We start from the raw sequence: 144179 nt of genomic DNA on the forward strand, positions 1-144179 counted from the left end.
TTAAGACGTTAAATAAAATTGTGTTGCATCTTATCAAGTGTTGGAGGTCTGTCTCTCGCTACACTGCATCGGTTACAGTGAATCCTTCTCAAGCTACGCCGCTATGACTTTGAACTTGTCTGCACGCCAGGCAAAGAACTCATTGTTGCAGATGCCCTTTCCAGGTCCATTGCCACACCGTGTGAACAGACTGACTTCATCTGCCACATAGAAGCGCAAGTGCAATTGTGTGCCACCAACCTTCCGGCGTCTGATGAGAGAGTCATCCAAATTCGTGAGGAAACGGCCAAGGATCCTCTGCTACAGCGAGTGATGCAGCACCTTACAATGGCTGGCAGAAGGGACAGTGTCCCCAGTTCTACAACGTCAAGGACGACCTGACGGTGGTGGACGGCATCCTCATGAAGCTCGATAGGATCGTGATTCCTCAGAGCATACGAGCTATGGTGCTCGGCCAACTCCATGAGGGTCACCTGGGGGTCGAGAAATGATGACGCAGAGCTCGGGAGGCAGTCTATTGGCCGGGCATCAGCCAGGACATTGCCAACACGGTCCTCAACTGCCCTACATGTCGGAAATTTCAGTCAGCTTAACCCAAAGAAACTTTGCAGCAACATGAGATAGTGACCTCTCCATGGTCCAAAGTCGGTGTCGACCTTTTCCACGCTGTGGTGGTATGATTTGCATAGCTGTCTGCCATTGGTGCAGAACACCGGCTTACCATTTGCCCTGGTCAGTCATGTGCCTCTCGACCGATTGGTTGAGACCAGTCATGTGACGGCTCTCTGATTGGTCAAGAGGCTGAGTTAACCGCGCCTCTATACCGAGGTATAAATAGTCAGAACGCCCGACGGTCGTCCATTTACTGTAGTCGACCGCAGGGCTAACTTCTAGCTGATTAAAGCCTAACCTTTGTACAGCAACTCGTCTCGCGTTCGATTGATGGCTCATCACACGCCAAGGGGCGTGACTATGTTCTCCTGGTCGACTACTTCTCCAGTTACCCAGAAGTGGTGAAACTGTCCGACCTCACATCAAAGGCAATGATCAAAGCCTGCAAAGAAACGTTCGCCCCAGGCATGAGATACCGCTCACGGTGATGAGTGACAACGGTCCCTGTTTTTACAGCCAGGTATGGTCTGATTTTGCACAGTTATACAACTTCCGTCATGTAACCTCCAGCCCCCACTACTCGCAGTCAAATGGGAAGGCCGAAAAAGGGGTCCATATTGTTAAGAGGTTACTATACAAGGCTGCAGACTCAGGCTCCGACTTCAACATGGCACTGCTGGCATACAGGGCAACTCCGCTGTCTACTGGGTTGTCACCAGCGCAGATGCTCATGAATCGCACTCTGAGGACCACGGTTCCAGCCATCCATGTTCCAGACCTTGACCACCTCATGATCGTACAAAAAATGCAGCTGTCTCGGGACCAACAGAAATCAAAATATGATGCTCATGCCACGGATCTACCCGAGCTGGTCGCAACTGATCGTGTTCGTGTACAGTTGCCTGACGGTGGCTGGTCAGTCACAGCTGTGGTGGTCAAGCAAGTGGCCCCGAGATCGTTCCTCGTCCGCATGGCTGATGGCTCCTCGCTACGGCGCAACAGACGGGCACTGCGTAGAGTTCCACACCCGCCACCAGCCGAAATGCCCCACAATGCTTCCTCCGGACGTGCCCTACCACGAGGCCACCGATCTACCAGCAATCCTGCCGGCCCCTGCGACCACCGCATTGGCGGCGCTCCCACCTATCCAAGTGCAGGCGGCCCCACCCTTGCGGCGATCAACAAGAATTCGTCACCCACCACAAAGACTAAATTTATAGACTGAACTTTTGTACATCTTGTTACCTCATCGTTTTGACCTCTGTAAATATCGTTTTACCGTTTCATCTGCCCTATATCTGCACTAGCGACACCTTCCTATGTATATAAGTTCATTTTAGCACATTCTGTATTATGTAGTCACGCACATAAACACATCCCCACGCATACGCACCTTAATATTTATTATCTAAAAGAAAGGGGGGGAAGATGTCATAATATACATCTACGTATATAATGGAGTGCAGACAGGCAGTGATTGACACACAGGGTGACCAGTAAGCACACAGAACAGAGCAGCCAATCACCAGACAGGACACGACCACTATAATGCCAGAGGGCACCAGGTTTCCCACTCTCTCTGGACCCAGCCACTGAGACAGTCAGAGTTCATGCGCATAGCCAGTGCAAACACCATGCGGTAGCTAGTAAGTCTGGTCAGGCTAGCACTAGGTCTCCAGTCAAGTCAGCATAGTGTCAACCCACAGTTGAAAATGTATAGTAGTTAAGACGTTAAATAAAATTGTGTTGCATCTTATCAAGTGTTGGAGGTCTGTCTCTCGCTACACTGCATCAAGTGCAGTCCACGTTGACCCAGCCTGCCTAACACATCACATCTGGTGGAAAGGGAGGAAACATCCTTGGGCAAACTAGACAGCCCATTGAGATAACCAGAAGCTAATGTAGTTGAGGCAGCTCATGTTTAGCCATAACAAAGATAAAAAAATAATAATGAACTGTGGAATAGATCCGACTGAGTTTTTAATACCATCACAGCCCTCACTTCCTCATTATTCACTTCTCACACGCACTGCTTGAATTTCCACCATGACAGTTACATTCTCCAAACTTCTCGCTCGCACACTTCACATTTTCTTGGAGGAAAGGTCAAGCAATACAAGGCACTGGATGGCACCAGAGGAGGAAAAGTCCTTCTGGTCATCTAGTGTGAGAAAAGACCTGGAGTGACATGACCTTGACTTCAGTGTTACATTGATTTAGAGGTCCTCAGCTACCAAAATTACTTTGCGAGGGTGATTGACACCAGAAGAATTGAATTTTTCTAATATTGGTAGTCGAATAAAATGGGATTTCTTTGGAAATTAACAATAGATAAAGAGTTGTTTTTATCACTGAATCTCATTGTTTATTTCTCAGTTTAATCATAGAATCAAAGAATGGCAAAGCACAAAATGAGGACACTTTGCCTATCGTACCTATGAAAGAAGTCTCCAATTAATCCCACCCCCCCCGAAAATTTCCCATCCTCAAGAATTAATCCAATTCACCTCTGCACCCTATCTAAGGTCTTGATGTCCTTCCTAAAGTATGATGCCCAGAATTGGCCACAATACCTCACCTGGGGAAGAACATGTGTTTTCTAAACGTTTAACCTAACTTCCTTACGTTTGCATTCTATGTTGCGAATGCACAATGAAGCTAAGGATTCTATTTGGTTTACTTCTCGACGTGGGCCAGATCACCTTTCCAACTCACTGAAATACATTTTTACACTGTTATTTTCCAGTTTATGTTAAGTTAATGAAGGCAATTTGATCCAGTTAGAGAGATTGGTTAGGCAGCAGAAGGCATATAGTCAAATTGGGAAGATAGGACTAATGGCAGTCCACAAGGATCTGTGCTGGAACCACAACAGATAACTATATTTACTAATGATTTAGATAAGACAATCGGGGAGCAAATATCAAGTTTGCTGATGAAACAAAGGTTGGTGGCATAGTATCTGGTGTTAAAGGGAGCAAAATAAATTACAAAGAGACATTAACAGATTGTGAGTGGGCAAAGTAGTGGTAAGCGGAGTCCAACTCAGGTAGATGTGAAAAAATAAAACACAGTGGCAGTCCAAAGAGATTTAGTGGTCTGTGTACACATAACAAAAGTGTAGTAATAAGGGACAATAATATTCAAAAAGACTAATAGAATTTACACTTTATAACTAGAGGACTATAAAAAGGAAGAAGTCACATGAAGACCATTTCTGCAATACTGTGGACAGTAATGGGAACTGCATCTTAAGAAGGAATATATTGGTCCTGGAAGAGATTCATTTGATGTCACCAAGGCTCCATGAGTTAGATTATGAAGATAAATGACTAAAAACAGGCTTGTATTCCCTGGAATATAGAAGATTAACAGGTAATTTGGCTGATGTTTTTATGCTTTTGAAAGACATTGACAATAGATAGAAACTTTATCCAGCAATGGGGAAGTCCAGGAGAAGGGATCAAACAGTAAAATCAGTGCCAAGCCATTCACTTCTTCATGCAATGGTGGTGGACGAGTGGGCCTCCATCAAACAAAAGCCATTTAAGTCTACCTCGATTTATAATTTTAATTCTAAACTAGATTTTGCTGGCGAGGGGTATTAAGCATTATGGAGCCAAGGCCGGAAGATGGAGTTAGGATACAGATCAGCTATGATCTGATTCAATGGCAGAACATTGATAGACATATGGATGAAAATGGAATAGTGTAGGTCAGATAGGCTTCAGATGGTTTCACAGGTCGGCGCAACATCGAGGGCCGAAGGGCCCGTACTGCGCTGTAGTGTTCTATGTTCTATGTTCTATAACATGCTTGAGCGGTTGACTGGCCTACTCCTCGTTGAATGTTCCTATGTTTCTATGATTATTGCACTTTGCTTATGTTAGTTCTTTTAGTGGAGCTTGCAGTAGATTTTGTAATAGGAGTTCTATGACTTGTGTTAGGCTCCTTGAATTTACTCATTAATGACCTATTGATGAACTCTGTTAAAGGTTTGTCTCAGACATGTGAAGCAGGATTTTAAGACTTGCCTTGCTCAGGAATCTTCAGTATTATTATTATCATTTTTATCCTGGTGGCTGCCAACCAAGGCTGGGTAAGATAATTCTACAGCAAAAAATGTTTCTGTGGAGCCATAAGGTGTAGGAGTGCTGTACTGGCCCTACAGGAGTCAAAGAAGCCCCTCCCTCATAACCAGCTCCAACTCCCCATTATCAGGGTTTACCGGAGCCTCAATTCAAGTTAGTTGAAGTATTTTCTTAGGCTAGCTGCCCATGGAGGTTCGACTAGCAATGTCAGTATGCGCTGGGTAGGCTGATGATAGTTGTTGTGGGCATGCTCTTTCAAGTCTAGATTCCCTTCTTTCAGTCATGTTCATGTTAAATAGTAGTACTTCAAGCCTCCAATGGCTATTGGGGATCAGAGACACAGGGCGGGATTCTCCGTTGCCCAACAGCGATATCGTAATCGGCAATCAGGCGGAGCATCGACTCTGATGCCCAAATCAGGGCCGGTGCCCGTTTGACGTTGGTCAGTCATGCTCCACCCCCTCGGAAATGGCATCAGCATGTCGGGGGCTGCTGCAACAGCATTGGTGCGTCATTGGCTGGCACCCCCGCGATTCTCCGCCCCCGATGGGCTGGGTTCCCGATGGCGCTGGACACGTGTTGTCTCAGCAGTAGGGAACCCGGTGTGGTGGCTGTGGGCTCTGTCCAGCGCCGCCACACTTGGTTGGGATCCATGCCAATGGCCGGTGGTGGCGGGGTGGGGGTGGGGGGGTGGGGGGGGGGGGTGGTGAGGGCTTCCATGAAGACTGGGGAGACTGGTGGGGGGTGGTCAGGTCCGACCCGACGTGACCTCCGTGACCTGGAAGAAGATCGGGCCCAAACCGGAAGTGAAGCCCCCACCTCGATTTGGAGCCGACCCGGGCCACGGAGCTTGCTCCAAACCCGGCCTAACAACCGACGCCAGCCCCCGGATCGCCCGGCCTTGTCCCCGGAGCTCCCGACCTGACCCCCGACGGCAAGACACGGCTCAACGCGACCCCGAGAGACCTGCCCAGCGACCCGACCCGGAGAGGCCCGCCCAGCAACCCGACCTACCTGGTGATGGAAGAAAGAAAAATCCACATGGAGGCCCCACCGTGCAGACTTCAAGATCCGACCCCAGGAGCGCCCAGGGAGGGAACAGACCATGGGACCTAGCCCAATCTGCCCCAGGAAGCCCCTGCCCACGACCCAGGACCCCAAAAACAACGGAGACCGCGCGCGAGGACCCAAACACGCTGCAAGGTATTCCCGCGTGTAGCGCTAACAATTATACTCAAAGCCGAGAGACTGGTTCAATAGAGGCTTTATTGTTGTACGATGTTGTCCCTCCATCTGCAACTGTAGACTAATGGTCTGAGCAGCTCTCATACATTTATACATAAGCTCCCTGTGGGCGGAGCTAGCCGGCAGGGGCTTACCGGAGGAACCTGTATTACAGGTACAGGCATACATCCCCCTACTGCAGTACACATACAGTGGTTATCTCACCACACCGCGCCCGCAGAACGTCGGGACCCATCCGGATCGAAAATTTACCCCCCCGGCAACCCCTCTACCTCAACCAGTGCCCGGGGCCCTGCCAGGCGTGACCCCGGAAATGTAAACAGCGCCCTGGACCTCGCTAGCGCCCTGGACCTCGCTGGCGCCCTGGACCCCGCCAGCGCCCTGGACCCCGCCAGATGCAACCACCTACCTTCCACAAGGGCGGACGTCTCCCATCGGATCCCAGGATCATCCAGCAGCAGCCGCTGACCGAGAAAGCGAGGGAAACGCAGCGGTCTGCAGGTTAGACTGAAGGAATGCGGTTTCAAGACCCCTCTCCCCAGCATACTCCTGGCAAACGTTCAAGCGATTGAAAACAAGCTGGATGAACTTAACGCCAGACTTACCTCTCAGAGGGAAGTAAGAGACTGCTGTGTGCTCTGTTTCACAGAGACATGGCTCACCCCCGCCTCACCGGACTGTGTCATACAACCTGAAGGCTTCTCTATTCACCGGGTGGACCGCACGGCATCTTCAGGCAAAGCGAAGGGTGGAGGGGTTAGCCTCCTCATCAACTCTTCCTGGGGCTTGGATGTGGTGACCCTGGCGACCTACTGCTCCCTAGACCTGGAATACTTGACCGTAAAGTGCCGCCCATACTATCTTCCACGTGAGTTCACTTCAGCCATTATCACAGCGGTCTACATCCCACCCCAGGCAGAAGTGAGGAAGGCGCTGGATGAACTGTACACAGTCATAAACAACTTTGAAACAGAACACCCGGAGGCCTTGTTCATTGTGGCCGGAGACTTCAACAAAGCCAACCTCAAGAGTGTACTGCCAAAATTCCACCAGCACATCTCCTGTACCACCAGGGGCAACAACACTCTTGACCACTGCTACTCAAAAATCAAGGGCACCTATCGTTCCATCCCCCGACCGCACTTTGGGAAATCAGACCATAAGACTGTGCTCCTTCTCCCGGCTTACAAGCAGAAACTCAAGCGGGAGAATCCAGCTAAGAAGGTTGTGCAGTGCTGGTCCGAGGAGACAGAAGAGCTCTTACGTGACTGCTTGGAGACAGTGGACTGGTCCATATTTAAGAACTCAGCGACTAACTTAAATGAGTATGTCACCACCGTCACAGACTTCATCAGCAAATGTGTGGGCGACTGCGTGCCAAAGAAAGCAGTACGTACGTTCCCCAACCGGAAACCATGGCTCAACCGCGAGATTGACTCCCTACTGAAGGACAGATCTGAGGCGTTCAAGGCAGACGACCCTGTCCTATACAAGAAATTCAGGTACGACCTCCGCAAAGCCATCCGAGATGCCAAGAGAGAATATCAAACTAAGCTAGAGTCACAGACAGACTCTCGGCGGTTGTGGCAAGGACTAAACAACATAACGGGCTTCAAAGCGAAGCCGAGCAGTATCTCTGGCAGCAGTGCACCCCTCCCCGATGAACTTAATGCATTCTATGCTCGGTTTGAGCAGGTAACCAACAATCCGCTATCGAGTGCCCCAGCAACCCATAATTCACCCATACCCACCATCACAGTTTCCGAAGTCAGATCGGCCTTCCTGAAAGTGAACCCACGGAAGGCGATGGGCCCGGACGGGATCCCTGGTCGTGCACTCAGAGCCTGCGCGGACCAGCTGGCAGAGGTTTTCACAGACATCTTTAACCTATCCCTACTCCACTCCGAGGTCCCCACCTGCTTCAAGAAGACCACCAACATACCGGTACCAAAGAAGAACCAGGCAACGTGCCTCAATGACTACCGCCCGGTGGCCCTGACGTCAGTTGTAATGAAGTGCTTCGAGAGGCTGATCATGAAGCGCATCACCTCCATATTCCCGGAACGCCTTGACCCACTTCAATTCGTATACCGTCGCAACCGGTCCACATCAGACGCCATTTCCCTGGCCCTACACTCATCCCTAGAGCATCTCGAAAACAAGGACTCCTACATCTCACGGTAGCATGGTGGTTAGCATCAATGCTTCACAGCTCCAGGGTCCCAGGTTCGATTCCCGGCTGGGTCACTGTCTGTGTGGAGTCTGCACGTCCTCCCCGTGTGTGCGTGGGTTTCCTCCGGGTGCTCCGGTTTCCTCCCACAGTCCAAAGATGTGCGGGTTAGGTGGATTGGCCATGCTAAATTGCCCGTAGTGTAAGGTTAATGGGGGGATTGTTGGGTTACGGGGTTACGTGGGTTTAAGTGGCGTGATCATGGCTCGGCACAACATTGAGGGCCGAAGGGCCTGTTCTGTGCTGTACTGTTCTATGTTCTATCAGACTCCTATTTATTGACTACAGCTCCGCCTTCAACACCATAATCCCAGCCAAGCTCATATCAAAGCTCCAAAACCTAGGACTTGGCTCTCCACTCTGCAACTGGATCCTTGACTTTCTGACCAACAGACCACAGTCAGTAAGAATGAACACCAACACCTCCTCCAAAATAGTCCTCAATACCGGTGCCCCGCAAGGCTGCGTACTTAGCCCCCTACTCTACTCCCTGTACACACACGACTGCATGGCAAAACTTGGTTCCAACTCCATCTACAAGTTTGCTGACGGTACGACCATAGTGGGCCGGATCTCGAATAACGACGAGTCCGAATACAGGAGGGAGATAGAGAACCTAGTGGAGTGGTGCAGCGACAACAATCTCTCCCTTAATGCCAGCAAAACTAAAGAACTGGTCATCAACTTCAGGAAGCAAAGTGCTGTACAAACCCCTGTCAGCATCAACGGAGCCGAGGTAGAGATGGTGAGCAGTTTCAAATTCCTAGGGGTGCACATCTCCAAAAATCTATCCTGGTCCACTCACGTCGACGCTATCACCAAGAAAGCACAACAGCGCCTATACTTCCTCAGGAAACGAAGGAAATTTGGCATGTCCACATTAACCCTTACCAACTTTTACAGATGCACTATAGAGAGCATCCTATCGGGCTGCATCACAGCCTGGTATGGCAACTGCTCGGCCCAGGACCGCAAGGAACTTCAGAGAGTCGTGAATACCGCCCAGTCCATCACACGAACCTGCCTCCCATCCATTGATTCCATCTACACCTCCCGCTGCCGGAGGAAAACAGGCAGCATAATGAAGGATCCCTCCCACCCGGCTTACTCACTTTTCCAACTTCTTCCATCGGGCAGGAGATTCAGAAGTCTGAGAACACGCACGAACAGACTCAAAAACAGCTTCTTCCCCACTGTCACCAGACTCCTAAATGACCCTCTTATGGACTGACCTCATTAACACTACACCCATGTCTGCTTCATCTGATGCCAATGCTTATGTAGTACATTGTATATATTGTGTTGCCCTATTATGTATTCTCATGTATTTTCTTGAATTCTGTTTAATTCCCTTTTCTTCCCATGTACTGAATGATCTGTTGAGCTGCTTGCAGAAAAATACTTTTCACTGTACCTCGGTACACGTGACAATAAACAAATCCAATCCAATCCAACAAGGGCTGGCCTGTGGGGTTGCGGATGGCAGATCGGGTCTGTGCCATGTTGTATGATGTAACCGCTGCAGGTTGTTCGCCGTGCGCATTCCAGGAGCGCCGATTTTGTTCCATGCAAACGTGCTGCGGATTCTCCGTTCGAGCCGACACTTAGCCGCTGAAACGGAAAATCCAGCCCACAGACTTTGCGGATGAATGAGACGTACAGGAGCTGTTAACTCTCAGTTGGTAAGGGTACTACTGATTTCAATGACCTCACCAAATGGACCTTACCCTTCAGCTCAACTCACTTGTTCTTTATTTGTTGCCACTAAACCCAATATTTAATTCATGTTTGTCATGGCTTGGGTGCCTTGAAGTGCTGCTTTTATTATCATGTGAATCTCATCTCCCGAATCTCTGCTTTTATATCATCCAAACTTCCTCCATTCAAAGCAAAATCATCACTTTGATTTTTACCAAATTGTACCACCTCACATTTGCTGACACTGAATTCCACCATCTCATAAATATCCCCATAGAGGGAGATACTGTATGAACAGAAGTGGCCCCGGGGTAGAAACCATCTGGAACTCTATTCTGGACTTTTGGCCACCATGAGAAACTACTGTTAATTCTTACACTCGGTCACCAAAATGTTAACCCAATTTTCTACCCATGCCCTCATTCCACTCTTTGAAATTGCTTCACCTGAGGTCCGAATACGCAACTTATGCACAATCTATGCATCCCATCAGCACATACTGGAGTTTCTGTTCACAGCACTGTTCCCAAACAGTTGTCCCTCCCATTGGCCTTGCAAACTCTGATGGAGCTAGTACTGGCGAACCACTGTCTTGCCACAGCTGCTGGGCACATGTCCTGAGGAATGTTGGCTCCGTCCTGTTGGAGGCCTGGGACGGGGGATTTTACCTGTTCACGAATGGCGACGAAAGTGTATTCAGAGCTTAAAGGTGATTTCACCACAACAAAATACGACCAGTGGAACAGCCATCTCATTCAAATCGAGCCCTGAATAACACGTCACCTTTGGAAGGAACGCCAGACTGGGGAAGCAGGACTCAATTTTGATTGGTGGTCTTTTATGCGGTTCCTGTGGCAACGGCATGTGATTGACAGGCAGTTGCCCAGCCCGAGGCAGTCTCATCGCTGGGTACTGTTTGAGTTTGGCAGTAAGCAGCAATGGAAAAGCTCTTGGAGGATGCATTCGTTTTGTTTGGCATATTTGCTATGTTCTTTTTTTCTCTAAAAGTAGTGAAATGCCTGAAGTATTTTGTACATACCAAGTGGCTTGGAGTACCGGATTCCTTCTTCAATTCCTTGGGCGAATGGGCAGGTAGCATTGTTTCGCATTATTCCCAGCTATGGCTAGTACGGATGTGCCAATGTTCAGCAAATAAGGGACATGTACAAAGTTTCGAATTTTCAACCTGGCGTGAATTTACTTGCACACATATTCGTGGTATTAGAGCATTCTCCGTTTTTTTTGTAGGTGGATGTTCTGAAACGCAAGGTGATTGATATGATCGACTTTTAACATCTTGCATAAGTTTTTATTTCGTTTGCATTCCATGGGGAAGGGGCTGGTGATAGGGAAGCGGAGGGAAGGAACTTCCCGAACTTGAAAGGAAAAAAGGATCGGAATCTGTGGCGTATTTGAGTTGTGCCCAATCATTCTGAATGCAGACCAAATTCTGGTGGAAATGGGGGCTGGCAGGATATCTACCTGCCACAAGGCATGAATCGCAAAAGATCTCATGACACTATTCGAAGAAGAACATGATGTTCTCCTCCATGTCCAGGACCATATTTGTCCCATAAACACCTCCAAGTGGGTGATCTGATCGTTATAACATTGTTTTTTATGGAAAGTTATTGTGTGCAAATTGGTGTTGGATTCTCGAAAAAGCTAGCCTGGTTTTTCAGTGGGGGTTGATATTGTCTGGTGTGTCCTCCATTCGTTAACGCATTGCAAATCATGGACCTGTGGGGGCAGTGGCTTTGTGCCCCGCTCTCTTGTCCCGAAGACACCTGGCTCTATTCTCCTCAAATGTTGCCATCGCTTAATGGCAGAGATTTCTCTATTTGGGTCTGTTCAAAGTTATTCCCCCACCCCGTGAATTTGGGATCCACTTTGCAAACACACTGCAAAGAAAACTCGGCTGTTAAGTGCTTTGCGATGTTTGGAGGTTGTACATCTTTATTATTTTCTGATTTAATAAGTACCTAAATGATATAAGTATCTTCCAGTGAAAACGTTTGAACAGTTCCGCAATACACATCAAGTTATAAAAATATTAACTAAAAAGAAACCTCACCATTGAACTTCAGGGAGGTCATACTCATCCCTCACCCAAGCTGCCTGACTACATAATACATAACATCACAGGCTGCCTGAATTCTGCCTTCCCCAGTTTGCTTCTTCCTCCAATTTGACTATCTCTCTCCCCCTGTCACCTCTCAAACCAATGTCCCCCCCTCCTAGTTTGTCCCCGTGCTCGACAGTTTATTGGCTTATTTTTGACATGGTCCCAAGCTGTAATCACCACAACCAGCAATGTTTCTAAATAATGTTGAGGCGGGGGTTGCAGGGGAAGTCCAAAAAGGCTCAGACAATGCAGTGTGGTTACAAGCCGTAAGAGCTGGGTACTGGCTCAACTCCTCCCTCATGGGCAGTCCCGCGGGATTGAGGATGAGTTGCTGCCACTCCGATTTGATGCATTCTGAAATGACGAGTAAGTCCAATGTGTGGTCTGTAGGCTGGTGCTGGAGTGGTTGGGATCGATGAGATGTTTGGTGGTTTAGTTATCCTAAACAGCTATAAAATACTGGTCCATCCACAATTCTGGGCACCCCATTTGAAAAAAGATGTCAAGGTGCAAAGATGATTTCACTGGATTGAAAGAAATACTTCAGTTACATTTTGAGACCAGAGATTGTTCTATTCAAAATCATACAGGATTTTGATGAGAGTAAATAAGGGGAAACTGCCTCCAGTTTCAGAAAGGTTGATAGCCAGAGAATACAGATTTAAGGTTCTTGGTAAAAGGAAACATTTCCTCATTTTTCCAATTAAGAGACCGCCTCCGGAAGTGCTGTCCAATTAGGGATGACAGGCAGGATATGCATCTATTTGGGCCAATGAGACAACCTGCAGCACTGCCCTGCTGGTTGGACTAGGAAAGGTGGGGGCTGCCACAGCAGGCAGCGAAAGGCGAGCATACCTCCAGATGGAGCTGCCTTCTGAAGATATCCGTGCCCTGTGACAGAAGTGGTTCTGGGTTGGGAGGGGAGGGGTTGGGAGGAGATGCTTGTAAAAATAAAAGAGGCTTTGCTGGCACCTTGGCCTGCCACAGGAATGTTGCTGCCACAAGCCCATTGTTGGCAACACACCTTGGGATCTGTGTGCCACCCACAAGCCCCTGGTGGCATTCCCAATCCCATATGGCCAGCTAATTGGCACTGATTGACTACCTGCTGCTGCTGGGCGGGTAGCCGCCTCCATTACTCATCTATCTTTGGCAATATCAGTAGGAAGTGGCATCAGATGGCTGACCAAGTATACCATGTTTAAAAGGGTCAACTTCCCCTTACCCTGTTCCTATCCACCACCAAAGCCACCTCCGTGTGACTGATAAAGTTCTGTCTATTAACCGTTTATCTCTCAGCAGGTGCTGTCAGTCAGGCTGAGTATTTCCAGCGTTTTTGGATTTTATTTTGGATCTACAGTATTTTCCTTTTGTAATTGCCTCAAGTCAGAAGGGTGATCATGAATAAAGGTCAATGACGTAGTACGGTGGATAGAAGGACAGTGAACTTGAAGGAGAAGAGGGCTTGATGAATTGAGATGGAAGTTGATATTGTTTGGAAAGAGAGAAAGTCAGAAGTGTGATTTTTTTTGATATTGCCACTATGGTGGTAAGTGCGGGGCAAGCGATGGAAGGTGTAGCCAGAGGCAAAGCTTTAGTATGTAGGAAGATGTCATCACCATCAGCAAAGTTTCCAACAAGGCCATAATATTGGTGCAATCATCCACAATAAGCTCATGGATGGCACGGATCTTTTGGAAAGAGATACAGAGAGGGGTATTGATATCAGGTCTGCTGGCCGTGTCTGTAAACTCAAGCCGGAGAGATGGGTGGGACTAGGGGGTTGGCAAGATTAACACCCAGTTGGTGAGCTGGATGGGAAGGCCAGTGAAAATAAGATGTGATAAATTGGGTTGCTGCTCTTTATGAGATAGAGATGAGTTCCTTGTGGGCCTTATGGAAGATAGCAAGTGAGACACAGAGGAAATCAATAGGCTTATCAAGCAGGCTGCCAACTCTGGGATTGCAGCAAGGAACAGGAAAGTCCAGGACTAATTAAGGCTTGGGGTAGGGATTTGCAGAGGGATGGTGTAGGGGGTTGTAGTGCCTGAGTAGGGAGAAATGGAAAGAAAGAAGGAAGAAAAGGATGACAAAGGAATGAAATTGCTTTGGAGACAAATAGAAGTCATCATAGAATCTCTGAATCCCTACAGTGCCGAAGGAGGCCATTCGATCCATCAAGTCTGTACCAACCCTCTAAAAAAGCACCCAACCTAAGGCCACTCCGCACCCTATCCCCGCAACCCCAACTAACCTGCACATCTATGGACTGTGGGAGGAAACTGGAGGGAACCCATGAAGACACGGGGAGAAAATGGCAACTCCACACAGACAGTCTCCCAAGGCCAGAATTGAACCCACGTCCCTGGTCATGTGAGGCAGCAATGCTAACCACTGTACCACCGTGCCGCTCAAATCATTGACTTGGATCCAGAGTGACAACCATGATGTCCATGTGAATGGACATGGGGAAAACCAAATTCCATTGGTACGGCAATATTAGAATAAATATGCCCTGTTAATAAACATAATAGAGAGGAGGCAATTGATGGGAGTTGAAAGTTAGTCAGAGGTACCATGCCGAGATAAAGTTGACATAGTGACATTGTCAGCTTAGAGCATCGACAAGTTGCTGTCTAGGTTCAGAGGCATATGCAGAAGGAAAGCGTGTTTAGAAGCAGGATAGAGTTTTTTGGTGGTTGCACTGCTGAAGGTATTTCCGTGGAAATGAAGAACCAGGAAATGTGCAGAATCAGTTGTCAGGCAGATAAATGGAGGTGAAGCTGAAGGTGATGAAGAGCTAGAAACAGTGGCTGAATGGACTGCGGCTCAGGAGACTGAATTTCTGAAGAAGAACCACATTGGCAAAATAAATTGGAAATACCAGTAAATCTCAATAAATCTCAACAGGTAGAGCAAGGGAAAGGCAGGCGGGAAATAAAGAAAAACTTAAAATGATTAGGTGGACAGTAGACAGTTAAATTACAGAAGTGATAGTGAGAGATAAAATATAATTAGAGAAATAAACTTATGACACCCAGAGTGTATGATAGATAAGTGGAGCATGTAAAATAAAAAGCTTGCTGAGCAACTTAATAGAACAGAAATGTGGTGAAACTGAATATAAAGGAAGACTTTCATAGTCTACCCCGTTCCTGCAGTCTGTCCTCTTTTTGAGAATGTTTCACGTCTCTCATCCTCTTGTTCTTTATTGCGCAGCCAAATACCATAACAGACCTTTGCAGACATTATCAGCTTTCCTCCATCAGCTTCTGCACTGAAAGACTTCTCATTCTCTTCAATTTCCATCTAAATTCATCATGCCCTCTTCCTTGGCCTCATAGCCATCCTAATCTCTCTCCCCAGCCCATATTGAGAGCCAGCCCTTTACATGGCCTCACCACTCCCATTGCGTCAATCACAGAAAAGACCATCTATGATCTTGTATTGCTTGCCCACACATCCTCTTTACCCTTACCAACCCTACTTCATTAAGTTTCTGCCCCTCAAAAAAAATCTCTTCAGTTCACTTAACATTGCATTTTCAAAATCCTGACTGTCCAGCAGTTTGCCCTCTAGTTCCAAGGCATGCAGATTTTAACAGATATGGTGGACAACTGATTTAGTCGTTCATGTGACATCTAGCTGGACCGTAAGGCATCCTTGTGTCATGCTCTCTATTTAAAGATCATCCTGGAACACAAAGGTAATGTCCAGCTGCTGTTCTCTATGAAAAGTTGTCTTCTTAAGCCACTCTCCCCGACTCCTTCTCATCTCCTTCTCATCTCCAACAAGATTTTATTTTTAAAAAATAAATTTAGAGTACCCAATTAATTTTTTCCAATTAAGGGGCAATTTTAGCATGGCCAATTCATCTATCCTGCACATCTTTGGGTTGTGGGGGAGAAACCCACGCAAACACAGGGAGAATGTGCAAACTCCACACGGACAGTGACCCAGAGCCGGGATCGAATCTGAGACCTCGGCGCCGTGAGGCATCAGGCTTAACCCACTGCGCCACTGTGCTGCCCCATCTCCAATAAGATTAACACCATCCGATCAGCCACCAGCTCTACTACTTTTCACCCTTTCCCTTGTCTCTTGGGCTAAATTTCCTTTCAGGTTCACCCCTTGTCCTAAATTCCCATCTTTCTCTAGTTTCTCTCCTATCTCTCCCTTGCCCTCTCTGAGCTCAATCTGTCGAAGGGATCCACTTCCTATTCCTTTGACTTTTTTCCCATTGAACAGCTGACAACCTAATCTCTTGTCTCCAATGTTGGTTAATGTTAATGGTTATTTCTTCTCACGTACTGTCCCCTCTCCACCAAGAATCAACATTGATGCCACTGCCCTTGTAAACTCTGCTTGAATCTCTCCGATCAGATTTATACCCATGCCATCATAGCAAAACAGCTCTTGTCAGAGTCACAAATGACATCCTATGTGTCTGAAAAATGTAAACTGCCCTCATCCTTCTCAACCTGTTTGCAGCCTTTCACGTGGTCCGCACAATCATCATCCAACAGCTTTCCACTGTCATCCAGCTGGATCAAGCTGCATTTATCTGGTTCTATTCTTTTTTATCTAATAACATGCAATGGTTTCTCTTCTGGCTCCTGCACCATTACGACCAGCCCCCCACTCCCACATCTCATCTACAATCTGCCTCTGGGCAACATTATCCAAAAACACACATTAGTTTCCACGTGAATGCTAATAACACAACTTTATCTCAGCGCCATTTGAGAGTACGGAATTAATATTTTCCAATTAAGCGGAAATTTAGCGTGGCCAATCCACCTATCCTGCACATCTTTGGGTTGTGGGGGCGAAACACAGGGAGGATGTGCAAACTCCATATGGACAGTGACCCAGAGCCAGGATCGAACCTGGGACCTCGGTGCCGTCAGGCAGAAGTGGTAACCACTGCACCACCATGCTGCCCCTCTCAGCATTACCTCTATTGACCTCTAAATTACCTCTAATCTAACAGACTGTGTTATATTACGATATTGTTATATATATATTACTCTTTTTGTCTAGCCGAGTTGTTGAAATTTGGACGTAATCTTCCAGTGATGATAAAGTAATTTAATGAGTAATATAAAATAATCTTGTGAGTTCTTTTTACTTAATACTAAACTAGTAAACAAACAAAAAGCTGTAGATTAAACTATTAAATAAGATAATGCTAAATATTGATATCTATTAACTTCTTCTCTCTAGCTCTACTCTCAGCAATCCAGACACACGCTCCTCGAGGAAAGAGCGTGAAAACCTTTATTCAGGTCCTCATAGTGTGGCTATCTAGTATTCAGTTGCCTGTACTAGCTTAACATAGTCTGATCATGTATTACTACATACACAGATCACTATAGATGCGTTCTGACACTCAGTACAGGATGGGCTTACATTTCCTCAACTAAATAATGGGAAGACTGAAGCTGTTGCCTTTGCTCCCCATGTCAAATGCTGTTCGCAAGCAATGGTGGGGCTGGAGCATGTGACAGTAATCATGCGTGAATTTAATTTACAGGCAAATCCAGTTTTTACATAGTACTATTTTACTGGAAATGCCGGAGGAAGACACAAATAACTTCCCAGAAATGCTAAGGAATCAAGGATCTAGTGAGCAGGAGGAATTGAAGGAAATTAGTATTGTAAGAAAAATAATATTTGAGAAATTAATGGGACTTAAAGTCAATAAATCCCCAGGGCCCAATAATCTACATCCTAGGGTGCTAAAGGAGGTGGCCATAGAAATAGTAGATGCTTTGGTTGTTATCTTCCAAAATTCTGTAGATTCTGGAACAGTCCTGGCAGACTGGAGGATAATAAATGTAACCCTGCTATTTAAAAATGGAGGATGGAAAAAACAGGGAAATACAGACCAGTTAGCCGAATAAGGGAAAATGCTCAAATCTATTTTTAAAAATCAATTTATTTTTCAATTAAGGGGCAATTTAGCGTGGCCAATCCACCTACCCTGTACATCTATGGGTTGTGGGGGTGAGACCCACATAGACACGGGAAGAATTTACAAACTCCACACGGTCAGTGACCCAAGGTTGGGATCGAACCCGGGTCCTCGGTGCCGCGAGTCAGCAGTGCTAACTACTGCGCCACCATGCCTCCCTGAATCTATTATAAATGATGCGATAAGAGGACATTCAGAAAATATCAACAAAAGTAAACATGGATTTATGGAAGGGAAATCATGTTTGACAAACCTACTGGAGTTTTTTGAGGATGTAACTATTAGAATAGAAAAAGGTGAACCAGTGGATGTGATATTTTTGGATTTTCAGAAAGCTTTTGAAAAGTCCCACATATGAGGTTAGTGTGTAAAATTAAAGTGCATGGGTTTGGGGAAATATGGACTGGGGCAACATAGGGAGTAATATAGGCATGGATTGAGAATTGGTTAGCAGACAGGCAACAGAGTAGGGATGATGGGTCTTTTCCGAAGTGCAGGCGGTGACGAGTGAGGTCCCACAGTGCTTGGGCCTCAGCTTTTCAAAATATACATCACTGATTTGGATGAGGGAACCAAAAGTAATATTTCCAAGTTTTCTAATGAGAAGAAACCTAGTGGGAAGGTGAGTGGTGAGGAGGATTTTAAGATGCTTCAAGATTATTTAGACAACTTGTGTGAGTGGGCAAATATGTGGCAGATGCAATGTACCATGGATGAATATGAAGTTACCCACTTCGGATGCAGAAACCAAATGGCAGGATATTATTTAAATAGTGATAGACTGGGAAATGTTGAAATACCTTGGGCCTTGGTGAAACCACACCTGGAGTATTGTGTGCAATTTTGGTCTTCTTATCTAAGAAAGGACATGCCTTCCATAGAAAGAATGCAATGAAGGTTCATCAGATTGATTCCTAGGACGGCAGGCTATTTTACATTTTTTTTAGAGTACCCAATTTTTTTTTCCAATTAAGGGGCAATTTAGCGTGGCCAATCCACCTAAGCTGCACATCATTGGGTTGTGGGGGTGAAACCCACGCAGACACGGGGAGAATATGCAAACGATAGTTTTTTGCTATCGTTTTCTCATTTGGTTGCTGTAGGATCAGAAAGAGAAGTATTTTGGCCTGTCTCTCTATTTTCAATTTTAAAGAATCATTCCAAGGAAGAAAACCAATAATTAGTTACCTACTGTTTTGGTAAAAGGGTTTTTTGGTTTATGAGATGTTGTTATTAAATTGAAACAGTTAAAGGGGGATTTATTAAGGGTTGTACATAGAGTACTGTATCTGTGTGGGGTATTTATGTTTGTAGTTGATAAAAATGCTTACTGTGTGTTTATAAAAATGCTAACTAAATTTGTAGAATAAACTTTGTTTTTGATTAAAAGTGGTTGAGGCCTCTGTTGCATAACACATGAAAGGCAGGCCCTTGTGCTCCCTGTAACCAACATTAATAAATAGTTGTAGGTCAGGTGAACTCCATGATATACTTTGGAGTTTTCTAAACCCTGGCCCTTAACAGTGTATGTTTTTTGACTCTTTATTTAAGGAAATATTGCAATGCATTGGAAGCAGTTCAGAGAAGGTTTATTAGACTAATACCTGGAATGGGCTGGCTTGAATCTGCGGGAGTGTAGAAGAGTAAAGAAGTGTAAGAATCGAATTGATTAAAACATAAAAATGAAAATGGGCAGGATAGACAATATCCCCCCCCCCCCCTCCAGCATTTTTGCAGTAGTGGAGGCAGCCCACCATGGACTGGTGTGGGATCTTCCACCATCTACAACGGGTTTACCCATTGTTTGCACCCTCTGCCACCAGGGAACCCATGGCAGTGGGCCAATCCTGCCAGCGGGAAAGGCCAGGCAATTTTGGCCGATGTTCCTCTTGAGAGGGACAATCTGGAACTAAGGGCTACTGAATAGGGGTCAAACATTTAAGACAGATAAGTAAAACATTTTTCTCTTTGAGGGTTGTGAGACTTTGTGAAGCTGAGGTTTAAATGAAACCAGCCATGGTTTTATTGAATGCCTGGAGAGCAAATGCATGAATTTATCCCTGCATTCCATGATTTCAACTTTATTTGCTTTTTGAGATATTCACAAAAGTGATATTTAAGTTAATGTACTATGGGAAATTACCACTTAATTATATTTATTTTCAGTCATCACTGGTGCAACAGATGGCATTGGAAAAGCATATGCGCACGAGGTGAGATCTCTTTCCGATTTCTTCATATTGCATAAGTTATAAAACATAATTGCTTCTTTTGAGTAACCGTTTTCTTTGGATTTAATTTAAGGCTGCATTTATTTGCGTATCAGTATTTCCAGGTATGTGGTCTGAAGAGCATAATTATTCTGACACTCAGTGACCACATTGTTGTTGATGGGCTAAAGACTGGTTTTGCATTTGAGTCTAGAGAAGCTATCCACTGCCTTGAAGTTAGGCACAACTAAATTTTTTAAATTTAGAGTATCCAATTTTTTTTTCCCATATAAGGGGTGATTTAGTTTGGCCAGTTAACCTAACCTACACATCTTTGGGTTGTGGGGATGAGACCCACACAGACGCTGGGGGAATGTGGAAACTCCATACGGCAGTGACCCGGGGCCAGGATCGAACCTGGGTCCTCGGCACCGTGAGACAGCGGTGCTAACCACCGTGCCACCGTGCCACCCTAGACCAGTGGTTTCAAGTAGTGAAATGTATATCCCTTGTTCAGAACCTCCATTTGATGTATGCATGTTCTGACTTGTTATTATAACTAAAACAAGAACAGTGATACTAGATACTTGAACTTTTGGTTCTGAGCCCATATCTTCCTGTCCTTCCTAATCTTATCATGTAGTGAGTACAAAGATGGCTTCTATTTGTCCTCTCCACCTAGTTTTCACCAGCAATTTATTTTGCATTTTGCAAGCCCTTATGGTGGGATACTTTCTGCCTTCCTGCCAACACCCACATCTGAAATAGAAGTGAAATTCCTATCCAGATAGCATCTCTAAGATCTGAGAATGCCAAGCCAACCACTGAGCCAGATGGATCTTCAGAATTGTCCCATTGCGTGTGTGGTATTTCATGATACATCATGAAAGAATGTAGGTGTGGTGACTGAACGACAGTGTTGGCTGCTTGGCCTCACCTATCTTGATCCCCACAGATAAAATATCTGGGACATCTCTCTGCTCAGGGTAAACTGCCAGCAAAAGTAAACTGAATTCAGGCTGTGCCATTTGCTGCAGGGTCATCTGAGGGTAACATATAGTAAAGTCACTATTGTTGCAGATGACCATAGGCTGCTTTCCTCTTTGAGGGGGGGAGCTGGTTAGTGATGATTTAGCTTGAGGATCACCTAGCCTCAGGCGAGGGACAAGGTGAGACCATTATGAATACCCTCAGCTGGTGAGGGAATTGAACCCACGTTGTCTGGGCTCACTCTGCATCACAAGCCAGCTATCCAGCTAACTTAGCTTAACTGTGCAGCAGAAAGATCATAGGTATGCTGCAATGACGGCTTTTCTATTAGACTTTCATGGGATATGGGAATCGCTGGTAAGGCCAGCATTTGTCGTTCATGCCCGAGAGCTGAGTGGCTTGCTGGGGCATTTCACTGGGCAGTTAAGAGTGAATTCCCCAATAGAACCAGATGGGTTTTTATGACAATCACCAATGATTTCATGGTCATCATGAAACTTTTAATTCCAGATTTTTATTGAATTTAAATGTCACCATCTGCCCTGGGTTTTTGGATTACTAGTCCAGTAACAATACTGTCACGCCACGCCTCCCCATTCTGGGGATAATATTGTGGCATGTTACGGTAGTGTTGTTCACAAGCACCTCATGCAGCATCACCTGATCCCGGCAGTTGCCAGAATGAGGGTTGGTAGTTGACTCCTATATAGGATAGGCATCAGTTTGTGACTATTTAGAAAGACATGTAATGCCATCCAGATTTCTTTTCTCCACAGTTTGCCAAGCGTGGTTTAAATATTGTACTTATCAGCAGAACTAAGGAGAAGCTAATAAAGGTTGCAAATGAAATTGGTGAGATTACTATTTTCTGCTCCTAACTTTTGTTTGCTTTGTAATTAAATGACACCATTGGGAATTTCTTTAATACATTCTCTCCATGACTTTGGTGGAAGATTGATAGAAAAATGCATGAACCATATAAGTCCGGGATTCCGAAACGTTCCTGACCCTTCTGACCTCCCAAGGGTACTGATGGAACCCCTGAGAAACATTCCTATTGTGATGAAGAGTTAAACCACAAAAAAATGATTGTGTTTGCGCAATAGGTACAAACATACAAAAACATAATTTATGGATGTCTTTTCTATTTCCTTTATATGTATATTTATTATAATTAAAAATGTATCTTATTAAAAAAAGTACTTAAGTTAGTCATTTTTAATGAGAGGAGTGATGCTGCTTCTTCGGTTCAATTGGTTAATGGGAGGACTAATCGAGAAAGCTTGATTCTCATACCAGACACACACACAATACAGACATAAATACATACACCATCTCACCTCCCTCACACATCTCTTCCTCACACGCACCTCTCTCTTTCTCTCTCACATCTCACTCTCTCTCTCCCACACAACAGACACACTATCTCCTCTCTCTCTTACACACACCTCTCACGCACACACCTCACTTTCTCTCACACACACTAACTCACCTCTCTCACGCACACACCTCACTCTCTCACGCACAAACCTCACTGTCTCACGCACATACCTCACTTTCTTGCACACACCTCTTTTTAAAAAATATATTTTTATTAGGGTATTTGCAAATTTTTATAATAATAACAATAATAGCGATATAAACATGGTACAATATACATTTACCCCCCCATCACATTCTTCACACACCCCAACTACAAAACATCAATCCGCCTCCCCCCCTTTGGAATTCTGCTTCTGCTGACATTTTAATTTTCCCCGAGAAAGTCGACGAACGGCTGCCGCCTCCGGGTGAACCCAACCATTGACCCTCTTAAGGCGAACTTTATCTTCTCGAGACTGAGAAACCCAGCCATGTCACTAACGCAGGTCTCTACACTTGGGGGCTTCGAGTCCCTCCACATTAATAAGATCCGTCTCCAGGCTACCAGGGAGGCAAAGGCCAATACGTTGGCCTCTTTCGCCCCCTGAACTCCCGGCTCTTCCGACACTCCAAAGATCGCCACCTCTGGACTCAGCACCACCCGTGTTTTTAGCACCGTGGACATTGCCTTAGCAAAACCCTGCCAAAACCCTCTAAGCTCCGTGCATGCCCAAAACATGTGGACATGATTTGCTGGGGTTCCCGCGCACCTCGCACACCTGTCCTCTACCCAAAAAACATGTTCATCCGGACCCCCGTCATGTGTGCCCAGTGGACTACCTTGAATTGTATCAGACTAAGCCTGGCACATGATGAGGAGGTATTAACCCCACTTAGGGCATCCGCCCATAGACCCGCCTCTATCTCTCCTCCTAACTCGTCCTCCCACTTGGCCTTAAGCTCCTCCACTGGAGTTTCCTTTGCATCCAAAAGCTCCTGGTAAATATCTGATACCTTCCCCTCTCCCACCCAGGTGCTGGAGATTACTCTATCCTGTATCCCACATGGCAGCAGCAGCGGGAAGGCCGGAACCTGCTTTCTCAGGAAGTCTCGCACCTGCAAATACCTAAACCCATTCCCTGCTGGCAATTCAAATTTATCCTCCAAGGCTTTCAAGCTGGTGAAGCTCTCGTCTATAAATAGACCCCCCATCCTCCTAATTCCCGCCCTTTGCCATCTCCGGAACACACCATCCATCCCACCCGGTACAAACCGATGGTTATTATGAATCAGGATCTAAAAAAACTGATGCTCCCTCCACTCTCTTATAACTCCTCCACTGCCCCCAGATTATCAGAGCCACCACCTCACTCTCACACACACCTCACCCTCTCACACACACATACCTCACTCTCTCACATGCACACCTCACTCTCTCACACACCTCACTCTCACACACACACCTCACTTTCACACACACATCTCACTTTCTCACACACACATACCTCACTTTCTCACATGCACACCTCACTCTCACACACACACTTCACTCTCACACTGATGCACTATCAAATACGACGAGACGAGAGTAGAGTGTAATCGAGGCTTTATTACGCAGAGATGTGTAGCCTCCCGCAGCTGCTGCTGAAATGGCTGCAGCTCGGTGAGCCCACACATTTATACTCCGCCTACTGGGCGGAGCCAGCAGGCAGGGATCTACCCCCGTACCTGTAGTACAGGAGCCTTACTGTATTACACCTCATATGTGATATATATACAACAGTGGTGACTACCACACACACATCTCCCTCTCTCTCACACACATGCCTCATTTCCTCTCACATACACCTCACTCTCACACCTCACTCTCTCACACACACACCTCAAGCACACGCAGCTCACTCTTACACACACACACCTCACGCTCTCACACACACCTCATTCTCTCATACACATCTCACTCTCTCACACACACCTCACTCTCTTTGACACATGCACAGCTCACATTCTCTCACATACGCAGCTCACTCTCTTACAGACAATCACTCTCACACACATGTTTCCAAAACCTCACTGTAGCCAGAACATCTCACTCTCTCTCACACACACCTCACTCTCTCACACACACACACACACCTCACTCTCACACACACATCTCACTCTTGTAGTGATATGCATCACTGTAGACACCTAAAGGGGTTAATGTAAGTACACGTAGACTAGCTAGACACTAGAGGGAGCACCAGAGACATGACACACAGACTCTCAACCAATAGGTCAGTAAGATAGGTCACGACCAATAGAACATAGAACATTACAGCGCAGTACAGGCCCTTCGGCCCACAATGTTGCACCGTCCTGGGATACTCTTCTAAAGTTCCTCTACACTATTCCCTTATCGTCCATATGCCTATTCAATGACCATTTGAATGCGTTTAGTGTTGGCGAGTCCACTACAGTTGCAGGCAGGGCATTCCACGCCCTTACTACTCTCTGAGTAAAGAACCTACCTCTGACATCAGTCCTATATCTATCTCCCCTCAATTTAAAGCTATGTCCCCTCGTGCTGGACATCACCATCCGAGGAAAAAGGCTCTCGATGTCCACCCTATTTAATCCTCTGATCATCTTGTATGCCTCAATTAAGTCCCCTCTTAACCTTCTTCTCTCTAACGAAAACAGCCTCAAGTCCTTCAGCCTTTCCTCATATGATCTTCCCTCCATACCAGGCAACATTCTTGTAAATCTCCTCTGTACCCTTTCCAATGCTTCCACATCCTTCCTATAATGTGGCGACCAGAACTGCACACAATACTACAAATGCGGCCGCACCAGAGTTTTGTACAAATGCAACATGACCTCATGGCTCCGAAACTCAATTCCTCTACCAATAAAAGCTAACACACCGTACGCCTTCTTAACAACCCTCTCAACCTGGGTGGCAACCTTCAGGGATCTATGGACATGGACACCGAGATCTCTCTGCTCGTCCACACTACCAAGAATCTTACCATTAGCCCAGTACTCTGCCTTCCTGTTATTCCTTCCAAAATGAATCACCTCACACTTTTATGGGCAGCAGGGTAGCATGGTGGTTAGCATAAATGCTTCACAGCTCCAGGGTCCCAGGTTCGATTCCCGGCTGGGTCACTGTCTGTGTGGAGTCTGCACGTCCTCCCCCTGTGTGCGTGGGTTTCCTCCGGGTGCTCCGGTTTCCTCCCACAGTCCAAAGATGTGCGGGTTAGGTGGATTGGCCATGATAAATTGCCCGTAGTGTCCTAAAAAGTAAGGTTAAGGGGGGGGGGGGGGGAGTGTTAGGTTATGGGTATAGGGTGGATACGTGGGTTTGAGTAGGGTGATCATGGCTCGGCACAACATTGAGGGCCGAAGGGCCTGTTCTGTGCTGTACTGTTCTATGTTCTATGTTTTCTGCATTAAACTCCATTTGCCACCTGTCAGCCCAGCTCTGCAGCTTATCTATGTCCCTCTGTAACTTGTAACATCCTTCTGCACTGTCCACAACTCCACCGACTTTAGTGTCATCTTCAAATTTACTCACCCATCCTTCTACGCCCTCCTCCAGGTCATTTATAAAAATGACAAACAGCAACAGCCCCAAAACAGATCCTTGTGGCACACCACTAGTAACTGGACACCCGTCAGAGCATTTCCCATCTACCACCACTCTTTGTCTTCTATCAGCTAGCCAATTTCTGATCCAAACTGCTAAATCACCCTGAATCCCATGCCTCTGTATTTTCTGCAATAGCCTACCGTGGGCAACCTTATCAAACACTTTACTGAAATCCATATAGATCACATCAACTGCTTTACCCTCATCCACCTGTTTGGTCACCTTCTCGAAGAACTCAATGAGGTTTGTGAGGCACGACCTACCCTTCACAAAACCATGTTGATTATCTCTAATCAAATTATTAACGATAATGGGCATTCACGATACACACAGAGGTGACACTACCACAGGAGGGCATTACACCAACCCATATATAAAGGACACAGCACACATGATCTTCCTCTTTCTAGTGGAGACACTCAGTGAGTACAGACACAGGTTGATTCAACATTACACCCACCACGTGGATTGTAGCAGACTGGTTTGTCAGTCTGAGTAGCTACAGAAGGATTAACAGTAGTGGCAAACCCGAGTAGGAGAATTGTAAATAGTTCAATAAACATGTTGAAGTTATCTCCACGTCTGAACCTTCCTTTGTCAGAGTGCACATCAAGGAAGCCGCTTAGACCACGCCAAGAGCATAACCAGACAACTCTCTCTCACACACATGCCTCATTCTCTCTCACACACACACCTCACTCTCATACACACACTTCACTCTCTCACACGCACACCTCACTCTCACACACACACACCTCACTCTCCCACACACCTCACTCTCTCACACACACCTCCCTCTCTCACACACACACCTCACTTTCTCTCTCACACACACCTCACTCTCACACACACCTCACTCTCACACACACACCTCACTCACACACACACCTCACTCTCCCACACACACCTCACTCTCACATACACACCTCATTCTCACACACACCTCACACACACAGACACCTCACTCTCCCACACACACCTCACTCTCTCACACACACTCAACTCACTCTCTCTCACACACATACCTCACTCTCACACACACCACACTCTCACACACACATCTCACTCTCTCACATACCTCACTCTCTCTCTCACACATACCTCACTCTCACACACACACCTCACTCTCACACACACCTCACTCACACACACACCTCACTCTCCCACACACACCTCACTCTCACACACACACACCTCACTCTCCCACACACACCTCACTCTCACACACACACCTCACTCTCCCACACACACCTCACTCTCTCACACACACCTCCCTCTCTCACACACACACCTCACTCTCTCTCTCACACACACCTCACTCTCACACACACCTCACTCTCACACACACACCTCACTCACACACACACCTCACTCTCCCACACACACCTCACTCTCACACACACACCTCACTCTCACACACACCTCACTCACACACACACCTCACTCTCCCACACACACCTCACTCTCTCACACACACTCACCTCACTCTCTCTCTCACGCATACCTCACTCACACACACCTCACTCTCACACACACATCTCACTCTCTCACATACCTCACTCTCTCACACACATCTCACTCTCTCACACATATACACCTCACTCACAGACACACCTCACTCTCTCACACACATACACCTCACTCATATATACACATCTCACTCTCTTTCATACACACACAGCTCACTTTCTCTCACATACGCAGCTCACTCTCTTACACACAATCACTCTCAACCACGTTTCCAAAACCTCACTGTAGCTAGAACATCTCACTCTCTCACACACACCACACTCTCTCAAACACATCTCACTCTCTCTCAAACACATACTTCACTCTCTCACACACACACCTCACTCTCTCACACACACACCTCACTCTCTCTCACACACACCTCACTCTCTCACACACATCTCACTCTCTCACACATATACACCTCACTCACAGACACACCTCACTCTCTCACACACATACACCTCACTCATACATACACATCTCACTCTCTTTCATACATGCACAGCTCACTTTCTCTCACATACACAGCTCACTCTCTTACACACAATCACTCTCAACCACGTTTCCAAAACCTCACTGTAGCTAGAACATCTTACTCTCTCTCACTCACACCTCTCTCACACACACCTCACTGTCTCACACACATCTCACTCTCTGTCAAACACACGCCTCACTCTCACACACACACACCTCACTCTTTCATACACACAATTCACTCTCACATACATATCTCACTCACACACACCCAACTCACTCTCACACACACATCTCACTCACACACACCTCACTCTCACACACACACCTCACTCTCTTACACACCTCACTCTCTCACACACATACACCTCACTCTCTCTCACACACGCAGAGCTCAATTTCTCTCACATATGCAGCTCACTCTCTTACACACACAAATCACTTTTGCACACGTTTCCAAAACCTCACTGTAGCTAGAACGGCTCCCTCTCTATTTTGTCATTCCAGTAGTTAGTGGATGGGATCAGGAGTTGGCAGCAAGGCTAAAATGAAAATGGTATCTGGGATCTTGCCCCCCAAGTTGTATGTATATGAACCTCCCACCGGTGAGAACTCTGGTCAGCAGGATGAAGGCTAACTCAGTGATCTATCTGTTTTTCACCTGACACATGATTTTGATCAAATTCCTACCCTGTTTTAAGCCCCAGTAGGACAGTTGTGACTTTATAATCACACTGATTGATTACTTTCATTGTTTAATCCTCTGTGGCAAAAATATTATAATTAAGGAATGCTGGGTTGATTTTTACAGCAGGGCAATTTCAGTGGAAAATCTTCAGCGGAATTCTCCATCAGCGAGATCCTCCAGTTCGTTGTCAGCGCACCCACGCCTGCGGGTTTCCGGCAGCATGAGGTGGCCACAATGGGAAACTCCATTAGCCAGCTGCGGGAATGGAGAATCCCGCTGATAGCGGGGGCAAGCCGCGCTGGAAAACACAGCTGGTGGACCAGAGAATCCCACCCACCCCTTAATAATTTTTTTTTTTTTGGGAAATGTTTTTTATTGAGTTTCCATATTTTATATCCAACAAATTACAAACTATTAGAAAAAAAACACGCAAAAATTAACATGTATATTTACAGGCAAGCATCTTCATAATAACAACTGTGGCCACCCCCTTTAACCGGCATACATATTTTACATTCCCCAATATGGCCGAGGCACATGTTTATAGGCATTTATTTACAATTTGGTTTTGGACCTTAGCTTGCCATCAGACTGTCGCTTGCGGCTTTGTCCTTCCTTTTTTTTTGGAATAATTTTTATTCAAGTTGTAAAAAATTCCAATAAAAATTATATTAAAAAAAAAGTTTTCAACAACAAATTTTATCACAAACGAGAAAAACAGTAACCCCTCCCCTCCAATACAAAAACAATAAATTAACAAGAAAAATAAATAAGCATAAAACCATGAGAACAAACCCCCATTACGAACCCGTAGCCCTCCCCTCCCCAGCTACCTTCCTCCGATTCCCGTCCATTTTCCCCTGATTCTTGGCCACCGACTATTCTTCCTCTTGTTCGTTGGCCACAAACAGGTCCCGGAACAGTTGCATGAATGGCTCCCACGTTCTGTGGAAGCCGTCGTCTGACCCTCGGATGGCGAATTTTATTTTCTCCATTTGGAGAGATTCCGAGAGGTCGGACAGCCAGTCTGCAGCTCTGGGTGGTGCTGCTGACCGCCAGCCGAACAGGATTCTACGGCGGGCGATCAGGGAGGCAAAGGCAAGGGCGTCCGCCCTCCTCCCCAGGAATAGATCTGGCTGGTCTGAAACCTCGAAGACCGCCACTATTGGGCATGGCTCCACCCTCACCCCCACCACTTTGGACATAGCCTCGAAGAAGGCTGTCCAGTACTCCACAAGTCTGGGGCAAGACCAGAACATGTGGGCGTGGTTGGCCGGGCCTCTTTGGCACCGTTCACATCTGTCCTCCACCTCCGGGAAGAACCTATTCCCCCCCCCTTAATAATAATAATCGCTTATTGTCACAAGTAGGCTTCAATGAAGTTACTGTGAAAAACCCCTAGTCGCCACATTCCGGCGCCTGTTCGGGGTGGCTGGTACGGGAATTGAATCTGCGTTGCTGGCATTGTTCTGCATTTCAAGCCAGCTGTTTAGCCCACTGTGCTAAACCAGCCCCAGATTTGTAGCTCTTCAGTTCACTAAGTCATGGAGTCATTATGGACAGTGATAGGCCATTTGGCCCACTGAGTCCATGCTGGGTCTCTGTAGAGCAATCCAGTCATTCCCATTAGCTTGCTCTATACCCAGCGCTGAGCAAGTTTATTTCCCTTAACATCCTTTTGGAATCACTGATTTGGTCGAATTCACTTCCACCATCTTCGTAAGCAGCAAGATCCAGCTCATTACCATTTGTTTCATTTTACTATTAAGCTCTGCTTCACATCCTCCCTACACCTCCTGAGAGTCTTACCAATGTTGTCCATGTAAGGAGTGCACATCTGGAAATAAATGGATGGAAAACTGTGGGCGCAATTCTCCCCAAAGGGAACACTGTCCCCTAGCGAGCACGTTTAGCTGCGTGTTTCCTTGCACTCGCAGTGCCGGTAAACACATCGCTATTCAACGTGACTTGCGTTGAATAAGGGGCCTGAATGGGGAACACGCGGCTGAGGCCGCGCATAGCCCCGTTATGTTCAGTGGGGAGCTCCGCTCGCCAGAACGCCCCAGTGTAGCGAGAGATCGGGGTGGCATTTTTAAATGGTGTCCCGATCTCCGATGCAGCCGAAACAATCCCCAACCCCTCCCCCCTCCCCCAAACACCCATTCCAGGCAACCCTGGCCCGATCATGCGAGCAAAAGGTGCCAGCTTGCCACCCTGGCCAGGGCTAACCTGGCAGTTCCCATGCCAGGTGGCAGTGCCACCTGGGCACCTTGGCAGTGCCAGACTGATCCGCCTCATCCCAGTTTGTGGGACCAATATCAAACGGCGCTCGCCCTAGATCTCTGAAGCGATGGGGTAAAATCCCAAAGCCTCAGGTACCTTCGGAATCTGTACATTAGAGTGAGGCTTACTGTGTTGCTCTAATATGCAGATTTGCTAAAAGGTGTTCCCTGTCATTGTGGGTGCGATCAACATTGCAACATCCTGCGAGATTGTGTTGAATCTTGTGAGGTGTGGTATATATAGAATCATACACAAACATACCAAAAAAAAAGTAATAATAAAAAAGAAATTAAAAATAAAATAAAGTTACTGGTAAGGTATTATGCACCAGCTCAACAGCAGCAACTCTGTGCAATTGGCAATATTATTTACAACACATAAGTAGGCATCTGTTTGTGGGAGGTGGGGGGGGGGAAGATGGGGGGGGGGGGGGCGAAGACTGAGGAGGTAGATATACATTTGGGTGCCGGAGAAACAATTACAGTGGGCAATACTCGAATGGGTTTGGTGTTGGTGTTGGCACTTGCTTCTCCTGGATGGATTTCGCTGCCGTTGTCATCTCGTGCCCATCTCTGCTTCAGCCGTTTGTCCCGTCTTTCGCCTGGATTCTCCTTCTTCTCTGTTCCTGGAGATGCCAAGTTTATTATCGTTTCCCGTGCCCTCCTTCCGGCTATCATTTCCCTGCCTCCCTGTCTCTTCACTCTTCCCCCCATCCCCCCCCCCCCCCCTTCTGCCCCCTCCCCCATCGTGTGGTTTGCCTTTCTTTCCTCTTAGGTTTAGCTGTCCCCCCTGGGTCTATTTCTCCCTCTCATGCCTTGGCCACATTCCCCTGATTCTTGGCTACCTGGCTATTCTTCTGCTTGCTCATTGGCCACAAACAGGTCCCGAAACAATTGGGTGAATGGCTCCCACGTTCTGTGGAAGCCGTCGGCGGACCCTCGGATGGCGAATTTGATTTTCTCCATTTGGAGAGATTCTGAGAGGTCAGACAGCCAGTCTGCAGCTTTGGGTGGTGCTGCTGACCGCCAGCCAAACAGGATTCTACGGCGGGCGATCAGGGAGGCAAAGGCAAGGCCGTCCGCACTCCTCCCCACAAATAGATCTGGCTGGTCTGAAACCCTGAATATTGTCACTTTCGGGTATGGCTCCACCCTCATCCCCACCACTTTGGACATTACCTCGAAGAAGGCTGTCCAGTACCCCACAAGTCTGGGGCAAGACCAGAACATGTGGGCGTGGTTGGCCGGGCCTACTTGGCACCGTTCACATCTATCCTCCACCTCCGGGAAGAACCTACTCATACGGTTTATTGTTAAGTGGGCTCTATGTACCACTTTTAGCTGCGTCAGGCTGAGCCTTGTGCACGTGGAGGTGGAGTTAAAAAAATTATTTTTTCCAATTAAGGGGAAATTTAGCATGGCCAATCCACCTACCCTGCACATCTTTGGGTTGTGGGGGCAAAACCCACGCAAACACGGGGAGAATGTGCAAACTCCACACGGACAGTGACCCAGAGCCGGGATCTAACCTGGGACCGTGGCGCCATGAGCGTCACCGTGCTGCCCTTGGAGGTGGAGTTGACCCTATGCAGTGCTTTGCTCCAGAGTCCCCACCCTATTTCAATCCCCAGGTCTGCCTCCCATTTCTTTCTTGTTGCGTCCAGTACGGTGTCGGCCTTTTCTTCCAGTCGGTCATACATGTCGCTACAGTTTCCTTTATCTAGTATGCTTGCGTCCAGTAACTGTTCCAGTAATGTCTGTCGTGTGGGTACATCCTTGACTTCTTTCGTAGGAAGCTTTTGAGTTGCAGGTACCTTAGCTCGTTCCCCCTGGCTAGCTGGAATTTTTCTGTCAGTTCGTATAGGTCCCTGACTGTCAGTGTCCCTCCGTCCTGTCCCCACCTTTTGAAGGTGGCGTCAGTCAGCGCTGGTGTGAACCTATGGTTGTTGCAGATGGGAGCTTTGTCCAACATTTTGATCAGGCCAAATTGCTGCCGTAGTTAGTTTGTCTAGTGCTTTGAAAAAGGCCTTGGGGATGTAGATCAGAATGGATCTAAGTAGGAAGAGGTACCTGGGCAATACGTTCATTTTGATCATCTGGACTCTCCCTCTGTGTTCCATCTTTGCAGGTCCTTTTTTAACTTCCTTCGTCAGACTGGTGAGGTTCCATTTGTGGATCCCTTTCCAGTCATGAGCTATTTGGATGCCAGATAGGGAATTTGTGTCGGGCTTGTTTAAATGGCACTCTCGTTAGTGCTGCCCCCCCCCCCCCTTGCGGGTGTACTGGGAAGATCTCACTTTTGCTCATGTTGAGTTTGTAGCCCGAGAAGGCGCCAAACTCTTTCAGGAGCGCGATGATTCCGTCCATGCTGCTTTGTGGGTCCAAAATGTAGAGGAGCAGGTCATCTGCATAGAGTGAGACTCTGTGCTCTCTGCTGCCCCTTTGGATCCCCCTCCAGCTTTTTGCTGCTCTGAGTGCGATTGCTAGTGGCTCGATCGCTCGGGCAAATAGCAGTGGGGACATTGGGCATCCTTGTCTGGTGCCCCTGTGCAGCTGGAAGCATTGGGAGTTGGTATTGTTGGTCTGTACGCTCGCCATGGGAGCGTTGTATAGTGGTTTTACCCAGGAGGTGAACCCTGTTCCAAGCATGAACCGCTCCAGTACCTCTTTGAGGTAATTCCATTCGACCCTGTCAAAGGCCTTTTCTGCGTCTAGTGAGACAATCGCCTCTGGTGTTCTCTCCCCGGAGGGGGTCATTATCACGTTCAGCAGGTGCCTGATGTTCGAGGTAAGCTGTCTATCTTTGACAAAGCCCGTCTGATCCTCTGCGACCACCTCTGGTACGCAGTCTTCTAGCCCTTTGGCTAGGATTTTGGCCAGTATTTTGGCGTCTGCGTTCAGCAGAGAGATGGGTCTGTATGACCCACATTCCGTTGGGTCTTTATCTTTCTTAGGTATCAGCGAGATTGAGGCCTGTGCTAGCGTGGGTGGCAGTGTGCCCCTAGCTAACGAGTCTGTGAACATCTCCCGCAGGTGCGGGGCCAGCGCTGTCGCAGATTTTTTGTAGAAGTCCGCCGGGAATCCGTCCGGTCCCGGCGCCTTCCCCGCCTGCATGGAGCTAATGCTGTCCATGATCTCTCCCAGTGCTAGTTGTGCTTCCAGATCCTGTTTTCTGCCCTCCCCCAGGACTGGTGTGTCCAGTCCATCAAGGGACCCTTTCATCCCGGACTCCCCCATTGGGGGCTCTGACGTGTACAGCCCTTGGTAGAAGGCCTTGACGGTTACGTTGATCTTTTGGGCCTTGGAGTATTTACGGTCTACCTCCCTATCACTTTGCGTTTTGAAAGTGATGATATCCCCTCTTAGAACAGCCTTTAGCACTTCACAGAATGTGGAGGGTGAGACCTCCCCGTTCTGGTTGTTCTCCGTGTACACTGCTATGGCCCGCAATAGCTTTTCATTGAAGGCCTTGTCAGCTAGTAGGGCAATGTCCAACCTCCATGTGGGGTCTCCAGCCTCACGTCCATGTAGTGTGGAGCGTGGTCGGATATCACAATTGCGGAGTATTCCACTTTGTCTATCCCCGGATGTAGTTTTCCCCACCACAAAGAAGTCAATTGACCATGACGTACCGTACCCCTGAGTCCGTAACCGTCTTTGTCGGCCGAAACATCGACCTCTTGCTGATCAGTATTGCCACCCCCCTGGCCCTCGTCCCATAGCAGGAATGGTAGGTTTGTCCCACCCAACCCTTTCTTACCCGCAGTTGGTCCTGCTCCCTCAGGTGTGTCTCTTGGAGGAAGACTATTTCGGCCTTCATATTTCTTAGGTGGGTGAGGACTCTGGATCTTTTCACTGGGTCGTTGGGTTCCCTTACGTTCCAGGTGACTATCCTGGTGGGGGGGCTTCTGTCCGCTTGCTCCTGTGGGATTAACCATACTTACCTGGTTAACGCGCCCCTACCCTCCAGGGTTTCCCTTTGTTCGGGTGCCGACAGAATGGCCGCTGTCACTGCTCTCTCCATGCAGTCGGGTCCCTGCGCTCCGGGGTTTCCCTTTGTCCCGGGGCATCCAACATGGCCGCCCACTGTGCATCTACCACGCGGGTAGCCCCCTGCACTCTGGGGTCTCCCTTCGTCCAGAGGCCGTACTGGGTGGGTGCTTGCAGCGAATCCTTGTTCTGAGCCCTTGGTTGTGGTACGTTGTAGCCCGATTGCTATTCCCTTTCTAGCCTTGTTTGTCCCTCCTTCTCTGTGTACCCCCCCGCCCTGGTCCCTCACCCCCCCTTCTCCCCCCCCCCTCCAGTATACCCCTCATTTGTCCCTCTTTCCCCTGTTCCTATCCCCGTTTGCTCTCCCACCTCTGTTGAGTGATTCCCCCCCCCCCGCATGGCGCTTTACTCCTTGTTGGGGTGCGCTGCGGCCCTGCTTGTTGCATGTCCCCGGCACTAACTTTCCTGCTAGTGTAGTGGTCCCCCCTCTCGGGGGTTACTGTCTCGCTTCTCCCTTACAGTGGTTTGCTTTCCGTTCAGGGTGCACTCGCAATGGCGGGGGGGGGGGTTGCCTGGCTTGCCCCCCCCCCGTTGGCGTGCTGTTGCTCCTTGCCAGGGACCCCTTATTTCTATCTTGTTGGTTTTCAGCCCGTGTTCCTCGACAAACGTGTTTGCTTCGGCGGAAGCTGTAAAGAAGTATTCTCTTTCTTGGTATGTGACCCAAAGTTACGCTGTGTACAGCATACAAAATGCACTTCGTTCTTGTGAAGAGCTGCTTTCGCTCTATTGAATTCGGCCCATCTCCGGGCTAGGTCTGCCCCAATGTCCTCGTAAACTCAAATGAAGTGTCCTTTTCATTTGCAGGTTCTGTTTTGCCTGGCCCAGCACAGGATTGTTTCCCTGTCTTGGTACCGGTGCAGTTGAGCTATAACTGCCCTTGGGTGGTCACATGCCTTGGGCTTCAAGCGCAGCGACCGGTGTGCTCTGTCCATTTCTGGTGAGTTGGGGAAAGTTTTCCTCCCCACTAAGTTACCCAGCATCTCGGCCACGTATGTCGTGGCGTTTGTATCCTCGATCCCCTCTGGCAGGCCCACTATCCTGACATTTTGCCTTCTCGAGCGGTTTTCCTGATCGTCCACTCTGCCCTTCAGGCTCTCCTGCGTTGTGCCCAGTCTCGCCACCTCCTTCTCAGGGCCGTGATCCGGTCGCTCATGTCAGTCACGGCTTTGTCCAGCTCCTTAATGGTCGCCTCTTGGGCTTCCAGTTTCTCCTCTTGGGCTTCTAATTTCTCCTCTGCTCTGCCCAGGGTGAGCTGCACCTCCGCCTTTGCCGTTGCTGCCTGCACTGCGGCCTCTGACTTCTTTTCCTGCTGATGTTCCCTCATATCCTCGGCAAAGGCTGCCTTCCAGTTCCAATTCCCCCTGGCCCAGTGCTCGCCTATCGCCCCGTCTGCTTTTGGTGCCCCTTCTCCCTCTGCTTTGGCTCCCTTCTGGCATTTTTTTCCTTCCCCCTTCTTTTTTCCTCTTTTCTTTTTTTCCCACTCCTTTCTCCCCCTTTTTCTTTCCCCCTCCCTTCTCTCCTTTAACATTTTTAAAATAAAACTCTTTTCAAGAATTTTTAAAAAAAAAAGTGAAAACATTCTCTCTTTAAAAGTTTTCTTTTTGACATGACCATCAATTTTCACGAGACGCAAAGTTGAAGTGAACAGTGGTTTTAATCAGCTGGAACTGTGCCTGCCTGCGACTGCTCTGTACTGAGTGCTGCCTACAGGCTGCAGATCTATATACCTCCCCTGAGAGGGTGGAGCCATAGGCGGAGCCCACAAGGGCATCAACATAATACAATACAATGTAATGTAATACAATGGTGAATGGTGGCAGCAATACATTCACCACATTCACCCCCTGTTAAAAATTGAAGTCCAGCAGGGGTGAAGTGGGCTCACAGATCGAGTCTGTCCGGCGCCTTGATCGTTCGCTGCGATCGCCTGAGCTCTGGTTTCGCTGCGGGCACGGGTGTTGAACTTGTCGATGCGTGCATGGGTGTTGACTCCGGGAGCGTGTCTTCTGGAGCTTCATCCCTGTTGGTCGGCGATGGGGGGTGGGGGGTTTAGGCCATGTAGGGGCGGGCGGTGTTCGGTGTAGGGTGGGGGGGGGGGGTGGGTGATGGTCACAGGGGAACCAGCGGGTGCCAGGTTCTGGAGGGAGACTGTATCTTGTCGGCCGCTGTGGTGCGCCACGTAGGCATACTGGGGGTTGGCATGAAGGAGCTGGACCCTCTTGACCAGGGGGTCGGACTTATGGCTCCTCACGTGCTTTTGGAGGAGAGGCCCCAGTGTCATCAGCTAGGACGAAAGCGAGACCATGGAGGTGGATTTCCTGGGGAAAACAAATAGGCGGTTATGAGGGGTCTCGTTCGTGGCTGTGCAAAGGAGTGACCTAATGGAGTGGAGCGTGTCAGGGAGGACTTCCTGCCAGCGGGAAACTGGGAGACTCCTCGACTGTAGGGCCAGAAGGACGGCCTTCCATACCATTGCGTTCTCCCTCTCCACCTGCCCGTTTCCCCGGGGGTTGTAGCTGGTAGTCCTACTCGAAACAATGCCCTTCGCGAGCAGGTACTGATGCAGCTTGTCGCTCATAAACGAGGATCCCCGGTCACTGTGGATGTAAGTGGGGAAACCAAACAGGGTGAAGATACTATGCAGGGCCTTAATGACAGTGGCCGCGGTTATGTCGGTGCATGGTATGGCAAAGGGGAAGCGGGACCACTCGTCAACGACGTTAAGAAAATACACGTTGCGGTCAGTGGAGGGGAGGGGCCTTTGAAATCGATACTGAGGCGCTCAAAGGGCCGGGATGCCTTCACCATGTGGGCCTTATCTGGTCGATAGAAGTGCGGCTTACACTCCGCGCATATTTGGCAGTCCCTGGTCATGGCCCTGACCTCCTTGGTGCAGTAGGGCAGGTTGCGGGCCTTGATGAAGTGGAGAAGCCACGTGAACCCGGGATGACAGAGGTCATTGTGGATGGCCCGGAGTCAGTCATCTTGCGCGCTGGTGCATGTGCCGCGGGACAGGGCATCTGGGGGCTCGTTGAGCTTCCTTCGACGATATACAATATCGTAGTTATAGGTGGAGAGTTCAATCCTCCACCTCAAGATTTTATCATTCTTGAGCTAGCCCCGCTGTGTATTGTTGAACATAAAGGCTACCGACCGTTGGTCGGTGACGAGGGCGAACCTCCTACCAGCCAGGTAGTGCCTCCTGTGCCGCACAGCTTCCACAATGGTTTGAGCTTCTTTTTCGACTGAGGAGTGTTTAATCTCAGAGGCATTGAGGGTACGGGCCTGCCTGCCTGGTTAAGGGTAGCGGCGAGGGCGACCTCTGACGCGTCGCTCTCCATCTGGAAGGGGATGGACTCGTCCACCGTGTGCATCGTGGCTTTGGTAATATCTGCCTTGATGCGACTGAAGGCCAGGTGGGCCTCAGTCGTCAGGGGGAAGATGGTGGCTTTGATAAGTGGGCGGGCTTTGTCTGCATAGTTGGGGACCCACTGGGCATAATATGAAAAGAACCCGAGGCATCTTTTCAGGGCCTTGGGGAAGTGGGGGAGGGGGAGTTTCAGAAGGGGGAGTATGCGGTCGGGGTCGGGCCCTAGGACTCTGTTTTCCACGACATAGCCGAGAATGGCCAGTCGGGTGGTGCGGAAAATGCATTTCTCCTTGTTATAGGTGAGGTTGACTGCTTGGGCGGTTTAGGGAAACTTCTGAAGGTTGGCGTCGTGGTCCTGCTGATCATGGCCGCAGATGGTGACGTTGTCCAAGTACGGAAATGTGGCCCGCAGCCCGTACTGGTCCACCATTCGGTCGATCGTTCTTTGGAAAACCGAGACCCCGTTGGTGACGTGGAAGGGGACCCGGAGGAAGTGGAAGAGGTGGCCGTCTGCCTCAAAGGCTGTGTAGTGGCGATCCTCCGGGCGGATTGGAAGATGGTGGTTTTGATAAATGGAGGCGGCGAGATAGGCCTCAAAACAGTGGAGCCAGTGCAAAAAAATTCCTTTAGCTTCAGCTGCCTGTGGGTCAAGTTCCAGTCGATCAGGTTTGAGGGCTGCTTCCATAGCGATATTGTAGCTGATTAAATTGCTGCGATCATTAATTCACACGAGATGGAGAGTTGAAGTGAACAGTGGCTTTAATCAGCTGGAACTGTGCCTGCCTGCGACTGCTCTGTACTGAGTGACGCCTACAGGCTGCAGATCTATATACCTTGCCCCGAGGGGGCGGAGCCATAGGCGGAGCCCACAAGGGCATCAACATAATACAATATAATGTAATGTAATACAATGGTGAATGGTAGCAGTAATACATTCACCACACTTTTCAAAGTTCTTCTTTTTAAAAAGGGGAAGTTCTTTTTTTTCCCTTCACTCACCCAGGATCGAGAGAGAGAGAGAGGCTTCTGGTTGGGCCGGGAGTCCCTCTTTATTCCGCTGCTTGCCTCGTGGTAGTCGCCGCTGGGAGTGGGGGGGGGGGAGTGAGTGTCAGTCCTTGCTGCTGGCTCAGTCCCTGCTTTGGTCCGGGCCGCCGCTCATCCTGCCCCGCGTTCTGCTGCCGTGCGTGGGGTGGGGAGGTGGGGGGTGGATCGCTCCACTAATGAGCGCCCAGGTCTCCACTTTAATTTGCTTTGGAGTCCGGGTTCTTCTTCGTCCCCACTCTCTTGTTGCGGGGAGCCCATACGAATGAATATGCGTGCTTGGATGCAAGTTCTCGGCGAGGAGCGGGATGCAACTTTCTTCCCCCCCCCCCCCCCCCCCCCCCAGGAGCTCCTCCACCCGCGACTGCTCTCTTCCCCCGCCAGAAGCGGAATCTCTGTGATGGAATGTTGACTTCCTAATCCTTAACTCTCCCTCCTCGCCTACATGCACTCCTTTTTCTTAACTTAACTTTTGGGTTAAGATTGCACACTCTCATTCCTGTGCCTTTCCTTGTAGCTGCCCCTGCTTCTCCAGCCTCCTTCACTCCAATCACGACAATTCTTGGAACCACCTTTCTGGCCTGATTCTCAGACCTGCCTATCCTATGCAGTTGCTCACCTGGCAGTATTTCTTTGACAGCCTCTTCCTGCCATGGCTTCTGAACTGCCTTCTGTTGCCTCACAGCTTTTTGTCTAGCCTAGGACTTAAAAAAGAAATGTCACAAAAGGCTGCTGCTTCCGACCTTTGGTACTTGCGCATCTTTGTGGTGTATTAGCAAATTTTGCAGTTTAAATTCGCTCTCCGTTTTGTTATGGGAGTGGCGTTTTCAGAACCCCAAAATGTATCATGGAGTTCAACCAGAGATAATCTTTCCTGGCAGAGATCACGGCAGATCCAGCTTACTGCAAACACAGACACACTCAAGCTCTTTTTTCTCAAAACTGAAACTAAAAGCAGAAGTGAGCTCAACTCAGCTACCCCCACCCTCTGACATCACTTCAGTAATATGAGCTGCTCCATTTCTTAAAGGTACATTGCACAAACATCCATTTCTTAAAGATACTCTCACATGACACCTCCCCCCAAGAAAAAAAAACCCATCAACTTCAAGATGGTTTTATTTTTCACTTTTGCACCATCCACTAAGAAATGTACACAGTAAATATACTTTCTCGTTTCACAAAAGAAACACACGCAAACTGGCATAATAATAAAATCCATCTTTCCTGTTCTTCTTCCTCCAACCAAAATCCTTCTCGATTGACAGTCTCTTTAAACAAGAAAGTCAATGCACGATCCATCCATTCCTCTACGCCTCGGCAATTCTCTTTAAAGTTAGATACTTCAGTTCAATCTGATCACAGAGTCCCTTGCAATTCTCCAATACAGGAGCATCGGTTATCACAGCTTTCAGGCAGTCACATGCCTGTTGAAAGTCCGCTGTCCATTGAAAGTTTTGATGTTTCTTTAGCAAGTCCATCAGTGGAGTAATCACGCCACAAAACTTTAGCACAAAGGTTCGATCAAATCCACTCATGCTAAGAAATCGCATTATTTCCCTTCGTCTTGAGGGTATCGGAAACTCCGCAAGGAAAGTGATTTGGGCTTCTCCAAATTCACTTTCGGCTAGGTTCCTCACCAAACCCGCCCCCTGAAGTCGATCAAAGAACTCCATACGATGTTTTAAATGTTCTTTCCATGTCTGGAAGTTGGAAATAAAAGCAACTTGTCCCACTTTCTCAATGCAATCCTTCAAACGTGGGATAGGGTAAGAGTCCGTTCTTGTAACTGCATTCACCTTTCGATAGTCCACACACAACCGTTGGGTACCGTCTGGTTTAGGTACCATCACTATGGGTGAGCTCCATTGGCTGCAACCCACTTCAATTATGTCATTTTTTAGTATACTCTCAATCTCTCTGTTAACCTGTGCCAATTTTAAAGGATTAAGTCTATATGGATGTTGTTTGATAAGAACAGCATTTCCCACATCTACATCATGTATAGCCATTTTAGTACTTCCCAATTTATCTCTACAAACTTGCCCATGTGATATCAATAACTCTTTCAGGTCAGTTTGTTTTCCTCTGGAAGGTAACTTAACAATTCATCTCAATTTTTAAGAACATCCTCATTTTCCAATTTAATATGAGGTATGTCAAATTCAGTCATCTGGATTTGGTTCGTCACTTTGAGTTAGAATCATTAAAACTTCCTTTTTCTCTCCTTCCCTTTCAAAGTACCTTTTAAGCATATTCACATGACACACAGCGGTCCTACACAATCAATTAGGACCCTTGTAAAAGGTTTCTCAAATGCTGGAATGGGTATTAAGGGCGCTGGTTTTATCACTACTTGAGGTTTCCCTATCACTTGGCATGTGTGACATGATTGACAAAATTTAACCACATCTTTATGTAGTCCAGGCCAATAAAAATGGTTCTGGATTTTAGATTGAGTTTTCCTGATTTCCAAATGACCTCCCACTGGTACCTCATTTGTAACTCGGAACACCTCCTTTCTATACCTTACCGGCAATACTACCGGCCCTGAACTTCTGCCCACTTTTCATCCGCCTGCTTACGCAGAGGTCTTCATTTTCTCAACAAGAGATCACTTTTACAATAATAACACTTTGGTATACTCTCAGATTCCTCTTCCGCATATGCTTTCTGATACATACGTTTTATTTCTACATCTTTCTGTTGTAACTCTCCAATTTTCCTGAATTAAAAATATCTGGCTCATCCTCCACCTGTTCTTGTTCTTTTTCAACCATCTGATCAAAAATCGTTTCTGATGATTGGCCTTCAACTTCATCTTCCCTCTTTGATTTCTCCTCTTGTCTTAACCTGTGACTTTGCGACCGGGTTACTACACAATCCGGAAAAATCCCAGGATATTTGTCCTTCAACACTTCAGTTGCCTGATTTTCCACTGGCTTATCAACCACAGTAGGCATCACTCCCACCTGCGGTCCAGCTATATCATTACCCAAGATAAACTGTATTCCTGGACAAGATAGTTTCTCTATTACTCCTACTACCACTTCACCACCCTTCACTGGACTTTTCAACCTTACCTTATATAATGGAATGCTATTCCTCTCACCCTGAATTCCACATATAACCACCTTTTCTGGCAACGTTCTTCCCAAACTACATAATTCTTCATCTCTTACCATTAAAGACCGACTAGCCCCTGTATCTCTTAAAATTGTGACTTCTTTACCTGCTCCTCCTGATACACATGAGTAAACTTTACCCACACAAGTAAATTCTTTAAAATCATCTTGCACCTTCTTAACAATTACTTCTTGAACAGGCTGTACAATCGTTTGCACCTCCTTTGCTTCCCTTGGGCTTTCCTTTACCACTCCAACAAATTCCACTGTCTTATCCTGTTTTACCACATCAGCCTTCCCAGTGCTTTTCTTCAACCACCAACACTGTGACTTTACATGGCCTAGTTTATTACAGTGAAAACATTTGAAACTTTTCATCATTTTCCACCCTCCTGGATTTCTTTTTGAATCTGAGGTGCACTCTCTTTATTGTCTCTCATCAGATCACCTTTACCTTTACCACTTGAGTATTTCTCATGACCCAGTTTCTATCCCTCACTGGCTGAAACTGATGTCGGAAACAAAGCTTTGATTTATGAACTAATTCATAATCATCTGCCATTTCTCTGCTAACCTCACAGTTTTAACCCTCTGTTCTTCCACATGAATTCTCACTACATCAGGAATTGAATTTTTAAACTCCTCCAAAAGTATAATTTCTCTGAGAGCTTCATACGTTTGGTCTATTTTCAAAGCCCTTATCCACCTATCAAAATTACTCTGTTTGAGCCTTTCAGACTCCATGTATGTTTGACCAAATTCTTTCCTTAAATTTCTAAACCTTTATCTGTAAGCTTCAGGCACTAGCTCATATGCACTTAAGATGGATTTCTTCACCTCCTCATACGTTCCAGATACCTCCTCCGGTAGTGATGCAAATAGTTCACTAGCTCTACCTACCAGCTTTGTTTGAATCAGTAACACCCACATGTCCTGTGGCCATTTCATTTGTTTAGCTACTTTCTCAAATGAAATGAAAAAGGCTTCCACTTCCTTCTCGTCAAACTTTGGCAATGCTTGGACAAATTTAAATAGATTCTCACCAAGCCTTCGACTATGACGCTCTTTCTCACTATCCTCATCACGATTATCCAACTGTATGTTTCCCTTTATGTCTGCCAATTTTAATTGACTTTCATGTTTCATGGCCATTTTCTGATATGTATCTCCCTTTCTTTTTCTTTTTGTTCTGCTAGGGCTATTCTTTCTTTTCTCCTTTTTTCTCTCTCCTTTTCTTTTTCCTTTCTCTCTCTCTCTTTCGTTTTCCTCTCTCTCACTCTTTTTCCTCTCTCTCTCTCTCTCTCTCTTCGTATTCAAGCCGCTTTAATTCTTTCTCATGTTCCATTTGTTTAATTTGCAACTGAATTTTTGCCATTTCCAATGAGTCAAACTCTATCTCAGGCAACTTTAAATGCTTAACCACTGCCATAATTACCTCACCTTTTTGCGTTTTGTCAGGTAATTTTAACTGCAATGTTTTTGCCAAATCTAACAGTCTGCTTTTTGTCTCTGTCCGTAAGGTACTGTGTGTGACATTCTCCACCCCCAAAAACTTCTGAGACTCTGAAAGAACCATTGTTCACAACACTCTCCCCACTTAAACTAAAATACCACACCGGAAAAGCAACAATCCTTCACTGTCTTTAAGTTCACAACAGCCAATCCACAGATAGACTTTTATCCCGGACGAGCCCCCAATTGTTATGGGAGCGGCGTTTTCAGAACCACAAAATGTACATGGTGTTCAACCAACCTCTCCCTTTAATGTATTGTTGCTTTTTAAGCACACGGCTTGGTCTCCAGGTGTGGTATTGCAATTATGAACACGTGGGTTTTTAAACACAAAACAATGTTTATTCCATGAATTCAACTTAACCTTTTTAAATAAACATTGGATCCCTTAACACCCCTTACTTCAAAGATAACCCCAAAAATAATAAAACACTAAATAATCTCTCAAAATGTTCCTTCAAACCTCCAAAAGACTTAACACCTTTAAACAGAAACACATCAGGTTAAAGACATTACTATTATGAGTTTAAATCACCCAAATGATTCAGAGATAATCTTTTCTGGCCGAGATCACCGCAGATCCAGCTTACTGCAAACACAGACACACCCAAGCTACCTTTTCTCAAAACTGAAACTAAAAGCAGGAGTGAGCTCAACTCAGCTACCCCCACCCTCTGACATCACTTCAGTAATAAGAGCTGCTCCATTTCTTAAAGGTACATTGCCCAAACATCCATTTCTTCAAGGTACTCTCACATGACAGTTTTGATTCAGCATCAAACACAGAAACCGCTTGCCTAAAGATCTTAGGCTGGAGCGTACTTGATGGGAGTGTACAAAATCTGTCAAGGCAACAACTGTTTAAAGGGCTGTAACATGCCAGGTCTGTGGGTGTTCTGTCGGTGACTCAGTAAGATTGTGCAGGAAAGGGCTGTGGCTTTAAGCTCAACATTGACAAGCTGTAAGATTTTAGCTGGCTAAACATGATCAGTATTCCTAAATACTTATAGAAATTCCTGAAGTTTAACTCTGGCAACCTGTGTTGGTGGTCACCAGAATTTAAGTGTGACATGTAATTATTAAGATGACCACTTCATATCAGGCAAACAGAGGTTTATTTTTTCATTCATGTTTTATAAGCATGACGCCAGATTTTCATGTGTATTAAACATCTGCCTGCTGGAAAGATAAATCCGTCTGAATTCTAAATGAGAATTTGTTCTTCTGGAATTAGAACAGGAGAATTTTGGCTTTACAGGATGACATTTGTACCTTCTAAACCCCAAATCCAATTCTGAGAACAATAACTGTGAAACAATTAGTGGTTTAATATAGATTCTCTGCTTTTCTGGTTAGTCCAGGGCGAGAGTTTTCCAGCCCCGCATGCTGGTGGGACCTCGCAGCCCTGCCAAAGTCAGTGACTTTTGGCTGGTTTGTCGCATTCACCATGGGGGAATTTGCAGCGGCCAGGGTTTAAAATACCACCATGGGTTTATATTTACATAAAAGAACAAAATGTATGAAGCTGGAGGGCGTTGGAAAGCCTCCAAAGAGAGTATGCAAATAATTGAGCTGAATTTTCATTGGGCGGTAGAATTGGACCATAAGACCATAGATGTCGGCCATTCAGCCCTTTACCTGCTCTGCCATTTACTAAGACCATAGCTGATCTAACACTCACTTTCCTGCTTTAACTCTGTAACCCTTAATTCCCCGACTGATTAAACAATTATCGATCTCAGCCTTGAAAATGTTCAAGGACTTGGCCTCCTGAGGAAACATTTCCAAAGGTTCACCACTCTTTGAGAGAAGAAATTCTTCTTCAAATCCATCTTAAATGAGCAGCACCTTATTCTGCGACTATGTCCTCTGGTCTTACACTCTCCCATGAGTGGAAACATATACCTTGTCTAACCTCTATGAATCTTAATTGTTTCAATCACATTACCTATCATTCTTCTGAACTCCAAGGTGTACAGACCCAACCTGTTTAATCCTTCCTCATATGTCAGACCCTTCATTTCCAGGACCATCCTAGGTTATCCCTGTATATTGCCTCCAATTATAATATATATTTCCTTAAATTAAGGTACCAAAACAGTATACAGTATTCCAAATGTAGCCTCACTAGTACACTGTACAGTGCAGCAACTCCTCTTTACTTTTGAGTCCTCCAACTCTTTTGAAATAAGAGCCAGCATCCCATTTTCATTCCCTATTACCTTCTGCACCTGTATGCTAGCTTTCTGGGTTTCATGAACAAGGTCCCCAAACGCCTTTGTGCTACATCTTTCTGCAGTTTCTCTCCATTTAGATAATAATCCGCCTTCTCATTCTTTCTTCCAAGATGAACAATCTCATATTTTCCCACATTGAATTCCATTTGCCAATTTTCTGCCCACTCTCTTAACCTGTCAATATCTCTCTGTAAACTATTTGTATCCTCCTTCAGCATGCCGTTCTGTCCCACCTTTGCGTCATCCAGAAATTTGGCCACAGTACACTCTGTTTCTTCCTCCAAATCATTGATATATATTGTCAAGTGCTTCAGTCCCTGAAGAGCTGATCCCTGTGGCACTCCACTAGTTACTGCCCTCCAACCTGTGAAAGACCCCGCTTATCACTACTCGCTGCTTCCTGTTAGATCAGGGGTGGGCAAACTACGGCCCGCGGGCCGCATGCGGCCCGCCAAAGGTATTTCTGCGGCCCACCAAGTCATTAAAAAAAAAAAAAAAAAAAAATTTTTTTTTTAAAAAAAAATTTTTTTTTTTTTTTTTAAATTTTTTTTTAAAGGTTAATGGGTGGGGGGGCTGTTGGGTTACTTACTGGCATAGGGTGGATACGTTGACTTGAGTAGGGTGATCATTGCTTGGCACAACGTCGAGGGCCGAAGGGCCTGTTCTGTGCTGTACTGTTCTATGTTCTATATGAGGCGCCCAGAATCATAACCGGGTGAAGTAATTATTTTACTTAATATACTATGCGGCCCTTTGTGAATTGTGAATTTCTGAATGCGGCCCTTGCACGGAAACGTTTGCCCACCCCTGTGTTAGATAATCAATCCTCTATCCATACCAGAATATTGCCACCAATACCATGAACTCCTATCTTGCATCGTAGCCTTTTGTGTGGCATCTTAGTAAATGTCTTTTGAAAATCTAAACATACAACATCAATTGGTTCTCCTCCACATCCGCCATGTCTCTGCAGGAGAAGTTGGCACACAATTGCCGCCAAATGGGTGGCTGGGTGCCGGATATCACAGTCCTCACCCTTAACGAGGAATGGGCCCTGGAGGTTGCATGGATGGCCGAGGCCACCGCGTCGAGCTTGGCCTGCACCACAGAGGTGAGTATCCACCGGCCCCACCCAGATGACCTGTCACACGTGTGTTGTTCTTGTCAGAATGATCCTTCCCTCTCACTGACCACATGTCCAGTCTCCCACAGGACCTTCATCCAATGGTGTTGCCCCATTCAGGGTGCCTCCACTCTGCCCTGCCGCCTCCGAGGATGCCACCATTGAGGTGTCACAGCTGTCATCTCCACCCAACACACCTCGGTGGGCGAAAGTAGTGGACAGGCTTCTGGGGCATAGTCTGGGGAGCACCCACACAGTTACTGATCCATATCAAGTGGAGGCAGACACATCCAGGGGATACGGTAGTCGGAATTTGCTGGATCCCAGGACCGAGCTGGGTCTCAGTCTGATGTTGAGCCTCTGGACGAGATTATCCCAGAGCTGATGCTAGGGAATGGCAGTGAGATTCAGAGGGAGATGTCAGCGACACACCAGGGGGTCCATACCCGATTTGAGGAGTTCCACAGGCTACGGGCGCAGGAGATGGCGCCAGCAACATGTGGCACTGAGCCCAACGCTGCTAGGGTGGTGACTGCAGTGGAAAGCCTGGAGCATGGCATCAGCACCATGAGCAGTGGTCTCCAAGGCATTGCTTAGTCAGTGACACCATGGCTGACGGCCTCGGCAACATGGCCCGGTCGCTGAGGGCCTCGGCAGCATGGCCCGGTCGCTGAGGGCCTCAGCAGCAAGGCCCGGTCGCTGAGGGCCTCGGCAGCATGTTCCGGTCGCTGAGGGCCTCGGCCCCATGGCCCGGTCACTGAGGGCCTCGGCAGCATGTTCCGGTCGCTGAGGGCCTCGGCCCCATGGCCCGGTCACTGAGGGCCTCGGCCCCATGGCCCGGTCACTGAGGGCCTCGGCAGCATGGCCCAGTCGCTGAGGGCCTCGGCAGCATGTTCCGGTCGCTGAGGGCCTCGGCCCCATGGCCCGGTCACTGAGGGCCTCGGCAGCATGTCCCGGTCACTGAGGGCCTCGGCCCCATGGCCCGGTCGCTGAGGGCCTCGGCAGCATGGCCCAGTCGCTGAGGGCCTCGGCAGCATGTTCCGGTCGCTGAGGGCCTCGGCCCCATGGCCCGGTCACTGAGGGCCTCGGCAGCATGTCCCAGTCGCTGAGGGCCTCGGCCCCATGCCCGGTCGCTGAGGGCCACGGCAGCATGGCCCGGTCGCTGAGGGCCTCGGCAGCATGGCCCGGTCACAGAGGGCCTCGGCAGCATGGCCCAGTCGCTGAGGGCCTCGGCAGCATGGCCCAGTCGCTGAGGGCCTCGGCCCCATGCCCGGTCGCTGAGGGCCTCGGCAGCATGGCCCGGTCGCTGAGGGCCTCGGCAGCATGGCCCGGTCGCTGAGGGCCTCGGCAGCATGGCCCGGTCGCTGAGGGCCTCGGCAGCATGGCCCGGTCGCTGAGGGCCTCGGCAGCCCGGCCCGGTCACTGAGGGCCCGGCAGCATGGCCCGGTCACTGAGGGCCTCGGCAGCCCGGCCCGGTCACTGAGGGCCCGGCAGCATGGCCCGGTCACTGAGGGCCTCGGCAGCATGGCCCAGTCGCTGAGGGCCTCGGCAGCATGGCCCAGTCGCTGAGGGCCTCGGCAGCATGGCCCAGTCGCTGAGGGCCTCGGCAGCATGGCCCGGTGACAGAGGGCCTCGGCAGCATGGCCCGGTCGCTGAGGGCCTCGGCAGCATGGCCCAGTCGCTGAGGGCCTCGGCCCCATGGCCCGGTCGCTGAGGGCCTCGGCAGCATGGCCCGGTCGCTGAGGGCCTCGGCAGCATGGCCCGGTCGCTGAGGGCCTCGGCAGCATGGCCCGGTCGCCGAGGTCAGCAGCATGTCCCGGTCGCTGAGGGCCGTGTCCCTGATGCAGGTGGACCTTGATGAAGCACTGCAGAGCATTTCCCAGTCTCAGGTGTGCATTGCCGAGGCTCTCCGTTGCTTGTCCAGGTTGCTGAGGACCATGTCCCAGTCTCAGTTGGGCATTGCCGAGGCGCTCCAGAGCATGTTCCATTTGCTGAGAACGTGTCCTAGATGCAGGTGGATATTGGTGAGGCGCTGCAGAGCATGGCCAGGTGACAGAGGTTCATCGCTGAGGGTGTCAACACCATTATACAGACCATGGGGAGCCGCCAGGGATAGCAGAGCCAGATGAAGCAGGTGCATTTGGAGCTCACTCCAGCCACCCCTCTGTCCCAAGACAACCCCCCAGGGTCCTACGGGCACCGACTGGAAGACGGAGCACTGGAGGACAACCCAGAGCCTCCCTATAAGTAGATGACGGCAGTCACCAGCTCTCCCGAGTCCGAGGGGATGCGGCACTAAGGGTAGCTAGTGACAGTTAGGGTCACAATTGTACACCATTAAAACACATTAGATCTGAGACATGTGAAGCCTCTGTCAAGTTATTCCACACTGTGGGCCGGCCTGCAACCCCCTCTACCAGTTGCCCACTGCCCTCCTGTGACCCCAGGCCCCTGGGCATGGTGGTCGTAGATCTGCAACCCCCACCCCAGGCATACCATGTGTAGGTGATGGGTGTGAGTTCCCTGTCAGGCGACCGGCGGGTGGGTCACGGGCTGGTGTCGGGAGGGTCGCGGAGTCGTTGTCCGGGGTGCTCCCGATCGCGCAAATCCCCGCGCAGCAGCCGGCTTTTCATAACGCCGGCTACAAGCGGCCGCGAACATGTTAAAAAAAAAAGCTCGCCTGATGATCGGAGCGCATGCGCATTCCGCGAACATGTTAAACAGTTGCAGCTTTTTGTTTTACAAGTTCTGTAGTGGCTTTTATTCATTTATTTTATTCATTTAATTTTTTTTACAAGTTCGGGGGGGGAGTTTATTCATTTTTTTCATTTATTTTATTAATTTTATTTTTTTCTGCAAGTTAGGGGGGGATTTATTTGATAAAATTTTACAGGAACAAAATTCAGAACTTTGGACAGATGGAGACTCCATACTTCCGACGCAGGAAGGCTTCACCTTCATCCAACAGTTTCCATTGGAGGAGCGTGTACGAGGGCCAAAGGGACCCAAAACCATTTCCTCCATTTTTCTCAGCAGCAACAAGGTAAGAGAAAATGGGTCGCTCAAGTCGGCCGGGTTGGGTCCCGAATATTGGCCGGTTGTTAAAAATGGGTACCCGGAAAAAAAGTTTGAAGAACACTGGCATAGATTGAGGCGCACCACAGCTCTGCTTACAGTGGGTTATCATCACACCCCTGCCTGTATGTTGACCCGCTGACAGTGCCGGCACAGGCCCACCACCCTGGGGTGATGTTGCACAGACCCTGGAAGGGTGGAACAGGGCGGGGGGTGGGGGCGGGGATTGGGTGGGTGGGGGTATGTTTGAGGGGGAGGTGAGGGAGAGATGGATTGGGTGGGGACGACGACGGTGGTTGGGAAGGGAAGAGGGGGTGAGATGTCGGACAAAACCACGTCCAATGAGAAGCAGGCAAGGATGTAGGCCTCCCTGGTCCCCTGGCCATGCCGGACCCTTGCTGCGGCCACCTGTCCTCCATTCCCCGACTGATCCCGTTGGTCCTCCCAGGTACATCTTCTAGCCCCTCTCGGTCTGGCTCCTCCTCAGACGAAACCGCATGTTCTCCTCCACCTCCAGCATGTTGCCCCGTTGCTGTGCCAGGTTGTGGAGGGCACAGCAAACCACCATAAAGCGGGCAACCCTCTGGGTATGTATTGCAGGGCACCACCAGAATGGTGGCATTGGAAACGTGTTTTCAGCAGTCCGATGCACTGCTCAATGACAGCCACATAGGCCTAGCTAATACCGGTCTCTTCATGGGTCTCCATCCTCCGTACTGGCATCAATAGCCAGGACCTCAGCGGGTACCCCTTACCCCCAAAGGACAAACAGTCATGCTGTTCATCGAAGACGTCGAGGGTGCCTGACTGCCCCAGGATGTAGCTGTTGCGCACACTCCCGGGGAAGAATGCACACACGTGGATGATCTTCAGGTGGTGGTCGCACACAAGTTGAAAGTTCAGGGAGTGGAACCCCTTCCTGTTAATGAAGGCACACCCAGACTTCCTGGTGCACGCAAGGTGGCATGCGTGCCATCTATTACCCCTGGTCCCGATAATGGCAGAGAATCCTACTGCCCGGGCATGTTGATGGGCCTTGTCCAGGTCAAAGATCATATCATCAGCTGCCCAGGCAAACAGGGTATCCATTTAAAAAAAAATGTATTTTATTATAAACATGTATCAAAACAGGTTACAACGAATAAACACCACGGGAAACATTCTTCCCAACTGTGGTAGTATGACTAGGGGTATTACGGTACCTGGAAGTGAGCTGCTATTGGTGCAGAGGACTCGCTGCCCATTGGCCCGGGTAAGTCATGTGCCACTCAGCTGATTGGCTGAGAGGTAGGTAGCTCCGCCTACGAGGCAGGATATAAGAACCCGCGCCTTCCCCGACTTCATACCCCTGATACTATCCAGCACCTCCCTCAGCCCCAGGGGCTCCACCAACGCTTTGCTTCCTCCACCTGGAGAAATTCCAGCTCATCCAGAAACCGCTCCATGTTCCCCTTCTCTCCCCCCGGACCGCCTCATAAATTCCCCGGTGGTACTCCCTAAATGCCTGATTTATCTTCCCTGGCTTTGACACCACATCTCCAGCCCCAGTCCGGATCTTCAATATTTCCCTAGAAGCAGCCTGCCTCTGCAGCTGGTGCACCAGCATTCGGCTCGCCTTCTCCCCATATACATATTGCACCCCCCTTGCCCTACGCAGTTGCCCTACCGCCCTCCCTGTTGTCAGCCTGTCAAACTGCCCCTGCAACCTTTTCCTCGTCACCAATCCCTCCACGGTGGGCACCCTTGAATATTCCCTGTCCACCTCCACTATCTCGCTCACTAGACGGTCATGTTCCTCCCTCCTTTCCCTATCTGCACGAGCCATAAACAAAATAATTTCCCCCCGAACCACTGCCTTCAGTGCTTCCCAAAAAATGCCCGCTTACACCTCCCCATTCTGATTGAACTCCACATAATCCCTAATCGCCAACCGCACCTTATCACAAAAACCTCCATCCGCCAACAACCCTGAGTCAAACCTCAGAGCCTGGCCTCTGCTCTCGTCCTGATCTAAACTGAATCTCCAGCCAGTGTGGCGCATGGTCCGAGATAACTACCCCCGCATGCTCTGCCCCCTCCACCCCAACCAAAATCTCCCGACTCACTACAAAGTAATCAATCCTCGAATACACCTTATTGACGTGTGGAAAGAATGAATACTCCCTTCCCCCTGGGTTCTGAAAGCGCCATGGATCTACCAAACCCATCCTCTCCATAAAAACCCTCCCTTGCCATTCGTACCCTACCCATCGATCTGGGACTCACCCTATCCACTTTCAGCTCTAGGACACAGTTAAAATCTCCTCCCATAACAACTGGTACGTGGCCAAATCCGGGATTGCTGCCAGTAACCCCCTCATAAAACCCACATCATCCCAATTTGGGGCATACACATTTAGAAACACCACCGGTGCCCCTTCCAATACCCCACTCACAATCACATATCTCACACCTGGATCCCTCACCTCCGTCGCACTCACAAATCCCATATTTTTGCTCATTTAAATCGGCACTTCCCTTGATCTTGAATCAAACCCTGAGTGAAAAACCTGCCTGACCCACCCCATTCCTTAACCTAACCTGGTCCTTCACACGGAGATGCGTCTCCTGCAGAAAGACCACCCCCGCTTTCAAGCTCCTGAGGTGCGCGAACAACCGCGACCTTTTAACCGGCCCATTCATTTCCCTGATTTCCACGTTACCAGCCTTAGCGGAGGCTTATGCCTCCAATCCCTTCTACCGCCTGTCATCTTCCCCACTTAACTCCTGCCCCTTTAATTCCACCCTGTACCTAGCCCATCCCAATTGGTCCCTTTCTCCGCTCATGACCATGCCATCTCTACGCTATGCCATGTCGCAACAACCCCCCCCCCTCCCGCTTTCCACCCTCCCTACCCAGGCCCCCCTGTCCCCCTCCCCCCTGTCCCTCCTCCATCCACCCTCTTGGCCTTCTCCCCCACCACCTCACTTCTGTTCACCAGCAGAACCTGCTCGCGCGGCTGCCCCTCCCAACCATTACACAGTGCCAGCACCCCGGTTCCCAAGCATTCTCCGCTTAGTTCTCCCCCAGTTTATGATGATGGTGGTAGAAGTCATGTCGGGTATGGGACGGCAAAGGGTAATCTGGAGTATTCATCGAGCACACTGAGGAAGTTCGTGTTTCGGTCGGTGGAGGGGAGGGGCCCTTTGAAATCCACGCTGAGGCGTTCAAAGGGGCGGGAGGCCTTCACCAGGCTCGCACGGTCTGGCCGGTAGAAGTGCGGTTTACACTCCGCGCAGACCTGGCAGTCTCTGGTGATCGCCTGACTTCCTCGATGGAGTAGGGCAGGTTGCGAGCCTTCATGAAATGGTAAAAATGGGTGACCCCTGGGTGACAGAGATTGTCATGCAGGGTCCGGAGTCGGTCCACTTGTGCGCTGGCACATGTACCTCGGGATAGGGCATCGGGGGGCTTGTTGAGCTTACTGGGGCAATACAAAATCTCGTAGTTGTAGGTGGAGAGCTCGATCCTCCACCTCATGATTTTATCGTTTTTGATCTTACCCCGCTGTGTGTTGTTAAACATGAAGGCAACCGACCGTTGTTCAGTGAGGAGACTGAATCTCCTGCCGGCCAGGTAATGCTTCCAATGTTGCACAGCTTCTACGATGGCTTGGTCGTCCTTTTCTACGGAGGAGTGCCGAATTTCGGAGGCATGGAGGGTTCGGGAAAAGAATGCCACAGGCCTGCCTGCCTGGTTTTTTTTTAAAAATAATTTTTATTGGAATTCTTTTACAGAAAATATAAAAATATAACAACAAGCAATAATATGCAACAAACTACCCCATAACACCCGCAACTCCCCCCAAACCGTAACAACACATGTATCCCATCCCCCCCACCATGCCCAACCCCAAATTAAATAAATCAAATTTAAATAAAATAAACAAACATAGTCATCGTCTCCCCCCCCCCCCCCCCCCCCCCCCCCCCCCCGGGTTGCTGCTGCTACGGTCCCAGTACCCTATCATTGAGCCAGAAAGTCGAGGAAAGGTTGCCACCGCCTAAAGAACCCTTGCACCAATCCTCTCAGGGTGAATTTGACCTTCTCTAGCTTAATAAAACCCGCCATGTCATTGATCCAGATCTCCACGCTTGGGGGCCTCGCCTCTTCCATTGTAGCAAAATCCTTCACCGGGCTACTAGGGACGCAAAGGCCAGCACACCAGCCTCTTTCGCCTCCTGCACTCCCGGCTCCACCCCAACCCCAAAGATCGCGAGTCCCCATCCTGGCTTGACCCTGGATCCCACCACCCTTGACACCGTCCTCGCCACCCCCTTCCAGAACTCCTCCAGTGCCGGGCATGCCCAGAACATATGGGCATGGTTCGCTGGACTCCCCGAGCACCTGACACATCTATCTTCATCCCCAAAGAACCTACTCATCCTCGTCCCAGTCATGTGGGCCCTATGCAGCACCTTGAATTGAATGAGGCTAAGCCGCGCACACGAGGAGGAAGAATTTACCCTTTCCAGGGCATCAGCCCATGTCCCGTCTTCGGTCTGTTCCACCAGTTCCCCTCCCACTTAGTTTTCAGCTCCTCTACTGACGCCTCCTCCGCCTCCTGCATAAGCTTGTAGATATCGGATATCTTCCCCTCTCCGACCCAGACCCCGGAAAACACCCTGTCACTCACCCCCCTCGCGGGAAGCGCAGGGAATCCCTCCACCTGCCGTCTAGCAAATGCCTTTACCTGCAGATACCTAAACATGTTTCCCGGGGGAGCCCAAATTTCTCCTCCAACTCCCCCAGGCTCGCAAACCTCCCGTCGATAAACAGGTCCCTCAGCTGTCTAATGCCCGCTCTGTCCCACCCCTGAAATCCCCCATCCATGTTCCCCGGGACGAACCTATGGTTCCCCCTTAACGGAGCCTCCATCGAGCTCCCCACTTCTCCCCTATGTCGCCTCCACTGCCCCCAAATCTAGAGGGTAGCCACCACCACCGGACTCGTGGTATACCTCGTGCGAGGGAGCGACCACGGCGCCGTTACCAGGGCCCCCAGGCTTGTATCCCCACAGGACGCTCTCTCCATCCGTTTCCATGCTGCCCCCTCCCCCTCCATCACCCACTTGCGAACCATCGACACGTTGGCCGCCCAGTAGTACCCCGAGAGATTGGGCAACGCCAGCCCCCCCCCCATCTGTACCCCGCTCCAAGAAGACCCTCTTCACCCTCGGGGTGCCATGCGCCCAAACAAATCCCATGATGCTGCTGGTCACCCTTTTAAAAAAGGCCCTAGGGATAAAGATGGGCAAGCACTGGAAGAGGAACAAGAACCTCGGGAGAACTGTCATTTTGACGGATTGCACTCTGCCCGCCAACGACAGCGGCACCATGTCCCACCTTTTAAATTCCTCCTCCATCTGCTCCACTAGTCTGGTGAAGTTAAGCTTATGGAGAGTCCCCCAACTCCTGGCCACCTGCACCCCCAGGTATCTGAAACTCTTCACTGCTCTCCTAAAAGGGAGCCTCCCAATTCCCTCCTCTTGATCTCCTGGGTGCACTACAAATACCTCGTTCTTTCCTAAATTTAGCTTATAGCCCGAAAAGACCCCAAATTCCGCTAACACCTCCATCACCCCCGTCATTCCCCAACTCTGGGTCCGCCACATACAACATCAGGTCGTCCGCATACAGCGATACCCGGTGTTCTTCCCCACCCCGCACCAGACCCCTCCATCTCCCTGACTCCCTCAACGCCATAGCCAGCGGTTCAATCGCCAGTGCAAAGAGCATGGGGGACAGGGGGCACCCCTGCCTGGTCCCACGATAGAGCCTAAAGTACTCCGATCTCCTTCCATTTGTGACTACACTCGCCATCGGAGCCGCGTAGAGAAGCCTCACCCATTTGATGAATCCCTCCCCAAATCCAAACCTCTCCAGCACCTCCCACAGGTGCCCCCACTCAACTCTATCAAACACTTTCTCTGCATCCAGCGCCACCACTATCTCCGCCTCCCCCTCCACTGCCGGCATCATGATAACATTGAGCAGTCTCCGCACATTCGTGTTGAGCTGCCGCCCCTTGACAAATCATGTCTGATCTTCGTGTATCACCCCGGCACACAATCCTCTATCCTGGTAGCCAGGATCTTCGGCAGCAACTTAGCGTCTACATTGAGGAGCGAGATAGGCCTGTATGATCCACACTGCAAGGGGTCCTTATCCCGCTTTTGGATCAAAGAGATCAGTGCCCGCGACATCGTCGGGGGCAAAGCCCTCCCCTCCCATGCCTCATTGAAGGTTCGCACCAGCAGGGGACCCACCAGGTCCGCATACTTTTTGTAAAATTCCGCCGGGAACCCGTCCGGCCCCGGCGCCTTACCTGACTGCATTTGTCCAATCCCCCTGACTAGCTCCTCCAGCTCTATTGGCGCCCCCAGCCCCTCTACCAGCCCCTCTTGAACCCTTGGGAAACATAGCCTGTTCATGAAGCTCTCCATCCCCTCTCTCCCCCTCGGAGGTTTCGACCGGTACAGTTCCTCGTAAAAGTCCCTAAAGACCCTGTTTACTTCTGTCCCCTTTTGCACTACATTTCCACCCCCATCCTTCACTCCACTAATTTCCCTAGCCGCATCTCGCCTACGGAGCTGATGCGCCAACATCCTGCTCGCCTTCTCTCCATACTCATATACCTCGCCCTGCGCCCTCCTCCACTGTGTCTCCGCCTTTCTGGTGGTCAACAAGTCAAATTTGGCCTGCAAACTGCGCTGTTCTCCCAGCAACACTTCCTCCGGTACCTCCGCATATCTCCTGTCCACATCCAGGAGCTCCCCCACCAGTCTCTCCCTCTCTTTCCTCTCCCTCCTTTTCCTTTGGGCCCGGATGGAGATCAGCTGCCCTCGGATCACTGCTTTCAGAGCCTCCCAGACCATCCCCACCGGACCTCCCCCGTATCATTAGTATCCAGATACCCCTCAATGCTTCTCCGCACCCTCTTACACACCTCCTCCTCCGCCAGCATCCCCACATCCAGGCGCCAGAGCAGACGCTGGTCCCGTGCCTCTCCCATCTCCAGATCAACCCAGTGCGGGGCATGGTCCGAAATCGCTATGGCCGAGTACTCGGCATCCTGCACCCTCGGAATCAATCCCCTGCTCAGGACAAAAAAGTCTATCCGGGAATAAACCCTATGGACATGAGAGAAAAAGGAATACTCCCGCGCTCTCGGTCTCCCAAAGCTCCAGGGATCCACCCCTCCCATCTGGTCCATGTATCCCCTCAGCACTTTGGCCACCGCCGGTCTCCTGCCCGTCCTTGAACTGGACCGGTCCAGTGTGGGATCCAGCACTGTGTTAAAATCTCCCCCCATGTTCAGGCCCCCTGCCTCCAGGTCTGGGATGCGACCCAACAATCGCCTCATGAAGCCAGCATAATCCCAATTCGGGGCATATACGTTCACCAGCACCACCTTCTCTCCCTGCAGCCTACCCTTCACCATAATATATCTGCCCTCCTTGTCCGACACCACCTCAGCCGCCTCGAACGCCACCCTCTTCCCCACCAGAATCGCCACCCCCCCGGTTCTTCGCGAACAATCCTGAGTGATAAACCTGCCCCATCCACCCCTTCCTCAGACGAACCTGGTCCGCCACCTTCAGGTGGGTCTCCTGGAGCATAACCACGTCCGCCTTCAACCCCCTCAGATGAGAAAATACCCTGGTTCTCTTAACCGGCCCTTTCAGCCCCCTCACGTTCCAGGTAATCAGCCGGATCAGAGGGCAACCTGCCCCTCTCCCCCGCCGGCTAGCCATAGCTTATCAGATGTTCGCCCCAGGCCAGCACACCCCGCCCGACCCGTTCCCCATGGCGATAACGCCTCTCCTCATCCCCCCCGGCCCCCACCGGCTCCTTCCTGGTCATTCCAGCAGCAACCCGGTATCCCCCCCACCCCCACCACCCCCTCCCCCAGGCTAGGACCCCTCCTAGCCGCGACGCACCCTCCATAGTACTTCCGTGAGTCAGCTGACTTCTGCTGACCCCGGCAGCTCCCGCCAACGCCCATCCCCTCCCGGCATGGGGTCATCCCCCTCTTGCCACACCTCCTTGGCACCGCTTCAGCGTGGGAAAGAAGACCAGTAGAGGCCCCGCCCCTACCACCAGCTCCACCCCCCTCGCCCCGCAGCGCGGGAAACCAGAGGAAAGCCCGCGCTTTCACACTGCCACACCCCACCCTTCTGACGCAGTTCCCCAAAATCCAGTTTCACCTCAATCCCCAGCCCCGTACAGAAGAGAACATATAGAACACAAACCCCCAACACTCCCCACCTAACCCACAACCATACCCAACAGACAAACCCACCCTGAAACAGAGCAAAAAGAAAACTAGCATACATAACACACATGCTGAAGTTAAAAAAGTTGAAACAAAACAACAACAGCGGAAACAACAACGGCCATAGTATGTCCCCAGACCCTAGCTCGAGTCCAGCTTCTCCGCCTGTACAAAGGCCCACGCCTCCTCCGGGGACTCGAAGTAATGGTGCCGGTCCTTGTATGTCACCCACAGGCGCGCAGGCTGCAACATTCCAAACCTGACCTGCTTGGCATGCAGCACCGCCTTCATCCGGTTGAACCCGGCCCGCCGCTTAGCCACCTCCGCACTCCAGTCCTGGTAGATCCTCACTACCAAATTCTCCCATTTACTGCTCCTCTCTTTCTTGGCCCAGCGCAGCACACACTCCCGGTCACTGAATCGATGGAACCGCACCAGCACCGCCCTCGGGGGCTCATTTGCCTTGGGCCTCCTGGCCATCACTCTGTGAGCTCCCTCAAGCTCCAGGGGCAAATGGAAGGACCCCGCTCCCATCAACGAGCTCAGCATCGTGGTCACATACGCCGGGAGATCCGACCCCTCCAGCCCCTCCGCCAGGCCCAGGATCCTCAGATTCTTTCGCCTCGTGCGAACGTCCAGCTCCTCCAAGCGGTCTTGCCACTTTTTGTGAAGTGCCTCATGCAACTCCACCTTCCCCACGAGGACCACGGCCTCCTCCTCCCGCTCAGCAGCCTGCCGCTGCAACTCCCGAACAGCCACCCACTGGGCTGTCTGGGTCACAAGCAGCTTGTTCGTAGTTGCATTCATGGAGTCCAGCAGCTCAGCCTTCAGCTCCGCAAAACAACGCAGGAGAGAGGCCTGCTGCTCCTGCGCCCACTTCCACCAGTCCTCGGGTGTTGCGCCGGCCGCCATTTTGTTCTTCTTCCCCCGTTTTTTTTGGGGAGCTGCTGCAGCTTCTTTCTTTGTCCCACTCTGGGTGAGCACCATATAGTGTGGGGCAAGTTCCTCCAGGCACCTTCCCCCACCGGGATGCGTTAAAACAGTGTCGTTTGGGGCCCTTGAAACGGCCCAAAAGTCCCTAAATAGCGGGAGCTGCCGAACATGCGGCTTAGCTCTGCATAGCCGCAACCGGAAGTCTCTACTGCCTGCCTGGTTGAGGGTCGCAGCCAGAGCGACGTCTGATGCATCGCTCTCGACTTGGAAAGGCAGCGTCTCGTCAACCGCGTGCATCGCGGCCTTGGCGATGTTGGCCTTGATACGGTTGAAGGCCTGGTGAGCCTCGGCCATCAGGGGAAAAACGGTGGATGGAATGAGTGGGCAGGCCTTGTCAACATAGTTTGGGGCCCACTGGGTGTAATACGAAAAGAACCCCAGGCATCGTTTGAGGGCCTTGGGGCAGTGGGGGAGGGGACGTTCCATGAGGGGCCGCATGCGATCGGGGTTGGGCCCTAGAACTCCGTTCTGGACCACATAGCCGAGGATGGCTAAGCGGTTCATGCTGTACACGCACTTCTCCTTGTTGTAAGTGAGGTTTAGGAGAGTGGCGGTGTGGAGAAATTTGGCAATGTTGGCATCATGGTCCTGCTGATCGTGGGCACAGATGGTGACATTGCCAGGTACGGGAAGGTGGCTCGCAGTCCATACTGGTCAACCATTCGTTCCACCTCCCATTGGAAGACCGAGACCACATTGGTGATGCCGAAGGGGACCGTAAGAAAGTGGTAAAGGCGACCGTCTGCTTCGAACGCAGTGTATGGGTGGTCCGCCTTACGGATGGGGAGCTGGTGGTAGGCAGATTTCAGGTCCACTGTCGAGAAGACCCGGTACTGTGCAATCTGATTGACCATATCAGATATGCGTGGGAGGGGGTACGCGTCGAGCTACGTGTACCGCATGATGGTCTGACTGTCGTCAACGACCATCCTGTTTTTCTCCCCTGTTTTGACCACTACCACTTGGGCTCTCCAGGGGCTATTGCTGGCCTCGATGTTGCCTTCCTGAAGCAGCCGCTGGACTTCAGTCCTGATGAAGGTCCTGTCCTGGGCGCTGTACCGTCTGCTCCTGGTTGTGACAGGTTTGCAATCCGGGGTTAGATTTGCAAAAAGGGAAGGCGGGTCGCCTGATGAGGTGCCCGATGAGCAGGAGTCCTGAGTCGGGTAAAATGGCGGTGACCACGAGCCGCACGTGTCCTAGGGGAGACAAAATGGCGGCACCCTGGGGCGGCACGTGTCCTGGGGGAGGCAAGATGGTGGCGCCCTGGGGCTGCACGTGTCCTAGGGGAGGCAAGGTGGCGGCGCCCGTTGGTCCTGGGAGGGACAAGATGCCGGCGCCCACGGGCCGCACATGGTGTGAGCCGAGCAAGATGGCGGTGCCCACTGGCCGCACGTCGGGATGCCGGGACAATAGCGACGATTGAGTGGGCCTGGCACACTCCTGCGAAATGTCCCTGTCTTGTTATTCTCTTGGCATAGCATAAGCTGCTTCATTGATGTTCACTCTGACAAAGGAAGGTTCAGACGTGGAGATAACTTCAACACGTTTATTAAACCATTTACAATTCTCCTACTCGGATTCGCCTCTACTGTTAATCCTTCTATATGCAGAAGAGATTCACAAGGTTAATCCCATAGCTGAAGGGGTTGGATTACGATGAGAGGTTGAGTAGGCTGGGACTGTACTCGTTGGAATTTAGAAGGATGAGGGGGGATCTTATAGAAACATATAAAATTATGAAGGGCTCATTGGGCAGCACGGTAGCATGGTGGCTAGCATAAATGCTTCACAGCTCCAGGGTCCCAGGTTCGGTTCCCGGCTGGGTCAATGTCTGTGCGGAGTCTGCACGTCCTCCCTGTGTGTGCGTGGGTTTCCTCCGGGTGCTCCGGTTTCATCCCACAGTCCAAAGATGTGCAGGTTAGGTGGATTGGCCATGCTAAATTGCCCGTAGTGTCCTAAAAAAAAAAGTAAGGTTGGGGGGGGGGGGGGGGGGGGGGGGTTGTTGGGTTACGGGTATAGGGTGGATACGTGGGTTTGAGTAGGGTGATCACTGCTTGGCACAACATCGAGGGCTGAAGGGCCTGTTCTGTGCTGTACTGTTCTATGTTCTATGTTCTATAGGATAGATGCGGGCAGGTTGTTTCCACTGGCGGGTGAAAGCAGAACTAGGGGGCATAGCCTCAAATTAAGGGGAAGTAGATTTAGGACTGAGTTTAGGAGGAACTTCTTCACCCAAAGGGTTGTGAATCTATGGAATTCCTTGCCCAGTGAAGCAGTAGAGGCTCCTTCATTAAATGTTTTAAAGATAAAGATAAAGATAAAGATGTCTGTGCGGAGTCTGCACGTCCTCCCCGTGTGTGCGTGGGTTTCCTCCGGGTGCTCCGGTTTCCTCCCACAGTCCAAAGATGTGTGGGTTAGGTGGATTGACCATGCTAAATTGCCCGTAGTGTCCTAAAAAGTAAGGTTAAGGGGGGGTTGTTGGGTTACGGGTATAGGGTGGGTTTGAGTAGGGTGATCATTGGTCGGCACAACATCGAGGGCCGAAGGGCCTGTTCTGTGCTGTACTGTTCTATGTTCTCTATGTTCTATAGATAGTTTTTTGATGAATAAAGGGATTAAGGGTTATGGTGTTCGGGCCGGAAAGTGGAGCTGAGTCTACGAAAGATCAGCCATGATGTAATTGAATGGCGGAGTAGGCTCGAGGAGCCAGATGGCCTACTCCTGCTCCTAGTTCTTATGTTCTTATATGCACTGCTTTATACTTAGCTAGTTTCAATTTCAGCGAGACGACTTCAATGATGCTTTTAGTGCAGTCATCAAGTAAATAAAGCTGAGACTCTGGTCACTGCCACCTACAACCGACCAGACTATCATCACAATAAAGCTTTTGTTCTTATGTTCTTATAGCTACTCAGACTGACGAACCAGTCTGCTACAATCCACGTGGTGTGTGTGATGTTGAATCAACCCTGTGTCTGTACTCACTGAGTGTCTCCAATGGAAAGAGGAAGATCATGTGTGCTGTGTCCTTTATATATGGGTTGGTGTAATGCCCCCCTGTGGTAGTGTCACCTCTGTGTGTTTCGTGAATGCCCATTGGTCATGTCCTATCTTACTGACCTATTGGTTGAATGTCTGTGCGTCATGTCTCTGGTGCTCCCTCTAGTGTCTAGCTAGTCTACATGTATTTACATTAACCCCTTGTGTATTTACAGTGATGCATATCACCACAGTCCCTTCTTGCCACAGGTCTTGCAGAGGGGGCTCCGCGCCAGGCAGCGCTGTCCGGGGTGTTTTGATTGCCCACAGAAGTCGCATTTGGGTCCCCCGGGGTTGGTTGGCTGCCGCGCGGCGCAGGCGTATGATTGGCTGAGGGCAGTCTCTGATGGGGTCCATGATGGGGCGGCCGTCTGCGGAGTCCACGATGCACAAGGGGGGTGGGCCGCGCAGTCGGGGACATCGGCCTGAACGTTGCGTGATGTGATCGTAAGTGAGAGCGCTAGTTTTTTGGTTGCCGCAAGGTCGAGCGTGGCCCCTTCTAAGAGGCGCTGGCAGATATAGTCAGACCCTGTGCCCGTAACAAATGCGTCTCTCATCAGCAAATTCGAGTGTTCTGTGGCTGAAACGGCCTGGCAGTCACAGTTTCTAACTAGGGCTAGCAGGGCTCGCAGAAATCTTCCACAGACTCACCGGAAAGTTGGTGCCGCGTGGACAGGAGATGCCTGGCGTAGATTTTGTTAGTCCGTCTGAGCATAGTTTTCCTTCAGTAGCGCCATGGCATCTGCGTAGGTCAGCGCGTCCTGGACGAGTGGAAAGACGTTGGTGCTCAGCCGCGTGTACAGGATCTGGAGCTTCTGGGATTGTGTCTGACGCAGACCCGATGCACACTTCAAAACAGGCTAGCCAATGTTCAAAATCCTTTTTGGCGTTATCTTCTTGAGGATGCAGCTGCAGGCGATCCGGCTTGATGCGGAGATCCATCTCCTAAAAACCTCAGTGTAATAAATTGATGCACTATCAATTAAGCGAAGACGAGAGTAGAATGTAATCGAGGCTTTATTACACGGAGATGTGTGGCCTCCTACAGCATTCGGTCCATCGTTCTCTGAGAAACCGAGACCCTGTTAGTTAAGCCGAAAGGGACCCCGAGGAAGTGGAAAAGTTGGCCGGTTGCTTCAAAAGCAGTGTATAGGCGCTCTTCCGGGCGGAGCGGGAGCTGATGGTAGGCAGACTTCAGATCGATCGTGGAGAACACCCTGTACTGTGCGATCTGGTTGACTATCTCCACTATGCGGGGGAAGGGATATGCATCACGTTGCGTGAACTGGTTGATGGTCTGGCTGTAGTCCACAACCATTCGATTCTTTTACCCGGTTCCGACGCCCACCACTTGTGCTCCCCAGGGGATGTAGCTGGTCTCGATGATCCCCTCCCTCAAGAGTCGCTGAACCTCCGACTTGATAAAAATCATGTCTTGGGAACTGTACCGCCTGCTCCTGGTGGTGACGGGCTTACAGTCGGGAGTGAGGTTCGCAAAGAGCGAAGGGGGGGGGACCTTAAGGGTCGCAAGGCTGCATACAGTGAGGGGGGGGGGGGTAGGGGACCGCCGATCTTTAGCGCCAGGCTTTGGTGACTGCATTGGAAGTCGAGTCCAAGCGGTAGGGAGGGCGAAGAGGTGAGGGAGGACATACAGTTTAAATTGGGCATACTCAGCGCCCTGTATTGCGAGGTTCACGACACAGTACCCCCAGATCTGTGCTGAATGGGATCCGGAGGTGAGGGAGATTGTCTGGGATGCGGGGTAGATGTGGAGGGAGCAGTGCCTTACCATGTCGGGGTGGATGAAGTTCTCTGTACTCCCAGAGTCGAAGAGTCAAAGAGACAGGGGACCTCGTGCCCATTGACCCAGACGGCCATCATCGAATTCCTAAGATGCTTTGGCCGCAACTGGTTGAGGGTTACTGTGCGAGTTGCGGGTAGTCCGCGTGGTCTGAGGTATCGAGGTCACAAGATGGCCACCCCCATCGGTCTCACGTTTCGCCTGGTGTTGAAGATGGCGGCCAATATGGCCACCCCCGCAGGTCGCACGTGTCGGGCTGGGTTAAAGATGGCAGCACCCACGCGCTGCACAAGGCAGATGGCGTGTCTGAAGGGGCGGTACCGGCAGGCACGCAGCCACCTTGTGGGGTCTTTGGGCCTGTGAGTCAGTGAATCGGACCTGGTGAGCTTTCAACTTCGGGGCTTTGGATCGGGCCAGACAGACTCTGGCAAAATGTTCCTTTTTGCCGCAGTCGCTGAATGTCGCGGTGCGGGCTGGGCAACATTGCCAGGGGTGTTGGCCCTGCCCACTGAAGTAGCACAATGATCCACCGGGCTCCACGGGCAGCCGCACGGCACAGGCCTGAGACGTAGTCGGGTCTGATGACGGCCGTGCCCACGAGGGGTTCGCTGGGTCTGCTGGGAATGCGCTGAGGCTCTGGTAGGCCACCTCCAATGAGGTGGCTAGTTTTACCATCGCCTGTAGGTCAGTGGCCCCGTTTTCTAGCAGTCGCTGCCGGATGTAGTTAGACTGGACCCCAGTGACGTAGGTGTCCCGGATCATCAGTTTCACGTGCCCATTGGCCGTCCCGGCCTTGCAGTTGCAGTTGCGGGCGAGTAGCATAAGGATCTCGAGGTATTCGTACAGCGATTCCCCAGCACGTTGACGTCGGGTAGTGAGGAGGTGCCACGCGAACACTTCGTCCACAGGCTTCACGAACTGTCTCTTTAGGAACGCGACCGCCGCTTCGTACGTGGCCGCGTCCTGAATCATACCCGATGTTCGGTGGCTCACCCGGCCGTGGAGGATGCGCAGCTTGAGGGCATCGGAGAGAGGCGCTGCGAAGGAGTCGAGGTAGGCCTCAAAACAGCAGAGCCAGTGGGAGAAGACTTCCTTAGCTTCTGCTGCTCGTGCGTCGATTTCCAGTTTATCAGGCTGTCGAGCGGCTTCCATAGTGGTGTCTTTGGTTAATACATTGATGTACCATTAATTCACTGCAAGACAATGAGAGTGAGTGAACTTAGGCTTTATTAACCAAAAACGTGCCTGCCTGTGTCTGCTGTACAAATGAGCGCTGCCCCCAGGCGGTCGGTCTCTATACCGTCCGAGGGGGGCGAAGCCAGGGGCGGAGCCCACCAGGTTCCAGTACAATACCTGTAAGGAGATCACATTACCATTGGGCTACAGTGCTACACAAACAGCTTATACTATAGTGAATACATTCACCACATGCTGGAATTCAGCTTTAATAAAGGCCATCAAGTCAAGTTGAAGCCTTCCAGCTTGTATCAGCCCTTCCCCCACCTGCATGTTTAAAGTGGCTTTTGCTGTTGCTGCGGCACAAGCTTGTTCCACTTTCCAGCCAAATCTCTCACCGGTTTGTGCCGGGTCTGGTAACCAGCAGACATATCACTCCCGGGAGAAATTACTCCTCCAACATTCACCTACGCCTTTTCATCAAAATTCCACTCAGTATTGGTTAAAAACAGCTCTTTTCTGTGACTTTGAGCATGAGCTGTCCTGTGTGTGACCACTCACTCCATGGCCCACATTGGAAGTCGCAAACAGGACATCCGTGACTTCACGGATGCACTTGTGGTTTATTGGTTGGGATGTGTCGCAAAAGTCCCTGCCTGAACCCTGGAATGAATCTGAGGTGTAAAATGTCAGGGCTGCCGTGATCTTGACTGCCAACGGGAGTGGATACCTTCCTTCCCCACGTAGTCCAGAAGGACATGGCACAGGTGCCGCACCATCCCCTTGTTGAGGTGGAGCCTCCTGTGTACATGCTGTCTAACATCTCCTATGAATGACCAGCGACGCATGGACACCTTGGGCCGTTGTCGGTCTCCCCCTCTGGGTCCCTCCCTGGCCTGATGGGCAGTGGCGGACTGGCCAGGGTGTCAGCTTGCCCGATGGCAAGTGGGCCCCTGATGAAGTGGGCCCCCTATATCAAATAAAAATGCAATAAAGAAACAAACACAGACAACTGTTTTAGTAATAAAAAGGAATAAGAAAAAAAAGAGAACAGGACACAAATAAGCAGTACATGAAAAGGAACGAAGCAGGGGAGGTAGTGGAAGGATGTGGAATAGGGGGGCCCGGGTCGGGCATAATTAAGGAAATTCCATGTTTTCAGCAAGAGTGTGTGAATTTAAAGATAAAGTTATAATTTGTGATTTGAGATGGTCGGCAACTTCAAAGGATATCAAGCAGTAGTCTTGGTTCAGCCGGTACATCGGTCCGGGGCCAGGAGAGCCAAGAAGGGGCCCGTGAATCTCTGAAGGGCCCTTAAAAATTATAATTAATTAGATAAATAAATCTCCAACTTCTTTCCTGAGATTTGTATTCTAACTTAATAAAATATAATTGTTTTTAAAAAGAGTAATACCAAATAAAAGTGCAAGAAAGAAACAAACAAATAATCACTCAGTGTATGAAGGAACGAAGCAGTGTTAAACCGACGTGAAAAGGAGTGGGGGGGGGGGGGGGGGTGCTGGTTCACCCGGGGCAGACATAGTTGGAAATCCATGTTTTCAGCAAGAGTGTGTGAATTTAAAGATAAAGTTACAGTTCGTGATTTGAGATGGTCGGCAACTTGAAAGGATATCAAGCAGTACATAGGGTTGTGAGGTCACCGAAAAGGAGAAGCGGTACCTTTGACCGTGAATCATGAGGTCAAAGATATTGAAGTGATAAGCCATGATCGGTAAACTCAAAGGGTTGCGACTTGTAACACTACACTGGTATCAAACTGGACATGTTAACTTTGGTCGTGGGACCATTCTTAATGTCTTACTATAGTCGGACCAAACTTCTAAGTTTCAACAGTTGTCTCAGTTGCTTGCTGGTGTGAACACTGGACAGTGGATTGTCTCCTCTTCTGAAGCTGCATAGGCCACAGTAGTATTGACTAATGAACATAGCCTATTGAAGTGTAAGTAAGTTATTTTATATTTTTTATCGAGTAGGGGTTTAAATGGCGTTCCTTCAAGTTATTCTTGCAATCATCAATATTCATTTTCCCCAATGTGGGCTATTTTTAATTAAGTTTTTATTTCAGGAATATTACCCCTACCAGCATGGAAAAGAAAAAGCATAAATCTGGGTCACTAAAACGCAAAGGACAAAAAGAAGCAGAAAGGAAGGAATCAGCCAAGCGATGCAGGCCTATTACAGAGTTTATAATACCACAAGTACAATCCGCATCAATATCCAGTTCTGCAACAAATAATCAAGAAGCAAGAAACAATGCTCATGGTGATGATGCAATGACATGCGAGTTACAAGAACAGAGAAGAGCTACTTTGAATGTAGGGACAAATACAAGTGCATCCATTACTGATCAACCCAGGCCCAATATTGGGGCAGCACGGTAGCATGGTGGTTAGCATAAATGCTTCACAGCTCCAGGGTCCCAGGTTCGATTCCCGGCTGGGTCACTGTCTGTGCGGAGTCTGCACGTCCTCCCCGTGTGTGCGTGGGTTTCCTCCGGGTGCTCCGGTTTGCTCCCACAGTCCAAAGCTGTGTGGGTTAGGTGGATTGGCCATGCTAAATTGCCCGTAGTGTCATAAAAAGTAAGGTTAAGGGGGGGGGGTTGTTGGGTTACGGGTGTAGGGTGGATACGTGGGTTTGAGTAGGGTGATCATTGCTCGGCACAACATTGAGGGCCGAAGGGCCTGTTCTGTGCTGTACTGTTCTATTCTATCTATTTCTTCGGGCTTCCTTGTTCCAGTATCTGTACTGCCTGTAGTTGCAACATCTGAACACATAGCTTCAACTAGTGACAGGGAATCAGATATTCCTTCAAGCATAAATGACTTGGTTTCTGAAGCTTATCCTGTAAATGAACCTACGCAAGAAAATGAAAGATCAATTACTGGAATCTTGCAATATCCACCATGAGCAAAGCTAAAACAGTGTTTTGCTGAACATTCACTTCAGCCACTTGATGATCTGCCATTTGATGCTCGTTTATATGAGAGGAAAATTATGAATGACTCAGTCCCAAGAAAATGGCTAACATATAACAAAGCAAATAGATGCTTATATTGTTCATACTGCTTAGCCTTTGAGTTTCCCAACACTTGTAATCCATTACCCATTGTACGTGGCTTTAGTGACTACAGGCGTATTAGCCAGAGCTTGACTTTACATGAATCGACAACAACACATGTCAGAAATGCTCAGCAATATATCAGTGTGGTTAATGATAGCACCTTCGATAAATTTTTTGCAGCATCACTAATTAAAAGGAAAGAAGAAGTATTGAAGCAGAGAAGTATTGTCATGAGGATTATAGACATCATGAAGATGTTAGGCAAGCAAGCACTTCCTTATCGAGGTCACCAAAATGAATCGGCCTACACTCTAGATAATGAGGTTCTGAATCATGGCAATTTCTTAGCTACAGTGCAGTTGATGGCAAAATATGACCCCATTATGGCAGCTCACGTTTCTGCAGTGCAAAACAAGTCCAAACAAAGAATCAAACGATTAGAGCAACAAGGAAAGGCTCAAAGTAAAGGCCGTGGTGGACTTGTTACATACCTGAGTAAAACAACTATAAACATGTTAATCAGAATTATGAAGAATATGATACAAGAAAGAATTAGTCATGAAGTTTCTCAAGCAAAATATTATTCTATTCAGGTTGATTCAACACAAGATAATTCATCCATCGATCAGTTTACCATTATTATTCGGTATGCGCTTAAAGGTATTATCTGTGAGCGACTACTTTCAGTTGTGCCAAGTAATGATGGTACAGGACAGGGACTTTTTGATCTATTGATTGAAACATTACAGCATCTTAAAATTGACCCCCAAAAATGTTTATCTGATAGCACAGATGGTGCTTCAAGCTACCATGGCCAGTATAATGGTTTACAAAGTAAAATTGCTGATGTGGCTGATCAACATGTTCATATATGCTGCTATGCCCATGTCTTGAATTTGGTGATAACTGAAACAACAAAATGTTGTGTGCCTGCAGTTTCTTTTTTCAATTTGCTCCAGAATATAGCCACTTTTGTGAAAGCATCATACAAGAGAATGGCTGTATGGATAGAAGTTGTTGGAAAACATCTAGGACAAGAAAAAATGAAACGATTAAAGCTAATTGGTGCAGTTATGGTCAGGAAAATCCAATGCAGCAACAACTATATTTGGACGTTTTGATGATGCCGCTGCCAGTACTTTCGTAAATCTATTGACATGCTTATCAATGATACAAGATTCAGAAAAGTTTGATGCAAAAACAAAACATGAAGCATATGTTTTACTTCAAAGTCTTCTAAAGTTTGAAACCATATTGACAGCATTTACTTACTTGTATATATTTGAAACTATAACCCCGTTATCAAGTTATCTACAGACAAGTGGTTTAGATATGTTTACTGCATGGAGTTTGGTAGATTTAGCTACAACAAAGTTGAAGGAACAGACAAGAACATTTGATAATGTTCACAGCAAAGCTTTGGAATTTGTAAATAAATGTAATGACAGAATTTCACAGATGAATATGGATGAAAATCAAACATTGGAAATTGATGCGTTGGAAACAGCATTGCCAGTTAAGAGGCAGAGGAAGAAGAAAAGAATGGCAGATGAGCTTATTGATGATGAAAGAAATTCCTCAGATTCTCCAGCTGATTTTCGAGTAATGTGTTTAACCTAATAATGGATCGCATTGTCCAGTCACTAGAATCACGCTTTGTACAACACAAACAGTTGTATAAAGATTTGTCCTGCTTGGACCCAGCAAAGTTTAAAACTATTGCAGAGAAGGGCCTTGAAGATGAAGCATTGGAAGGTATTATTAAACTGTTTCCTCAAATCAGCAAAGATCAAGTAATATTGGAATTGTTTTCTTTTGCTTCAAACTTTGATGTATTAAAGCTATCGCTTAATGATGGTGAGAATATGGATTCCAGTTGCAACAATTGTAAAATTTGCAGCACTTGCCCATCGTGTGTACTAAAAATTCTGGCATCCAACAGACTTCATGACAAAGCATATGATAACCTTTATGAACTTTATAAAGTCATCTGCACACTATCAGTTACTCAAGTCCAATGTGAGAGGGCATTTTCAAAGCTAAAGATCATAAAGACAAGGTTAAGAAATTCGCTGTCTGAGGAGAATTTGGAATCATACATGTTGCTATCCATTGAAAAGGAATTCTTAGATGAATTGGATGCAGAAGCAATTATTGGCAGATTCGCACAATCATCTAGCGAACACAAACGATTGCTCTTAATATAGTGGACTGCATGCAATGCTCTATTGTGCTTTTGAACTATCTGTTAATGTGTAAATTGTGCAGTAAACTATTTAAAAATATCAACCAATTACTTAAAATTAAAAAAAAAAAAATTCAATGATAACATTCTGTATTTACATTTGGTATCTACTGCCAGTAATATGTACAGTACATGTACACTGTAATTACTAAGAAATACACATTTTTTCCACAAAAAATTTAATTGTACCCTTTTTTCCATATGTATTTTTTGAAAATTTTATTTATTCGTTATGAAAATTAAATGATAGCATTGTAGTGTGGGTGGGCCCCCTTTGTCTCCTGGCAGCCAATATTTTTAGACCCAGTCTGCCACTGCTGATGGGTGGTCAGGTCCTGACGGTTCGGGGAGGGCCCCTGCACATGGGCTGCCTCCTCGAGCCTCTGTCGACACTGCTGTCACCACATTCTCTGGGGTCTAGCAATCTGGGCTGCCATTCCCACTCTGAGGGCAGCTGCTGCGGGGTCCACAATATCATCCAGAATTTGCTTTCTGTAAGGATTGGAGGGGGGTGAGAGATGGACAATCAGTTAGGGCTTCCATCCCAGTACACTTGGGACCCCCAAGCCTCCCCACCCTACTTTCCCCGCCATCTCTCAGGGTGCCATCCACTGAGCCAATTGCTCTGGGGGACCCCACCCTGCACAAACATCCAGATCCCAGACCCCAGACCCATGCTGGAAACATTTCTTGGACTGGGCGCTGGTTCCCTCCCCGATCCACACACCCACCCTCTTGTTGCGGGGCTATCCCCAGTACTGAGCCCAGCTCCCGTGTGTTTGTTGGCTGCTGCCTCTGTGGTCTTGATGCCTCCAGTGTTCAGGGAAAATGTCCAAGCCTCAAAGTCTGATTGGGGTGGCAGGCAGTCACCTACGACATGTCACGTCTACCATGGGAATCCGGATCTCACCAACGGGAGCGGGCAGGTTAAATTGGAAACCTAACGGCACGGTTTCCCAGCATGGCCTCTCCCACGATCTAACCGACTCACACTTTCACACACGGCATGAAGCTGCCGCTAGACTGCGCCCAATGAAGGCATGGATGGGGATGGTAGCAGCAGATTAGCTGATACAGGTCCAGGTTGGGCAATGTTACGGAGGTGGAAATGTGCAATCTTCATGATGGCATGAACATGAGGTCGGAACTCATCAACACCATGAAGTGCAAAATAACATAGATCAACGTCTGTACAAAGAGTTGTTATTTATATTTCAGTGCTAGAACAACAGAGTATTAGATGACAAAGAAGTGCTGCTTATAATGGGAAAGAAAAGAGGGAAATGTATTTGTGAAGGTCAGCCAATACTGGGGAAGAATTTTGGTAGACAGAAGCTCGAATACTTTCATAGTATAGAAGTCTCATTGTTTTATTTTTGTAAGGGGTGAGAATATTGTCAGATAGCGGGTGCCTCTTACCTAAGTACGTATGTGAGACAGAGTATCCACAATATGGATGTGTACTTCACACTAAACCACCAGGAACCACATGAAAATGATACCACCCACCCCCTGCTTCCTCATCATGAGACACTTACAAATATTTCCTCTTGTGCCATCACAATGAATTCCAGTTTCCTGACATTGGTTAAATCAACAAAATAGAAACATGAGCATGTATAATCCTGAAATTAGTCATTAGTCAATTAATTAATGATTTGTTTAGTGGTAAAATGTAGTTGAATGCTGAATGGTGTGTCTTTTTAATATGTGTCCAATATTTTTGTACATTGACAGGGCAAGCCACAGGAAGAAAAGTAAAGACAGTTCAGGTTAACTTTACTGAGAGGGACATTTATGAGCACATCAAGGAAAATCTGAGAGGACTCGAAATTGGGGTCCTGGGTAAGTAAGTTAAATCCTTTGTTGCTCAACATAACTCCTCACTTGATGATTATGGGTCCATTTCTGGCCACACCTGCCTCTGACTGAAGAAGGATAGTTTGAAATGATCAAATTCTGTCTGGGCACGAATGTGCGATGTAGCATTGCAAAATTGGCTTCATATTTTGCATAAATTTTTTCAAAATGTATTTTATTACAAATATGTATTAAAGCAGGTGACAGCCAATAAACACCGCGGGAAATCTACTTCCCAACAATTAACTATATACAGTCTGGACAGATTTTTCCTCTTTTTCACCCTCCACTTCCCCGCGACGAACAACTCCTCAAACACGGTCACAAATATCCCCCATCATTCCTCAAACTCCCCTGAACAAACAAAGAAAAGTACAGCACAGGAACAGGCCCTTCGGCCCTCCACGCCTGTGCCGACCATGCTGCCCGTCGAAAATAAAATCTTCTGTACTTCCGGGGTCCATATCCCTCTATTCCCATCCTTTTCATGTATTTGTCAAGACGCCCCTTAAATGCCACTATCGTCCCTGCTTCCACCACTTCCTCCGGCAGCGTGTTCCAGGCACTCACTACCCTCTGTGTAAAAAACTTGCCTCGTACATCTCCTCTAAACCTTGCCCCTCGCACCTTAAACCTATGCCCCCTAGTAATTGACCCCTCTACCCTGGGAAAAAGCCTCTGACTATCCATTCTATCTATGCCCCTCATAATTTTGTAGACCTCTATCAGGTCGCCCCTCAACCTCTGTCGTTCCAGTCAGAACAAACAGAGTTTATTCAACCACTCCTCATAGATAATGCCCTCCATACCAGGCAACATCTTGGTAAATCTCTTCTGCACCCTCTCTAAAGCTTCCACATACTTCTGGTAGTGTGGCGACCAGAATTGAACACTATACTCCAAGTGTGGCCTAACTAAGGTTCTATACAGCTGCAACATAACTTGCCAATATTTATATTGAATGCCCCGGCCAATGAAGGCAAGCATACCGTATGCCTTCTTGACTACCTTCTCCACCTGTGTTGCCCCTTTCAGTCACCTGTGGACCTGTGCACCTAGATCTCGCTTTCAATACTCTTGAGAGTTCTACCATTCCCTGTATATTCCCTACCTGCATTAGACCTTCCAAAATGCATTACCTCACATTTGTCCGGATTAAACTCCATCTGCCATCTCTCTGCCCAAGTCTCCAAACAATCTAAATCCTGCTGTATCCTCTGACAGTCCTCATCGCTATCCACAATTCCACCAACCTTTGTGTCGTCTGGAAACTTACTAATCATACAAGTTACATTTTCCTCCAAATCATTTATACATATTACGATCAGCAAAGATCCCAGCACTGATTCCTGTAGAACACCACTAGTCACAGCCCTCCAATCAGAAAAGCACCCTTCCATTGCTACTCTCTGCCTTCTATGACCTAGCCAGTTCTGTATCCATCTTGCTAGCTCACCCCTGATCCCGTGTGACTTCACCTTTTGTACCAGTCTGCCATAAGGGACATTGTCCAAGGCCTTACTGATGTCCATATAGACAACATCCACTGCCCTACCTGCATCATTCATCTTTGTGATCTCCTCAAAAAACTCTATCAAGTTAGTGAGACATGACCTCCCCTTCACAAAACAATGCTGCCTCTCGCGAATACGTCCATTTGCTTCCAAATGGGAGTAGATACTGTCTCGAAGAATGCTCTCCAGTAATTTCCCTACCACTAACGTAAGGCTCACTGGCCTGTAGTTCCATGGATTATCCTTGCTACCCTTCTTAAACAAAGGAACAACATTGGCTATTCTCCAGTCCTCCGGGACATCACCTGAAGACTGAGGATCCAAAGATTTCTGTCAAGACCTCAGCAATTTCCTCTCTAGCCTCCTTCAGCATTCTGGGGTAGATCTCACCAGACCCTGGGGACTTATCTACCGTAATATTTTTCAAGACACCCAACACCTCGTCTTTTTGGATCTCAATGTGACCCAGGCTATCTACACACCCTACTCCAGACTCAACATCCACCAATTCCTTCTTTTTGGTGAATACGGATGCAAAGTATTCATTTAGTATCTCATCCATTTGAAATGAAATGAAATGAAAATCACTTATTGTCACAAGTAGGCTTCAAATGAAGTTATTGTGAAAAGCCCCTAGTTGTCACATTCCGGCGCCTGTTTGGGAGGCTGGTACGGGAATTGAACCCGCGTTGCTTGGCCTGCTTTAAAAGCCGGCTATTTAGCCCTGTGCTAAACCAGCCCCATTTCCTCTGGCTCCACACAAAGATTCCCTCGCCTGTCCTTCAGTGGGCCAACCCTTTCCCTGGCTACCCTCTTGCTTTTTATGTACGTGTAAAAAGCCTTGGGATTTTCCTTAACCCTATTTGCCAATGACTTTTCATGACCCCTTCTAGCCCTCCTGACTCCTTGCTTAAGTTCCTTCTTACTTTCCTTATATTCCACACAGGCTTCGGCTGTTCCCAGCCTTCTAGCCCTGACAAATGCCTCCTTTTTCTTTTTGACGCGGCCTACAATATCTCTCGTTATCCAAGGTTCCCGAAATTTGCCGTATTTATCATTCTTCCGCACAGGAGCATGCCGGTCCTGAATTCCTTTCAACTGACATTTGAAAGCCTCCCACATGTCAGATGTTGATATACCCTCAAACATCCGCCCGCAATCTAGGTTCTTCAGTTCCTGCCTAATATTGTTACTATTAGCCTTCCCCCAATTTAGAACATTCACCCTCGGACCACTCTTATCCTTGTCCACCAGCACTTTAAAACTTACTGAATTGTGGTCACTGTTCCCGAAATGCTCCCCTACTGAAACTTCTACCACCTGGCCGGGCTCATTCCCCAATACCAGGTCCAGTATAGCCCCTTCCCTAGTTGGACTGTCCACATATTGTTTTATGAAGCCCTCCTTGATGCTCCTTACAAACTTTGCCCCATCCAAACCTCTAGCACTAAGTGAGTCCCAGTCAATATTGGGGAAGTTAATGTCTCCCATCACAACAACCCTGTTGCTTTTACTCCTTTCCAAAATCTGTCTACCTATCTGCTCCTCTATCTCCCGCTGGCTGTTGGGTGGACTGTAGTAAACCCCCAACTTTATGACTGCACCCTTCTTATTCCTGATCTCTACCCATATAGCTTTGCTGCTTTCTGAGGTGTCCTCCCGCAGTACAGCTGTGATATTCTCCCTAACCAGTAGCGCAACTCCTCCACCCCTTTTACATCCCCCTCTATCCCGCCTGAAACATCTAAATCCTGGAACGTTTAGCTGCCAAACCTGTCCTTCCCTCAACCAGGACTCTGTAATGGCACCAACATCATAGTTCCAAGTAATAATCCAAGCTCTATGTTCATCTGCCTTAAATGTTATACTTCTTGCATTAAAACATATGCACACCAGGCCACCTTAACCCTCCCCTCCCCCACCCCTACTGTTTTCAGCAACATCTCCCTGTCTCCTCTTCCTCAGAACCATACTAGCCCTATTCGCTAGTTCTCCCTCAATTTTTTCACCTTCTGACCTATTGCTCCGGTACCCACCCCCGTGCCATACTAGTTTAAACCCTCCCGTGTGACACTAGCAAACCTCGCGGCCAGGATATTTATGCCTCTCCAGTTTAGATGCAACCCGTCCTTCTTATACATGTCACAACTGCCCCCGAAGTGGTTCAGATAACGGAAACCCTCCCTCCTACACCAGCTGTTTAGCAACGTGCTTAGCTGCTCTATCTTCCTATTTCTAGCCTCACTGCCATGTGGCACAGGGAGTAATCCCGAGGTTACAACCCTAAAGGTCCTGTCTTTTAACTTTCTGCCTAGTTCCCTGAACTCCTGCTGCACCAATATGTACAACGACCTCTGGCTGTTTGCCCTCCCCCTTCAGGATGCCCGCTACCCATTCGGAGACATCAAGACACTGGCACCAGGGAGGCAACATACCATCCTAGAGTCTCTTTCACATCCACAGAAGCACCTATCTGCGCCCCTGACTGTAGAGTCCCCTATGACCATTGCTCTTCTGCTCTTTGACCCTCCCTGCTGAACATCAGAGCCAGCTGTGATGCCACTGCTCTGGCTGATGCTGTTATCCCCTGATAGGCTATTCCCCCAACAGTATCCAAAGGGGGTATACCTGTTTGTGAGGGGGGACAACCACAGGGGATTCCTGCAGTGAGTGCCTGCCCCTTCTGGTGGTCAACCATCTCTCTGCCTGCACCTTGGGTGTGACCACATCTCTATAACTCATATCTATGACGCTTACCGCCATCTGCATGCTCCCACGTGCATCCAATTGCTGCTCCAACCGAACCACGCGGTCTGTGAGAAGCTGCCATTGGTTACACTTGCTGCAGACGTAGTCGACCGAAACGCTGGAAGCGTCACAGATCTGCCACATCTCACAGTTGGAGCACTGCACCCCGCTGAGTGACATGTAAGCACTAATTAATTAATTTAAAATAAACACTTGAATTATTGTTATATTGAGTTACAATTAACTATATGACCCTGATGCTAGATGATTTTTACTGTAAAATTAAATGCCAAATACTGATCTCTGCCCTTAGGTTTAGTACTCCACTATCTAGTTAATGAATTAGACTTTTTTTCAATTTTTTTTTCAAATTTAACAGATTCCCAACCAGCCAATCAGGTCATAGCTTTACTGTGATGTCATTTACAGTTTCCCAGCCCCCCACACAATTTGAAAAGGTAATAAAAACAAAAATCACTTACCTTCCCAGGATGCTCTCTGGTTCTCTCCCTACAATTACAGGCCAGAAGAAAGAGAACAAAACGGTAGGGAAAAAGCAACTTCTCCCACTCTGCACTGAATTACCTCATTGCACAAAATTACCAAGTTCCAATTCCCACTCAGGATGTGTCTCACTCACTCAGGCTGTGTCTCCTTCACCTGCGCAAAGCTTACTGAATGCGCTTTCTGTCTGTCTTTTATACAGAACTCAGCTAGCCAGTGTGACTCACACTACTTAAGTTTCAAACAGAAGAATACAATGTACACTCTTGTGCCACTAAGCAGGCTACAGGTGACTGACATATAGCTGCTTCTCAGCAATTAGGGTGGGGGCAGCTTCAGCCAATCAGACACTAAGCTACACACTGCACTTTTAACTGAAAACAGCAAAATTAGATATACCACTTACCTTTCTTGATTACCTCACTGCGCCAAATTACCAAGTTCTAATTCCCACTCTGGATGTGTTTCACTCACTCAGGCTGTGTCTCCTTCACCTGCGCAAAGCCCCTTAACTCATACTTTATCTTCTCCAACCGCAGGAAGTCGTACAGGTCACCCAACCATGCCGCTACCCCCCGCCCCCCCCCCCCCCCCGGTGGCGATGCCGACCGCCACTCCAGCAAAATTAGTCGTCATGAAATTAGACAGGTGAAGGCCACAACATTGGCTTTCCTGCTCTCCATGAGCTCCGGCTGCTCTGAAACCCCAAATATTGCCACCAAAGGGTCCAGGTCCACCTCCTCCTCCACAACCCTGGCTAAGACCACCAATACTCCCGCCCAGAATCTTCCCAACTTTTCACAAACCCAAAACATGTGCGTGTGATTTGTTGGCCCCCCGCCCATACCTCTCACACTCATCTGCTCCCCCCTGAAAGAACCCACTCATTCTCTCCTGAGTCATATGCACCCTGTGCACCACCTTAAACTGTATCAGGCTCCTCCTTGCACCAGAAGAGGTTCTGTTTTCCCTACGCAGTGCCTCACTCCATTTTCCCCAATTGATCTCCCCTCCCAACTTCGCTTCCCATTTATCCTTGATCTTCAACACCCGCCCACCTCCCTGCTTCCCCAGCCACTTGTATATATCCCCAATTTTGCTCTCCACTTCCACATCCGGAAGCAGCAGTCGCTCCAGCCGGGTGTATCCCGGCAACCGAGGGAACCCCCTCCAGACCTTTCGCACAAAATCCCTAACCTGCAGATACCTGAACTCACTCCCTTTGGCTGCTCAACCCTTTCCCTTAGCTCCTCCAGACTGGCGAACCCTTCCTCCAAATATACATCCCTCACCTTGACCAGCCCCACTTCCCTCCACCTACTGTATACACTATCTATACCCATATTTTACCTCATGTATTGAACCTTTGATGTTACCATAGAGGAGGCTCCACGTTTAGGAAGGGAGACTTGGGTGGTTTGAGCTGTTCTCATTGAACTGAGAATGTGAGGAAATGACCTGATGAAGGCCTTGAAGATTAGAAATATTATGAGATAAATTGCGATATTCTCCCTGGCAGTCTCTGAGAAGGTAATGGAGGGACACAGATTAAATAAATTTACGCAAAGAATTAAAGGGGAGTTTGAAAAAAATCTTCAATTCTCTGGCCCAAATTCTGTTATGCCAGAAATATCAAATTATAATGACGTTGCCATTTGTATAGAGTGCAGAGAGCTAGCGCTTTTCAAGGAGACACATCCTGAGTGAGGCACATCTAGAGTGGAGATTGGTAATTTGGTGCAGTGAGGTAATCAGGAAAGGTAAGTGGAAAATCTAATTCTGCTGTTTTTCAGTTAAAAGTGCAGTGTGTAGCTTAGTGTCTGATTGGTTGAAGCTGCCCCCATCCTAATTGCTGAGAGGCAGTTATCTGTCAATCACCTGAGGCCTGTTTAGGGGCACTAAGGGCACATTATATTCTTCTCTTTGAAGTTTAGGTATTTTCTGAGTCATCGATTAGCTAAGGTCTTCATAAAAGACAGACATAAAGCGCACTCAGTAAGCTAGCGCTTTTCAAGGAGACACATCCTGAGTGAGGCACATCTAGAGTGGAGATTGCAACTTGGTAATTTGGTGCAATGAGGTGATTCGGTGCAGAGTGGGAAAAGGTGCTTTTTTGGAGGTGCTTTTTAACCCTGGTAAGTGACTGGTAAGTAGTTTTTCTTTTCATTGTCTAATTTATTTATTTTTATTTTGAAATTGTTGTTGTATAAGTTTACCTAAGGTTTAAGACATGGCAGGAGATCCCAGACCCGTGTCATGTTCCTTGTGTGCGATGTGGGAGCTCAGGGACACGTCCACTGTCCCTGGCTCCTTCACGTGCAAGAAGTGTGTTCAGTTGCAGCTCTTGTTAGACCGCTTGATGGCTCTGGAGCTGTGGATGGACTCACTTTGGAGCATCCGCGATGCTGAGGAGGTCGTGGGTAGCACGATTAGCGAGTTGGTCACACCGCAGGTGAAAATTAATGAGGGAGATAGAAAATGGGTGACCAAAAGAAAGAGCAAGAGTAGGAAGACAATGCAGGTGTCCCCTGCGGTCATCTCCCTGCAAAACAGATATACCGCTTTGGATACTGTTGAGGGAGATGGCTCACCAGGGGAAGGCAGCAGAAGCCAGGTTCATGGCACCGTGGCTGGCTCTGCTGCACAGCAGGGCAGGAAGAAAAATGACAGGGCTATAGTGATAGGGGACTCGATCGTAAGGGGAATAGACAGGCGGTTCTGTGGACGCAATCGAGATTCCAGGATGGTATGTTGCCTCCCTGGTGCAAGGGTGAAGGATGTCTCGGAGTGGCTGCAGGACATTCTGGGGGGGGGGGGGGGGGGAGGGTGAACAGCCAGCTGTCGTGGTGCACATAGGCACCAACGATATAGGTAAAAAATGGGATGAGGTCCTACAAGCGGAATTCAGGGAGTTAGGAGTTAAACTAAAAAGTAGGACCTCAAAGGTAGTAATCTCAGGATTGCTACCAGTGCCACGAGCTAGTCAGAGTAGGAATGTCAGGATAGATAGGATGAATGCGTGGCTCGAGAGATGGTGCAAGAGGGAGGAATTCAAATTCCTGGGGCATTGGGACCGGTTCTGGGGGAGGTGGGACCAGTACAAACCGGACGGTCTGCACCTGGACAGGACTGGAACCGATGTCCTAGGGGGGGTGTTTTCCAGAGCTGTTAGGGAGGGTTTAAACTAATGTGGCAGGGGGATGGGAACCGATGCAGGAAGTTGGAAGGTAGTAAAACAGGGACAGAAGCAAAAGGAAGTAAGGGGAAAAGTGCAAGAAAGAGAAGACATAGTCAAAAATCAAAAAGGGCGACAGTACAAGGTACAGTGACTGAGGGGAGCTCGGTGAATAGGCCCAGTAATACTAAAAGGAATAAAACTGGAGATGTTAAGATTCAAAATGGAGGTTAAAAGAACCAACATAAGTGTACTTTACCTGAATGCTCGTAGTATTCGGAATAAATTAAATGAGTTGATGGCACAAATCATCGTAAATGACTATGATTTAGTGGCCATACCTGAAACATGGTTAAAGGATGGTCACGATTGGGAGTTAAATATCCGAGGGTATCAAACTATGCAGAAGGACAGAGTGGATGGTAAGGGAGGTGGTGTTGCTCTGTTATTTAAGGATGACATCCGGGCAATAGTAAGGGATGACATCGGTGCTATGGAGGATAAGGTTGAATCCATTTGGGTGGAAATCAGGAATAGTAAGGCAAAAAAGTCACTGATATGAGTAGTCTATCAGCCACCAAATAGTAACGTTATGGTGGGGCAGGCAATAAACAAAGAAATAACTGATGCATGTAGAAATGGTACAGCAGTTATCATGGGGGATTTTAATCTACATGTCGATTGGTTTAACCAGGTCGATCAAGGCAACCTTGAGGAGGAGTTTATAGAATGTATCCGCGATAGTTTCCTAGAACAGTATGTAATGGAACCTACGAGGGAACAAGCGGTCCTAGATCTTGTCCTGTGTAATGAGACAGGATTGATTCATGATCTCATAGTTAGGGATCCTCTCGGAAGGAGCGATCACAATATGGTGGAATTTAAAATACAGATGGAGGGTGAGAAAGTAAAATCAAATACTAGTGTTTTGTGTTTAAACAAAGGAGATTACAATGGGATGAGAGAAGAACTAGCTAAGGTAGACTGGGAGCAAAGACTTTATGGTGGAACAGTTGAGGAACAGTGGAGAACCTTCCAAGCGATTTTTCACAGAGCTCAGCAAAGGTTTATACCAACAAAAAGGAAGGACGGTAGAAAGAAGGAAAATCGACCGTGGATATCTAAGGAAATAAGGGAGAGTATCAAATTGAAGGAAAGAGCATATAAAGTGGCAAAGATTGCTGGGAGACTAGAGGACTGGGAAATATTTAGGGGGCAACAGAAAGCTACTAAAAAAGCTATAAAGAAGAGTAAGATAGAGTATGAGAGTAAACTTGTTCAGAATATAAAAACAGACAGTAAAAGTTTTTACAAATATATAACACAAAAAAGAGTGGCTAAGGTAAATATTGGTCCTTTAGAGGATGAAAAGGGAGTTTTAAAAATGGGAGATGAGGAAATGAACAGGTTTTTTGGGTCGGTCTTCACAGTGGAAGACACAAATAAAATGCCAGCGACTGATAGAAATGAGGCTATGGCAGGTGAGGACCTTGAGAGGATTGTTATCACTAAGGAGGTAGTGATGGGCAAGCTAATGGGGCTAAAGATAGACAAGTCTCCTAGTCTCCTAGTTCAACACCACCTCCCTTACCATGGAATGCACCCCAGAGTGCTAAAAGAAATGGCTAGGGAAATTGGAGATGCACTAATGATGATTTACCAAAATTCACTAGACTCTGGGGTGGTCCCGGTGGATTGGAAATTAGCAAACGTGACACCACTGTTTAAAAAAGGAGGTAGGCAGAGAGCAGGAAATTATAGGCCAGTGAGCTTAACTTCAGTAGTAGGGAAGATGCTGGAATCTATCATCAAGGAAGAAATAGCGAGGCATCTGGATAGAAATTGTCCCATTGGACAGACGCAGCATGGGTTCATAAAGGGCAGGTCATGCCTAACTAATTTAGTGGAATTTTTTGAGGACATTACCAGTGCAGTAGATAACGGGGAGCCAATGGATGTGGTATATCTGGATTTCCAGAAAGCCTTTGACAAGGTGCCACACAAAAGGTTGCTGCATAAGATAAAGATGCATGGCATTAAGGGTAAAGTAGTAGCATGGATAGAGGATTGGTTAATTAATAGAATGCAAAGAGTGGGGATTGATGGGTGTTTCTCTGGTTGGCAATCAGTAGCTAGTGGTGTCCCTCAGGGATCCGTGTTGGGCCCACAATTGTTCACAATTTACATAGGTGATTTGGAGTTGGGGACCAAGGGCAATGTGTCCAAGTTTGCAGATGACACTAAGATGAGTGGTAAAGCGAAAGGTGCAGAGGATACTGGAAGTCTGCAGAGGGATTTGGATAGGTTAAGTGAATGGGCTAGGGTCTGGCAGATGGAATACAATGTTGACAAATGTGAGGTTATCCATTTTGGTAGGAATAACAGCAAACGGGATTATTATTTAAACGATAAAATATTAAAGCATGCCGCTGTGCAGAGAGACCTGGGTGTGCTAGTGCATGAGTCACAGAAAGTTGGTTTACAGGTGCAACAGGTGATTAAGAAGGCAAATAGAATTTTGTCCTTCATTGCTAGAGGGATGGAGTTTAAGACTAGGGAGGTTATGTTGCAACTGTATAAGGTGTTAGTGAGGCCACACCTGGAGTATTGTGTTCAGTTTTGGTCTCCTTACTTGAGAAAGGACATACTGGCACTGGAGGGTGTGCAGAGGAGATTCACTAGGTTAATCCCAGAGCTGAAGGGGTTGGATTATGAGGAGAGGTTGAGTAGACTGGGACTGTACTAGTTGGAATTTAGAAGGATGAGGGGGGATCTTATCGAAACATTTAAAATTATGAAGGGAATAGATAGGATAGAGGCGGGAAGGTTGTTTCCACTGGCGGGTGAAAGCAGAACTAGGGGACATAGCCTCAAACTAAGGGGAAGTAGATTTAGGACTGAGTTTAGGAGGAACGTCTTCACCCAAAGGGTTGTGAATCTATGGAATTCCTTGCCCAGTGAAGCAGTTGAGTCTCCTTCATTACATGTTTTTAAGGTAAAAATAGATAGTTTTTTGAAGAATAAAGGGATTAAGGGTTATGGTGTTCGGGCCAGAAAGTGGAGCTGAGTCCACAAAAGATCAGCCATGATCTCATTGAATGGCGGAGCAGGCTCGAGGGGCCAGATGGCCTACTCCTGCTCCTAGTTCTTATGTTCTTATATGCACTGCTTTATACTTAACTAGTTTCAATTTCAGCGAGACGACTTCAATGATGTTTTTAGTGCAGTCATCAAGTAAATAAAGCTGAGACTCTGGTCACTGCCACCTACAACCGACCAGACTATCATCACAATAAAGCTGTGCTCACCAGCCTTTGCCACTGCAGCTGCTAACTTTGCCAGAAGTCGACATGAATTTTCCAACCACATTGCTGCCTCTTTTAAAGCTTTTATCAGTTGACCTTGACAAGATCCAAATAACAATTTCCACAAGGAACCTGCCGAGCAAGATAAAGAGTTGTCTCAGAGTGGGAGTACTAACATTGGATGAATAGAAGCTGGGTTTCATACCCTGTTATGTCTATAACATGAAACTGCAATAATATTTGAAGCTATAAGCACTATACCAAGTATTTCAGTTATTTTGTTTCTTAATATATTGCATACCACTGAGGTCAGTGATTATAGGTGCTGAATAGATCAATAAATCTACATACAAAATTGCATTACCTTTTTGTATATTGTAAAATTAAATATAACTAACTTCCATTTTTCTTGTAGTGAACAACGTTGGCATGCTGCAAACCCCAGATCCATGTAGATTTCTTGAAATGACTGATATCGATAAGGTACAACTCTTTTTTTTATTTTCTTAATATCAGGACCTCACAGTTATTTGTGAAAGCAACCCATTACCGTTCGATAGATTCATTATCACACATGACAGTCGACGGGATTCTCCGACCATTCCCACTCGCAGGATCTTCTAGTCCTGGCGAAGGCAACCCCCCACCACAGCTTACCCGGAGGCACAGCGTGTGAAAAACGGGAAACTCCATTGACAGTGGTGGGTCAGGATGATCCTGCCGCTTGCCAATGGTAAGCTGCCTCCGCTACTGCGGTACATGCCACTGCTGGGGGTGTGGGGGGGGGGGGGGGGGGGGGGGGAGAGGGGGAGAGAGGGGATTTTGCTCTGTATGAATCCGGCCTTAAAAGTAGTTTTGTGAATTTAAGTTGAGCTTATAATAATTGTAATCTTTATTAGTGCCACAAGTCGGCTTACATTAACACTGCAATGAAGTTACTGTGAAAATCCTCTAGTCGCCACATCCCGGCGCCTGATCGGGTACACAGAGGGAGAATTCAGAATGTTCAAATTACCTAACAGCACGTCTTTCGGGACTTGTGGGAGGAAACCAGAGCACCTGGAGGAAACCTACGCAGGCACGGGCAAAACGTACAGACTCCACACAGGCAGTGACCCAAGCCGGGAATCAAACCTGGGTCCCTGGCTCTGTGAAGCAACAGTACTAATCACTGTGCTAAAGTGCCACTGTCAGAAAATGATTGCTATTAAAGAATTACTGAAGTATAATAACGTAAGGGATGGGGAGGATTCCTGAGGTACATTTGTTAATACTTTGAAAACAGAAAATTAACTTTGTTGTTTTGAAACTGCATCTCTGGTAAGTATTGTCATAAATTGTTTGTCCAGCTTTGTCAATTCCACATCAGTAGATTTTCTTTGTCAGAAATATTAACATGTGCCCCTAATGCTCCCAAACATGCCCTGTGAGTACAAACTTGCCCTGTTTGTATGAACACTACCCTCTGCAGGCCAGGAGCTCAGATGTTTGCTTCCTAATGGTTTGAGATGACTGATTTCAGATGAGACAGCACTCGGGGCAGACTTACACTTTGTGGGGCCTTCTTTTTGCAGTCCCCCCTCCCCCCCCAATGACACCACACCCCTCCCATAACATCACATCCCTCCCCCTAATGATGTCACATCCCTTCTCCCAATGAATCACACACCCCCGGCCCCGCCCACCTTCGCCCCATAGAACGCAAAGGCGCAAGACATAAAAATACACAAATTGATTGCCACTTAATTAATTTAATGCTTTTTAACTTGTAAAATCATGCCTGTATGAATAATTGCTAAATTGAAATGCAAGTTTACCTCTTGTCAGAATGATGGCAATGATGGTCATTATTGAGATGTGTGTCTTGAGACGAACAAACATGGAACTTCATGATGAGCACAAGATAGAAAAATCAGCTGATTACATCACTACAGCACAGGTCAGTGCAGGACAGAATGAGCCAATCCATTGCAAGACCAACTGCTCCACTCAGCAAGATCCATATGCTGCCATTCAGTGAACTTCAGAGTCTCATTCAGTTTCAAATGTTAACTTCCTTACTTCTGTTCACAAAATCCAAAAGGTTATTGCCTTAAATTCACATGAGTGGAGTGTCCACTGAGTCAAGTCCAATATCAGTGGCTCTGTCTGCAGAATTCCATTCTTTGTCCTGAAGAGACTTTCTGAAAACGAGTCTTAAGAGCGATGGTGATTAGAACTACCAGCATATGACCAGCTGCAACCATTATATCTGACCAGCAATGGTCCATTTTGGAAAGCAAAACTTAAACTAGAGAATATGGCAGACAACAGATTTTTAAGATTTTCTTGCTGCATCCCTTGTTGGCATGGCAATTTAGATAGCTTTTTTTCTATATTATTTTTTCGCAAAATCATCAATTACATGATCATTGGTAAAGTCGTGTAATTGCATTTTCAATTGCCAATATTGCTGAACTTGTCAAATGTTCCTGACTCATCATACTTGGCGAATAATTTTTAACTTGTTTCAATGCAGAAAAAGAACGTTCAACAGAAACATTTTTCAGAGGTATTCAAAGCATTTTCAAAATGTCGTCCATATTTGGAAAGTTTGCCGTACAAGTCAAAACAAATCAGCTAGCTGGTGATCCAAAGCACAGAGAATTAATGAATTGTTACACTTCCTCTTCAAACGATTTGTGTATCTTTACTCCCGGTAGAATTCACTTAATTTCTTACTGCAATGGCATTCAAACTTCTGTCGAAAAGCATGCAAAATAAATCAACAGTTTTCTTCAGAGATTCACTTCTGCTCTGCAATTGCACCATTATTGTGTCATGAATAAAATCGACAGTCTCATCGAAAAATAACTTTCTGCGCCTTGTGAACTTCTATGACAAGATTTTTAATTCAAGCTAACAAGCTCACGGGCAGCACGGTAGCATTGTGGATAGCACAATCGCTTCACAGCTCCAGGATCCCAGGTTTGATTCCGGCTTGGGTCACTGTCTGTGCGGAGTCTGCACATCCTCCCCGTGTGTGCGTGGGTTTCCTCCGGGTGCTCCGGTTTCCTCCCACAGTCCAAAGATGTGCAGGTTAGGTGGATTGGCCATGATAAATTGCCCTTAGTGTCCAAAATTGCCCTTAGTGTTGGGTGGGGTTACTGGGTTATGGGGTTACTGGATTATGGGGATAGGGTGGAGGTGTTAACCTTGGGTAGGGTGCTCTTTCCAGGAGCCGGTGCAGACTTGATGGGCCGAATGGCCTCCTGCTACACTGTAAATTGTATGTCTATAAATGTGCAGCATTCAATAAAGTTGAACTTCCATTTTTCAGCGATTTCCTGACGACATAAGGGGATCAGGGGTTGTGGGGAGAAGGCAGGAGAATGGGGATGAGAAAATATCAGCCATGATTGAATGGTGGAGCAGACTCAATGGGCCGAGTGGCCTAATTCTGCTCCTATGTCTTATGATCTTATGGACATTAATTATTTGAAGGTAATGGTTTGCTTTATATCAGCAAAATTAATTTTCAAAGCAGTATCTGCACAAGCGGACAATTTATTTTTACCATCAAATGTTTTCCACTTGCCTGCTTCAGGTGTGATTGAAACATATTCCACCGATGCGTGGAAACCGAAAGAAAAGGCAGACACGTTTTGAACAAAGACAAAAAGATGTGCAACTTCCTCACAGGATTCAGCTGAAGTGTTGCAGATTCAATTCAAGGAGTGGCTGGAACATGGAATGAATAATGCACAGGGGCTTGCATTGTTCAATCTTGCTGATAAACCTAAATATTTTCCTGCCATTTTTGCGGCATTATTGAAACTCTGCCCATGACAATTTTGATTTCCAAAACAGCTGTTTCCATACACTCAGAAGAATGGAATTGTAGCTGGGCAAAACAAAGAAATCACTCTTCAACTTCATCATCGCTTGTCACATATCTTTGAATTAATGTTAATTGGTCCACATGACACACATCTGGTGTTGAATCAACTATTATGGAATAGTATTTGGCATCTTTTACTTCATTAGTGAATTGGTTTCTCAGGAACTCTGCCATTATAGTGATGAAGTCATCGCAGGTTCTGTGCATTCAAAAGTTGGTCCTCCCTGAGCTACAGTTTTGATAACTTCTGAAATGTTCACCAAGTAGCTCGTTAAATTCACTGAGATATTCAAGGCAGGCTAAAAAATTACCTCTCTGATTTGACAAAGATAACTCCTCATGTCCTCTCAGAGGTAGTCACAAAGAAGACAGCAGATTGATTGTGACAACAACATGTAGAACATAGAACATAGAACGATACAGCGCAGTACAGGCCCTTCGGCCCTCGATGTTGCACCGACATGGAAAAAAAACTAAAGGCCATCTAACCTACACTATGCCCTTATCATCCATATGCTTATCCAATAAATTTTTAAATGCCCTCAATGTTGGCGAGTTCACTACTGTTGCAGGTAGGGCATTCCACGGCCTCACCACTCTTTGCGTAAAAAACCCACCTCTGACCTCTGTCCTATATCTATTACCCCTCAATTTAAGGCTATGTCCCCTCGTGCTAGCCACCTCCATCCGCGGGAGAAGGCTCTCGCTGTCCACCCTATCTAACCCTCTGATCATTTTGTATGCCTCTATTAAGTCACCTCTTAACCTTCTTCTCTCTAACGAAAACAACCTCAAGTCCATCAGCCTTTCCTCATAAGATTTTCCCTCCATACCAGGCAACATCCTGGTAAATCTCCTCTGCACCCGTTCCAAAGCTTCCACATCCTTCCTATAATGAGGCGACCAGAACTGTACGCAATACTCCAAATGCGGCCGTACCAGAGTTTTGTATAGCTGCAACATGACCTCATGGCTCCGGAACTCAATCCCTCTACCAATAAAGGCCAACACACCATAGGCCTTCTTCACAACCCTATCAACCTGGGTGGCAACTTTCAGGGATCTATGTACATGGACACCGAGATCCCTCTGCTCATCCACACTACCAAGAATTTTACCATTAGCCAAATATTCCGCATTCCTGTTATTCTTTCCAAAGTGAATCACCTCACACTTCTCCACATTAAACTCCATTTTCCACCTCTCAGCCCAGGTCTGCAGCTTATCTATGTCCCTCTGTAACCTGCAACATCCTTCCGCACTGTCTACAACTCCACCGACTTTAGTGTCGTCTGCAAATTTACTCACCCATCCTTCTGCGCCCTCCTCTAGGTCATTTATAAAAATGACAAACAGCAACGGCCCCAGAACAGATCCTTGTGGTATGCCACTCGTAACTGAACTCCATTCTGAACATTTCCCATCAACTACCACTCTCTGTCTTCTTTCAACTAGCCAATTTCTGATCCACATCTCTAAATCACCCTCAATCCCCAGCCTCCGTATTTTCTGCAATAGCCGACCGTGGGGAACCTTATCAAACGCTTTACTGAAATCCATATACACCACATCAACTGCTCTACCCTTGTCTACCTGTTCAGTCACCTTCTCAAAGAACTCGATAAGGTTTGTGAGGCATGACCTACCCTTCACAAAACCATGCTGACTATCCCTAATCATATTATTCCTATCTAGATGATTATAAATCGTATCTTTTATAATCCTCTCCAAGACCTTACCCACCACAGACGTTAGGCTCACCGGCCGATAGTTACCGGGGTTATCTCTACTCCCCTTCTTGAACAAAGGGACCACATTTGCTATCCTACAGTCCTCTGGCACTATTCCTGTAGCCAATGATGACCTAAAAATCAAAGCCAAAGGCTCAGCAATCTCTTCCCTGGCTTCCCAGAGAATCCTAGGATAAATCCCATCCGGCCCCGGGGACTTATCTATTTTCACCTTGTCCAGAATTGCCAACACTTCTTCCCTACGCACCTCAATGCCATCTATTCTAATAGCCTGGGTCTCAGCATTCTCCTCCACAATATTATCTTTTTCTTGAGTGAATACTGACGAAAAGTATTCATTTAGTATCTCGCTTATCTCCTCAGCCTCCACACACAACTTCCCACCACTGTCCTTGACTGGCCCTACTCTTACCCTAGTCATTCTTTTATTCCTGACATACCTATAGAAAGCTTTTGGGTTTTCCTTGATCCTACCTGCCAAAGACTTCTCATGTCCCCTCCTTGCTTGTCTCAGCTCTCTCTTTAGATCCTTCCTCGCTTCCTTGTAACTATCAAGCGCCCCAACTGAAACTTCATGCCTCATCTTCACATAGGCCTCCTTCTTCCTCTTAACAAGAGATTCCACTTCTTTGGTAAAACACGGTTCCCTCGCTCGACCCCTTCCTCCCTGCCTGACTGGTACGTACTTATCAAGAATATGCAATAGCTGTTCCTTGAACAAGCTCCACATATCCAGTGTACCCAACCCTTGCAGCCTACTTCTCCAACCAACACATCCTAAGTCATGTCTAATGGCATCATAATTGCCCTTCCCCCAGCTATAACTCTTGCCCTGCGGGGTATACTTATCCCTTTCCATCACTAACGTAAAGGTCACCGAATTGTGGTCACTGTTTCCAAAGTGCTCACCTACCTCCAGATCTAACACCTGGCCTGGTTCATTACCCAAAACCAAATCCAATGTGGCCTCGCCTCTTGTTGGCCTGTCAACATATTGTGTCAGGAAACCCTCCTGCACACATTGTACAAAGAACGACCCATCTAATGTACTCGAACTATATCTTTTCCAGTCAATATTTGGAAAGTTAAAGTCTCCCATAACAACTACCCTGTTACTTTCGCTCTTTTCCAGAATCATCTTCGCCATCCTTTCCTCTACATCCCTAGAACTATTAGGTGGCCTATAGAAAACTCCCAACAGGGTGACCTCTCCTTTCCTGTTTCTAACCTCAGCCCATACTACCTCAGAAGAAGAGTCCCCATCTAGCATCCTTTCTGCCACCGTAATACTGTCCTTGACTAGCAGCGCCACACCTCCCCCTCTTTTGCCCCCTTCTCTGAGCTTACTAAAACACCTAAACCCCGGAACCTGCAACAACCATTCCTGTCCCTGCTCTATCCATGTCTCTGAAATGGCCACAACGTCGAAGTCCCAGGTACCAACCCATGCTGCCAGTTCCCCTACCTTATTTCGTATACTCCTGGCATTGAAGTAGACACACTTCAAACCACCTACCTGAACACTGGCACCCTCCTGCGAAGTCAAATCTGTGCTCCTGACCTCTATACTCTCAATCTCCCGTACCCCAAAACTTCAATCCAGGTTCCCATGCCCCTGCACTTTGCTCCAATAAGAACATTCCTTTTCAAACTGAGCCGGTAATGCAGAATCAATTCTTCCAGATTATTTACATCTTTGAACAAACCTGGACATAGCTTTAATATGAGCTTTGGAAGTTTCGTCATCAGCAATATCTCTTCCAATATTTCTCCAGTTAGAATGCCCACTCTCAAATGCTTGTTTCCCTTTACTAGGGTCAAGGAATAATTTGAAAGCATAACAACAGTAGACTGCTTTGGAGGTTTCCAAAAATATCAACCAATTTCTAATTTCCATCATCCCATTTCTCTTCACTCTCAAAATGGGACTTACGAAGACTTCTAACCCACTTTTGGCCTCTAACCTCAAATGTGTTTCTCAGATTTTCCATATCACCTTTGTTTTCTGGTTTATTTAGTACAAAGTATTCTATCACAGCCAGTGGAACAGATTTTGGCCACAAGACAATGTCTTCTAGGTAGGTTTCTTTGCTCTCCTCAATAAAAAGAATATCTTGCAGTTCTATTACCATTTCAGATTCCACTTCTTGTTTAACTTTTTCAGGAGATGTGGTTCTCCAGACGTCCTTTTTTATAAATTAAAAAATTTTAGAGTACCCAATTCTTTTTTCCCCCCAATTAAAGGTCAATTTAACGTGGCCAATCCACCTACCCTTCTGTAGTAATCCACGGGAGGCAAGAGTTCCGTCACCACACCAATATTTATTTACAATAACGATATTACATGAGCAGCTACAAACAGTGCTGCTAGCAGTCCAGTCAACTTAAGACTGGCTCACAAAGCCTACACAGGTGATTATATGGGCCCCCTCAATGAGCTATCATTGAGGGAGCTCATTCTCCAATTGGCCAACCAATAAAGCCAATTGGAGTTCATTACACCTTCACATCTTTTTTTTGGGTTGTGGGGTTGAGACCCAGGCAGACATGGGAAGACCGTGCAAAACTCCACACGGACAGTGACCCGGGACTGGGATCGAACCCGAGTCCTCAGCTCCGTGAGGCGGTGGTGCTAATCACTGCACCACCGTCCCCTGTCAGCATGTCTAAGTCATCAGATAATTCACCCATACTTTTGGTGGATAAGGATGAATATGCAGTTTGTGCACTGTTCAATGCTTTGAACTGTTTAAAGTTAAAGTTAAGTCCTCTTGCCTCGCTTTCATTTTGTTTCATATTAACTGATCTTTCTTGATTTGAATGAATATGAATTTTCTGAAAGAGCGGGCTTTTTAAACCCTCCTGGGCTTTAGGAGTCGAGTTGCCCCTACATCCCTCACTGCTTGATAATGGCGACCCCGAGTCCCATACTGGCTAGCTGCCTTACTCACCACCTCCCTTGTGGCATTTTTTACCAATTTGCCTGGCCCCGGAAGTGCCGTGCACCTCACGCTGATGACTTTGCCTCGCTGCTGCCTGCCTGGCTATGGCCTGCCCAGGCCAGGCCTGGGGGTTGAGTCGCCCCAGCTCTCCTCAACGACTGCTTGCTTCCGAGTCCCGACCAGTTGCCTGGCTCACCACCTCCCTCCACAGTTTTTTCGCCAATTCACCCTGTCCCGCAGCATTTCGCACCTCCCCTCAACAACCTCCCCTCGCTGCTAACATGAATGTCTGACTATGGCCTGCCAAATCCTCCTCAGCCCTGATCTGGAAATCGAATCACCCCTGCTCTCCTCAACGACGGCTTGCTTCCGAGTCCCGACCAGCTGGCTGGCTCACCATCTCCCTCCTATGGTGTTCTTTGTGCTGCTTATTTCAGGATGGTTGCCGTAGTGTTTGCAAAGACCACAACATAGCTTTAACCTAAACAAGGCTAGAAATGTATTTACACGACTAACTTGGATTTGTTACGTACTCCTTAAGAATACACAGAAGATTAATAACATCTAAACTACACTCATCTACAGCTAATCTCACTATTGGTTTAAATTATGATCTACACTCACTTGCACTATGTGCTCTTTTGACCTTTACTCGCTAACTCCTGCACAAACTCCTCCCCTAAGGTTTAGCATCACTGCCTTATATAGTTGTTACTGTAGCTCCCTCTCGTGGCTAATCTCAACACTATATTAACCCTTGCAATGCTGATAGTTATGATGGTACCCTACCTCCCTTGTAGTTTTTTTCGGCGATTCACAATGGATCTTTGCCTTGAATGCTGCCTCTCTCCCGGACAGGTGCCGGAATGTGGCGACTAGGAGTTTTTCACAGCAACTTCATTGAAGCCTACTCGTGACAATAAGCGACTTTCATTTCATTTTTTCATTTTCTCTCCCTCCTAGTCTCTTCAACGTTCACCAGTGTCTTCCCACTCTATGGGGTCTCAGCCAATTAGAGTCTGATTATTTAGTGTTTGCCATCTGGATTCTTGTAAAATGTTATATAGTTCAGTTGGCCTTACTTATAAACAATATTCCTTGATTTAACTCAAATTGCTTGATCTTTACGTTTCTACAGTATAATATTTACATGATTATTTTTTTTAAAATTGTTACACCATTAGATATGCAGGTAGTTTACTATTTCGAAAGACCTGCTCATTTCCTGCTTGATAGCTGCAGGATTAGCATTCCAATGGGCTGGATGAATCTCCCTGTTTCCACCGCTGCTCAGTAATAAATTAAGTGTTATTTGACCGTCAAGAAGACATTTTCAAATCTGCTTTGTATTATTAATTTTAATTTTGTGAGAAAAACTGAATATGAAAATTTGAATATCTGTTAAGCACTTGCTGATTCTAATCCTAATGCATCACTTGCTAATATTTTTGTTTCCCTACATTAGACCATCAATGATATGATCGCTGTTAATATGGTATCTGTTGCCAAGGTATGTTGTCCAGCAATCACAATTTGCTTATTTTCGACCAGAAGTGTGACACAAAGTTAAAGGTGGCATTTGATGGTTATAGAATAGTATCCCTACAGTGCAGAAGGAGGCTATTCGGCCCATAAAGTCTGTACCGACTCTCTGAAAGAGCACCCTACCTAGGCCCACTCCCCTGCAAACCCAAAGCCCCACCAAGGGGCAATTTAACATGGTCAATCCACCTAGCCTGCACATCTTTGGACTGTTAGTTCATGTTTTTTTCTCTGTTCTTGGTATGATCTACCTAAACTCTACAAATGAAAGGCATTTGTAATTGTTAAAACGCTACCATAAAGTAGTAACATATTAGTATGTCATGTGCAAGCGCGATAATTTGTATTCTGATACATAAATAAAATGGCAATTTTTACATCACTGATGGCAAAGTTATTGAAAATAAACCTATTGCAAGTTTGCAAAACTGGATTGATTTGAAAATGAAGTTATGCCTGTTTTTAATGTAAATCTGCAGTTTACTAAATTTTAAAGGGGGATTCAAGAAGGTAATCCACATTAAAAAGTTGGCATACAAGAGGAGGAGGATATGTTTATTGCATCCCTCCGTGGCTGCCGAACCTGGGATCTGGATCTCATGGGACATATTCAGATGCTTTCTGAACATCCCAGTACAGTTACTGAAGACCCTGCCTAGCAATGTGCTGCAGATGGTGTTCCAGCTGGAGGATTCCTCTAGGGCAGGGATGGGCAAACTACGGCCCGCGGGCCGCATGCGGCCCGCCAAAGGTATTTCTGCGGCCCACCAAGTCATTAAAAAAAAAAAAAAAAAAATTTTTTTTTAAAAAGAAAATTAAAAAAAAAAAAATTTTTTTTTTATGGTTAATGGGGTGGGGCTGTTGGGTTACTTACTGGTATAGGGTGGATACGTTGACTTGAGTAGGGTGATCATTGCTTGGCACAACGTCGAGGGCCGAAGGGCCTGTTCTGTGCTGTACTGTTCTATGTTCTATATGAGGCGCCCAGAATCATAACCGGGTGAAGTAATTATTTTACTTAATATACTATGCGGCCCTTTGTGAATTGTGAATTTCTGAATGTGGCCCTTGCACGGAAAAGTTTGCCCACCCCTGCTCTAGGGTGATATGTATACGCCAATGTAGAAAACAGGAAGCAGAGACCTTTCACCCACCATAAACTAAAATCCCTCTCATCCTACTAGGCCTTTGGGATTAGATCTGTTTTGTAACAAGATTTACAATGCAATACTTGCAAGAAATAATCTTGTAATTTGATTTTAGTGGATCTTTAATACACATTGCTGAACACTGTCAAAAGACACACATTTTTAAAAACATTTATCAAGTGTATCTTGGTGTCTCTTGCAATCATTTGCAGATGACCCAACTTGTCTTGCCAAGGATGAAAGAGAGGTAAGGACTTTGAACTTTTTTCACAATCTAAGATGTCTAAGTAGGCATTAGTTGAAATCATTTTGTTTTTACTAGTAGTGATTTTAAATTGAATTTGATATGTTATTATAAACATCCATACAATTAAACTAACAGGAAGAAAATCTAATGACAATTATTGCTGATATTACTAAATGTTATCTGTACTTAGCAGCAGGTTTTTTGTGTACATTGTTGCATGGAGACCAATAACGTGCTGATCTTTTCAAACAACCCCAATGGAGTGATGTACCATCGATTGTACGCGAGGCGAGTGATTTACCAAAGTCTGGCTTTAATTGACTAGAACACAGCTCTGCGATCGTCTACAGTGGAAAGGGACGATCGTCAGTCGTCTGACCATTTATACCTCGTTGATAGAGGCGTGGTTAACTCAGCCTCTCGGCCAATCGGTCGAGAGGCACATGACCGACCAGGGCCAAAGGTAAGCCGACGTTCTGGCCCAATGGCAGACGAGTATGCAGATCATATCACCACATGGAGGAAACCAATGCACAAGATATCACTTTTAAAACTTCTATTGTAACAATTAAATCAAAAGAAATAGGGCGCGATTCTCCGCTCTCCACGCCGGGTGGGAGAATCGCGGGAGGGCCGGGCTACTCACGACGCCCCACTGGTGCCACCCGCGATTCTCCCACCGCCCCCGCTCGGAAGAAAGGCCTCTCGCTGTTTTTCACGGCGACCGGTGATTCTCCGACCCGGATGGGCTGAGCGGCCTGCCGTTCGCGACCGGTTCACGACGGCGGCAACCAAACCTGGTCGCTGCCGTCGTGAACATGGCGCCAAAAGCTGGTTTGAAGCTTGTGGGGGGGAGAGGGGAGTGAGCACCACGGCGGTGCTCGGGAGGGGACTGGCCCGCGATCGGTGCCCACCAATTGTCGGGCCGGCGTCTCAAAGGGACGCACTCTTTCCCCTCTGCCGCAACGCAAGATCAAGCCGCCACGTCTTGCGGGGAGGCGGAGGGGAAGACGGCAACCATGCATGCGCAGGTTTGAGCCGTCGTGACGTCAGCTGTGCATGAGCGGGTTGGAGCTGGCCAATCTGCGCATGCGCGGCTGGCGTCACTTAGGCGCGCTGGCTGCGTCATTCTCGGCGCTCCGCCTTGACGCAAGCGTCAAGGCCTGGCGGCCAAGAGTTACGGAGCGCCGCTCTTAGCCCCCCGGGTGGGGGTGAATAAGGTGAGAGGAGCGGCCTCCGAGGCCGTCGTGAAACTCGGCCGAGTTCACGATGGCCTTCCCGATTTTTCGCGGGAGCGGAGAATTCCGCCCATAAAGTGGGAAGGGGTCTATGCAGTCAAGGAGAATTAGTACTGATTGAGAGACGTGATCATCCACCTGCAGGGTGTCAAGGACAATTTTAATATGTTACCTTTTATTGTCTGTGACCAATTATGCTTGTATGTGGTTGTGTATTTTCTTACCTTGGAGTGATTGTGTCAATTTAAAGAACTCAGCAGCAAGCTTTTGTGTATTAAAAATGAAGAAATCTATTTTATTTCTCCCACGGACTTACCTTGAAGGTTAAACAAAAACTTGATGTCTCACTTACATGACTCACCCACACTATCACACACATAAAAACTAGATACAATTGAAGGTAAACCAACAGCTAAAAATTGAATTTAACTGAGTCTCTAATTTATTGTGGGCTCAATGTTTCTTGGTCAGAAGTAAATTTGTAAAGCAGGGATTTCTCAATAGCTGCAATGGCTCTTGCCGTGTACTTTAAAAAAAAAAATTTAGACGAGTGTTCTTCAAACTTTTTTTCCGGGGACCCATTTTAACCAACCGGCCAACCTTCGGGGCCCAACCCGGCCGACCTTCGGGACCCAACCTGGCCGACCTTCGCGACCCACACCGGCGGACCTGAGTAGCATGGCCAATCCATCTACCCTGTACATCTTTTGGATTGTGGGGGTGAAACCCACACAGACACGGGGAGAATGTGCAAACTCTACACGGACACTGACCCAGGGCCGGGATCAAACCCAGGTCCTCAGCGCCTTAGGCAGCAGTGCTAACCACTGTGCCACCATGCCGCCTGACTCTTGCCGAGCACTCAGGTGAACTTGATGGGGGAACAGGTTAGAAGAGGGAGTCTTTGTTCCTTTTTCAAGCGATTGCAGGCATACACAGAGGCTACTTAGCTGACTGCAGCGGCGGATGTCTCTTTGCAGGACTGTCTCTCCCCTTCTCTCTCTAAGGGACGTCAGTCTTGAAGTCTCTGAAGATGTTTCTTTGAAAAGCAGTTTGAATTTACTGCTATATCTTTAGCCACTGTGTTACGGGCACCTAGTCAGCTCTCAACAGTGGCTAAGAGACTGGACCTGATGATAACTGATGGTACGGAACTGATGGTAAGATGGTACGGAATTATCAATTAGTTCCAGGAATAATAATATAAGAAATAGAAACCCGTATTTAAACGTTTAAATTTCAATCCTAACAATAACAGATTACATGCAGTTTCTTAACCTTAACACACTAGTTCCCATTGAACAACAGAATTTGCAACTCTCATGCCACTTTCACAAGCAGACAAACACTACTTGCATTTATGAAACTATTTTTCTTCTGATAGGAACATTTGTTCTGAACTTTTTTTCTAAAGCCTGTCTCAGAGGAAACTTTCAGGACCTTCTTGGTTGATTTACAAAGCCTTCTCTCTGTAACTGTTTAAAACAGCATTCCTTCTCTCTCTCTCTCTAAGCTCTACCCAGCACCTCCAACCAAGGTGTGGTTTCCAAACTTGAACGTATCATCAGTACCTTGGCTGATTGTTGACTCCCGTTTATACAAAAGAACAGAGCCATGCTATTGATATGGAACTAACCTCTATTGACGGACAAAGAGGCCATGGGATAACAGCTGGTTAGATAGGAGTGTCCTGAAAGACAATAGATCTTGAGTGAACCACCCTTGCTCAACCAAGCCCTCCTGTGTATTCCCAATAACGTGTTTTAGTCTCAATGGGACAACGTAACTTGGCCAGGTGTGGGCCTATCCCTCTGACTCTTTTTTTCCCCCTCAGTCTGCTTAACACCTAAATTGCCTGCTACATTGGGGTCTCATTTCTGGAACCAATTTCCTAATATCTCCCTTGCGGGACACCTTTATCATGTGACCTCGCTGTAATGTTGCTTCATGGTCCCAAATAAGAGTTTGTGGTAATTTAAGTATCAGCCAGAAGTCTTCTCCCACCTGTGGTTTTGTGTTCAAAAAGACTAATTCACATTTTTACAATGAAGGCGTCACTGGGGTTTCATTTATCTCATGGTCTAACTAACATTGAATCAATATCAGAAAGAGGGTCCTCGAGGATCACGTAATGTGGGTACGGGAGTGGTTGCGTTTGCACAAGTTCCAGCTCTGTTCATATTTTAATCCGTATTTTCATCCTTGGAGTTGGTAGGGTTAGTTTCTCCTTGTCGTGATCGAGGAAGATCTCCTCAGTTGGAGTTAATCAGTTTTTGGGACTATTTCCTCTGACTTTTTCATTTAATTTGGATTCAGAGCATCCGTGCTTTTTTTCTTTCCATGCCCAGACAGACTGTGTCTTATTGGATGGTTGTCTGCTCTGTCCTGGGCCTGGAAGGGAGTTGGATTGCGTTGTGTAATGGTTTCAGTGTAATTCCCCCATAACTCAGGGGTTCTCGGGGGTTTTATTCCTCTGTTAATTTTCTTCAAAGTTTTGGGTGTGATGTAAATCTGTGCTGTTGACTGTGTCTGCCTTAATGAGACGGAGCTTGTATTGGTGGGAGGAACATGTTGGGGGCATTGTCCCCGAGTCATCCGATCTTATTTGTTCCTGTGCCTGACATGACTTCTGTTATGTGCTGTGTCTGTTTTGCATCGAGACTTATGGCTTTTTCTCTCTTTTTCTCTTGTTTTAATGCAGTTAATTGTAAAATTGTGAAAACGTCAATAAAAATATATTTCAGAACAAAAGAGAGTCCTTTTGTTCTCTCTGGCAATGAGATTATGTTTTTTGATCCATAAAAGTATCTGGTGGTCTTCGAAAGCCATCTTAGGAAATGTGACGTAAAAATATAACTTCTTTAAAGAGTCACAATATTGTTATGCCGGTTCGGCTCTAAAGAGGACCAACTAGAAAATTTCTACCTCGCTCTAAGCTTCCATCCTCTCACAATACACTTTATCAACTGACCCCCCCCCCCCCCCCCCCCCCATCACTCTCCCTCCCATCTGTCCATTTATTTGCATTCTTGGATCCTGATACTAGCCCCACCCCCTCCCCCAGCCTGTGCCAACCTGTGCTGGGGACAGTGCCCAGTCCGGGCCCACTGGGGAGCACAATTGGGGAGGCTTCCCATTATCAGTAGTGGTGGGGGTGGGAGAGCCCTCAATACCTTTGTGGTGGTGGGGGGAGCTGGGGGGGTGGGGGCAGTTCCACTTCAGTTCTGATTGGGGGCCCTTTAAAGATAGGGAGGGCCCAAGGAGCCAGCCTTGTCAGCTCTCACAGGCCACGCGGAGCCTGATTGGTGGCATAACCCCCCCCCCCCCCCCCCCCCCCCCACCACCGCCAATTTATTTCTGTCAGAGTGGCTCAACGTCTGAAAACTCGGCAGTGCATCTGGAGAAATACACACTAGTAGTCAGAGCCTGACGCTGACAAATGATGGGAAAGGTCCACTTGAAAGGTGTGAGTACCAGCTTATGGGGAAGTGGCTAAAAGCTTGTTCGGTAAGATGGGCTTTGTGAAGGTTTTTAAAGAGGAGTGGTTGTGGACAGGTATAGACAAGGGGAGCGATTCTCCGACCCGCCAGCCGGCCTGTGTGGTTTCCCATAGTGGGGCTGCCCCACGCCTTCAGGAAATCCCTGAGCTGTCGACGGAGAATCCTGACAGCAGAGAATCCAGCCCAAGGAGTTCCAGAGAATGGGACAAAGTGGTTGAGGAGAAAAACGTATAAACCGAATTTTTGGATATTTCGGATCTCATCTAGTCGTGTTTACTTTTTGGAAAGAAAATCTGTAAAGTATGTTTTGATCTTTTATGTAAAACAATGTTGTACTTTCAGACAGAAGGGTCTGATCCTCAACATTTCATCTGGTGTGGCTACAGCTCCGTGTCCACTGTACTGTTTGTATGCTTCTACTAAGGTGCGTTGTTTTAAATAAACAGCTTATTATTCAATTTATTATTCAATAAATAGACTGTTCAATTGAGGAGGCAAATTTCCCTCAAAACAACTTTTTTGTGATTCCCTGTGACAGTTAACTAAAAGTATGAGATTCACTTAATTACACTGGAAGCCCCAGCTAGGATTTCAGCTGCATTCCCAGTGATTTTACAACATTTCGGCATGATCTCCTCTACAGAAATCCCTGGCTTAAGCCTATAATTTCAGGTTTTATTGTTGAGAAAAATATCCAGAAAATGTTTTGCAAATTGAACTCATTGATTACTTGTTTCTGGTTTAACAAAAATTTATTTTTTCTTTCCATGAAGTTTTAACATTTTGATTTCCAATATTTCAGACCATCTCATTGTGGGAATGGAATAAATTAAATGCTAGCGGTCAGTAAAACTTTCCAATTCCTCCCTCCCCCCATCTCATACTCACCCTTGCAGCCATATAATTTCCTGGGACAGGTGAAAACCTAGGGTCAAGAGGGAGAAAAGTACTCCATAAAATACCTCTGTGATCCCCTCCAGCAGTTGAAGCCACTCTAGGAATTACAAACTTACCTCCCTTTAATATTAGGCAATTTCTGATCTAGTTAGGGACATAGGAACATGAGTAGGCCATCTAGTCTGCCTAGCCTACTCTACTCTACAATATGATCACAGCTGATTGGACACTTCAACGCCTTTTACACTCACTATCCCCATAGCCCTTTACCTTATTATTAATCAGAAATCTATTAATCTCTGCCTTAATCATACTCAATGACCCATTTAGTCATAGCCACAGAAACCAAGGGAACAGAGTGCTAATAGCCACAGAAACCAAGGGAACAGTGTGGTTTCCGGGGGTATCGCTCATCTTTCATTGTCTCACTCCACAGTATAAATATCTCCCACTTTCTATGTCTTTTAGCTTTGACAAATAGTCATCTGGACTCCAAACATTAGCTGTTTTCCCACCCTACAGATGCTGCCAGACCTGCTGAGATTTTCCAGCATTTTCTCTTTGGTTTCAGATTCCAGCATCCGCAGTAATTTGCTTTTATCCAGCATATTGCCACCTATCCCATGTGCCTTTATTTTGCTAATTATCCTCCTCGGTTGGGGAGGACTTTATCAAAGCATTCTGAAAGTCCAAATATTCTACATCCATCGACTCGCCTTTGTTAGTGCCAGCATCAAAAAGCTCCAGCAGTTTGTCAAACATGATTTACCACTCATTAACACATGCCCAATCAAATCATGCTAGTCCATTTATCTATTTAGTCTATTCATCAATTCTTTTTAATAAATTCCAACATTTTTCCCACTACTGATACCAGGTCTCTGGTTCTCTGTTTCCCCTCTCCCCCACTTCTTTAATAATGGGGTGACAATTCCTACCTTCCAGTCTTCAGGAACCAATTGGTTAAGAACCAAACCAGCTCTCTTGAAGATATGCCAAGTCAACACTCACCAGAGAAGTTAGTAATGTGTTTCAATAGTTTGGGTAAAGAAGAACAGCCTAACATCTCGTCTACTCCTACTCTTCAATAGTTTAAATTCATGTCCTCAACACTTCCCAATCTGTTAAACAGGAATAATCTTCAATTAAGCATGCTATATAAGCTCTTTTATTATTTTATAGATCTCTGTCAGGTTATTTTTAAGTCTAAAACAAAAATAAATACTTGCATTTATTACAGCACCTTTCACAGCTCCCAGCTTTTCAGAACACCTCCATTCAGCCTGCTAGCCTGACCCCGACCTTCCTGATTGTGTATCATTTCAATTCACCGCCTTGCTCTCATGCTCACAATGCTGCCTGTGGCCTGCTACAGTGCTCTAGGTCGCCATTGCACATACCTCAGCACATACCAAAGTGCTTTAGGGCAACCACTTCTGGAGATCACTGTTGCAATGAGATGAAGGATGCCAGGCCCCACAGGCAAGATGCATTGAGAAATAAGCAAGGAAAGCTCGGGCGCCCTAACACAGCACTGTTTCCTCTGACCCTTGTGCCCTTTTAGAAACTATCCAATAGGGCTTTACTCTACCTTTAATCAGTCGTGCTGTCACTTCCTTCTTTTGGCACTCCATCGACCTGCACGTAGTGCAGACCACAAAGTGACAAGGCTGAGGAGCTGAATGGACTTACTGTAGTCCATTGCTTCACACCCACTGAGGGAGGAAGGAGGAAGGGGTTCCCTGAATTGAATGAAAATCAGGAAGAGTGACTGAAAGATTTATTGAGACACAAGCCAGAAAGGAAACATAACAGGTGCGATTTACCGGCTGCTTCTGCCGGAATCGGATGGGAAGCAGGCCGGGATGTACTGGGAGAGGCCATTCCCGATGGTCGTTACGTCTCGCAAGATCTAACGAGATCTAGTAAGAGGTCGCAATCTGGATCCGGCCCACAATGGGTGGGGCCCAGACTCACATTGTTTAAAGAGCACAATAGATTACTTAGCTACATTGCTGCCGGATCTCACCGGCACCCGGTATTCATCGGTCTCGCCAAGGAGACCCCAGCCGGGCACCGTTTACCACTAAGGCCCACAAATGTGGACCAGTCAAAATGGCACTTGCGGGGGTGGGTGGGGGGGGGGGGGATCTTCCAGACAATTGGAGACCCCTGGGTGGTCGGCCTCTGGCCAGGCTGGCACCCTGGCACTGCTGGTGGCTGCAGGCACTTTGGTACTTCCAACCTGGCACCCTGGGGAGTGCCATGCCACACACTGGCAGTGCCACCCAGGTGCCAGCCTGGTACTGCCAGCATGCTGGCATTTTGCCCGCACTGGGGGTGCCCTGCCAGTATATGGAGTGCGGAGGGGAGGGGGGCTCGAGGAGCCGGCAACAGGTGAATTGGGAAAGGCATCCTGATTTTGCTGGAGCTGTTCAGTGCAGGAAATTACACTAAAGTGCGGACTGGGGGGACGTTCCCTGCAGGGGCCTGGAAACAAAACAGACTTCGATAGTGCCAGGAACGACCCCACTAATCCCGGCCAGAACGGACTCTGTTTTTTTTTGTTAAATCGCGCCCACCATCTCTGTATTTCAATCACCTGTGAACCCCCAGTGAGTTGGTGCTGTCTTCATTCTCATTGTTGTTGCTATGAGGTGCTACCCTTGCACCCACAGTTGGGTTGAAGGCAGGCTGCTAATCATCCTGCCCCATGCCTTGCTTGGATCTTAGCAGATCTCTCCTGGCTGCCTGGGGCATAGGGGGCCCTGGATTCTGTTGGTGTCACTAACAGGGAGTCTGTTCACAATTGTAGAGTACCCTGAGAAGAGCCCTCAGGAACAGATCCTCCACCCTTATAAGACATACTTGTACCTCTCTGTTCACCTGAGATGGGTGAGGATCTGGTACGCTTGCCATGCTACTGCTACTTTAAGCTCATGGGCAAGGAGATGTCTGGTCTGTGCACATCTCTGGCATCCACTGAGTGGTCTGTTGGATCTGGCTCTTCATTAGGGTCTCAATGGAGGAAGCCATACATCCACATCACAGATAAGGCAGCACTCATGGCCTGAATGGACACCTCTTTCATCCTTCTGTAGCTCCACCAGGCATTTTCTCCCACCTTGCTTCAGCTCCAGCAGTTGCTATGTTGCAGCTGACTCGAGAGGTTCGCCATCAGCCTGCGGCTCAGCATGGACGTGTGCTGTCACAGTCCTCCGACGATCACTGGCTGTCAGTCTCCGTTAGCTGCTCAGCTGCTGGCCGTACATCTGGAGGAGAAGGGTGCATTGATGGACTTTGGCCCCTCGGAGCAGGGGGTCCAGTTAGGCAAGGAGGTCCCTTCTTGAAACATGATGTTTGACAAGAGACCATTCCCCCCAACACACACACACACACTGTCCCAGAACTCACTAGAAGGCTGTCAGTCTTTATCTAGCAGTCATCCTACAAGGTGCTTCTGGTTAAGTGCCAACGGAAGTGTGATAAGGCCCTAAATTGGTCACTTAAGTGGCTTGTTGGAATCTGGGCAGGAGGGGCATTTCCCACCTTACTGTTGCAGGAAACATGGCACGGTGTTGGGAAGATGACGGCTGCTCCACCTTCCATCGTCCTGCAGCATTTTACCAGCCTTCCCGCCTCTCAGCCTGTCCCCGATGGGCTGGGCAAATGAAGTCCAATATCATCCGAACAAACTGAGATCTATAGAATCAATTTTTGCATGTTGTATTCTGAACAATTTTTTTCTCTTTCACTCTGTTTTTCTCATTAAATTACTTTCAGATCTTCATGGAAAGATTCTCCAGAGGTTGCCAAGCAGAATATGGTTCGAAGGGAATTATCATAAAGGTAAAGCTAGATTATTCCTATGAGGATCTTGCAGTAAATAGAAAAACATGGAGCTTGGGCAGTGTATTTCTGCTGCATTTCTACAGTACATTATTTGAGATAAACTTTGTAGTAATTCTTTTAAAGCAAAATAATAAAATAAATGTTGAATGTAGCGCGATTTAAAGTTCAGTTCATATTGCATTAATATACTAGTTATTTAAAAAAAAAATGTATTGTATACAAAAATGTATCAAAGCAGGTTACAGCCAATAAACACTCTGGGAAACATTCTTCCCAACAGTCAACTATACAGCCTGAACAGATTTCCCACCTTTTTCACCCCCCCCCGCCCCCTCACCGAGCTCCCACCCCCCTGCGACGAACAGCTTCTCAAACACGGTCACAAATATCGCCCACCTTTTCTCAAACTCCCCTGCTGAGCCCCTTAACTCATACTTTATCTTCTCTAACCTCTAACCGCAGGAAGTCGTACAGGTCACCCAACCATGCTTCTACACCTAACACCTAGTGGTGATGCCTACTACTACCACGTCAGCAACATCCGCCGCCGTGCAATCAGAGAGGCGAAGGCCACGACATCGGCCTTCCTCCTCTCCATGAGCTCCAGCTTCTCTGAAACCCCAAATATCGCCACCAAAGGGTCCAGGTCCACCTCCTCCTCCACTATCCTGGCTAAGACCACGAACACTCCCGCCCAGAATCTTCCCAAATTTTTGCAACCCCAAAACATGTGCACGTGATTCGCTGTCCCCCGCCCACACCTCTCACACTCATCTGCTACCCCCTGAAAGAACCCACTCATTCTTGCCCGAGTCACATGCACCCTGTGCACCACCTTAAACTGTATCAGGCTCATCCTTGCACAAGAGGAGGCCCCGTTTACCCTTCGCAGTACCTCACCATATACTCTCCACTTGATCTCCCCTCCCAACTCCGCTTCCCATTTCTCCTTGATCATCACCACCCGCTCACCTCCCTGCTCCCCCAGCCACTTGTATATATCCCCAATTTTCCCTCCACTTCCACATCCGGAAGCAGCAGTCACTCCAGCCGGGTGTATCCCGGCAACCTAGAGAACCCCCTCCAGACCTTTTGCACAAAGTCCCGAACCTGCAGATACCTGAATTCACTCATCCTCGGTAGCCCTACCCTCTCACTTAGCTCCCGGCGCGTTGAGGAAGTCCCCCGCGCATGCACGGGTTGATGCGGTGCCACTGTGCATGCACGGGTTGGTGCGGTGCCACTGTGCATGCGCGGGTTGGCGCGGCGACCAGTTGGCGCCAGGAAGGGAGGCTGGAGTGGCGTGAAATGCTCCAGCGCCATGCTGGCCCCTAACGGGGGCCAGAATCGGTAGTGCCCGCACCCGTTTTGCGCCATCGTGAAACATGAAGGCGTTCACGACGGCGCGGACACTCTGCCTTCATTTAGCAGAATCCCGCCCATGGAGTCCACATCGAGTAAAGAAATAACAACGTTTTATTTGCATAAACGATATGTACATCGCCCGGTAGATTCCCTACCGGGCTCCTATTCTGGTTCGTGCCTTACTGGCTGATCTTTCATACATTGGCTAATTGAGATACCCCACCCCAGCGGGGGAGCTCGTACTCCACAAGGAGCACAAGGCAGATCAGCATTCCCACCTCTTTGTATCCTGTGCGGGATATTACAGAAATTACTTTTTTTTACTTATTTACAGTGTTCAATGCCCTATTCCGTTGCTTCTCAAATGTCACGTGTTATGCCTGGGATAATTGCAAAATCAGCAGAAGATTATGTGAGGAGCTCATTGGATTGTGTTCTACTTGGAGATCGATGCCATGGTTCTCTGGCCCATGAGATATTGGTAATTACTTGCAGTGAAAGTGCTTCTTGGCGATGGTGATGGAATGTGAACTGGATTCATTAAGAGTGTGTCGCAGTAAATTACACTTAATTTATCAGATCATCTTTTTAATCAGGTTTTCTATATTTTAGGCATATGTTTATGGCAAACTCCCACATTGGTTTGTTTACACTGATGCATTCCTGGATAAACTCATGGACCATGTGCAGAATTATGCCCGAAGTCAGGGCAACAAGTCACACTGAGAGGAGCATTATCTTCATCTATTTCATTGTGTTTAATAGTCCACATTTCTGTTACTACTGTATTCAGGTTATAACTTTGCTGAACAATATTTAATGTATTTTCATAAAATATATGTTCTGCATTCTGTACTTTTTCCTCCTAGTACCAATCTATCTTGTTTGCACATTTTGTTTTCAGAGAGAGCTGACCTTTATTCTGCTATTAACACAAACTCTGGACCAATGCTTTATTCCTTTACTACTACCATACCCATTATCTTTTTTTAAATTTTATTTCTAATTTTTTCCAATTAAGGGGCAATTTAGCATGGTCAATCTACCTAACCTGTACATCTTTAACTCTGTGGGAGTGAGACCCATGCAGACCTGGGGAGAATGTGCAAATTCCACACAGCCATTGACCCGGGGCCAGGATTAAACCCGGATCCTCGGCACCATGAGGCAGCAGTGCTAACCACTGCACCACCGTGCCGCCCTTATTCCCACTATCTTTGCCTTCTGTTCCATGACATCTTTGTAATATAATCTCCCCCACCCTCAAAACTATCCCTGACCTATTTTGCTCCACCTAATAACATCATCCCTTTTACAACAGCACAGAACCCATCACGGTAGCACAGTGGTTAGCACAGTTGCTTCACAGCTCCAGGGTCCCAGGCTCGATTCCCGGTTTGGGTCACTGTCTGTGCGGAGTCTGGATGTTCTCCCCGTGTTTGCGTGGGTTTCCTCCGTGTGCTCCGGTTTCCTCCCACAGTCCAAAGATGTGCAGGTTAGGTGGAACGAAAGGGAAAATGCTGGAAAATCTCAGCAAGTCTGGCAGCATCTGTAGGGAGAGAAAAGAGCTAAAGTCTCGAATCCGATGACTCTTTGTCAAAGCTTTGACAAGGGAGGGATTCTATTTCACAGGATAGAGGCATCACTATTGGAACAGAAATGTGCTGTACTGTTAGGATGGGCCCCATGTTGATGCCTCATTTTCACTCTCCTCACACCTTCCATTCTAACCCTCCTCACATTCGACCCATTCTACCTCTCCTCACATTCATCTCATTTGGCCCTGCCTCACATTCGGCCCCACCTCACATTCGACCCATTCTACCCCTCCTCATATTCATCTCATTCTAAACCTCCTCACACTCAGCCCCTCCTCACGTTCAACATATTCGCATTCATCTAATTTGAACCCTCACATTTGACCCATTCTACCCCTCCTCACATCATCTCATTCTACCCCACCTCACACCATCTCTTTCTACCCCTCCTCACATTTGACCCATTCTACCCCTCCTTACCTGAACTTCCCTCCATCACAATGTCAGGAATGGAGATGTTTGCTGATGGTTGCACAATATTTGTAACTCCTCAGAGAATGAAACAATCCATGCCTGTAAGCAACAAGGCTTGGATAACATTCAGGCTTCAGCTGATAAGTGGCAAGTATCAAGCATGTCACATAATTGCCAGGCAATGACCAATGGGTGGCACGATAGCACAGCGGGTCAGCACTGTTGCTTCACAGTGCTAGGGTCCCAGGTTTGATTCCCTGCTTGGATCACTGTCTATGCGGAGTCTTCACGTTCTCCCCGTGTTTGCGTGGGTTTCCTCCGGGTGCTCCTGTTTCCTCCCACAGGTCCCAAAAGACGTGCTTGTTAGGTGAATTGGACGTTCTGAATTCTCCCTCTGTGTACCCGAACAGGTGCCGGAATGTGGCAACTAGGGGATTTTCACAGTAACTTCATTGCAGTGTTAATGTAAGCCTACTTGTGACAATAAAGATGATTTGTTTTTTAGAAAATATTTTATTGAGGCTTTTATAATTTTAACATTTTAAACAAGAGATCCAACACACGCAAAAATGCCACATAGCATACCCAACTCCCCCCAGCCCTAAATCCTAACTATCCATACATTAGATTCACTGCCTTTATTTGTCACTTCCATGCCTCCCCTTTTACCATCCGCCTTCCCTGCCCCCTCACCCCCACTGATGGTCAATTCTCCTTGAAGATAGTAAAAAGTCTTACAACACCTGATTAAAGTCCAGCAGGTTTGTTTCGAATCACTAGCTTTCGGAGCACTGCTCCTTCCTCAGGTGAATGAAAAGGTTGGTTCCAGAAACATATATATAGACAAAGTCAAAAATGCAAGACAAAACTTTGAATGCGAGTCTTTGCAGGTAATTAAGTCTTTACAGGTCCAGATGGAGCAACTAGAGAGAGGGATAATCATGGGTTAAAGAAGTGTGAATTGTCTCAAGCCAGGATAGTTGGTACAATGTCGCAAGCCCAGGAATATAATGCGACATGAATCCAAGGTCCTGGTTGAGGCCATACTCATGTGTGCGGAACGTGCATCTTTGACTGTCTATATATATGTTTCTGGAACCCACCTGACTTATTTAATTAGCTATAACCATGAGAGTAAGGGAAAATAAAAGAGGTTTAATTGAGAACTCATTAAGAATAATTAACTATAATCAGATTCAACATTACTTCAGTGCAACAATAGCTGGGAATCCACTCAGGGTTAATCCAGATCATACGCTTTAATTTTTAGGTTTCAGGTTTTCAAATTGTTTGAGACTGCAAGGCCAGTGACGTCAACTAGCTAAAAGGCCCCATTGTACGGTAAAAACTGGGCGGCTGTCCAGTACGAGTAGTCCCGTTTCTATAGTAACAGCCAGTCTAGGACTGATAATTTCTTAACAAAAATGGTGTTTTTCTAATTAAATTAGCAAGCGATGGAATGGGAAATTCGCACCAATATATTTAAATACATATATCTCTTAAATTGATAGACAGACAGTTTGGCCGAATTGAGTGAATTATAAATTAGTTAAAGCCAATCAGAAGTAAAAAGAAGACCAGACCTTAATAATAAGACCTTAAGAATCACTACCAGGATGGAAAAACTCAATCCGGAATCACCCTATCTATATTTCTGAAACCTATTTCTTTGCTGTTTGCTAATCACCATCTTTCTTTTGTTTAAATACTTAGTTATGTTATCCTGTGTATTATGATTTGAAGAATTACCATGATCTGTAATTGAATGAAAACTCAACTACTGTATTCGCTAAAGACAATTAATCTGACTAGCTTGCTAAAGGGCTAGTCGGAACTTCCTAAATGTTGTATTGAAAACAAGCTTACACAACTGACAAATAAAGTACAGTGGACTTTTCCAAAAAGCACAGACTTGATCTCTGTTATATGGGAACTGAGAAGGGATAACGGATATCCAGGGGTTCCGGATAGACACAGAGATCCATCACCACCTCTTCATCCATCTGAGGAAGGAGTTGTGCTCCGAAAGCTAGTGATTTGCAACAAACTTGTTGGGCCTTACCTGGTGTAAGACTTCTTACTGTGCTCACCCCAGTTCAACGCCGGCATCTCCACATCATGGCTCCTTGAAGATGTCGATGAACAGCTGCGACCTCCGAGCGAACCCCTGTAGTGAACCCCTTAAGGCAAACTTAATTTTCTCCAATCTAAGAAACTCTGCCATGTCACTGACCCACAGCCCTGGCTTTGGAGGCTCTGAGTCCCTCCATCCTAGCAAAATCCGTCTCCGGGCCGCAAATGTATGTATTCGCGAGAGGCACCAATGTTTTGTGAAGGGAAGGTCGTGTCTCACTAACTTGATGGAGTTTTTCGAGGAGATCACAAAGATGAATGATGCAGGTAGGGCAGTGGATGTTGTCTATATGGACTTCAGTGAGGCCTTTGACAAGGTCCCTCATGGCAGACTGGCACTTGCAGGTACCGGAACCCGTTCCTATCCGGCAACTCAAACTCCTCCTCTAGCTCTTCCAGGCTCGGGAAACCCTCCTCAATGAAAAGGTCCCCAAATCTCTCAATCCCTGCTCGCTGCCATCTCCTGAATCCCCTGCCCAGCACCCCCCCCCCCCCCCCCCCCCCCCCCCCGGAACGAACCGGTGATTGTCACAGATCGGTGACCACACCAATGCCCCCTCCAGTCTCATGTGCTGCCTCCATTACCCCCACACTCTCAATGCTGCCACTACCACTGGGCTTGTGGAGTACCGAGCCAGCGAGAATGGCAGAGCTGTCATTAATAAAGCCTTCAAACTCGTGCCCTTTGCAAGATGCTGCCTCCACTCGCTTCCACACCGACCCCTCCCCCATTACCCATTCCCTAACCATTGATATATTAGCTGCCCAGTAGTAATTAATAAAGTTCGGTAGGGCCAAGCCCCCCTCCCCTCGCCCCCGCTGAAGAAGGACCTTCTAGACCTTTGGGGTTTTCCTGGCCCATATAAAACCCGAGATCACCACGTTCGCTTTCCTAAAAAATGCTTTGGGGATGAAGATTGGAAGACACTGAAACATGAACAGCAATCTCTGGAGGACTGTCATTTTCACAGTCTGAACCCACCCCGCCAATGACAGCGGTAGCACGTCCCACCTACGGAAGTCCCCTTTCATTTGGGCAGCACGGTAGCAGAGGTGGCTAGCACTGTGGCTTCACAGCACCAGGGTCCCAGGTTCAATTCCGCTCTGGGACACTGTGCAGAGTCTGCACGTTCTCCCCGTGTCTGCGTGGGTTTCCTCCGGGTGCTCCGGTTTCCTCCCACAGTCCAAAGACGTGCAGGTTAGGTGGATTGGCCATGATAAACTACCCTTAGTGACCAAAAAGGTTAGGAGGGGTTATTGGGTTACGGGGATAGGGTGGAAGTGAGGGCTTAAGTGGGTCGGTGCAGACTCGATGGGCCAAATGGCCTCCTTCTGCACTGTATGTTCTATGTTCCTATGTTTCATTTGCTCAATCAACCTGCCCACATTTAATTTATGAAGCTGACCCCAGTCCTTTGCCACTTGAATCCCCAGGTACCTAAAACTCCCTCCCACCACTTTGATCGACATCTCTCTCAATCTTCTCTCCTGCCCCCTTACTTGGATTGCAAAAACCTCACTCTTTCACTCTTGCCTATATTCAGTTTGTAACCTGAGAACCGACCAAATTCCTCCACTATCCCCTGAATTCCTGCAATCCCCTGAATTCCTGCAATCCCCCCCAACGAGTCTGTTATATAAAGGAGCAAATCGTCCGTTTAGAGCGAGACCCGATGTTCCACACCCCCTCTCACTATCCCCCGCCAAATGTTAGATGTCCTCAGCACCATTGCCAAAGGCTCTATGGCCAGGGCAAACAGTAGTGGGAGAGTGGACACCCCTGTCTCGTCCCCCAACACAGACTAAAATACTCTGACTGGACCCGGTTGGTCCTTACATTCGCCACCGGTGCCTGATATAGCAGCCGGTCCCAATCCACGAATCCCTGCCTGAAACCAAACATTCCCAGAATATCCCACAAATACTTCCACTCCACCCGATCAAAGGCCTTTTCTGCATCCATGGCCACCACCATCTCGACCTTGTGCTCCTCCGCAGACATCATTATTACACTTAGGAACCGCCTAATGTTGGACGTCAGGCGCCGTCCCTTAACAAATCCCGTCTGGTCCTCCCTATTACCCCCGGAGCACAATCCTGTATCCGAGTGGCCAAGATCTTTGCCAGCAATTTCGCATCCACATTTAGCAGGGAGATTGGCCGATACGCACCACAGCTCTCCGGATCTTTATCCTGCTTCAAAATAAGGGAAATCGATGCCTGCGATAACGTTGGGGGGGAGCACTCCCAGCTCCTTTGACTCATTAAAAACCTTTGCCAGGAGTGGATCCAACTGCCCAGAAAACATTTTATAAAACCCAACCAGCTATCCGTCTGGTCCCAGGTCTTTACCCAATTGCATCGCCCCCAACCCGTCTATTACCTTCCCAAGCCCAATTGGGGCTCCCAGACCCTCCACCACCTTCTCATCTATCCTCAGGAACTCCAGCCCCTCCAGAAATCGCTTCATCCCCTCCTCCCTGGCTCGGGGTTCCGATTTATACAATTTACAATAAAACTCTCGAAACACATCATTCACCCCCGCTGGATCCTCCCTGTATCCCTGACTTTCCCAATCTCTCTCGCCACCTCCTGTTTTCTCAGCTGATGTGCCCCATACTCATACACCACCCCCTTTACCCTCCTCAGCTGTCCCTCCGCCTTACCTGTGCACACGAGCCCAAATTCCAGCTGCAGTCTCTGACGCTCCTTTAAAAGCCCGTCATCCGGAGACTCCGCGTACCTCCTGTCCACCTGTAAGATTTTGCATACGAATCTGTCCAACTCCGCCCGCTCAGCCTTCTCCTTATGGGCCCGAATTGAGATGAATTCCTCCCTAATAACCACCTTCAGTGCCTCCCAAACCACCCCCGCCGAAACCTCACCCATGTCATTGATCTTTATATATCTCCGAATGGCCTCCCTCACCCACTCACACGCCTCCTCCTCTGCCAGCAGCCCCACATCCAACCTCCATTGCGGGCGCTGGGCCTTTCCTTTGCTAACTTGCAAGTCCAACAAGTGCGGGGCATGGTCTGACACCATTATTGCTGAATATTCAGCATCTACCACCTCAGCCAGTAGCGTCTTATCCATAACAAGAAAGTTTATCCGGGAATACACCTTATGCACATGGGAGTAGAACAAAAACTCCTCACTCCTCGGTCTCCCAAACCTCCATGGATCGACCTTCCCTGCCATGTGCTCCATGAACCCCTGGTGCTCCTTTGCCATAGCTGATTCCTTCCCCGACCTAGAACTCGACTGTTCCTTGAATCCAGGGCCGTATTGAAATCTCCCCCCTAAAATCAGTTGATGTGAATCTAGATCCGGGTTCTTCCCCGGTATCCGTCTAACAAACTCAACAGCATCCCAGTTCAGGGCATATATTTTACCAATAACATGGCCATTCCTTCCAGTTTCCCACTAACGATAACATATCAACCCCTACGGGTCTGCTTCTGTATTCCCCACCTCGAATGCCACCCGCTTATAAACCAAGATCGCCACCCCCCCATTTTAAAGTCTAACCCCAAATGAAACACATGTCCAACCCATCCTCTTCCTTAACCTAATCTGATTCCCCCACCTCAACATAGCCACGTCTGCCTTCAGTTGCCTCAAGTGTGCGAACACACGGGCCCTTTTGACTGGCCCATTCAGGCACTGAACGTTCCACGTGACCAGCCTGGCCGGGGGGGCACCCCGTGCCCCTCCCCTGCCGATCAACCACCAAGGCCAGTCTGAGGCCCATGCCCTGCAACTTCCATGGCCCGCCCTCGAGCAACTACTGCTATCAACCCTCCTCCACTTTAAAAGTCCCCTCCCCGTCAGCAGTATAATCTCCCCCAACACCCTACTCCCACTCCCCCTCCCATCCATCCCCCCACATCGATCGTCAGCTCACCCCCCACTTTGCTTCCGTGAACTAGCCCGCCCAACTAGCCTGGCAGCCCCCGCCCATGGCGCCTAGCATCTTAACCCCCAATGGTCCCCTTCCCCCCGCTCTTAGTGCAAACAGTCAAAACAAAGGCAAGAGGCAAAAACAAACAAACAATCCCTCCCAAGATCCGAACACAGAGACCCACTTCCTCCCTTGCTGCCTTAACAAAGCACTGTAAATTGGTGTAACCCCAAACATAACCGAAAAACGGAAAAAACTAAAGAAACAACAAAAACCCAAAGCTTTTCACAGAATAGTTCAGTTCTCCTCAATCCAGGTTCACGGTCCTCCTTCTCCTGCCAGTCCATTCTTCTTCATGAAGTCCACTTCCTCCTCTGCCGAGCCAAAGTACAGCTCTCGGCCACCATAGGTCACCCAAAGGTGAGCCAGGTACAGTAAACCAAACGTAACACCCTTCTTGCACAGGGCTGACTTGACCTTATTAAAGCTTGCCCTCCTCTTCGCCAGCTCTGCTCTCAGGTCTTGGGACACCCGAATCTCGATGCCTTCCCAAGGACATTGCCTCGTCTGCCTGGTCCACCTCATGATGCGTTCCTTGTCCAGGAACTGATGTAATCGTACCACCATCGCCCTCGGCGGCTCAACCCCTGAGGTGTGTGCATCAGTGCCCTGTGGACCCGATCCACCTCCAAAGGCTGGTCAAACGCACCTTCTCCAAGCAGCTTCTCCATCATCTTCCCAACATACGCACCCGCATCCGATCCTTCGATTCCTCCGGCAGACTCACGATCCGGATGTTCGGTCTCCGAGAACGGTTCTGCAGGTCCTCCACTTTCTCCAGCAGTCTCTTCTGCTGATCTCTCATCAGCCCAATCTCTGCTGCCATCGAGGTGAACTGATCCTCTTGCTCCCCCGCCAGCTCCTCCACCTCTGGATCGCCTGTCCCTGGGCTGCAAGTCTCGTCTCCACGCGGTCAACCACCGCCTTGATCGAGTCCACCGCCTGGGCCAGGTCCTCCCCACTCTCCTTCCGTTGTTGGTGAACTTCTCATTCAGGAAGCTCACCAACTGGTCCATCGACCACTGAGCCGGCAGGGCCGAACCCTGCCTGTACACCATCTCTGCTGTGCATTGTCCGCTCCTCACTTGCCACAACCAACTGGTTCATTTTTTTCCGGGCACGTATATTCGGCAGCTCCATAAACTAGGGGTCACTCTCTTCTGCTCTCACTTCTGCACCTTTTTCCAAGAAAATTCCTGCGACAAACAGGCGTAAAGGCCACAAAAAGACCACCATGAGCGGGAGCTGCCAAATATGCGACCACTCACTCCATGGCCGCCACCGAAAGTCAATAAAGATTATTATTATTATCTCCAACAGGAGAGAATCGAATCATTTCCCCATGATATTTAATGGCACTACCATTGCTGAAAATCTCCTCCCACCCCCCCACCATCAACATGTCGGGAGGTTGCAGATGACGGCACAAATTTCAGCACCATTCACAACTCCTCCGATACTGAAGCAGTCCCTGTCCTTATGCAGCAAGACCTGGAGAATATTCAGGTTTGGGCAATAAATGGCAAGTTACATTCGCACCTCACAAGTGCCAGATAGTGACCATCTCCAACCCTCACCCCTTGACATTCAATTGTATTACCGTTGCTGAATCTCCCACTATCAACATCCTGGGGGTTAGCCAGCATTGAACCGGACCAGACATATAAATACTTTGACTACAATAGCAGATCAGAGGCTGGAAATTCTGTGGTGTGAAACACACTTTCTGATTCTCTGCTGCATGAACATCATCTACAAGGCACAAGTCAGGAGTAGTTGATCTTCCGACAACCATCTCCCCATGACATTCAATGGCATTACTCGCACTGAATCTCCCACTATCAACATCCTGGGGGTTATTATTGACCAGAAGCTCAACGGAACCAGCCATAGATTTTGGGGCTATAAGGGCAGGTCAGAGGCTGGAGATGCTGTGGCAAGTAATTCACCTACTGGCTCCCCAATGCCTGTCCATCATCTACAAGGAACTTTGCAATACCCTCCACTTGCCTGGATGGATAAAGATCCAACAACACTCAGAAAGTTCAACACTATCCAGGACAAAGCAGCCCACTTGATTGAGCAATTGGGGATGGATAATAAATGCTGGCCTTGCTAGTGCTGCCTGTATCCTGTGAATGAAAATGAAATATCCACCGTCACAGCTTCCAAAGTCAGATGGGCCCCCTTGAAAGTTAACCCTCAGAAGGCGACGGGACTTGATGGAGTCACTGGTCGTACACTCAGATCCTGTGCGGACCAGCTGGCAGATTTGTTCAGGGATATCTTGAACCTCTCCCTACTCCGTTCTGAGTACATCTGCTTCAAGAAGACGACCATCATACCGATGCCAAAGAAGAACCACAGTCCTCAATACCGGGGCCTCAACGACTATCGTCCGGTGGCCTTGACATCTATCATTATGAAGTGCTTAGAGAAGTTGGTCATGATGCACATCAATTCCATCCACCCAGAGTGCCTAGATCCACTTCAATTTGCATACCGGCACAATTGGTCCACAGTAGACGCCATCTCCCTGGCCCTACACTCATACCTGGGGCATCTCGACAACCAGGACTCCTACATCAGACTTCTATTCATTGACTACAGCTCAGCCTTCAACACCATAATCCCTGCCAAGCTCATATCAAAGCTCCAAAACCTAGGACTTGGCTCCTCACTTTGCAACTGGATCCTCGACTTTCTGACCCATAGACCATAATCAGTAAGGGTAAACAACACCACCTCCTCCACAGTCCTCAATACCGGGGCCCCGCAAGGCTGCGTACATAACCCCCTACTTTAGTCCCTATGCACACATGACTTAGTGGCAAAATTTCGCTCCAACTCCGTCTACAAATTTGCTGATGACACAACTGTAATGGGTCGGATCTCAAACAACGATGAGTCAGAATACAGGAGGGAGATAGAGAACCTAGTGAAGTGGTGTAATGACAACAATCTCTCCCTCAATGTCTGCAAAACTAAAGAGCTAGTCATTGACTTCAGGAAGCAAAAAACTGTACACATCCCTGTCTGTATCAACGGGGTTGAGGTGGAGATGGTTGGCAGCTTCAAATTCCTAGGTGTGCATCACATCCAGATATAAGAATGAACCATTCAGGAATTAATTGCTGGAAATGTTTTATAAAATTACGATGGCTAAGAGGATCTGCGCAAGAGATGTGCTGATTAACTTCCTTTTAGAATATGCAACCAACATGGAGAGAGGTCATGTGATACAACCTTTTATGTGAACTCCTGAATTTGGGATGTGGCGTTGCAGAATCTGGCAGTCTCTTGCCCTCTCTCTTCAACAGTCCATCGAAGCTTTGAATCCAGTTCTGCTGCGTTAAAAGTATGTCTTGATCCTACAGCACAGAGATACTCTGCTGAAAGCCATTGAATTTCTCCAACAGTTTTTCCAGAAGTGAAGGGACATACCAGCCATGACAGGTTCCAGTAAAGGGATGTACTAGCCAACTCCAGGTGAAGAACCAACACCTCTGGAAACAAACTTGAATCTTTTCTTTTTTTTTTAATCTGCTCTTTAACTTGGCCAAGATTAACACCTGATATTCAGTACAGTTGTATTTTTTCTGCATGCTTAGGGTTTGAGTGTATGTTTGCAATAGGACAGATTTCTACATGTTTTGTATTTTTCACCTGGATGGGTTGAGTACAATAAACCTAACCCCTTATGTATTCAATTTAAGAATACTCGTCAGACTTAATTCTTACAAACTGCACACAGTCCAGTACTTACACAGCATGTAACTGGCAATGCAGCATCATTTAAAAAGTCAGAAACTTTGCGATAACAAAATGGGGCATGGGAAAAGAGAAAAACCAAACCATCCCTCCTCACCTGGTCATAATAGTTACTAGCAAAATATGCAAAATCTTGCAAAACATAGCTGTGAGTGTCCTTGCACCCAAAAGATCCAGCTTAATGTTTGAATCCTCCTCAAGGCCTGAAATTGAGTACATCTAGTGCAAACTTCCGATGGTAAGTAATTCACCCTGGAAACGAGACCATGGCCAGGTTCTATGGTGTTGTGGAAAATAGTGCGGAAGATCAGGGTATCCTGAAATTTGATAAATACTTTACACTTAAAAGTTCAATGATTCCTTGTGCAGGCAACATCAATATCCAAGGAATTACACTAAGAAACGTTAAATTAAGCGGCAACTGCATGATAATCTGAGTTTATCACTTGTGTGAAGAAGTGCTTCCCGATGTCAATCTTAAACTTGTATTTTGAGCAGTTTTAATCTAAATCTCTTTATCCTGTAGTCACTTGAAATAGTGCTGATGCTTAAAGTGTTCTGTTCTACTTAGTATCTTTTGTACCGCTGTAAGGTCTCTTCTCAATCACCTGCTATTCAAGGCTGAAGAGTCCTCAGAACTCAATGTTCAGAGATTGTTTTAGCGTCACCCACCCAACTGGAAGCTGACAAGATCAGCTCGGCCACCCGACTTTACATTCCATTGAAGTTAATAGACGGGAAAATTGGACAGGGTGTAAATGGAGCAAGCAAGCCAATCACTCAGCTTAAAACAGGCTTCTAGTCTTTCCCTGCACCTCTTTCAGTATAAATGTATCGTTTCTGCTTTAATGGCCATAACTGAATGAAATAATCCAACAACAGTACCATCAGGAGTTTAAAATGTTATGGATTTGGTGAGCAGCAGCCGTTCCTCTTGAAACAATGTCACAGCATAGTGCCCTCAATATAATTATGAGTGTTGTGAAATGGTTTGCCAGACATTGCTTATTGTGTACCGAGGTACGGTGAAAAGTATTGTTCTGCGTACAGTTCAGACAGATCATTCTAGAATAGAACAGTACAGCACAGAACAGGCCCTTCATGTTGTGCCGAGCCATGATCACCCTACTCAAACCCACGTAACCACCCTATACCCGTAACCCAATAACCCCCCCTTAACCTTACTTTATTAGGACACTACGGGCAATTTAGCATGGCCAATCCACCTAACCTGCACATCTTTGGACTGTGGGAGGAAACCGGAGCACCCGGAGGAAACCCACGCACACACGGGGAGGACGTGCAGACTCCGCACAGACAGTGACCCAGCCGGGAATCGAACCTGGGATCCTGGAGCTGTGAAGCATTTATGCTAACCACCATGCTACCGTGCTGTACATGTAAAGAAGATACATAATAGGCTAAACATAAAATACACAATGTAAATACATAGACACAAGCATCGGGTGAAGCATACTGGAGTGTAGTACTACTCAGTAGAGAAGTTGTGTGAAGAGATCAGTTCCGTCCATATGAGGGTCGTTTAGGAGTCCTGTAACAGTGGGGAAGAAGCTGTTTTTGAGTCTGTTAGTGCGTGTTCTCAGACTTTTGTATCTCCTGCCGATGGAAGAAGTTGGAAGAGTGAGTAAGTTGAGTGGGAGGGGTCTTTGATTATGCTGCCGCTTCCACAAGATAGCAGGAGGTGTAGACAGAGACAATGGATGATCGTACAATGAACTGGGCAGTATTCATGACTCTGTAGTTTCTTACGGTCGGGCCAAACAGGTTGTGATGCAGCCAGATGTGCGTGGCATGAATCCAGGTGCCACGGGTGAATCATGCACAAACCCAAAATTGGGCTCTGCGATCTGGATCTCATCCTCGCTGGGTGAAATCCAGATCTGCATTCAATACTCATTTAAATTCCGGGATGATGGATTCACCCGGTGCCAGGGATTCACCAACCGCGCCTAAGAGACCTCGCCGGAGTGCCATTTAGTACTGGTCCACACAACGTAGTCCAGTCATAACAGCACTTGGGAGGATCCCCCAGCCCATTGGAGACCTCTGGGTGGTCTGGGCAGAGTAGGGTGGTACCCTGGCACTTCCTATGGAACCTTGGTATTTTGGCACTGCCAGTCTGGCACCCTGGCAGTGTCACCTGGGTGGAACTGCTAATATGCCAGGTTGACACTGCCTTGGGTTGGGCCCGGGGGGCCTTGCAAGGTAGAGGAGGGTGAGGGGGTGTTCACAAAAACAGGGGCGGGGGAGTGGCTGAAAGGTAGGGGGGAGGAGGTCGGGGCAGCCATTCAAAATAATGCCCCAATCTGTGAGGAGTGGAAGTCGCTCTAAGTGCGACCTCGGAGGAGAGAATCTCCCTGAGGCCAAAGAATCGGCAAAGTGCTGTTGAATAGTGGGATGTTTCTGGGTGTGCTGCCGGATTCAGCTGTGCCCCAGCCTAGGGCCATGTCTCTGGACACATGCTGCAGATACAAAGGAAGAGCCTGGAATACCAGAAGGCATTGCCAGCGACTGTCCTGTGACTGCAAGGTTAAATGAGAAGTCTCAAAGTCTTCTGTCGCAGGAGGTGGTGCCAGTAATATGTGGCACCCAGACGACCCTTCAAGGGTGGCGTCCCCAGTGGCCAAGAGGTCAGATCCATGACAGAACTCCGAGACATGGTTCAGTCCCTGAACACCATGGCTAAGGGCTTCAACTACATGGTTCAGACAATGGTGGGCCTTCAGGATTGGCAGCAGCAGATGATGTTGAGGCTTCTGGAGCTCACTGCCAGAGGCCCACGGGTTCCAGGAGGGAGGGGGATCAGTGGGAGCACATCCTGGGACCTTTACCCAGGAGACCCTGGGAGTGATCAGCCAATCGGAATCCTCCCTTCCTGAGACCGGTGCAACTCAGGCACAATGGTCACAACAGAGTGATGCAATACCAGCGCCATCTGAAAGTACGCTGGGCCCTCGAGTTCTCGGCCCCCTATAGGGTATCTACCAAGGACATCTCAGGAAATGGTGTAGAAGGCAGCAGATCACCTCCACCTCTGATGTGCATCCTGGGAACACACTGAGCCATAGTGGGAGGATATGCAAGTGTATGGAATTGTAGGGGCACAGTGTGAGCAATGGTGAAGTTAAGCACAGGTATTTGGAGGGCATGTCACTTATAACATTTGGATGTGTCACTGAATTAAATATTGTTGATCACAACAGTAACACCTCATAATCTTTAATCTTCCTCCCTGTGGCTTGCTGCTTCTCCCCATCTGGACACAGCTGTCCGTCAGATAGTTAGACCCTCTCAGTATGAATGTTTCACTCGCAGTGATAGGACTCAGTGAACCCAGTACCCTCATCCCTAATCCCCCTCTAGAGCAAAGGCAGGGGAACGTAGGGCAGAATCTCACTCAGATATGAGTCGAGGAGTCAGCGTGCTGGCAGCAGATGGACAAGAGTCGGACATAAGCAGTGGCTGAGGAGCATCACACTATTCCTCACTGTGAGGTATCTTGCTGTGCACTCACTGACCACTAATCCTGGCCCCAGTTCTGTAGTGTGACACCGGCTGTATGGGTCCCAACATCCCCGCATGCCACTCCCATTTACACACAATTCCCCCCCCCCCCCCCACCCATCCATCACCCATCGGCATCCGACTCAGGGCAACACCCACTGTAGCCTCTGGCAAGGGCACCAACGGTACCCCTTGCACCAGGGACGTGTGGCAGGGCCAGAGGCCCCCACGGCGCTGGTCACCGATGTAGCCAGAGGTGTGGGGATGAGGGGGAAGGGACATGCGGGGACTATCCCACAGTGCCAACCGGGAACACCATGTAGCCCAGTGGACCTGGTTGGGCATGGGGGTGTCATGATATGTATATTGGCTGAGATGTAAAGAGTTTTTTTTTAATAAATTTAGATTACCCAATTATTTTTTCCAATTAAGGGGCAATTTAGCATGGCCAATCCACCTATTCTACACATTTTTTTGGGTTGTGGGGGCGAAACCCACGCAGACACGGGGAGAATGTGCAAACTCCACACGGACAGTGACCCAGAGCCGGGATCGAACCTGGGACCTCAGCGCCGTGAGGCAGTTGTGCTAACCACTAGGCCACCGTGCTGCCCTAAGATGTAAAGAGTTAACAAGTTAATGATAATGCTTCTTACCACTGGAGGGAACCACAGAACAGTCATATATATATCATATGGCTTCAGGGATTATGAAAGAAAATGGTGAGGCATGAGAGAGAGCAGTTGTGTATTTGAGAGTTCTGTAGTTAGAGATAGCATAGTTTAATACAGTAACCTTCTACTTTAAGAATGTAAACGAATCATAGTAAGTAGTATAAATGAATTCATAGTTTTATTTGTCAACAAAGCTTGTTGTTCTTTGTTCAACACTATACATCCAAGCCATCCAGGTAAAGCAAAGCAGAGAACAACGCAGGGGGTATGTACCACACTAGCATGTCAATCTTTCACCCCCTGCAGACAATGGATATTGGAATACAACCAGCAATGGCGGCCTTCCTGCTAGTCATCGCAGCCCTGGAGGATGCCCTGCGGCTGTACGAGCTGGAGCTGCTCAAGAAGAAGGAGGAAGCTGCAGCAGTGGAGTGGGCAGCGGCAGTGCATGCAGCAGCGGTGCGTGCAACAGAGAGGCAGGTGGCAGCTGCTCAGGATGGAGAGCGAGCCGCCCAACAGGCCGGGGAGGACGAGGTGCCAAGGAGGCGCCGCATGAGGCCTCGTGTGTACCTGCACCGCCTGTCATTCGAGGACCTGCCAGACCGGGCATGCGGCCGAAGACTCCGGCTGAGCAGAGAGGTAGTGCGGCATATCTGCCAGGTGATGGCATAACTGGCATCATGGGGTATGGGGGAGGGCATCCGCTCCCGGTGGCCGTCAAGGTGACAGTCACCCTGAACCTTTATGCCACAGGGTCCTTCCAGGCGCCGCGTGGGAGCCTGTCCGGGATCTCACAGGCCTCAATGGATAAGTGCATCTGTGCCATCACGGATGCCCTATATGCTCATGCATCCACTTCCATATGGACAGAACCCACCAGGATGCCCAGGCAGCGGGGTGTGCCATTATTGACGGGATGCTCCGAGTCCAGGGGATGATCTACGGGATGCATGTCCCCCTACTAGCACATGCAGGTAACAGGCCGCTCTACACAAACTGAAAGGGTTCCAGTCGATCACAGCTTATATGTGACCACACCACGACACCCGGGCAGTGTGCATGAAGCCTTCATCCCGGCACACTCAACGATTCCTGACATGTTTGAGACGAACCCCCGGCTGAGGGGTTGAGGTTATCCACTGCGGTCGTGGTTGCTGACGCCTATTTGGAGGCCACAGACTTATGCTGAGAACCGCTACAATGACGCCCATACAGTGACCAGGTGTCTGATCGAGCGGTGCTTCAGTTTCCTGAAGATGCAGTTCAGGTACCAGTGCAGGGCTGGGTTTAACCAGGCAAAATTGGCCCTGTACAAAAATGGAGTGAGATTTGGAATGCTGTTCGCAGCCAGGCACTGGGCCACGTTCCAAAATAAGGAACATTACTTCAACACACCGGCAGAGACAGACACGTTTGTTCGGACAAACGGCCTGGAAAAGGGGCAGGCAAGGCAACACTGAGGGCGAAGCAGAGGAGGAAAGACGGAAAAAAGAACGATGATGGACGCACACTGTTTGTGCGCGACTGTACTGTCTCACTTTGATCTGAAAGATCAGATCACAGGGAAGGGCGAGGGCCGCGGAATGTGGGAGAGGGTTAAGCGTGAAGCACAGACAGAGGTAACGGGTAGTTAGCGGACATGGGATAGGGGTAACATCAGCCCCTGGAAGGGGCCATCACACTAGCAGGGAAAGCTAGCACAGGAAGTATGATAGCAATGGGGGACCGCGGTGCACCGCCTAGCAGGGTGGGAGTGTCTGGCAGGGGGGTGAACCATAGGGAGGGAGGGGGAATGTAAGGGGAGGGGGACATGGGGGAGGGGGTAGCAAGGGGACAGGTGGTGAGAGGGAACACAAGGGGAACATAAGATGAAGAATGGGATGGGTCTCATATTAGCTTCAGCAGGTAAGGTGCAGGTTGAAGGAACAAGATGGTGCCGCAGGCAGCCACTTTGGAGGGTCCCTGATGCACAATCAATTCCACAAAATACTCAGATTGGTACAACTGTGGCTTTATTACAGTCAGAGGCGTGGCCTCCTGCTGCAGCTGGCAGAATGGCTGATCAGGAGGATGTCATGCATATTTATACAGCTCATTGTGGGCGGAGTTAGCCGGCAGGGGCTACCGGCGAACCTGTAGTGTAGGTCCTACCGTACATCCCCTAACACAGGTGCACACAGTGGATCGCCACATTCACCCCTTATTAAAAATGAGTCCGGCGGGGGTGGCGTGGAACTATATACAGATTTACAAATAATTTACAGAGAGGAGGGGGAAAAAAATATATGTCCATCTTGTAGTCTGGTGCCCGTCAGAGGTTAAGTCTGTCCGGTGGTTTGACGGTTCGCTGGGAGCGACGTAGCGGTGGTGGCAATGTCGGTGCTGGCGGTGTCAGCGTCGACGACGTCGGTGCTGGCGGTGTTGGTGCTGGCCAGTAGTTGGATGACTCCGGAAGCGTGCCGAAATCTTCCTTGTCCTCTAGCGTGGGCAGGGGAAGGAGGGATGGACCTGGTGGGGCTAATGCTGGGAGCGCCGGGGGAGGGGAGGGTAGCGCATGGGCGGGGAAATGTGTGGGAGCCAGGTCCCTGAGTGAGACTGTATCCTGGCGGCCGTCGGGGAACTCCACGTAGGCATACTGGGGGTTGGCGTGGAGCACGTGTACCTTGTCCACCAAGGGGTCCGCCTTGTGGAGTCGGACATGCCTACATAGAGGAACTGGTCCTGGAGCTGCGAGCCACGTCGGGAGCGACACCCCGGATGTGGACTTCCTAGGGAAGGTAAAAACACGTTCATGGGGTGTGTTATTTGTGGCGGTGCACAATAGAGACCGGATGGAGTGCAATGTATCCGGGAGGACCTGCTGCCAGCGAGCGGCTGGGAGGTTGCTGGACAGTAGGGCCTGCTGGACGGCCCACCAAACCGTCTCGTTCTCCCTCTCTACCTGCCCGTTTCCCTGGGGGTTGTAGCTGGTCGTCCTGCTGGAGGCGATACCCCTGCTGAGCAGGAACTGATGCAGCTCATCGCTCATGAATGAGGATCCCTGTCACTGTGGATGTAGTCGGGGAAACCTAACAGAGCGAAGATGGAGTTGGGGGCCTTGATGACGGTGGCAGACGTCATATCGGGGCATGGGATATGGGATGGCGAAGGGGAATCTAGAGAATTCATCGACCACACTGAGGATATATGTGTTGCGGTCGGTGGAGGAAAGGGACCCTTTGAAATCCACGCTGAGGCGTTCAAAGGGGCGGGACGCTTTCACCAGGCGCGCACGGTCCGGCCGGTAGAAGTGCGGCTTGCACTCCGCACAGACCTGGCAATCTCTGGTGACTGTCTGTACTTCCTCGACGGAGTAGGGCAGATTGCGGGCTTTGACGAGGTGGTACAATCGAATGACCCCTGGGTGACAAAGGCTGTCGTGCAGGGCACGGAGTTGGTTTACTTGTGCGCTGGCACATGTACCTCGAGAGAGGGCGTCTGGGGGCTCGTTGAGCTTGCCGGGGCAATACAAAGTCTCGTAATTATTGGTGGAGAGCTCGATTCTCCACCGCAAGATTTTATCATTTTTGATCTTGCCCCGCTGCGTGTTGTTAAACATGAAAGCTACCGACCATTGGTTACTGAGGAGAGTGAATCTCCTGCCGCGCAGGTAATGCCTCCAATGCCGCACCGCTTCAACGATAGCCTGGGCCTCCTTTTCAACAGATGAGTGTCGAATTTCAGAGGCATGAAGAGTGCGGGAAAAGAATGCCACGGGTCTGCCTGCTTGGTTTAGAGTGGCGGCGAGGACGACATCTGAAGCGTCGCTCTCTACTTGAATGGACAGTGTCTCATCTACTGCGTGCATCCTGGCCTTGGCTATGTCTGCTCTAATATGGGCGAAGGCATGTTGTGCCTTGGCCGTGAGGGGAAATTGAGTGGACTGTATCAGTGGGTGGGCCATGTCCGTGTAGTTTGGGACCCACTGGGCGTAGTAGGAGAAGAACCCAAGGCAGCGTTTGAGGACCTTGGGGCAGTGGGGAAGGGGGAGCTCCATGAGGGGGCGCAAGCAGTCGGGATCGGGCCCCAGAAGTCCGTTTTGGACTACGTAGCCGAGGATGGCTAAGCGGTTGGTGCTGAACACGCACTTCTCCTTGTTGTAGGTGAGGTTGAGGAGAGTGACGGTGTGGAGAAATTTGGCAAGGTTGGCACCGTGGTCCTGCTGATCGTGGCTGCAGATGGTGACGTTGTCCAGGTACGAAAACGTGGCCCGTAGTCCTTACCGGTCAACCATTCGGTCCATTTCTCTTTGGAATACCGAGACACCGTTAGTGACGCCGAAGGGAACCCTAAGAAATTGATAGAGGCGACCGTCCGCCTCGAAGGCGGTGTATGGACGGTCCGCTTTACGGATGGGGAGCTGGTGGTAGGCGGATTTCAGGTCAATCGTTGAGAAGACCCGGTACTGTGCAATCTGATTGACCATATCAGATATGCGAGGGAGGGGATGCGCGTCGAGCTGCGTGTACCGATTGATGGTCTGGCTGTAGTCCATGACCATTCTGTGTTTCTCCCCAGTTTTAACCACTACCATTTGGGCTCTCCAGGGGCTGTTGCTGGCCTTGATAATACCCTCCCGAAGCAGCCGCTGGACTTCGGACCTGATGAAGGCCTTGTCCTGGGCGCTGTACCGTCTGATCCTGGTGGCGACGGGCTTGCAATCCGCAATTAGATTGGCAAAGAGGGAGGGGGGTCAACCTTGAGGGTCATGAGGCCGCAAACGGTGAGTGGGGTTAGGGGCCCGCCGAATTTGAGGGTGAGGCTCTGGAGATTACACTGAAAATCCAGCAATAGTGCAGCACAGAGGTTGGGAAGGACGTAGAGGCGGAAACTGCTGAATTCTACGCCCTGTACAGTGAGATTGACCACACAGAAACCTTGGATCGAGACAGAGTGGGATCCGGAGGCCAGGGAGATCCGTTGGTTGGCGGGGTGGACCGTGAGGGAGCAGCGCCTTACCGTGTCCGGGTGGATGAAGCTTTTGGTGCTCCCAGAGTCCAGTGGGCAAGAGGTCGCGTGGCTGTTGATTTCCACTGTCGTCGAAGCGGTGGCCAGGTTGTGAGGACGGGACTGGTCCAGTGTCATAGAGGCGAGCTGCGGGTGGTCGTCCGAGGATTCAGATGGGGAGCATTGGCGATCTAGATCCAGCGTTCCAGTCCCGTGGGGGAGACAGAATGGCGGCGATGGCGGCGTCCGGAGGATCTGTTGAGGAGAAGATGGTGGCGCCCATGCAGTGCACGTTGTAGGGCCGGGGCAAGGTGGCGGCGTCCATGGAGCGCATGTTGCGGGGGCGGGGCAAGATGGCGGCGCCCATGGACCTGGGGGGAGAAGATGGCGGCGCCCACTGGTCGTACGTGGCCCTGGGAGCAGAAGATGGCGGTGCCCATTGTGGAATCGGCTGGGGGAAGGGGGCGATTGCGGGCGTGATAGCAGCGACTGCGCGGGCCTGGCACACCGCCGCAAAGTGGCCCTTCTTACCGCAGGATTTGCAAGTGGTGGCACGGGCTGGGCAGCGATGGCGGGGGTGCTTCTGCTGGCTGCAGATGTAGCAGCGGGGACCCCCAGGGTGCGTGGTGTGGCGGGCGGCGCAGGCATATTGAGTAGGAGAGGCCCCAGCCGGGGGGGGGGGGGTCATTTGCGGGGTCCAGGAGGGGTAGGATGGGTTTGCCGCGCAGCGAGCGGGGTAGGATTGGATGTTGCGAGATGCGACCGTCATGGAGAGCGCTAAAGCTTTCATCTCCGCTAGATCGAGCGATGCCCCTTCCAGCAGTCGTTGTCGGATGGGGTCCGACGCAATCCCCGTCACGAATGCATCACGCATGAGGAGATTGGAATGTTCAGTGGCCGTGACGGCCTGACAGTCACAGTCCTGTACGAGTGGGATAAGAGCCCGCCAGAAGTCTTCGATTGACTCATCAGGTAGTTGTACGCGAGTGGCGAGTACGTGCCTTGCGAAGAGTGTGTTTGTCTTCTGAACGTAGTTCTCTTTAAGGAGTGCCATCGCTTCCATGTAACTCGGGCATCATGGATCAACAGGAACACGATGGAGCTCAACCTGGAGTATAGAACTTGGATCTTCTGAGCTTCCGTCGGCGTGGGGGTCACAGCATTGATGTAGGCCTCAAAACAAGCCAGCCAGTGATTAAAGTCCTTTCTGGCATCTGGCGAGTGCGGATCCAGCTGCAGGCGATCTGGTTTGATCCTGATGTCCATAATGTAGAATAATCTGACTGTAATAAATTGATGCACGATCAATTGCACGAAAGACTCAGATTGGTACAACCGTGGCTTTATTACAGTCAGATGCGTGGCCTCCTGCTGCAGCTGGCGAAATGGCTGATCAGGAGGAGGTCCATGCATATTTATACGGCTCCTTGTGGGCGGAGCTAGCCGGCAGGGGCTACCGGCGAACCTGTAGTGCAGGTCCTACCTTACATCCCCTAATACAGGTGTACACAGTGGATCACCACTGTCCCTTAACAAAGGGAAACCCCAGAGTGCAGGGGCGAATGCACGTGGCATATATACAGTTGGCAGCCATGTTGGATGCCCCCTGGACAAAGGGAAACCCCAGAATGTAGGGACGTTCCATCAGGTAAGTATGGTTCATCCCGCAGGAAGGGGGCACAAAAACTCCCCACCAGGAACGTTAGGGTAATTACCGGCCCAGTGAAAAGATCCGGAGTCTTCTCCCATTTGAGAAGTTTGAAAGCCGGTACTGTCTTCCTCCAAGAGATGCACCTGAGGGAGAAGGACCGACTGCAGGTAAGGATGGGCTTGGTGGGACAGACATACCATTCATGTTACAGGAGATGGTGAGGGGAGTAGTCATACTGATCAGTAAGAGGATGGTGTTTACCGTGACAAAGACGGTCACGGACCCAGGGAGACGGTATGTCATGATCATCGGTGTCCTAGACAGTACACCGGTGGTACTAGTAAACGTGTACATGCCCAACTGGGACAACACGGATTTCATAAAAAAGACCATGACAGTAATCCTTGACATCGACACACACCGACTGATCATGAGAGGGGACTTTAACTATGTACAGCACCCACTGACCAACCGATCAAACTCCAGAACGGGGAAAAAGACAGGCATGGCTAGGGAACTGGGAGCATTCATAGAGTAGATGGGGGCAGTGGACCCATGGCAGTTCCTGCACCCAGGTGAGAAGGATTTTTTTTTTTTATACACATGGATTGACTTCTTTGCAGTGGTAAAATCGGTGTTTCTAGAAATAGTGAGGGTGGAATACTCCACGATCGTCATCTCCGACCACGCTCCACATTACATGGATGTGAGGTTGGAGACGGGCCGTTCCCAATGTCCCGCATGGAGGTTGGATATGGGCTTCTTGGTCGACAAGGTCTTCTGTCAGAAAATATCACAGGCCATAGGCGAGTACATTATTAACAACCAGAATGGGGAAGTCTCACCTTCCACGTTCTGGGAGGCACTGAAGGCGGTGATTAGCAGAGAGATTATAGTCTCCAAGGCAGATAGAGACAGGGAAGAAAGGGCAGCTAGGCAACAACTGGTCGATCCATCCTGGTGGTAGACCGAAAATATGCTGAGGCCCCGCACGTAGAGCTTCTGGCAGAGAGGAAAAAGCTACAATTGGACTTTAATCTGCTATCCACCAGGAAGGCAGTGCACCAACTCTAACAGACACAGGGGGCCTTCTATGAAATGGAGAGAAGGCTGGCCACCTACTGGCTCACCAGCTGAGAAAAGCAGGCAGCCACAAGGGAAATAGCGTAGGTAAAAGACAGCAGGGGTGGATTGGTAGCCGAAGAAAAATGGTCAACCCAGCATTTGAGGCCTTCTACCAGGGACTGTACACCCCCCCGGGGACTCGGGGATGAAACGGTTCCTTGATGGACTGGACATGCCAATCATGGGGGACGATAGACGGAGGGAGCTGGAAGCACCGACATGACTTGGAGAGGTCATGGAGATCATCAGCTCCATGCAGGTGGGTTCCCGGCGGACTTCTATAAAGATTTTGCACCAGGAGATGTTTGCAGACTTGCTAACGAGGGGCTTCCTGCCTCCTACGCCAACACAGGCCACCATATCGTTGATACCCAAAAAAGACAAAGACCCGGCAGAATGCAGATCCTACAGACTCATTTCGCTGCTTAACTTAGATGAGAAAATACTCGCGAAAGCCCTGGCCAAGAGACTAGAGAACTGAGTACCAGAAGTGGTCGCAGAGGACCAGATGGGCTGTGTCAAGGGTAGGATGCTATCTGTGAACATCAGGTGGCTGCTGAATGGGATAGTAACCCCATCCGGAGAGTGAACACCAGAGGTCTCTCTGGACACAGAAAAGGGCTTCGGCAGAGTCAAATGGAAGTGAGGTACTGGAGTGGTTTGGGTTAGGGACGGGGTTCACCTCATGGGTGAAACTCCTGTACAATGCCCCCAAGGTGAGCATTTGGACCAGCTCCACCAGCTCTGAATACTTCCAGCAGCACAGAGGCACAAAGCAGGGATGCCCACTGTCCTCACCCCGTTCGCCCTGGCAATTGAACCCCTGGCGATCGCCCTGCAAGATGCAAGAGGTTGGAAGGGTATCCGAAGAGGAGGCAGAGAGCACAGAGTGTCGCTCTGTGCGGATGACCTGCTCCTCTATATCTCGGACCTGCGGAACGTCTTGAAGGAAATCATGAGGCTCCTGGGAAAGTTTGGGGCCTTCTCAGGCTACAAACTCAACCTGGGCAAAAGTGAGGTATTCCCGGTGAACCTGAATGGGAGAGGGACAGAGTTGCAGGTTCTACTATTCAAAATAGCCCAAAACAAATTCCGCTACCTGGGGATCCAGATATGAAATCTGACCAGTCAGGCAGAGGAAGTTAAAAAGAACCTACAGAGATGGGACTCACCCCCACTTTCCCATGCAGGTAGGGTGCAGACAATCAAGATGAACATACTGCCGAGGTTCCTCTTCCTGTTCAGATCTATACCGATCTTCATCCAAGGAATAGACAAAATGATTATGACGTTTGTATGTGTGTGGGGGGTGAATCCAAGAATCCCCAAAAATGTACTACAGAGGAGAAGAAATATGGATGGCCTGGTCGTTTCTGCAATACTACCACTGGGCAGCCACAGCCGAGAGAGTGAGGGGATGGGTGAGGGAGTCGAGCAAGGAATGGGTGAAAATGAAGGACTCCTCCTGTACGGGAATGGCCCTCCGAGGCCTAACCACAACATTGCTCCCCCCTCCCCCCCCCCACAACCCCCCGGCAAAGTACACATCCAGCCCAGTGGTGGAACCTGATGAGAAAGTACTCCAGCATAACCGAGGTGTCCACCATGGCCCTCATCTGCAGTAACCACAAATTCCCACCAGCCTTGCTAGATGCCACTTTTAAGAAGTGGAGACAGGACGGGGGATGATAGCGATTAGGGACTTCGACACGGGAGACAGAATTGCAACCCTGGACGAGCTGACAGAAAGACTGGAGCTACCAAACGGCCAGGAGCTCCGACATTTACAGATCAAAACTTTCTCTGCAAGGAGACGACGAGGTTATCCAGTGCCCCGAGAGACACAATGCTGGAGGAACTGCTGGACATGGACGGTATGGAGAAGGGGACCTGTGGGGACATTTACAGATGACTGTTAGAAAGGGTGGGAACACCATTAGACAGAGCAAGTCAGAAATGGGAGGACGAACTAGGGACGGACGTGAGGGGAGGAATATGGAGTGAGGCACTGAGCAGGGCCAACTCCACCTCCTCCTGCGCAAGGCTCAGCCTCATACAGTTAAAAGTGGTGCACAGAGCGCACCTAACCAGAACCCGAATGAGCAGGTTCTTCCCGGAGGTGGAGGAGAAATGCGAACAGTGCCAGGGAGGCCCGGCCACATGTTCTGGGCCTGCCCCAGACCTGTCGGGTTCTGGGCAGCAGTCTTTGAGGCAATGTGCAAGGTTGTGGCTGGAGCCGTGCCCAAGAGGGCAGTCTTCGGGGTATCGGACCAACCAGAACTTCATAAGGGGAACAGGGTCGACACCCTTGCCTTTGCTTCCTTAATCGCACAGGGGAGAATCCTGCTCGGCTGGCGATCAGCAGCACTACCCACAGCTACAGACTGACTAACTAACCTGTCGGAGTTCCTCAACCTAGAGAAGATCAAATACACCATCTGAGGGTCGGACGAGGACTTCCACAAAGTGTGGGAGTTATTCATCAGCCTGTTCCAAGATCTGTTTGAGATCAAAGCAGACAGGAAGGGGGAGGGGGCAGGGGGGCAGTGAGGGCAGACAGGACCACACAGAGCGGATAGAAACAAGGGAGTGAGGGGGGCAGCAAGGGAGGAACCCAGGCAAACATCAGGAGGGGACTCAGGAAGAGACCGGCTAGAGCCCCCCCCCCCCCACCCCCCAACAAAACCATAGGGGCAACAGTGACAAAATTTTACATAATAACTGTCTCGTTCACCTATTGTACAGTGTACAGATGTAAAGATTCAACAAAAATTGTTTGAAGTAAAATAAAAAGGACAGAGGTGGTGGTGGGGGGGGGGGGGGGGGGGGGGGGGGGGGGGGCCTTGGGAAAACTTGGGGGTTATCTCCAATGTTTGGCTTTTGAAAAATGAAAAACCTGAATAAAAACATTAAAAAACAATTCCTGAGAACTTAACTGCTAAAGTTCACCCCACTGTCAGAAAACTGATTTTTGGCTTCACGCCAAAGTTCCCCAGCCAACCAAGCTTCCTGTTGCTGATAGGGCCGTATGATTCCACCCTGGGTGTCTGAAAACAGGAATTCGGAAGAGGGGAGTTTGGATTAGAAAAACGAGTAGTTGGAAAGTAAAAATGTCATGGTCACACTATCAGCACCTTGCTCAGCATGCCAGATAGCAAGTATGTGAGCCAAGATTTGAGAAAGGACAGAAACCAGGAACATACTGTCATACACAATGTTCTCAGTGTTACCGCATGATGCAGACACTGTCGCAGCCAGTCCCATGATATGGAGAAGCCTCTCCCCCATTGGATCTGCTCTCTAACGTTATGGACCAACTCGCCCTGCAAAAAGGATGGCAAAATGTCATTGATTGTTTCGCAATGGGTAATGTACCTACTGCAGCTGTACAGCTTAATGTGTTTAGGGTGGCACTGTGACACAGTGGTTAGAATTGCTTCCTAACAGCACCAGGGACTTGGATTCAATTCCAACCTTGGCTAACTGTGTGGAGTCTGCACGTTCTTCCCGTGTCTGTGTGGGTTTCCTCCGGATGCTCCGATTTCCTTCCACAGTCCAAGCATGTGCAGGTTACGTGGATTGACCATCCTTAGTATCCGGGGATGTACAGGTTAGGTGATAGGGAGGGGGAGTGGGCCTAGATTGGGTACTCTTTCAGAGGGTCAGTGTGGATGTGATGGGCCGAATGGTCTCCTTCTGTACTTTAAGGATTAAATGGGTATGGTGTGAAAGCAGTAGCAGCTTGGTGGGAGGCAGATTTTTGGAAAGTGTGTGAGTTTGAGCTGGAGTATCTGGATATTGAACCTGACCTTGAATGTGAGTGAGTGCTGATAAGTGAGTATCAGGGTTTTGGTACATTGAGCAGCGTGAGACCTGGCATTGTGGTGGGTAAGCAATAGATAAGATTTCCATTGAATTTTCACCCAAACAGAAGCCCCGGGCCACAATTTTAGCATGCTCCTGTCCAGTTTCTGTTACTGTACTCAGCTCCTAATTTTTACGCCAGTTGAAAACATTACCCTCCTTGTCACTTGCTCACATTCTGTTTGGAGGGCCTCTTGGTCGTCCGAGGGAATATGACCTCTCTCCTCCTGTCAACCGATATCATTTAAGGCCTTAACCGTTTGCATCTGTGAAACTAGGGGTGGAATCTTCCGGCTCTGCCCACTGCCGGGATCGTCCAGTCCTGCTGAAAGCCAATGGGCTTTTGGTTGGGCCGTCACACTCCCATTGGGGCAGAAGACTCCTGGCCCAGGATCCCTTTCTCGGCTGTTCCATTTGTGCAGCTCTTGAAGCCAGTGTAAGTAAAGGCAGTCAGCAGCAGTTGCACAGAATGCAAACCCTCTAAAGAGTGCATTTGACAGCCTGCTCTACCATTTGATATTAGTGCACAATGTTTGGCCCCCGACTGAGCACTCAGGAAGCAGCAGTCCGGCCTGTTCTGACCAATGCAATGAGCAGGTAAACGAGGAGGCATCCTGAAGTTTGCATGTTGTGGATAGGTTGCAAATCACAGCCTCATACCTGAAAAAACAGACGCAATGAATTTTTAGCTCAAAAACTATAGTTCAAAGGGCAGTTATATTGAATTTGGGGAATGTGGGATGCGCTCAATGGACTGAAGTTAAAGTCTGCTAAACGGTGAGTTTAGTGGGGTGTTTCTCGGTGGCTGCAGCACTGAGAAACTGAAAATCGTCCTGAATTCAAGGGCTCTTGGCTTTTTTTTTGGCCTCTGAGAGTTTCCCCTGCCGTGCCGCACTTAGAGCTGATCTCGCCAGCTGGAAAGGTTCCTCGCAGATCGGGGTGTCATTTTGTCCAACAGCTCTGATTTTCCCTCCCCACTTTCAGGCGCCTCATGCTCTTTTAACTCCCCAACGTTGGGGAAGCCCCCAGAAACCACCCCCCCCCCCCCCCCCCCCCCCCCCCCTCGCCTCCTACGTGGCAAGGCCTGACCACTGAAAGTGCCAAAACCTGGCACCTGGGCACCCTGTCACTGCCAGCCTGGCACTGCCAGGGTGCTAAACTGGCAGTGCCAAGGTGCCTATGTGCCAGGGGGAGTGCCAGGGTGCCACCCTGTCCTGTCCCTGACCACCTGCGGGTCTCCAATGGCCTGGGAGACACCCAATATACCATTACACCTGGTCCACATTTGCGTGGAACAGTACCTGAATGGCGCCCTGTCACCTTGACAGCGCGTCAATGCGGTTTTGACCGCACATACTGTTAGCACCGTTTGCATGTCATTAGGGGCCCAACCCAGTATTCTCTAGGGCTTTTGCGATTTTCTCCCTCCGATGGGTCAAGTTCCCGATGGCGCAGTTCACTTGTGCTTTTGAAAATCACGAAACCAGCCTTGTGGCTGCTGAGGGAGAGAGAGGGGGCACGGAATGTGTCCAACACCACCATAATTTGATTGCTGACAGTTGTGCTGCTGGCCGGGGGGCTTCTGCCAGGGCCAGGAGCAGTAGCAGGGGATGGCCAGGAGATGGGCTGTGGGGCCGGGGTGGATAGCATTAAACACCATTGCTGCAGCCGGAAAGACAGCCATGCAGCTGCGCACGCTGCTGACTTCTCACTGTGAACTTAGGACCACGGGTCGTATAGGGATTCCCCCCCAAGCTCACTGCCCTGGATGCCCTCTAGCCCCTGCTGACCCATCAGAGGTATGGGTGAGCTCTAGTGTAATCAGTGGCACCTTGTTGACTGGGATGAGTGTGTGTGGGGATTGTAATGTTTATACGCGACTGCAGTTTGCCCGTCTCCCGAGTGTCAATCACGTACACGGCATACCGCACCGTTTCTCTTTGGAATAGATTGTGTTCCATGTGACATCAGTGCTAGTCCCTCCATAGTTGCTGAATCGATCCAGGTTCGGCACCAGTTTGCTTTATGAAAGTCCACCAATTCTGCGCCGGCATCAACATCCAGTCTCAGAAACAGACAATTCCGCCCAACCACTTTAACATGCGCATGACAACTTTTGAAATGACTTTCAAGCCTAAAAAGAAAGTTTTTTTTTTCTTTTTTTAAAATAAATTTAGATTAGCCAATTATTTTTTCCAATTAAGGGGTAATTTAGCGTGGCCAATCCACCTACTCTGCACATTTTTGGGTTGTGGGGGCGAAACCCACGCAGACACGGGGAGAATGTGCAAACTCCACACGGACAGTGACCCAGAGCCGGGATCGAACCTGGGACCTCAGCGCCATGAGGCGGTTGTGCTAACAACTAGGCCACCATGCTGCCCGCCTAAAAAGAAAGTTGAATTTCCTTGGGAATTCTCTGCTGTACTGTCGTACGTTAGGCAGAAACCATGGGCGCGATTCTCCGCAACGGCTGACGCCGGAGTGAAACCCGGAGTGTTTCACTCCGGCGTTGGAGGCCACTCCTCGCCCCCTATTCTCCCCCCCCCCCCCGGGGGGCTAGGAGCGGCGTTGCGAGAAACTCGGCTGCCGGGCCTTGACGCTTGCGTCAAAGCGGCGCGCCGAGAATGACGCGGCCAGCGGCGCCTAAGTGATGTCAGCTGCGCATGCGCAGGCTGGCTGGCTCCAACCCGCGCATGCGCGGTTCCCGTCTTCCCCTCCGCTGCCCCGCAAGATGTGGTGGCTTGATCTTGCGGGGCGGCGGAGGGGAAAGAGTGCCCGGCCCGATGATTGGTGGGCACCGATCGCGAGCCAGTCACCTCACGAGCACGCCCGTGGTGCTCGATCCTCTCTCCGCCCCCCCCCCCCCACAGGCTTCACACTTACCTGTCGCGCCATGTTCACGCCGGCAGTGACCAGGTATGGTTGCCGCTGGCGTGACCCCGTCGGGGTCGTCAGGCCGCTTGGCACATCCGGGCCGGAGAATCGGCAGTCGCCGGGAAAAACGGCAAGCGGCAATTCTCCGAAATCGGCAAAACGCGACATGCCATTTTGGGTGGGGGGGGGGAGGGGTGGGAGAATCGCGGGGGGTGCCAGAGCGGCCCTCCCGTGATTCTCCCACCCAGCGTGGGGAGCGGAGAATCGCACCCCATATTTTCATGTAAATCTGCCGAACTTTCAACAAATTAGAAGTCCTCAGAAAATGTAACCCTGACATTACAGGCTTTGCTGTGTTCCTGCCCAGTTTTGCTACTGTGATGTGCTCCTAATTTCTACTCCAAGTGAAAGCTTTTAAGCTGTTGACAAAGTAGCTGAGCCAAGAGTTTTTAAAATGAAACTCTGCTGTACCCTTTAATATGAGCCAGGAAAATCAGCAACCCAGTGAAAGAGAATAAGAAACTTGAAGATACGAAAGTGCCATTTATTTTGTAAAATGACTTACTAAGCAGCATATCCTCCCTGTCTACGAACATCATTCTGCTAATCACAAGAAGCATTGGTCTGAAAAGCTGAATTATTGTGAAAAGCATTGGTCTGAAGATGTGTTGGTTTATTGTTGCTAGGATTACTCTTACTTTACAGATAGTAATTATGTAATTTTACCAGATGAATTATGATAATAACAAAGCTCTGTGATGGCAATGAAGCTAGATAGCCTTGAACAACTGAATATTGTTGCCTTTCTTATCAGTGAAATAAGGTTGGTGGTATTATTTGTTGTAAATCCCAGTTCCTACAGATTTAACTATTTTGTGAATTACTTAAAGTGAAATGAATGAAAATCACTTATTGTCACAAGTAGGCTTCAATGAAGTTACTGTGAAAAGCCCCTAGTTGCCACATTCCGGCTCCTGTTCAGGGAAGCTAGTACGGCAATTGAACCGTGCTGCTGGCCTGCCTTAGTCTGCTTTAAAAGCCAGCTATTTAGCCAGTGTGCTAACCAGCCCCGTGAGGGATATTATGGGAATGGAACACTCTTCAATTGAGGCACCCACCCTTCAGTTTTACCTCAGGGCAGAGATTGGGAAGGTAGGTGTTGGGGGAGGCTGAGGTTTCAGGAAAACATTTTGGTTTTGGCAAAGTGGGGCCATGTGTAAATTTAAATATTAGGCATTGTGCTGTTTCCTGGTCAGCGTCATGCCTGAAACCAACGGGAAATGGTAATTAGCCAGTGGCTAGGAGTGGGATATGGGACTGTGGAAAGACCCCAGCAGGAACCAGATTAAGAACTCCCAGCGTTCAGATTTTCAGTGGCATGATGGAGTGCGAAGGTGTGGGGATTAGAGGAGTTTCCTCTAAGAAAAGTAAAAAAAAGTTAACAAGAAATGCCTCTTTGCACCTCTTCCATCTTGGCTCCTCTTTCTGTTGTGTTGACCTAGCAGGAAAGCCAAAATGGCTTCTGTGGTGAATGTAATTCACACTGTATTATATTGTATAGTATTATGTCCTTGCGGGCTCTGCCTGTGAGCCATTGCGCGGCTCTGCCCATAGGGGGAGATGAGGAGCTTGTACAGGGCTCCACCCTTGTCTCCGCCCATGGCTCCGCCCATGGCCCCATCCACTACCGTAAGTAAAAAGTGCTGCAGCCGTGTGAGCCTGCCCTCAGTTCTTCTGGTCACAGGCAGACTCAGTTGTAAGACTATTAAAACCACAGTTTACTTCCAATCGTGTTCCGAGTGAATTGATGGTCTCATCAATTTAATAGTGTTAGAAAACTTGAAGAAAACTACTATGGAATCAGCCCTCAAACCTGATCGACTAGAACTCGACCCGCAGGCTGCAGAGGCGAAGGAAATCTTCCTACACTGGCTTCGGTGTTTCAAGGCCTACCTGGCTGAATCGAGCACCTCCGAGACTACAGAGGAGCAGAAACTCAGCCTATTGCACGCACGGGTGAGCCATCGTATCTTTACGCAACTCAATTGTACCACCTCCTATACTGAGGCCCTTGCTATGCTCGACTGACTGTACGTGCGGCCGACAAAAGAGGTCTATGCGCGGCACATTTTCACTACCCGCTGCCAGCGCTCCGCAGAATCGCTAGAGGACTTCCTGCGTGACTTAAAAGCCCTTGCTCGGGACTGTAACTTTCAGGCTGTAACGGCCTCCCAGCATATGGAACTCGCTGTTCATAATGTTAACGTTGCGGGGCTCCGGTCTAACTATGTGCGCCTGCGACTACTCGAGAAAGGGGCCCAGAACTTGGAGGACACGGTAGAGCTAGCAACTACTATGGAGGTCATGTTCCGAAGTCTAAACCCATTCCCCGCAGACCAAGCGACCCCATCGTGGACCCCTGACCAGCGACTGCCCCAGGCCTGCACCACGCGGCCACCCACTCACTATGGAGCGCCAGCGTTTCATTTTTGTGGCCAGCGCCAACACCCACGGCAGCACCGCCCAGCCCACAACGCGACCTGCAGAAGCTGCGGTCGAAAAGGATATTATGCCAGAGTATGACTGGCAAAATCGAAACTCTCTAACTCTAACTCCCCCGCAGTCTAGAGCACACGCCCCCCCCAACTCGCAGGCCCGCAGACCCCGTAATGTTGCAGCGTTTCTGCCGACTCCGCCTCCGCCCGACACGTGCAACTCATGGGGCCGCCATCTTGGCAATCCTCCCACACGCGGCTGGCCATGTGCGAGTCATGGGGGGCTGCCATCTTGGACGCCATCTTCCTCGCCGCCCGCCATGTGTGAGCCACGGGGCGGCCATCTTGGACACCATCTTCTTCATCACCCGCCATGTGCGATCGACGTGGGCCACCATCTTGGCCATCAACCGAAGTTCACCTCGACGACTACGACCTCAGCTGACAGTCATCACGGGGCCACTCCAGCACTGCTGATCGAGCCGCCGACTACCCACAACTCAACGCAGTCACGTTGGACCAGTCGCGTCCGAAGCACCTCCAGAGCTCGATGATGTCCGTTCAAATCAACGGGTACAGGACACCGTGCCTCTTCGACTCCGGGAGATCCGAGAGCTTCGTACATCCTACAATAAGGAGAAATGCGTTTTCCGCACCACCAGACTAGCCATCCTCGGCAATGTTGTGGAAAACGGAGTCCTGGGCCCCGACCCGGACCGTATGCACCCCCTCTTACAACTCCCTCTCCCTCATTGTCCCAGGGCCCTCAAGAGGTGCCTGGGATTCTTCTCGTATTGCGCCCAGTGGGTCCCCCAGTATGCGGACAAAGCCCGCCCATTATTTAAGACCACACTCTTCCCTCTGTCAGCTGAGGCCCGCCAGGCCTTCAACTGCATCAGGGAGGACATCGCCAAAGCCGCCATGTGGGTGGTGGATGAATCCGTCCCCTTTCAGGTGGCGAGCAACGCCTCAGAGGTCGCTCTCGCCGCCACACTGAATCAGGCAGGGAGACCAGTCGCCTTCTTCTCCCGGACCCTCTCCGTTTCGGAACTTCGACACTCCTCAGTCGAAAAGGAAGCTCAAGCCATTGTGGAAGCCGTACGGCACTGGAGGCACTACCTCACAGGTAGAAGGTTTACCGTAATCACCGACCAAAGATCGGTTGCCTTCATGTTCGACAACTCGCAAAGGGGCAAAATAAAAAACAATAAAATCTTGCGGTGGAGGATCTAACTCTCCACCTATAATTATGATATCATATTTGGGGCAGCACGGTAGCATGGTGGTTAGCATAAATGCTTCACAGCTCCAGGGTCCCAGGTTCGATTCCCCGCTGGGTCACTGTCTGTGCGGAGTCTGCATGTCCTCCCCGTGTGTGCGTGGGTTTCCTCCGGGTGCTCCGGTTTCCTCCCACAGTCCAAAGATGTGCGGGTGAGGTGGATTGGCCATGCTAAATTGCCCGTAGTGTCCTAAAACGTAAGGCTAAGGGAAGGGGGGGTTGTTGGTTTCCGGGTGTAGGGTGGATACGTGGGTTTGAGTAGGGTGATCATTGCTCGGCACAACATCGAGGGCCGAAGGGCCTGTTCTGTGCTGTACTGTTCTATATATCGACTGGGGAAGCTCAACGAGCCTCCAGATGCCCTGAGCCGCGGCACATGCTCCAGCGTGCAAGACGACCGCCTGAAGGCTATCCACAACGGCCTCTGCCACCCGGGGGTCACCCGGCTCGCCCACTGCGTTAAAGCCCGAAATCTGCCTTTCTCCACCGAGGAGGTTAAAGCCATCACCAGGGATTGCCCGATCTGCGCAGAGTGCAAACCGCACTTCTATAGACCAGACAAGGCCCACCTGGTAAAGGCTTCCCGGCCCTTTGAACGCCTGAGCATCGATTTCAAAGGGCCACTCCCCTTGACCAATCGAAATGTGTACTTCCTCAACATCATAGACGAATTCTCCCGCTTCCCCTTTGCCATCCTGTGCCCCGATATGACCTCTCACACAGTCATCAGAGCTCTGCACAGTGTCTTCACCCTGTTCGGGTTCCCCAGCTACGTACACAGCGACAGGGGTTCGTCCTTCATGAGCGACGAGCTGCGTCAATACCTGCTCGATAAGGGCATCGCCTCGAGCAGGACTACCAGCTACAACCCCAGGGGGAACAGGCAGGTGGAGAGGGAGAACGTGACGGTCTGGAAGACCGTCCTACTAACCCTCCAGTCCAGGAATCTCCCAACGTCCCACTGGCAGGAGGTCCTCCCCAACGCGCTCCATGCAATTAGGTCCCTCCTATGCACCGCCACCAACCAGACCCCTCATGAACGATTATTTGTTTTCCCTAGGGGCACTACCATGGGGGCTTCGCTCCCATCTTGGTTGAGGACACTGGGCCCGGTTCTCCTCCGGAAGCACGTCCGGACACACAAAACGGACCCACTAGTAGAGAGAGTGCTACTGCTTCACTCGAACCCGCACTACGCCCTTATTGAATACCCGACGGCCATCAGGACACCGTTTCCCTCCGGGACCTGGCGCCTGCAGGATCCAACTCCACCACCACCACCGTCGAGGTACCCCTCACACTACATCCCACCCGACCCTCCGCGCCCTGTGCCCCCGCGCCTATAGGTTTCCTGCCCACGCCCCGCGCCCCCGAGTCTATAGGTTTCCTGCGCCCCCCTTCGCCCGTCGCACCGGTCAGGAACGAAGCTCGGACCGAAATACCCCCAGAGTCCACCCTCATACCCACACCGACCGTCACCACCCAGCCACCCGAAGAGGTTGCAACCCCGGTGCTCCGCCGATCCCAAAGGACGACCCGGCCACCGGACCGGCTCAACCTGTAGACCCATCACGCCCGCCGGACTTGATTTTTTTACAGGGATGAATGTGGTGAATGTAATTCACACTGTATTATATTCTACAGTATAATGTCTGTGTGGGCTCTGAATGTGAGCCGTTGCGCGGCTCTGCCCATTGGGGGAGATGAGGAGCTTGTACAGGGCTCCACCCTTGGCTCCGCACATGGCTCCACCCATGGCCCCTCCCACTACCAGAAGTATAAAGTGCTGCAGCCGTGTGAGCCTGCCCTCAGTTCTTCTGGTCGCAGGCAGGCTCAGTTGTAAGACTATTGAAACCACAGTTTACTTCCAATCGTGTTCCGAGTGAATTGCTGGTCTCATCAGCTTCCTCGCTCAAATCCATGGAAAAATTGGCAGTTCAACTTGATGATTCCATTAGTGCCTGATCTACATATTTAAAGGACCCTGCAAGTTTTTGGTGGGTGTCTTCCCTGCCTTCTCTGAAAAGTAGGTTACATTTGAAGATTTCAGGAAAAGGCAGATGGATGGTACTTAACTTGTCACTTGTGGTCAGTATTAACCATTAATTACTCTGAAATTAGTTTAGCACTTTTAGATGCAATGCAAAGCATGCACATAACTGTACTTCAGAATTGATTACTTGTTAACGGTCGCACACCGAGACAAGCATCAACTGCTGGAGAATCACCAACTCAATGAAAGATGTTCTTTGGTCTGCCCGCAATTTGTTGATGCTCCAGTGGAAAGAATTGTCCTCGACCAAGTGTTGCGGACGGGCTCGTTCCAAGGTCCAGGACTATGGGCTGAGGGGAGCACTCAAGCTTGGGGCAGCCACCAAGGCGCAATGGGGAAAGGCCACTGTGTAAGGCCAGTGTAGACCATGGGACTGGTAACTGGGTAAAACCCCTCGAACTGTGTAAGTAATCCTAACCGTATCTAACTGTATTGAAGCACCTCAGAGTGCAACCTGAGAGTGGCAGCATGGTAGGACAGTGGGTAGGACTGTTGCTTCACAGCTCCAGGGTCCCAGGTTCGATTCCTGGCTTGGGTAACTGTGTGGAGTCTGCATGTTCTCCCCGTGTCTACGTGGGTTTCTTCTGGGTCTCCGGTTTCCTCCCACAAGTTCCGAATGACGAGCTGTTAGGTAATTTGGACATTCTGAATTCTCCCTCTATGTACCCGAACAGGTGCCAGAATGTGGTGACTAAGGGTTTTTCACAGTAACGTCATTGCAGTGTTAATGTAAGCCTACTTGTGACAATAAAGATTATTATTCTTATTACCTGACTGATGTATATAGTTTGAACAGAATTCTCTGTAACGGAAATATTGAAATGTTTGTAATATTCTCATTACTAAATTGAAGCACCTCACAGTGTATCTCGTTTGCTGGAGAAGGTGTGAATATCATTACACCTTCCTGTTATGACAATTTGAAATGTTTTGTAATATTCCTTTCAGATATTTTGTCAATAATGTACATTTTTTCAAAAAAGAGT

General features: G+C 48.6%; 1 protein-coding gene across 3 annotated transcripts; it reads left to right on the plus strand.

Annotated features, from left to right (window-relative positions):
* Positions 1 to 10785: 10785 nt before the first annotated feature.
* Positions 10786 to 107833, plus strand: hsd17b3 (hydroxysteroid (17-beta) dehydrogenase 3). 3 transcript variants are annotated; one of them, XM_038804787.1, is made up of 12 exons: positions 10786 to 10968; positions 20145 to 20191; positions 21955 to 22030; positions 73054 to 73161; positions 84838 to 84905; positions 86941 to 86973; positions 94461 to 94505; positions 95898 to 95932; positions 101013 to 101094; positions 105351 to 105416; positions 107119 to 107265; positions 107397 to 107833. In XM_038804787.1, the coding sequence occupies exons 1-12, from the start codon at positions 10815 to 10817 to the stop codon at positions 107508 to 107510; spliced, it is 975 nt and encodes a 324-aa protein (XP_038660715.1). In that variant the 5' UTR covers positions 10786 to 10814; the 3' UTR covers positions 107511 to 107833. The 3 variants fall into 3 exon arrangements, with proteins under 3 accessions (XP_038660715.1, XP_038660718.1, XP_038660717.1); XM_038804790.1 differs by lacking the exon at positions 107119 to 107265; XM_038804789.1 differs by lacking the exon at positions 86941 to 86973.
* Positions 107834 to 144179: the final 36346 nt, after the last annotated feature.

This window comes from Scyliorhinus canicula, chromosome 8 (genome assembly GCF_902713615.1).
Source record: "Scyliorhinus canicula chromosome 8, sScyCan1.1, whole genome shotgun sequence".
Taxonomy (NCBI): Eukaryota; Metazoa; Chordata; class Chondrichthyes; order Carcharhiniformes; family Scyliorhinidae; genus Scyliorhinus; species Scyliorhinus canicula.

What these genes read in the sequence shown, in the direction of transcription:
- hsd17b3 (XM_038804787.1), top strand. Translation starts at nt 10,815, where the DNA reads ATGGAAAAGCTCTTGGAGGATGCATTCGTTTTGTTTGGCATATTTGCT. An exon ending in ACTCGAAATTGGGGTCCTGG is followed by an intron (nt 73,162 to 84,837) that starts GTAAGTAAGTTA and finishes TTTTTCTTGTAG; the next exon opens with TGAACAACGTTGGCATGCTG. An exon ending in AAATGACTGATATCGATAAG is followed by an intron (nt 84,906 to 86,940) that starts GTACAACTCTTT and finishes GTTTCAATGCAG; the next exon opens with AAAAAGAACGTTCAACAGAA.